General features: G+C 49.0%; 3 protein-coding genes and 2 long non-coding RNA genes across 7 annotated transcripts in view; 2 read left to right on the top strand and 3 right to left on the bottom strand.

Annotated features, from left to right (window-relative positions):
* Window positions 1–14,804, bottom strand: part of LOC132538072 (uncharacterized) — a 35,396-nt gene extending 20,592 nt beyond the window's left edge. The window contains exon 1 of the long non-coding RNA XR_009549486.1: window positions 14,348–14,804. This is a non-coding gene — a long non-coding RNA (uncharacterized LOC132538072). The remainder of the gene's footprint in view (window positions 1–14,347) is intronic.
* Window positions 5,726–31,429, top strand: IP6K3 (inositol hexakisphosphate kinase 3). Its single transcript, XM_007527444.2, has 6 exons — window positions 5,726–5,880; window positions 15,898–16,235; window positions 23,740–23,950; window positions 24,843–25,024; window positions 26,442–26,617; window positions 29,878–31,429. Exons 2-6 carry the CDS (start codon window positions 16,034–16,036, stop codon window positions 30,328–30,330), a joined length of 1,224 nt encoding a protein of 407 aa, XP_007527506.1. The 5' UTR covers window positions 5,726–5,880; window positions 15,898–16,033; the 3' UTR covers window positions 30,331–31,429.
* A 1,486-nt stretch (window positions 31,430–32,915) lies between these two features.
* LOC132538071 (uncharacterized) lies at window positions 32,916–38,465 on the bottom strand. The gene is made up of 2 exons (XR_009549485.1): window positions 36,932–38,465; window positions 32,916–33,333 (listed from the first exon to the last, which is right to left on the bottom strand). It is a non-coding gene; the product is annotated as an uncharacterized LOC132538071 (long non-coding RNA).
* A 1,072-nt stretch (window positions 38,466–39,537) lies between these two features.
* On the top strand, window positions 39,538–55,008 carry LOC103117395 (ubiquinol-cytochrome-c reductase complex assembly factor 2). Its single transcript, XM_007527442.3, has 4 exons — window positions 39,538–39,714; window positions 50,335–50,409; window positions 51,644–51,713; window positions 54,824–55,008. The coding sequence occupies exons 1-4, from the start codon at window positions 39,577–39,579 to the stop codon at window positions 54,949–54,951; spliced, it is 411 nt and encodes a 136-aa protein (XP_007527504.1). The 5' UTR covers window positions 39,538–39,576; the 3' UTR covers window positions 54,952–55,008.
* Window positions 55,009–55,941: 933 nt separating this feature from the next.
* ITPR3 (inositol 1,4,5-trisphosphate receptor type 3) lies at window positions 55,942–140,176 on the bottom strand. 3 transcript variants are annotated; one of them, XM_060189618.1, is made up of 58 exons: window positions 138,935–140,176; window positions 119,749–119,819; window positions 96,906–97,027; window positions 95,468–95,554; window positions 93,870–94,028; window positions 93,597–93,695; window positions 93,180–93,263; window positions 90,656–90,802; window positions 90,333–90,428; window positions 89,495–89,545; window positions 89,153–89,286; window positions 88,317–88,416; window positions 88,069–88,229; window positions 87,453–87,594; window positions 85,277–85,438; window positions 84,583–84,755; window positions 83,958–84,077; window positions 83,414–83,596; window positions 81,841–82,092; window positions 81,604–81,748; window positions 81,038–81,179; window positions 80,244–80,443; window positions 79,092–79,221; window positions 78,536–78,593; window positions 76,995–77,160; window positions 75,844–76,008; window positions 75,690–75,764; window positions 75,123–75,248; window positions 74,230–74,352; window positions 73,941–74,141; window positions 72,008–72,259; window positions 71,636–71,761; window positions 71,413–71,538; window positions 69,275–69,395; window positions 68,614–68,804; window positions 67,964–68,112; window positions 67,710–67,818; window positions 67,496–67,586; window positions 67,207–67,376; window positions 66,261–66,435; window positions 65,897–66,081; window positions 65,460–65,660; window positions 65,216–65,326; window positions 64,769–64,864; window positions 64,531–64,632; window positions 64,355–64,441; window positions 63,686–63,796; window positions 63,392–63,584; window positions 63,149–63,274; window positions 62,748–62,920; window positions 62,395–62,559; window positions 61,462–61,654; window positions 61,194–61,298; window positions 60,980–61,107; window positions 59,888–60,053; window positions 59,104–59,264; window positions 57,353–57,514; window positions 55,942–56,777 (listed from the first exon to the last, which is right to left on the bottom strand). In XM_060189618.1, exons 1-58 carry the CDS (start codon window positions 139,021–139,023, stop codon window positions 56,709–56,711), a joined length of 8,007 nt encoding a protein of 2,668 aa, XP_060045601.1. In that variant the 5' UTR covers window positions 139,024–140,176; the 3' UTR covers window positions 55,942–56,708. The 3 variants fall into 3 exon arrangements, with proteins under 3 accessions (XP_060045601.1, XP_007527503.1, XP_060045602.1); XM_007527441.3 differs by having other exon boundaries at window positions 89,153–89,295; window positions 138,935–140,175; XM_060189619.1 differs by having other exon boundaries at window positions 89,153–89,295; window positions 139,659–140,174.
* Window positions 140,177–141,801: the final 1,625 nt, after the last annotated feature.

Raw genomic sequence — 141,801 nt, 5'->3', positions numbered from 1 at the left:
TGTCTTCCCCTCCTCTCTCCATTTCTCTCTGTCCTATCCAACAACAACGACATCAATCATAATACAAAAATAAAACAACAAGGGCAACAAAAGGGAATAAATAATAAATAAATATTTTTCAAAAATGGAAACACTGTAACAGCTCGCCTCAGGGATCCTTTCAGCCCTGGGGTTTTGGAGTCTTGCTTCTTTCTATAAAGCACTGCTCTGATCATGGGGCCAGCAAAGCTGTTAACCTGAAGGTAGGGATGGTGGGCTCCTCCCTTGGGGAGCTGCCAGCAGAGCTCAGGATCTCCCAGCATCCCCTCCTCTCCTGCCAGGAAGGAAAGGTGCTACCATTTCTCTTGGGGTGGGGGCGGCTTTACCCTAGATGGTGCAAAGTTCTCTGGAGCTTTCAAGAGGGCAGTCCTTCCACTGATGGCCTTGGATGTCAGCCACCTGGGAGGCCTCACAAATGTGTCACATGAACTGCTCAGAGGCAAAGCAGACACATGCTGCAATTCTGGTGGCATGTGACCAAATTCCCAGTGCCACGCATTCCTCTTTGGCCCAGGGGTGCATCCTTACACTGGTGTGTGATGCTCATACATGTACTCACATCTATGGACACATAAATAACACCTATGCACAAGTCATGTATGAATACGCACATACATACACCACTCATATATGTCCTAAACACAGCAGAATGAGAACAAGAAGTATCAGCAGAGGGCTAGCAAAATAGCTCCCCTGGATGGTGCACTGTTTTGCCAGTTGAGAGACCCAGATTTGAGTCGAGCTCCCATGGCACTAGAGGAAGCTTCAGTGCTGTCGTGTGTGTGTGTGTGTGTGTGTGTGTGTGTGTGTGTGTGTGTGTGTGTGTGTGTGTGTGTAGAAAAAGTCAGCTCAGAGTGGTGAAGCCCCAGTGATGACAAAATGAAAAAAACGAGGCTGTCAGCAGAAACAGAAAAGTTATAGAATGTGACAGGAAAAAGGTCAAGAAGAAGGGGAAAGAAGGAAAGAAATAAGGCAGGCAGGTCAGCCAGAGACACAGAAAGACAAGACAGTCCAGGAAAATCTAGAGGCAGGAAAAGGAGGGAGACAGAAAGACTGTGGAAGGAACACCCCTCTCTGAGTCTCAGTACCCCAGCTACAAACAGGGCTCCTCATGTCCAGGAAAGAGAGGAGCAGACAACAGCTACCACATTTGTTTTGAAGGCCAGCACAGGAGGCATGACGGGAGGGTGACAAGTCACACTGGGTGGCAGCCAAGGGAGGGCCCAGCATAGGGGAGTGGGGCTTGCTGGGACCCAGGCCAGCCAGCAGTAGCCATCACAGCCACTGAGTGTTTATAGTGCAGGAACAGGTGGTCACATGACCTGGACTGGGAAGAGTGGCTGCTGTCTCTGGAATGAGAAAACTGGGTCTGGGCGGGGGGATGCTGGGAGGAGCTAGCTGCTTAGGAAGCATGTCGCAGGGTCGCAGTGACCAGGCCAAGACCTCCAAGTCAGAGGTCAGGAAGAGGAAAGGAAACCCCGACACCAGCTCTAAGCAGCCCTTGACCTCGCTTGTCCCCTCAACGCTCCCCAGGGAGAATCAAGAGGCTGGGTGGGGAAGCCAGGTACCCACAGTGAGTTCACTCATTCACTCACTCATTCACTCACTCACTCACTCACTCACTCACTCACTCACTCACACATTCACTCACTCACTCACTCAGTACTCACTCATCAAATATAACCTAGGAGATCTGTACTGTGCTACATGATAAATGTGCTAATCAAAATGAGCCAGCCACCATCTTCAATGAAGGAAAACTGCAGAAAACAGTGAATCCCACTAGTAAACATACAACTACATCTGAGATTAGTGCTTCTCAATAGAGGTACTAAGTGGTAGGATGTCTTAGGTCAGGGAGGACTTCTTGGAAGAGGTGACTTCTAAAAAATTTATATATTAATTTTTTTCTTTTTAAATATTTATTTGATAGGACAAAGAGGAATTGAGAGAGGAGATAGAGAGGGAAATAGGAAGAGAGATACCTGCAGTCCTACTTTTCCACATATGAAGTTTACCCACTGCAGGTGGGGACTGAGAGTTTGAACCTGAGTCCTTGTGCATGGTACTGTGCACTCAACCAGGTGCACCACTACCTAGTCCCATATTAATTTATTCTTATGAGGAGACAGAGAGGAACTAGAATACTGTTCAGCTCTGGTTTATGTAGGTACCATGGGTTGAACCTGGGGCCTCTAAGGTCTCAACATGTGAGTTCCACACTGATTATCTCCCCAGCTCAGCAATTTTTGAGCTGGCATCTGAAGAGTAAATAGAAACATGCCAGGTGGAGTGGTGAGAGAAGGGGTGTCCCAGGCACAAGGGACAGCATGTGAAAAGGCCCTGCTCTAAGTGTGGCTGGCCCACAGAAGTGGAGGGAACATCCACTGAGATGGGGTTATGGAGACAGGGAGGGACTGGGTCGTGGGCAGGGATTTCAGCTTTATTCCAAGCACAGAAACCACTGAAGTGCATCAGCAGGCAGGTGGCATGACCTAAATTGTTTCACAGCATCACTGTGGTGAAAATGGAGCTTCGTGGGGGTGTGAGGGGAAGTGAGGACACCACAAGTAGCTACTGGAGTCAGCAGAATGGGAGCTGGCTGGGTGGTGGGCCAGGTAGTGGAGATGCGGGAATGGGCGCCAACTGGAGGCATGAAATCCACAGCCTGTGGGCATAGGTGAGCTGCCAGGGAAGGCTGCTGAGAAGGGAGTATACTGGATGGTCAATAGAGAATGGAGTGGGAGAGGGGAAGAGTGAGGGGCCAGGGGCAGACTAGCCATCCCTTGGCTGGAGTGAGTAGCCCCAAATACTTGGTGGTGACCCAGAGCCCCAGGCCTCTGGGTGGTGGCATGTAAGCTGACCTGCAGCTCTGTATCCAGAGGAGCTGTTGGGCTGATTTCCTGGAGGAGGGACAGGGACCAGACCTGGGGGTGGGACAGGAAAGTGTCCCAGGGCATCAGTGGGCCCCACATGTGACTATAGCAGAGCAGCACAGAAAGAGCAGCAGGAATACTGGAAGTGACTCTGAGTTTCAGGAAGTAACCATGAAGAGAACTTGGCCGTGTCAAGAAAACAGAAATAAAGTGGGCGATCAGGTTGCATAACACAGAGCACCAGATCACGCCTCCAATGGGGCAGGCCCTGTGTTCTGTTTACTGCTGTGTGTCTCAGATCACATCTTTGGGCTCAAAAACATGAACTGGGCTGGGGAAATAGCACCAAATGCAGTGTCACAGACTTTCAGACCTGAGACTCCAAAGTCCCAGGTTCATAGGTTCAATCCCTAGCACTACCTTGAGCTAGAGCAGAGCAGTGCTCTGGTAATAAATACATCTATGAGGTCATATGGAACCTTGCTATTTACAAACACAAAATTAGAAGCCAGGTGTTGGAATAAGGACTGAACCTCCAGATTGACTTGGGACTCACTCAGGCTCAGCCCCTTCCTGGCCCCCCCAACTTAGGTGGATTGGCCCTTACCTCTTCCCCAGTGCCCCTTAAAATCTCCCTGCCCCCCCCCCAAGTGGTGGTTTAGGGTTCCCAGAACAGGGATGAGTCCAGTCAGGAGGGAAAAAGAGGTCACAGCCATATAACCGGAGCCCAACACACAGCTGGGCATTGCGAGGGATGGAGCAGGAAAGAACCTAAAGATCCACTTTCCCCAGTGAAATATCCACCACCGTGGGCCAGGGAGCCACTGGGGCACACATGGCACCCTGACCCACCTACGCCACCCTCAGGTGAGAGAGGCAGCTCACCACATAGGGCACATGTCTTGCCATTGTATCCGACCCAGGTCTAAGCCTAGCACCAGATGGGGCATATTATGGCAGGTATTACAGAGGAAGTGCTGGTGCTTGGTCTCTCTTTCTATCTGAATTAAAAGGTGACCTGGAGCAGTGATATGGTGAACGTTTAAGGCACTGCTTCCACCAGTGAATGAATGAATAATGTTAGTGTCACATCTGCTGAGCTCTGCCCTGTCTGGGTATGGGACAACCCCCATCAGCAGTGGAGAGTCACAGTGAGGCAGGGAAGGAGGCCAGACTCAGGAAGGGTAACTGGGCTGGTGGGCAGGCAGTGCTCCCACACCTGTAGCCGTCTCCCCAAGTTCTTTTGCTGGTAACATGTCCACTGAGCAGTGTGTATGTGTCAGAGCCTAGAACAGGTGTGTAGGGCACTGAGGGGGCCTTTAAGACAAAGGCCAGGAGACCAAGGTTCAAGTTCTGCCTCATCACCCATTTCACCTTCTGTCAGCTCTCAGGGGTCACTTGCTCTGTGAGTGAACAGTGAGGGTTCTCTGTGAGTAAGGAGATGGGGGAGGCAAGATGGAAAACCACCGTGGCTCAGTGCTGCAGCAGTAGATCTGGGGGACACTGTCAGAATCAGGAGGTAGAGGAGGGAAGCTGAAATGGAGCAAGGCCATGGCAGCCATGGCCCAGCTTCAGACCAGGGGCCAAAGAGGTGGCTGAGGCCCATGGCTGCTACTGAGTGAGGCTCTGGGTGTCAAGTGCCCCTACACACAGATGTATAGGAAGGAACAATCTGGAGTTCCAGGAAAGTGGGTTTCCCACTGCCCAGGACAAAAACCCAGGTTCTTGGTCTCTCTTTCTATCTGGATTTCTACCTGAATTTTCTATCTGAATTCTATCTTTCTTTTTATCTGGCTAAGAGTCACTCACCTAAAGCCTGCCTGGTGAGGCCCCATTTTGCCCCATCCACATGCTGCCACACTTCACCAGGTCTTGGCAGACATGTTGGGGACTTACCTGTTCCCTTTACTGCTCCCTCACCCTACCAGGCTGGGAGTTGGATGGAGGACAGTACCTGGGGCCTCATAAACCTGGCATCCAACTTAATCCACTCTGTTCTGGACACAAACCTTGTCCTTCCTGACATAAAGATGTTAGTTCTTCCTGGGGAGGTAAGGACAGAAGCATGGGAGAGGACTGTCCACTGCCTCCCAGCCTCAGGGGCCAACAGTCCCCATTCCCTGAAGACTCCAGTAACTCCTAAGTATTTCCATCTCCCTTGCCCCAGTCTCCCAATGCCTCTGGGTCTGTGCATATACTCTTCCTGTAATCCTATTTCTCTTTCAAATCTCTACTGATCACTTCCTCCATGATGCCTTCCCTGCCCCCACCCCCCAGGCTGAGTGAGGGACCCCCAGCTCCCATGTTTTTTTCACAATGTTCTGGAATTGCCCTTTAAGTAACACACACACACACACACACACACACACACACACACACACACATACAGTAAATCTCCTGAAAACAGGCACCTATCTGGCAGGTTTCTGGCACAAGGACCTCCAACAATACTTGACTGTCTTAGAGATGACTGATTGAATATCTTGCCTTTCAAGCAGCCATATTCTGGGACAAACTGGCAAAGGGATGGGGTGGTATGGGGACCAGGAGACCAGGGGAAGAAGCATACCACCTGCCCCTTAGCTTTGCCTCAGCAACCTGCCCTGGGTAACCAGGGTCTGACATCCATGTGGGCAGCTAAGCTGACCCAGAACACTCCCCCTCCTCCTCCTCTCCCTTCCAAGGCCCTCTGGCCCTGCCCCAGGGCAGTCAAACACCAGCTGACAAGTGGACATGCCAGCCTCTGCCAGCCCTTCCTGAGGATCAGGTGATATTCCCTCCCCAGGCCACAGCAGGGTAGACCTCCCGCCTGCCCGCTCAGTGCTTTATAGACAGTGAGCTCTCCACACGGGACACTGGGAAACGTCTTTGCCTGACACCTGCAGCTGGTGGACACTGAAAGAGAAGATTTCTCCCCACTAGAATTGCACACATTCCTCATGAACCCTCTGGGAAGGAGGCCCTGGTAAGTGATGCCATGAGGCTGAGCCCCTTCTGATGCTGGAGTAAAAGGAGAGAAGGGCTTGTGTCCACAGGACCTGACCATATCGAGGAGGCCAGAGGAAGTGATAGTATCACCATCCAGGCTAAGTAGGGATCCGCTTTGGGGAAGTACCAGTATGTCTGTGTGTCTGTCTGAGTGTACCCGTGTGTAGAGAAGGCTGGACCATCAGTAGTACGGAAATGCTGTCATTTGCTCCTGTCCCTTCACTCTCCTCCCCACCCCCAGCATAGTAATCTCAACCCTCCCCGTCCTAAGGTGTCCCCAGGTCCTCTAGTGTGGAGGTGGGGAGGGTTGAGCTGAGTGAGTGGAAATTTGCAGAGGCAGCTGTGGGGGCAGGTGTAGAGACTGGGGCCAGTGGTTCCCGCTCCTGGCTGGGTTTAACCCTTAGCACAAGTTGCTGCCCCAGGAAAGGCAGACAACAGTGCCCTGGCCTGGAACAGCATGTCCTGTCCCAGTAGCCCCACCCTTCCGCTGGGCAGGCCCAGGCCTGGGATGACACCAGCACCCATGGGCCCAGTGTCCCCACAGAGAGGGGTGGTTGACCACAGGCACTGGAGGCATGTCAGTAACAGGGAGCTCACTGCCCCTGCCTGAGTCCTCCAAACATTCATGCAAGGTCCCATGGACAGGGTATGAGTTGCTGTGTCTTTCAAAAGCTGCAAGATTTTTAAACTGAATTTTATATTTTTACTATGAAAAACTTGAAACCTACAGGAAAAAAAAAGAAACAGAGCAGAATATATTGTAAGAATTTGCATATCCTGCACCTGGATTTAAACAGTTGTTTGAATTTTGCCATATTTGCTTTATCTTATTTGCTAAAGCTCAAGTATCTGGGACTAATGTGCAATCATCACAGCAACCTCCCCTCAAAGTTCCTCAGCAAGTTCTTACATAACCCTGACACCATCCCTGCTCACAATATGAGCCTTCCCTGCTCACAATATGAGAGCCTCTGCATCAAGTCTTCCCAGGACATCCAGCCACCCCACCCCTCCATGTCTGTGGATGCCTCTTAAGACCAGGAACCACTAAGTGGTGCACTGGCAGTGTGTCTTCAAGGTGTCTTTCTTGGGGACTCATATGCCCCGGTTTCCCCCACCCGACACTGACATGCTGGCCAGTGACCTGGCCATTCCACAGGAAGGTGAGATTGTGGCTGGGTCAGACAGCTCTCAGTACAGTTGGGAAAACTGTGGCTCAGAGAGAGACAGGAACAGATCTGAGGCAGAACCCCGCACCCCTCCTGTGTCTCTTCCTGCTCCCACGGAGCCAGGCCCTTACCAGGGTCTTACTGGAGCCTGTATCTCCTCTGCAAAGAGAATGTGGCCCCGGGGATGCCCCTGAACCCTCTGGCCCCACCCCCCACCGCTACCCTTTGCCCAGCACATCTCCTCATCCTGTGGGCTGCAGCAGCTCCCTGCCTGCTCCTGCTCTGAGCTGGACCTTTGAATAACCCCCTCCTCTGCAGAAGCCCCCATGGTTGCTGTCTTGTTCTCCAGCAGCCGCAGGGAGCAATAATCAAGTTTATGAGCACAGAGCACCACAATGGGAGCTGGCAGGAGGTGGGAGACGGGCACAGGAAGTACCACAGGGGCAGCCCCTTACTTTATGCTAGCTGCTTTTCCTAAGCACAGTGAGCCCCATCCTCTATTTCATCAAATAAATAAATAAATAAATAAATAAAAATTTAATTTTAAAAAAGTCAGTGGGGTAGGAGTGGAAACTTCAACCACTGATCTGAGCAGTCTGAGTACAGATCTGGAAACCCTAGGGCTTTAAGGGCCTCTGGGCCAAGAGCTTGCTGGCCATAGGGTCTGAATGGACAAACTCTCCCTGGGCAGTCCTTGTACATCTGCTGCTGCCCTCTGCTGGGGAAAAGCTTGCAAACCCTCTCCCTGAAAAGGCTCAGCTGTGTGGCCTCAATGCCCTGGGGCCACACACTGAAATGTGCTTGGAACCTAAAAAGCTGTTTCTTCTAGCATCCAGAAAGTAGCCAGGCTAGTGACTAGTTAACCACTAGAATGCACACTTTACCATGCACTAGGACCCAAGTCCCAGGCCCCAGGCTACCACATGGGAGCATCATGCAAAAGGGGAAGTGTCCTGAGCTATGGTGGAACAGTGCTGTTGTGTCTCCCCTCTCTGTGCTTCTCTCTTCCTCATTCACCTGTTTCTGGGAGAAAGAACTTCTGCTATTTTCTGGCTCACAGGCCTTTTGTGTGAGGCTGATGGCTGGTCATACTACTTAGAGTAGGGGAGGGTATCAGGTCAGAAATGTTCAGGTCTGGGTGTAGCTGGCAGTGTGAGACCAAGGGTGTCCTTGGACCCACATGCTCAGGACAAGACTGAGGCTTCTGTCTCCCCACAGCAGCCCTCTCAGAGGCGCTAGGCTTCTTGAGTCATCTTGGCCCCATGCATCTCCCGCTGTGACAGCAAGCTCAGAACACTGCTGGCACTGCTAAGGACATTTGTCAGTGGCTGAAGGGCTTCTAAACTAATAATCGCTGTATTAAAATCGCATTTGGTCCTCAAGCTGGAGGAGTGTTGGGAGATTTTAAATGTTAAGAAGGGGGGGGGGGAGGAATCTGCTCTCAAAGGATAAAATCAGTCCTGAAATAGATTCCTGCAACTGAGGAATATGAAGTATTACTCTATGGCTCTGAAAAGCCAGCCATGCTTGGGAAATGGATGGCTTCCAAAGCCCATATTTTAACGATGGCTAGGCAGGTGATGTGTGAGGACCCCCTGCATCTGTGTTGATCTCACAGGGGCTAGGGGCCATACAAGCAGGAGCACACACTATCCTATAGCCCTAGAGTCATTCCTAAAATAGATCTTTAAAACTTAACTGGTTTTTTTTTTCCTCCAGGGTTATTGCTGGGGCTTGGTGCCTGCATTATGAATCCACTGCTCCTAGAGGCTTTTTTTTTTTTTCCTTTTTGTTGCCCTTGTTGTTTTATCATTGCTGTGGATATTATTGTTATTGATGTTGTTGCTGTTGGATAGGACAGAGAGAAATCGAGAGAGGAGGGAAAGACAGAGGGGGAGAGAAAGATAGACACCTGCAGACCTGCTTCACTGCTTATGAAAAGACACCTTATAGGTGGGGAGCTGAGGGCTCGAACCGGGATCCTTATGCCGGTCCTTGCACTTGGCACCACGTGTGCTTAACCCGATGTGCTACTACCCGACCCCCAAAACTTGATTTTTTTTGTCCACCCAGAAAATTATCTTGTGCCTTCCCAGCCAGTATGACCCCAGATGATACACAGCTCTCCACCCTGTGACAAACTCCAAAACCCTCCTGCCCATTACGATCTAAGTGATTTTAAATGGTTTTCTGGTCCTCTCATCTCTAATAGATTAAAAGAATGTTCCCTTGGGCATTGCAAAGGCATTGACTGGTACTGTAGCAAACCTCTAGCTCTGAGAGGCCCACAGAGTGTACATTAGAGCTGCGGAGGAGAGAGGGCAGGCCATAAAGCATGTTACTTCTGAATCTGCAGCCTGACAATGTTTCCTATTGCAGTCTTCTTTTGGCTACAAGCTGTTTCTTAATTATCTCCTCCACAGAACACTTCCCACCTCAGATTTACTAGGATATAGTCCTGAGTACTTCCACACCTCAGTGATCTCAGGCGGTCCCTCCTCCCCACCTAGAGGGAGAACCAGACAGGCTCCCCTGGTGGCCTGACTGCCCCTCCTGCGAGTTGCATGGAGGGCCAGAGCTACAGCTGCCTTTTCCTGCCTACACAGCCCCCATCCTCACTCTTCCCCAGTGCTCCCCACACACGCTCACCCAGGACTGCACCCACTCAGCTCTCAGACACCTTCCCAGGCCCCTCATACCACCTGCACCTCAGTGGTATCTCTCTAATCTTTTCAGCTAAGATTCATTTTTCAGCATGATTTTTTCCCCCTTCGATGCTCATTACACTTTTACTGTCTGGTGGTTGAGGAAATGGATGATGATAAAAACTACTAAGTAGTCAATAATGCCTTTAAATGAATTTGTATTTTGGTAATCACCGGAGTTTGCATACCTCTGAGGAACAATTCTGCACTGGGGTATAACTCCTCCAGTCTGCAGATGGTGCTTGTGGTTTCTGGTCTGAGCTAGGCCCGGGCAGTTCTCCTTCACCTACACACACAACCCACTCAGCCAAGCCCCTCAGTGGACTCTGCTGCCCCTGGACTGGTGTCCACCCCACCCAACAGGTGCAATCTCCCGCAGCCTCCCATTTCTGATAGTCCACTACTGCAGCACTCAGCAGGGCAGGACCTTGAACAGGACCTGAGAGCTGGGCCTGTGTCCCAGGAGTCCTGAGGGAGAGTGCCCAGAGGCAGAATGGACTGGCTTTCAAACAGACAGACTGGCTGATCCCAGCTCTGGTGTTCATGAATCCTGCACCCCAGGGAAGCTCTTTAACTTTGCGCCATCTGAGAAGCATGTTCTGAGAAGCAGACAGTGATGGCAAAGCCAGGGGCTCACAGGGGGGTGCTCAGTAGCTGAGTCTGTTATAGTACGAGGGTAAGTGATGCAAGGAAGGGTTGGGTGCCTGACTCAAGTATAACCCCAGCAAAGTCACTTGCAATGTAAGGGCTCCATCCAGAGCACTAGGCTGTGACTTGGCAACATAAGGATGAACTGGATTGTGTGTGCTTCTTTATAAACTACCCTCAATCTCACACACCCAGTGTGGCGGAGATGCATTTTTCTATTTTCTGCATGTCCAGAACACATTATCAGTCAGAGTGACTGTGCTTCAAGGTCATCATGCCAGGGGAAAAAAAAACTATGAGGGGCTATTTTCTCTGAAACCTCCCACCACCCTTATTCACTTGTGTCACATGGCCACACTTACCATCCAACGGCAACATCAGGTCCCCACAGATAACCTCAGAGATAGCTGGTTCTGGAATACTGGGGAAGAGGAGGGGTGGCAGAAGGAGTAGCCAGTTCCTCATATGCTTAAAAATCCATGTGCAATGTCAACCAAAAGCCTTAACTGTTGATCACCTGCTATTGGCTTTATCAGTAACACAGTTGACTGGCATACATTTTGTATGAGAAAATCCTAAGAGAGCAGCTGAGGTGATGTTTTCAGCAGGTAGAAGACATACCTTGCAAACTTGAGGCCTCAAGTTCAAATCCTGAATCTGAATGTGATTAGAGTGGTACTCTAGTCCCTCCACCTTTTTCTCTCCCTCTCTCAATAGATAAATTACTTTTTTTATTTTAGAAAAGAAAATCGTAAGACAAAATGCCCCATACTATGATGCTCAATAGTCTAAGTTTGTATCTTCTACTTACAAGCAGAGCAGTGGGCACATGTAATCCAAGCCTGTGTTGTCCAAGGGTCAGCTGAGCCTGTAAACAGCCCCCCCCACCCCAATGGCCAGTGTCCTGACATGAGGAACTGACAGGTTTTAATAAAATATCATCTCTGACTTATAGAGTCCCAGTTTAACTGGTAGTTCCCCCTCCATTCTCTGAGAGTGGTGACTTGTCTGTTTGTTTGTTACCAGTTTAGCACTGGTTTATAGTGATGCAGGGGCTTGTATCTGGGATTTTGAAGCCTCAGGCATGAGAGTTTCTTTGCATAATCACTATGTTATCTCCCCCACTAGGAGTGGTGAGTTCTAAAGGAGGTTTACCTCCTGTAAATTTCAGCCTGCTTGGGCTTAGCAGAGTGTCTTGCAGGCTGTGTGCACAAAGCAAAGCCAGCAGCAGTGAGCCATGACATCCTCACTCCCCAGGCTTGACGGCTGACCTCTGTCATTATGCCTGGCATCACTGGTATTGTCCTCTGGCCCCACTCTGACTGCTAAACACAGCCACAGGCCCTGATGCCTGTGACTGTCCTTTCAGACAGGGAGTATCCAGAACACCGGGGGCAGGCTAGCTGTCACTCAGGGGTCCCACAGAGCAGGGTTTGCACTGACAGGACAGCCCAGGGCTTCATTTCCCAACCAGCTCAATGACCAGGCCCCAACAGAGATATTAGCCCTTCAGTCTCCTGTAATGAGACCCAGGGTTATGTGATTCAAGACAGACCCACTGACAAGGCAAAAGGACATAGGAGAACCTAGACCCATGTATCCACTATTTCTGAGAGAGAAGGGTTTTCACCTGTGCAGTTATGACCTCCTGCTCCCTACATTCTCTCTCCCTGCCTCAGGAAGACCAAGAAAGGATGCTGAGCCAGGGTGCTGGGTGTGGAGGTATGGGATGGAGAGAGGACAGCTGTCCCCTCCAGAGCAGTGAAGGAAGTCCAGGGTATTACAGTAAGTGTGTCAGAGGGGAACTGGGTCCTGCCTCAGTCAAACACCTCCCCTGACTTCCCAGCACCCAGGATAAGTCATAGGAGTCAAACCCAAGAATAACCCAGACAGTGATAAGCCTTGAGTGGTGGTGGAGACACATGAAAAGAAGACTCCACAGAGGAGTTCCGAGTGTGTTGTCATCTGAGCCTCACAAAACTATGACGGTGGGAAGGTGGTAAATCAAGTGTCAGAGCAGTCACCCAGCTCATCCGCAGGGCCTTAACAAGTTGGTGGGAATGCCTAAAATGGGCTTGGGCTCCTGACCTCTTTCCCTGAACACTTAGAAAATACAACAGGGCATAGAGGCATTGATAGAAATATCCATGCTGTGACAGAAATCCTACCCATGGCAAAAAGGAGGTCTGGACTGAGAAAGGCCCATCAACTTGAGTTATTTATTTGGGACTTCCATAGTGGTGGCATGGGTCACAGTAGAAGAATAGAGGCCATCCCTAGTTGTATCCTAAATAGCTGGAATTGTACACAAAGATGACAAGAGAGAAAGTCTTGGCTTCCTTGGGAATCCAGTGTCACCATCAGTACTGAGAAAAGGCACTGAGCATTTCCCTGAGGAGAAGTAAAGTCCACCTGTCCAGCTCAGGCAGATGCCCAGGTGCTGAAGCCACACCCCATGCATCCCCTTCTACCCTTTCCCACCAGCTGGTCTGCTGGAGGCACCCAGACATCACTTGACACCTGAAGATGACCCCTGAGAGCAGGAGGCTCTATTTCCCAGCAGTGGAGTGTGGCTCTCTCTAAAGCACAGGCCTGTTACTCTGCAGACACACATTCACACCAGCCCACCCAAAGCCCAGGACAGGAGGATGAGGGTCCTTCTGCCTCACTCTGCGTTCCCTGAGCAACTACAGCCAGGGCTCCTGAGAGCATCTGCCTGTCAGGTGATGGTGTATACAGAAGTATGAAGCCACCACCACCACCACCACCACCACCACCACCACCACCACCACCACCACCACCACCACCACCACCACCACCACCACCAGGGCATATACTGCTGTCTCTGGGGTGAGTGGGCTGGAAGGCCAGGCGACACTTGGGAACAGATGGAGAAAAACCAAAGAGTGACAAAACCTGGCTTCCTTTCCCGGTGCAACCAGTGACACACAGGCAACTCCTTTCCATCCTCCTCTGGCACTCAAAGTAGATAAAACAGCCTTCTCCCTCCTCCACAGCCTGGTAACCATGTCCTGGGCTCATGTGCCTGAGCCCAAATCCCTACTCTGCTTCTATTAGCTGGGTGTACACAGGTCAGTTACTTGATCTTCCTGGGCCTCAGTCTAACCTATACAATACCTCATGGGCTAGTCATCAGGCTTAAAGGGGTCAGTCTGTGTGAAGTACTCACAACACTGGAGCACTGTGCACTTGTTTCCATTTGTAATCAGCTCCTCCCCACACATCACTCCAAGTGCCATCCTTGTCTTTGAGCTCCTTGAGTAGATGTTGCTGGGGAGGTGAGGAAGCCAAGCCCAGGAGCCAGCCTGAAGTGTCACCAGGCACATGGGCAAGACCTAGCTCATTCATGCTGGGCCTGGGGAGGTCTGTGTATGAGCAACGGGGCCTTTGTGCCTTCTAGGAGTGCCTTCTTGGTGCCTTCTAGGCTATAAAAGAATTTTATAGCCTGATTATCCTCTTATTACCAAGTGCTTTTGCCTCCCCCTCCCAGTGAGTCAATCAGTTGGCTGAGGCCAACACATGAGCGCTATGTGCAAGGCAAGGACACAGCCTCCTCAGTGTCCCTGCTGCCTTCTCATCACCACCATATTGCAGCAGGGCCAGGCTTGCACTGTGCTATCCCCTTTGAAGTCTCGACCAGAGGGAGCAACCCACCCCTGGGTCACTGCTGAGGCCCCTCCACAAATCAGTGCCTCCCTCCCCCCAGCACTCCTGGGGCAGGTCTCAGAGCTGAGCTGTGCAGAAGTCTTGTCTGCTGTCTCAGGCACATCTATCCTCATCATCAGCTTCCAGAAACTTGAACCCTAACCTTCCATCATGCTGCAGACATGCAGACAGCTCTCAGACACCTCCCCCTGTGTGTTTCCAGCAAAGGAAACACACACCAGGCAGAAGATATCACCTGTTCATTTTAAAGAGGCAGTCTGAGGGCCTGGGAGATAGCTCACCCAGCAGAGAGTACACTTGACCCTTGTTCCATCCCCCACGTCACCACAAGGAAGCACCTTGCAAAGGGAAAGCTTAATGAGCAGTACAGCAGTGCTGTGATATCTGTTCTTCTTTCTCTGTCTCTTTGTCTTCTACCTTTTATCTAAGGGAAAGAAAAAAAGAAGGGGAAAAAAAAAACACTAGGAGTGGTGGAATCAGTCAGGCATAAAGTCCCAGCAAAATCCTGGTGGCAAAATTAATTAATGTACATGGGAGAGGCCCATGTGTGGGGAGTGAGTGGGCCAGGCTGAAGCTCTCAGTGCCACCTCATGCTAGAGGTACAGGTGGGTGGCAAGACTTGAACAAACAGGCACTGCTGTACAAGGAGACAGTGTGCCATCCCCATGACCACAGCTGAAGGGCACTAGAGAGTTAACCACGCCTGCTATGCCCAGCCCAGGCACATCCTCAGCCAGGAGTCCTGCAGAGGAGAGGGTATTAATAACTTGGTAGTGACGGGCACCACTGCAGGAATGTTCTCTGGGATGGAACAAATAAAGCCAGAAGAGCCTCTCCTCACAGAGTCTCCCCAGCACTCTCCTGGCACAAAGGCAGGACACCTTCAGTGGCTGTCTGCAGTGTGTCTGCTGTTTGCAGTTCCAAACTCCAGCGACTGCCTGAAGCTGAAAGTGAAGGCAGGTGCAGGCCAAGAAATGAGGGGGCCCCTCTTAACTGATGCCTCTCCCTTGGCCCTCAGCCCACATCAAGACGTTTCAGGCCCAGCTTTCTATATCTGCAAAGTAGTACTGACAGCCTGACTTTCCCAGGGCTCCTGGGGACATACCAGTAATAATGCTGGGAACAATGCGATACATCATGTTTATTATGCTCTTAGCTCTGGCCCCTGGGTTAACATTGTCACTGACTTCAGTTCTGTCTGTAACTCTGTGACTCATTATTTTCCTATTGTAAAGTTGGGGGAACTGAGGCCCAGAGAGCTTTAGTACTTCCCCAAGGCTACACAGCAGCAATGCAGAGCAGATGTGGTATGAACTGGTGGTGCACAATGTTGTCATACAAAGCCTCTTGTTCCCCTCACCCCAAGCCCCTGCAAGCCCCTGCAAGCCCCAAGTGACAGAAACCCTGCTCTCTTCCAGTTGGGCCTGGGATCAATGTTCCCAGAGGCTGAACGCAGCATGGGTTATCTAGACTCACCCTCTGCACACTGGGAACTCAGCTGTGGATACTAATGAATTGTTTCGAGGCTCTAATATTTAAATCCAAAAGGTACAAAACAGTACTGAGTGAAAAGTGTCCCTCTCAGCCCTGGTCCCCGGAGGCAATGACAGTTCTCAGTGTCTTATAACAGATTATTGCAGAAGTCGTGCTATCTTGTTTAACCACTGTGGGGAGTGACTGGGGACAACAGGTACTGCCAAGCACCCCCACCCCCACCCCCACTGCCCCAAGGAGGCCTGCCACCTCCTCCCCCCCCCCTCCTCACCTCCTCCCTTTGCTTTCCAGAGTCCCAGCCAAGAGCCCAGGCCTGGGAGACCAGCCTGCCGCAATAGCGCCATAGGACCACTGACAGCCTGCCTCAGTGAGGGCCACTCCTCTACCTCAGAACTGCTTTGCCCGGCTCTGCAGGGCACCCTTTGCCATGGTTGTTCAGGGTGGCATGGACGCCAGGGACGCCGCAGTGGCGGCCGTGGAACTGGAGCCCTTCCTGCACCAGGTCGGGGGGCACCTGAGTGTGCTGAAGTACGATGAGCATACCATCTGCAAGCCCCTCATCTCCCAAGAGCAGAAGTTCTACGAGTCCCTGCCACTGGCCATGAAGCAGTTCACCCCCCAGTACAAAGGTGAGTGCCCAGAGCGGGCGGCCACACTAACGCCCGCCTTTCTTCATGCTTCTTCCTGTGCTGTGGGTGTGTGCAAGAGCTGCCTTAGAGTTGTGCCCCTCTCCCACAGCCACGCTGCCCTTCACCTAAACTCTTCAAGCCTCCAGATCCAGAATGCCATTTGGCATCCCTACCCCACCCTGGTGGGGTATCCTGGTTTGTGCTTCAAGAGTGCTAGGGCTGGCTTCCAAGGCCAGAGCTGGTAGAGGCTTCCTTCAACTCTCTCTGGGCACCTAAAGGTGTGGTCTGGGCCTAGGCCTGGGCCAGGGCATGGAATATGAATGCCTGCCCTCATCCAGGACAGACAGAGTCAAGGGACAGACTGCCCTCCTGTTGTGGCTGGGAAGGTATGCATGCACTAGATCGCATATGCACGTAAGAAACCTGCAGGTGGGGCACTAGAGTCCAAGGAGAGGACTGTTTTGCCTATACCCAGCATTCAGTGAGGGTCACAGGGCCTGCCTCTGCCAACCATCAGCCCCCTACCAGGATGAGTGCTCCGCAGAATCACCTGCTTTAAAGAACTATAGATGTCTGACTAAAAGCCTCTGCCCTCATTGCCCAACTATGAGCAGTGCAGGCCATGATAACATCTCTGTAAGAATTCACTTGCATTTGAATAATCAAGATGACTGCGAAGGACAGAGCCTTTCTACACCAGTGTGTTTCAAAGAGCAATCTGGAATTGCCCAGCTTCACCAGAATGCAGTGTGCATTTGTGTGTGTGTGTGTGTGCGTGTGTTTTGAAACGCAGGTCCCCAGGCTGGATTCTCCATCCATGAATCTCTGAGGCCAGAAGTCAGGAATCCGTATTTATCATGATCTAGATTAAGACTCACTAGTAGGGGCCCAAGACCTTGAGCCCTGGGCAAATCTTCAACTCCAGCCTGTCAGGGCCTCCTGAGAGTCCATGACAAGACCAATGAGTGTCACACACTGAAAGACAGAGACAGACAGTTGGTGTGCAGCCTGCTCAGCCTCCCGTGGCCTCCGGGGACTGCAAACTAGAGCTGCTTATCGATGGTGGGTCACTGCCCATCTTGTCAAGGCACCTACCGGAATTAATGTCTGTCATTCTGAAACCAAACTCAACCCAGCAAAGGGGCAACAGGACCTTAGGTGGGGTGGCCCCTGCCCACAGCAGTCTCATGCTCTTTCAGTGTCTGGAGCTGAGACAGACTGGAAGGGCAGCTATGGGAAAGCAGAAGCAGCTGTTCTGACTCTGGCACCCCATTCTTCCCACACATGCCCCATCCGTAGGGGAGGCAGGCTGGCATCACTCTTAGGCACCTCTGGACATGGGTCTGCTGTCCAGACCCCTCCCCTGCCCTGCTTCTCTCTCGAGTTTGGTGCCACCTGCCTTGGGGCTCTGCTCACTTGATAGATTAACTCAGTGGAGGTGTCAGAGCTACATGCTTCAGCCTCTGCCTTCATGCATCACTTAAGAGAAAGTGTTTCCAAACAGGGCAGGGTGGAGTGGAGCCAGGGGGGACTCAATGATACTCCTCCAGTAAGACCACAGGGCCTGGTGATTGTGAGGCAGGGCCCTAGGGCTGCAGGGCCCAAGCATGAGGTTCTCATGAAGTAGAAATGCTGATTCACTCTCTGGCCACAATCAAGGGACCACCTACATAAATTTTCGCCTAAGGAGTTGCTAGAAAAAAGGTACAGGACCCAAACCCTCAAGCTCCCAGATGAAAGCAGGCTTCTCATTTCCCTGGCAAAGAAAAGGCTGGACACAGCTCTAAGTAGACTCTATGTACTAACTCACATCACCACAACACTATGAGGTGGCTACGGTTAACCCCAAGTGAGGAGACTGAGGCACAGAGAGGCTACCTGACTGGTTCGGGGCCACAATGAGAGACAGAGCTGGGTCACCCAGCTCACAGGGCTGGTGCCCAATATGGGCTCTAAGCCCCAGAGCCCTTCCACCAGCCCCTGCCACTGAGGAGTGGGACCCCACAGAGCCAGTGCTAGGGCTGCTCAAGCCCAGTGAGGATAGGGCGAGTCACTCAGGACTACTGAGCTAGTGACAGGCAGGAACACAACTACCAAGGGCAGTCTCCCCAAGCCAGGAACTCATCTGGGGCCTTTTGCTGGGCTCCTTGGGCACAACAGTGTCTTGGGACTGCATCCTTCTGCCTCCAAGTGTGCATATCGGCTTTGGGCTAGCCAGAACATACCTCTAGGTCCAATTAGTTACAGATGGGCCAGACTCATATTACAGACAGTAGTGAATAAATGCTCTCATGAGCTTAAAAATAAATACATGACAGAATATTCACAAGACTGAGGAAGCTGCTCAGCCAAACTGAAATTGCTGAGATGCTCTGGGCATGTCAATCATGGCAGTAAGCACTCTCATCTGCCCAGACAAGGTGGCAGATTGGGGCGCTGGGGGAGGACTGGCTGGTGCAGGGGGAGGGGAAGTTGGGGAAAAGACCCCCACATACACACACTCTCCTGGCTAGGTGGGGGCAGCTTGGAATCCATGGGCCCCTAAAGCCTGGTCTCCATGGACCTAACACACAGGGCAAGCTGGAGGTCAGGCCAGAGAGTCTGGATTCCATTGGTGTGCTGCTCCTGCCAAAGGCAGGCAATTCAAGATTGAGACTGTGTGCAAGGAGGCTTTGTTCTGGGCCCCACGCTTCAGGGAGAAGGGTTGGGCTGAGCCAGCGAGGTGTGTGAGGGAGGGAGGGAAGGAAGGGGGGTGGAGATAGATAGATGGAGACTATACACAGCTAGTCAGAGATACAAGGAAGACTGAGTGAGAGGGCAGGGACATGGCTGGTTGTGTAGCTCTAACAATATGAGAAATAGAAATGACTTTTAGACTTTATTGGTTTTGGGTTATTTGCACCTCAACTTGCTTCCATTTATTTAGACACTCAGAACTGATGCAGTCAGACAAGAGCTGGAGCCTGGAGAAGTAGATGAAGGTCTGGTTTCTTGTTCCTCCAGGCAGGCCTCCCAGGCCCAGGAGTCCCTAAGATCAGGGTTTCTGGCAGACCTGTCATTAGAGCCTCACGGTGGAAAAGGTTAGGTGGCCACTAGTGGCACCTTGGCCTGCATTCCAGATTCTCCAAGCAGCTGGAGAATCTGTGCTGGGGTGACCCTCCTCCCTGGGACAAGCACAGTCACCCTTGTGCCCGAGGAAACAGGGCTAGATGGTAAACACCATGTCCTTGGCCTTCTGAGAGTTTCATCCTTCTTATCCCCCATGGGGTGGAGGCCCAGAACAGCTCTGTTCATCTCCACAGCTAGAGTGGCCAGAACAAATATGACAGGGACACAGCAGGAGTGTTCCTCCTCTACATACGGGTAAACACAGTGTGACCACACTGAGTCTCCTGGGACAGTCCCCGACTCCACGTCACAGCCTGTTTTTCCATAGCTGCATGTGGTGTGGCCTTCTCCCAGCTCTGCCCTTACCAGCTGTGTGACCTTGGGTGAGGGATGCAAGCTCTCTGAGCCTCAAGGACTCCAGTCAGCTGCCTTAGGGGCTGTGACTCTAGAGGAAAAGAAAACACAGGTGATGCTGCAAACAATAGGTGTAAAGACCAGGCAGGGTAGGCTGCCTTTGGGGTCATCTCCCAGACAGCCTTCAGCCCTCTGCTCACACATGGAGCAGCTCTGGGAGATCCAGCTGAGGGCTGCGTGCTGGGGGGCTCAGGGAAAAATGATGCCAGATTCTCGGACAGTATTATTAGTAGTTCCATTATTAGCTCACAAGATGCCAGGGCCCAGGATGCTTTTTTTTTTTTTAGGAGCTTTTAGAACTGAATGTCACTCCCAGGCTAGAAAATTAGGGCACTGGGAATCTGAGATGACAGGACTGGCCCAGGGAGACCACTGAGCTAGGCATAGGCAGCCCAGAAGAGCAACTCACTGAGTTACAGAGCAACCTTGAAATTGAGTGTCTGTACCCAACACCCCAAGAACCAGGTAGGATGCAAGCAGGGACATCAGCTCCCTGGCCTGCTGGCTCAGCAGAAACTGCCACTTACACTGAGAAGTTAGCCAAGTGGCTAAGGGAGGAAATCAAAACCCCAGGAGATGTGGGCACACACAGCCTGTGCCCACTCTCAGTCAGGGTCCCAGCAAAGAATGAGTAATGTGTCCAAAGAGGTCTAAGTGGAGAGAATAATGTAAGGATCTGTTTGCAAAGTTCATGCTGGATTAAAGAAATAGTGATGGTGGTGGGAGGAAGGGTGGTCAGTGCTCCTGCACTTAAAAAGTGACTTAAAAAGACTTAAAAATTAAGAGATTCTGAGTTCAGTTCACAGAATTGTATGTGCCAGAGTGATGCTTTGGTTCTCTCTCGCTTTCCTCTCTACCATAACTTAACAAATAAATAAATAAATTTCTTGAAAAAGAGAGTGAAAGGTTAGGAGGGAGGGGGGAGGGAGAGAGAGATTTCTTTAAATAAGAGGGTCAATGAAATAGCTCACTTGGATAGTGTGCTCCTCTGACATGTGCATGACCCAGGTTCAAGCCCGGCCCCCACCACACTAAAGGAAGCTTTAATGCTGTGGAACCTCTCTCTCTCTCTTTTAAATTTTTTTAAATCTTTATTTATATGCTGGATAGAGACAGTCAGAAATTGAGAGGGAAGGGGGTGATAGAGAGGGAGAGAGACAGAGAGATACCTGCAACCCTGCTTCACCATTTGTGAAGGTTTCGCCCTACAGGTGGGGGCCAAGGGCTCTAACCTGGGTCCTTGCACACTGTAACATGTGTGCTCAACCAGGTGTGCCACCACCTGGCCCCGTTCCCTTTCTCTCTCTCTCTCTCTCTCTCTCTCTCTCTCTCTCTCTCCCTTCTCTGTCTTTACTAAAAAGAAAAGAGAAGAAAAAGGAAAGAAGGGTGGGAGTAGATAGCATAGTGGTTATGCAAAGACACAATCATGCCTGAGGCTTTGAAGTCCCAGGTTCAATCCCCGTACCACAATAAACCAGAGCTGTGCAGTGCACTGGTGTTCCTCTTTGTGTCTTTCTCTCTGCATCTCTCTCAAAAATAAAATATATACTTTAAAAAAATAAATGTTAAAAAAAACTGTAAAAAAAAAAAAGGAAAGAAAAATTAACTGGGTTGATGAGATCATCCAGCCCGTAGAATGCACCCTGTATCCCGCACAAAGGCCCAGGTTTGAGACTCCAGCCAACACATGAGCATACCAGCACAGGGAAAGATTCACAAGCACTGTAATAGTGCTGTGATGTCTCTCTTTCTCTATCTGTCTCTTCTCTTTTATGGGGAGAGAGGCACACAGATGACTTTCAGGCGCAGGAACAGTGTAATTATATAGGCAGGAGCCCCAGTGACAATCCTGGTAGCAAAAAAGGAAAGAAAAGGAACCAGTTGGGCATCATAAAGGCACCTAATGACCAGCGTCATAGATCACTAGAAAGTTTTAACCAGATTTAAGCAGAAGGCCAGAATTGACCCAGCAAGACAGAGTCACAGGGGAGCACAGGTATGGTAGAGGCATACTGCAGCAGGAAGCCAATGGGATAAATACTGCAAACTCCCCGTCTCCTACCAATGCACCCCACTAACCAGCCTACCAGAATCCCTGGGAGAAAGTCAGATGAAGTCAGATGGAGGTGGGGTGGCCTGGGAGGGAGCAAATAGCTCATGGCTTCAGCTGCAGAGGAGCAGGGAACCATGGATTCTAAAGATGTCACAGAATCATTTGTGTGACTATCTTCTGTGTCACTACCAGGAATAGTGTTCATTCCTCCCCAGAACTCTGATGCAGCTGGGCACCCACTGGCTGCCAAGCTCCACAGAAGAGAGCCTGGCTATGCCACCAGAGGGTGACCACAGAGTCACTAATGTGTGAGCCAGGGTCAATTGCCCAGCCTGGCCAGTGGCCCAGAGGAGAAGCCCAATTAGCACACTGGCCCACAGGGCCTGCTCACACCCATCACTTGAACATCCAGTGAGTGGAGCAGCAGCCCTTATGAGGTACTAGCAGTTGGGGAAATCTCACCAGTCTGCTGTTATACACAGAACCATGCTCCACAATAATCTCCATGTGTTGTGAATCTAACCAAAGGAAATGAAGCAGAGATTGGGGGAGGGTGCCATGTCCTGAGCCCCAGAAAGCTGGTAGAGGAAAGATTCCAGAAACGCTGGGCAGATACAGGTAAAAGGACAGATACAGGGGGCCGGGTGGTAGTGCAGTGGGTTAAGCGCACATGGTGTAAAGCACAAGGATAGGCGTAAGGATCCTGGTTCAAGTCCCCAGCTCCCCACCTGCGGGGGGGGGGGGGGGGAAGCGCGCTTCACAAGCAGTGAAGCAGGTCTGCAGGTGTCTTTCTCTCCTCCTCTGTCTTCTTGTCCTCTCTTGATTTTTCTGTCCTATCCAACAACAACAGCAATATCAACAACAATAACAACAAGGGCAACAAAAGCGGGGGTGGGGGAATAAGCCTCCAGGAGCAGTGGATTCATAGTGCAGGCACCAAGCCCTAGCAATAACCCTGGAGGCAAAAATAATAATAATAACAGATACAGAGGGAGTAGAATGAGGCAAGGAGAAGGAGGAATGGGAATGGGATGGGGCCCTACTTCCCTGGCTATCACTCTAAGGGATCCCAAGTTTGGGTACTGTTGGGACATGTGACCATGAACAGAGGAACTAGAATTTCAACAACAAAGTATACATAACTGCCTTTATTTGTTTGCTTGATTTTTGTATTTAACCAGAGCACTGCTCAGCTCTGGCTTACAGTGATACCAAGAACTGAATCTGGGATCTCTGATGCCTCAGGCATAAAAAAATCTGTTGCATAAACCACCATGCTATTTCCCTGGACCCTTATTTTTCATGTGCTGCTGGGAATGAACCCAGGTTCTTGCACATGTCCATACCGCTGAGTCACCTCCCAGCCTTTTTTGTTTGTTTATCAGAGCAATGCTCAGCTCTGGTTTACCTTGGAGGAATTGAACGTTGGATTTTGAAGCCTCAGGCATGAGAGTCTCTTTGCATAACCGTTATGCTATCTCCCCACACCCTCCAATCTTTGTTTCAGTCTATATTTTTGGGAGGAGGAGGGAAGACATCAAAGCACTGCTCCATCATCCATGCAGTTCCCTTGGTACCCCTGGTGATCCCCATGGGATACCAGAGGCATGATAAGGCCACACTCTCCCTGCTGGGCCACCTCCCAGCCTCAGGGCTGGCTTTGTTTAAAGCAGAACAGGAAAAGACATGTGGTAGAGCAGAGGCCATGCCAAGATCAGCCTATGGCTATTCTCTGCAGTCTCCACAGTGTTGGCTCATTCTGTAACAGGACAGAATCAGCGAATGAGGACCAGCCCCACTGCTCTCCCTGGAGAGAGGAAGGAAGGGCGGTAACCAGGGCCAGTAAGCCAGAGGCCTACGGCATGTCACCCCCTGCCATGTGCCCACTCAGGTAATCTCCATCTGGCTTCTCCCACATGTGCTCTGCAGGCACCATCACCGTGCACCTCCGGAAAGACAGCTTCGGCCACATCAGCCTGGTTGCCAACCCACTAACGAAGAGCCAGGGGCCCTTCCAGGTCTCCAGAGAGTCCACAGTGGCGATATGGCAGACACTCCAGCAGACCGCCAGTAACAGTGGCAGCACCAACCCCCTCGCCCAGTGGCAGCATGCACAGCTGGCACACTCGCTCAAGGAGAGGTGAGGGCCACTTGGCAGAACAGGAACCGGGCCAGGGATGGGTAGTGCTCCCACCTGCACCAGGGCCAGTAGCTCCCCTTTGGGGCCAGAGCAGAGAAAATGAGAAATATCAACCTTGGGTGGCTCTGTCTAGAATAACCAGTGTCACTAAATAAAGGAGAGAGTATTCTAGGACTCCAGTATGTTTCCTCTCAGAGCAGGCATTCAGGATGTATTTGTTTAATCAGATACCTGTTTCACTGAGGCTATTAAGTGTCTCTGGGGGCACAAGTGTAGAGCAGAAACCCCAGAAGAGTTGATGCAAAGGGAGAGGGTAGCTAATGTCTCTGAGACCATCTTTCCTGGAGGTGGGAGCAGGATGAGGACAGGGGTCAGCACCCACTGGGGCCTCTGATTCACAAGTGGCTCAGGGCAACCGAGGTCCCTGGAGAGGTTCCCTAAACCTCTGCTCATGTTAGCTGACCTTTCTCCGATGAAAAGGATCCCTGGAAATTTTTTTAACATTTATGGGAAACAAAAGGGAGCTAATACAATGAAAGTGCCTCCCTTCCCCAAGGAACACTGTGAATCTAATTAAGCCTCCTGGCTTGACGTCAGGAAGTGGTGCATTACCTACCTTTCACAGATGAAGAAGACAAGAGGCAGAGGGCAGGAGAGAGGGTGCACTAGGACCTGTGACCCTCTCAAGAAGGTGTTGACAGGACACACCCCACTAACAGCTGACACCCCAGGAGCATGGTCCCAGGCTGCGCTGAGCCGAAAGGGTACTCTGTGAGCATCCCAAGGAGTCTCAGGGTCCAGCCCAGGAGAGCCCACTCAATCACAGGGACAAGCACCTCTCCCCCAGCATTAATGACTGCTGTCCTGACTGTCCTGCTTCCTTCTCCCACAGCCCGGCGAAGTCGCTCCTGAGGTCTGAGTTCTGCCTCAGCAGCCAAGTCTTATCTCTGGTGGAAGATGCTGAGAAGAACCAGGCCCAGGCAGAGAGCAGCAGCTTTAACCCCTGGGGCCTGCATTGCCACCAGGCCCACCTAACCCGCCTGTGTGCTGAATACCCCAAGAACAAGCTGCATCGTATCCTTACCTACACTGAGTACCCACCAGGAGATAGCGGGGAGCAAGGGGAGGTAACATGGACATGGTGTGTGTGTGTGCACACAGGAGGTCTGGGTTGGGAGAAAAAGCCTGACACTTTCTGTCCCTATCAGCCCTGAAACCTGGGTACCTAGGAGCAAGCAGATGTCCCCAGAGGATGACTGCAGTGTACAGTGTGGTGCATCAGACTGGACAGAGAGCTGCAACTCTGCCACCTGAGCAGTAAAGACCCCTAGCTGAGCTAGGGGGTGGTGGGGGTTTCAGGCAGGTCGATATGACTGCCATGCCATACAGAGGGTACAGGGGGTTCAGAGGACTGAAGGTGGTCCCCATACTCCATCCTCCTCCACCCTCCCTTCTCTCCTTTCAGACCTCTGCCTGTGGAGTTGAGGGAGTGAGAAGGGCTATAACTCCTCCCTTAGGGACATTTTCAAGAGGTGAGGTGGGCTCTTAGGGAAGGCATCTTCCCATCCCTTCCCTTCCTTTCCTTTAAGGCGGACATTCTCAACAAGCAAATTTAGGCTTGAAAGGCCCTTTTTTTTTTTTTTCCTCCTCCAGGGTTATTGCTGGGCTCGGTGCCTGCACCATGAATCCACTGCTCCTGGAGGCCATTTTTTTCCCCCCTTTTGTTGCCCTTGTTGTAGCTTCGTTGTGGTTATTATTATTGCCCTTGTTGATGCAATTCGTTGTTGGATAGGACAGAGAGAAATGGAGAGAGGTGGGGAAAACAGAGAAGGGGAGAGAAAGATAGACACCTGCAGACCTGCTTCACCACCTGTGAAGCGACTCCCCTGCAGGTGGGGAGCCGGGGGCTGGAACCGGGATCCTTACGCGGTCCCTGCGCTTTGCGCCACATGCGCTTAACCCACTGCGCCACCACCCGACCCCCTGAAAGGCCCTTTTGTCACCACCAGGCCCCTCCCTACAAATGGGTGGCTGGTTTCACAGTATTTACCAAGACACATCTGCAACCTTAATCCCTAAGAAACTTTTGCAGGATAATTACTCCACTGAAATTAATATTCCTGCAACTCATCTCCGAAGCCAACATCAACCCTTCTCCCAAAAGGTACTGCCCCATTCAGCCGACTGGAGGTTTTAGCCTTATGATTTTCCACCATAAGATCTAAATTGGGTATGGCCTACCAGGGATTTCACACATACATTTAAATCTCAACCTCAGAGCAAAAAGAAAAAGGAAAAGAGCTCTCGCATAAACTCCCCCTAAATAAATGGACTTATTAAGGCAGCCTGCAAAGTTAATACCTTGAATTCCTAATAGCTATGAGAGCTCTGTAATGAAAGAAAGCAGGAGGGGAGAACAGGTGCCCAGAGTAAGGGCTCAGCAGCCAGCTTCAGCAGGTGATCACTGCCTCCCTTAACTCAGCGTGACCAGGGTTCCTGTTGTTGGAAAACTTGGTGTCACAGTACAAGCGTCCCTGCATCCTGGACCTCAAGATGGGTACCCGTCAGCATGGGGATGACGCATCCGAGGAGAAGAAGGCCCGGCACATGAGGAAGTGTGCGCAGAGCACCTCGGCCTGCCTGGGTGTGCGCATCTGCGGCATGCAGGTAGGTGGGTGCCAGCACCTGCACTGGGCTGAGGGCCTGGGGGGCTGGGAGGCTGGAGCCTCGGCACCTCCATGGAGGTGAGAAGGGCTCACCAGGCATCAGCCTCCAAATAGCCCACATGCTTCTCTGGTGTGTGCCTTTTCATTTTCCTGATTAAAAGGTTTAAAATATCTTGAAAAGAAAAGAATCCTATGAAGAACAGTTTGATAGAGTAAGAAGGAGGGGGGAAGCCTTTAAGACTAGGGTAAAAATTACTCATTTCCCCACCTGCAGGGGAGTTACTTTACAAGTGGTGAAGCAGGTCTACAGGTGTCCATCTTTCTCTCCCCCGTCTTCCCATCCTCTCTCGATTTCTCTCTGTCCTATCCAACAACAATGATGATGATAAACAAGAATGATAAACAACTAAGGCAACAAAAGGGAAAAAACTGCCTCCAGGAGCAGTGGATTCATAGTGCAGGCACTGAGACCTAGCAGTAACTCTGGAGGCAAAAAAAAATTTACTCATTTTGAGTTTTAATAAATACAAAAAAGAAGAAAAAGAAGCTATGAGATGTATCCTATCCTATCCTATCCTTTGGACAAAATGGATGAAACTGGCAGTGACTGTGTGTGAAGTAAGGAAAGAAATGAAAGACAACTACCAGATGGTTTCACTGATATGTGGAACATAAAAAGTTGAAACACCTGTCTAGGTGGTGACACACCTGGTTAAGCACTCACCTTACAGTGAGCAAGGGCTTGGGTTCGAGCCCTGGTCCCCATCTGCAGGGGGAAAGCTTCACAAGTGGTGAAGCAGGGCTGCAGGTGTCTCTCTAGCTTTCTCCCTCTCTATCTTACCCTCCCCTGTCAATTTCTCTCTCTCTATCCAATAATTAATTAATTAATTAAATTTAAATTAATTAAAATATAAAAAAGTTAAAGTTAACAAAAGAGAGAGAGAGCAATCGAAACACATGAACTTGGGAAAAAAAGTCAACCCATATCTAAGACTTTGGGAGAACTATGATGGTTATCATTGTGAGGTGTGGACAACAGAACTCTGGTGGTGGGAGTGGTGTGGACCTATACCTCTATTACCTTATAATCTTTTAAATCACCAATAAAAAAAATACCAGGAAGAAAAGGTGTCCACTCTGACCCTTTTCTCTGGGGGACCACCACCACCTACGCCTCAAGGAAATTCTTCTCATGTGGGGTCTTTTCCTCCCACATCCTCCTGCCTTTTCTATTTTCAGTGTGGTATAGAAGATTGAATCCGGAACCTGGTATACATGCTCTGCTACTGAGCTGCCTCCCCACCCCAGGATTTTTTAATTTTACATTTTATGGGAGAGAGATCAAAGCATCACCCACCATCCATGGAGTTTCCCTTGTCTGTCCTTGGTGTCCCCTGACCCTGTGGTGCCAGGAAAGCCAAAGCACTCTGCCTGCTGAGCACTACACCAAACCCCGCCCCGCACATGCATGATCCCACTACTCCCAGGCTGAAGCCACTCCTCAGAGGCTGCAAGGCAGTCTGCTCTTTGAATTCTTACTAGTCACTCCTTCTTTCTCCACCTTTCCTGCTCCTTTCAGCTACAGACTGGAAAGGTCACAATCTGCTAGGCCAGGCAAAGGGATGGCTAGTCTTTTTCATTGCACGGGAGGGCACGCTTCATTTCTGCGGCTCCAGTGCGGCTGCAGTAAAACAGGAGGAAATAAACCTTTTCCATCCATTTGTTCTTATAGTCTGTCTACTCAAAGCAAAATCAGACACCGATTTGACGGTAAATGTTATAGCTTTCCTTAATTGAAACTGCCACCCCTTGAAGCTGGAAGTTGAGTCTATAAATTTGTTGCACAGATGTCCCTTGGAAGGCTTGAAATGCAGTCCTCAAGAGAATGGAGTGTGATGATTTGTGGTGTAAATGGAATCTCTCTCCAGACCTCAAACTTTCTGAAATTGATCTGATTTATTTAGAAAGTGATGCCCATCATGTCTTTATGACAGCTAATTTAGCAGCCCATCAAAGGTGACACCAAGTCTATCATCTCTTTCTGCTTTTTTCTCAGCTCTGGTTCTCCATAAACATATCATATAATCTGAAGGCAAGAAAGACCTGAGATGCTGTCTCAGGCCCTCCCAGGTGTGCGCCAGGCAGAGGTGTGCCAGATTCTGTTGCCATGGCAGTTACTGGCCTCTGTTCAGCCTCTGCTGCTGCCTATGCCATCTAAATGAAATGGGGCTTATAAGAATTCAAAGAGAGGGAGTCAGGCTGTAGCGCAGCGGGTTAAGCGCAGGTGGCGCAAAGCACAAGGACCGGCATAAGGATCCCGGTTCGAACCCTGGCTCCCCACCTGCAGGGGAGTCGCTTCACAAGCAGTGAAGCAGGTCTGCAGGTGTCTATCTTTCTCTCCTCCTCTCTGTCTTCCCCATCTCTCTCCATTTCTCTCTGTCCTATCCAACAATAATAACTATAACAATAAAACAACAAGGGCAACAAAAGGGAATAAATAATTAAAATAAATATTAAAAAAAAAGATTTAAAAAAAGAATTCAAAGAGCACTGACCCCTCACCCCACCCCCGCACCCCATCAGCATCACTTTCCCATCTGCTCCTTTCTGGTGGCCAAAACGTGATAGGAGAGAGGAGCTGATGCCAAGGAGAGGAGAGAAGCCACCAGCCCCACTGAGCTGCTGTGAACCTCCCTCCCTCCCTCGCCCTGTCCCCCACAGTTTGATTGTCTGCCTGAAAACTCTACACTAGAGCTACCTCCACTCTACCCCAAGAGCCATTTCTGTTTCCTCAGAATCTGCAGAGAAAATACTCTATAAACTTTGTTGGGAGAATTTTAATCTAGTTGACTTTCCAAGGCCACTGGCTGTAATTTCAGATTTCTACTAAAGCTTTCTAGCTTGGGTTTGCTAATATTTGAATTGAAGAGGGCCAGAAGCCAGGATTTAAATCATGAGGCTGACACTGGAAATTCATAAGAAAAGAGAACCAAAACTTTTCCTTGTAGATGGAGGGTCACTTCTGTAGGGTGAAGGATCTTTAGACCTTGGATTCTTACTAAAGGTTTGCTCAGAAAGCATTTTAAAATGTAAAAGCTATACTTGCACTAGATAAGAAATCATCTTCCCATTCATTTCGGCCATTATTGCCTGGTGTCTCCTGGAAAGCTGCTTCTGTATTATGTTAGCTTATGACGTGGTGACTGTAGCAGATGTAATTTTTTTCTTCACATTTTACCTTTTTTTCTTTTTAAATATAAGGTTTATCAAGTTGATAAGAAGCACTTCCTCTGCAAAGACAAGTACTATGGGAGAAAACTATCAGTCGAAGGGTTCAGACAAGCCCTCTATCAGTTTCTGCACAATGGAACTCACCTCCGGACAGAGCTCCTAGGACCCATCCAGCGCCAGCTCCAGGCCCTCCTCTCTGTCATCAGGAGCCAGAGTTCCTACCGCTTCTACTCTAGTTCACTCCTCATCGTCTATGATGGACAAGACCTTCCAGAAAGTACCTCAGGTGGTCCCCATCAGGATCTGCAGTCAGCCCGGGGCAGCTCTTCTGACAATCTTGCTAAAGTTGACATTAGGATGATTGACTTTGCTCACACAACATACAAAGGCTCCTGGAATGAGCACACCACCCATGATGGACCAGATCCTGGCTTTATTTTTGGCCTAGAAAACCTTATCCAGATCCTGCAGAATATCCAATAGGGAGAATGAGAGTTGTTAGACACATATGGACTTCCCAGAGGTAATCTACAAAAAGACCTATAGTAGTAGTTAGGATACCTTTGATGTCTTTGTAAAAATCATATCTATGTTCAAAAAACATTTTTCTAAATGGCAAGCTATATTCACAGCTGCTAAAGAAACCAGCTCTGGAGGTAATTCCACATACCCTGACATCTTGAGCTAATGCTGATCATTGTAGACTGAACTGTTACTATAAAATGGTACTTGGGAGTATGCTTGGGGGGGGCATGTAGCATGAGTTAATGACCAGCATTACAGTCAGAGTCAGGGATATTTTCATTAGAAAAAAATTAATGCTTTCTTGCTGCTGCAGTCCTCACAAGCTATGAAGCAGAGAGAGAGAGAAAGAGAGAAAGAGAGAGAGAGAGAGAGGAAAAAGAAACAATAAAAACAAACTAAAACCTTACTTGAAGAAGCCTAGAAGAGTGAGCTCAAGAGGCCATGGTTTTTCATTCATGTGGGCTTCTCTCTCCAAGGGCAGGCAGAACTAGTAGATGCTTCTTACTTTCCTAAAGAAGCATTTCAGATGGGACAAGATAAAGCAGAACACTTCTGCCCACCTTGCCAGCTTTGTACTCAGGTTTTGAACAGACAACCAAATCCCAAGTTCTTCATTTTTTCCCATGGAGAGAAGGGTCTCTACTGATTTCCAAATACCTACTGGAAGAATTGACTCTGCCAGATTCTGACCAAATGGATTTGACCATGAAATGGAGCTGCCGGTAGAGGTGAAATGCACATGAAGAGGAGTCACTGATGTTGAACCTCCCTCTAGGCTTTCTATTTTTTATTTATTTATTGGGGGTGGGGTGGGGTGGGGTGGGGAGTCAGAAGAGGGGAACCTGGAGGACCCAAGAAGCCCAGTACAATGTTTACATGACTGGGGATAAGTGTAAATATGGAACAAAGAGCAAACAGTCCTAATTAATTCTTCTGCAGTGTGGAAACCTATTACAATGCCCATGAGTCAAGCACTGAGATGCATTACCCAATTAGGGAAATAAATTTGTTAATAAAATTGCTGAGGTCACCAGTGATTATCTGGTGCACCTTATTATTCTTTCTGTTTGTTTATTCTGATCATCACACTCTGCAGCAGTTACAATTTATGAGTGACTAGAGTATATGACAAGTACAGTTCACCAATTTCCTGCACTCTTTTGGGAACCTGGAGTAGGAAACAGTGGCTAGTAAAATGTTTGCCATGTATCTAAGCAACAGGTCTCAGGACTGAAAAATAAGTGGTTCTTCCATCTGAACCTTATACAGTGCAAAGTTAAGGGTTTTTTTTTTTTTGGGTTCTGGTGGCTAACTGCCATCAACTTTGAAAGATCCATACTAATAGAAGGAAATCAATGGCCTGGATATCAAGAAGCTTTTGTTTAATTTAGGTAAAAACTGCTTGCGTTTCCAAGCAAGTGAACCTTTCTGATTATGTGTGGCTAAGGTAATGATACACTCTCTGTGCCCAGGGTGGGGGAGTTGAATCAATGTGTTGTGGGACAAAAAAGAATCAACTGAAAATTGCATACTTGCCAATGACAAAGTGGAATCCTAAATATTGCCCTTTCTGATGACTACCTCACTTGAGAACCTGGTACTACATCAAACAAGTCCAAAGTTCCCTGGCCTGACTTCTGATTTCTCCCTTATTCCTCTATCCTTCTCTCCCCATTCCCTAGTTCTCAGTCCTGGGTGTTATGGGACCTGCCTGAACAGAAGGTAGAATGAATGATCAGCTACAATTTAAATCTTGGGTCTGGTCACCCATGTCATTAATGTGCTGCAGTTGCTTTTATGGGAAGACCTCTTACACCTGTCCATAGGATGTCCCCTCTTTCAGCTACTCCTTTACCTACTGGTGCCCTTCACTTGAAGCTGCTTTCCTCCTCTACAAATCACTCAGGTCCCAGCCTGAAGTCCCATGTCCTCCTGAAGATGCCAACAAAACTGCAACATGTTGCAAGGGGCAATGATGTTTACAGGTCTTAGTACATGATTACTGAACTACTGGACTGAGAGGGGTCACTATGGCCCGGAAACCAGTGCAAGGCTTCAGAGACTTGGCAATTTGGGCTGGTGAACCCACTCAGTTTTTACAAATCTGGGAAGAATGGGGACCACAGAAAGTTACGGAAAGAATATAAGTAAGTGTACATATATTTGATCTCCAATCAGTTTGATTTAAAGTGGTAAATGGGTTAAAGGAAACCTAGATACCAGCACTTAGCAAGTGTCTACTTACACTAAGCAGCTGTTCCTAGTGGTCTCCTTGCTAACCTGGATCTATGGATGATCCAGCTCTTGGGAGTTTAGCTTGTAGTTAAGGAGGCAAGAATAACACTCATGAAGTTACACATACACACGAAAATACCCAGTAGCACAGGATTAACCTAAGCTGTGTGGTATATAAATTACCAATCCTATAATTTAAACTGAGAATAGGAACAGGGAGATAGCTCAGTAGTAGAGCATGGGGTTTATATGCCTTAGGTTTCAGGTCTAATTCCTGGCATGGCATGCTCTGAAGCAGTGCTCTGGTCTTCTCTGCCATAAAATTTAATAGACACATATTTAAAATAAACAAGTTGATGTGGTTTTCTGAGAGCAGTCTTCATAAAAGCTACAGGAGGTGGTGAGTCTTCATTTGGATCCTGGAGAACAACAGAAATAGGGAAGGGGCTGGGAGACTGATGGGGAGGAGAAGGAAGAAAAAGTTTAGTATATTCATAAATGTGTAAACAGACCAACCTAACCAGAGTGGAATTTTTGAGAGGTTGGAAAGCAGAGAAATGAAGAGCTAAGAGATGGAGTGAGCCCAGATGGTGGAGACACTTGAAAATCTGGCTGAGTAGTTCATTCATTTGTTTGTGATTTAATTAATCTGTCTTTCCTTTCTTCTATTCATCCATCTAGCAAATATTTCCTGAATGTCTGATACATACAGTCCCATGCTAGGAGCTGTAAAAGAAACAGGCAAGTGTAGAGATTGTGATGTCATCCCTAAGAATCTATTAAACTGCAACCTTAAAATTTAGGGAAGAGTAGAGACACTCATATGAAAATATCAAGGGTGCTTCAACGGGGGACAGGAGCCATTTGCTCAGCAGTGCAGAGTGACCCAGGAGAGCAGAGAGAGTGAGGGCTCACTGCCATGTAGGCTGAGCATGGAGGCAGTATTTGAGCTGTGCCTTGAAAGGGAGGCAAGTCTGAAAGCAGGAGCAGGAGTTCCAGCAGGGGAATCAACAGGTATATAAATGGGAAACCAAACATTCTATTCAGGAAACCACAAGCCATCTGAGATGATCACAGGGGTTGGTGTATAAGAAGAGAGACAGATATTAAATTGGAATTGAGAAATCCCAGAACATGGAAATGAGAAAGGACCTCTGAACCTTCTATCTCCCCTGCTCCTTCCAACCAGTAATACACAGTGGTCACTGGGCTGGCCTTCCTTCCCCAGACTGTGGTCCTCTCTTCTTCTCAGAGCTGAGAGACCACAAGTGTTAGACCAACTGTTGTTATCAACAGTCCCACAGCAGTGGGACATTGTAAGCCAGTGTAGTTGGCAAGGAACCTCTGCTCTGTTCTGCTCTACTCTGCTCGTCAGGTGCCCAGATTCTTGTGACACCATCTGCAACCACAGGTTTAAGAGTTATAGTGTGGAGAAGGCATGCCCACAATATTTCATGTGTGAGGACCAGTCACATGGCCTTACTTGAATGACAGAGGTATAGTTTAACTGTGTGTACAGAAAAGGAAACAGGTTTAGGGGCCGGGTGGTGGCGCACCTGGTTGAGTGCACAAGGACCCAGGTTCGAGCCCCCAGTTCTCACTTGCAGGGGAAAAGCTTCACAAGTGGTGAAGCAATGCTACAGGTGTGCCTCTCTGTCTCTTGCCCTCTCTATCCCTCCCTTCCCTCTCGATTTCTGACTGTCTCTATCCAATAAATAAATAAATAAATTTTTTAAAAAAGAAAAGGAAACAGGTTTGATGAAAATCTAGTCCACCTTAACTATGACCATGTTATTTATTTATTTATTTATTATTGGATAGAAACAAAGAAATGGAGAGGGGAGGAGGAGATAGAGAGGGAAAGAGACAAAGAGATACCTGCAGCGCTGCTTTACCACATGTGAAGTTTCCCCCTTGCAGGTAGAGGCCAGGGGCTTGAACCTGGGTCCTTGAGCACTGTAATGTGCGTGCTTAACCAGATGTGCCACCACATGGTTCCTTGACTATTTTATCTATAGTCCTCATGTAAAAATGATACTTCACTTGAGGAGGGAAAAATAAAGATTGAGTGGGGGCCTGAGGGAATGGCAAAGGCCTGGCAGAACCAGATCATCATTCTGATCCAAAGTTTAGTCCTAACCATCCTTCATACTCTGAGTGTGAGTGCTGGTAGGTGGCTTAGCACCTCCTTTCCTCAATTTCCCTATTTGTCCAATGGGAATTCTAACCTGGTCCTCAAGGCAGGCGATACCTGTCCTTGACCTCCCCACCAGAGGGAACAAGGACAGCTTGGGAGACAGTCATCCAGCCCTCTGTCCCTCTGGTGTCCTATGAGATTGAAGAGGAAGCTAAAGAGCAGAATGTTATTACAGCTTTTCCATAATGCAATGTCATCAAGAAGCGGGGGCCTCTGGACAGCACCTGGCAGCCCCATCACTCTTCCCAGCTGCGTAGAGCCTGTTAGACCGCGCTGGAAAGGGCAGGACAGCAGTCTAATAAAACAAATGGCAAGGCACCAGCGCTCAGCAGCAGCTCTTCAAAATGATCTAAACTTCTGACTTTCGATTTACATCTGCATCCTCTGTGGCCAAAAACATAAAGCAGAAGATGAGGGAGAGAGCTAAACTGAAGGCATGGGTGCCAAGAATTAGAGGGGAGGGAGGAGAAAAGGCAGCCCTGGGATGATACCAAGTTGAGCGCTCGCCAGGCAGGCTGATGTCCTTCTTGTCAAGCACTGCTCAGAACATCTCCCCTCTGTTACTAAGCTGCCCTGAAGTTTGAGGACTAATTCAAAACCAAAACCCAGAAATCTACCTACTCCTGATTTGTCCTTCACCTTTTACCATCAGCCTTCTAGAGATGAGGAGGTTATCTGGGGCTGGGGATGGTGTCTGTTGGCTTCTGGTTGATTCATTTAGTAGGAGACCACTGTGTGTCTGGGTCTGTTATTAAATAGTGATTAGTACTGTGAGACAAATGGGAACCATGATGATGAGACTGCTGTTTTAGATGGGGACTAGGTGTTGAGACAACCTTTCTGAAGTGACATGGACTAGAGAGCAGCATGAAGGGAAGGAGGCAGATCCCTGGGGCAGATGGCAAGAGTCTGGAGAGACCTAAGGGGCTTTAGTTATATCCAGATACTCTTTCAGGCCCCACCAAGGCCCATCTCTGTACCCCTCCAACATCTACATGGCTTGGGAAAGAAATCTCACCTCCAGAAAAAGGTATTGCCAGTGTGACCCTTTCAACTACTTTACACAGAGGATTAAATGACTAAGTACTCTGATGCAAGTCCAGACCCACTCTTTATGGTAACGTATCTAGGTATTGCAGCCAATCATTTCCTCCAGTTGAATAAGTTGAAAGAAGAAAAAATCAGGCAATCGTGCCCCACAATACAGCTAAGTATTTAATTCCTTTTTAATGTTTACATTATTAACACCAGCATTACAAAACGATATTTTTACTTTCAAGCGATTTAAATGTGCAATTCCGTGTCTCAATTACTGGGATCATTATAACTTGAAAAACCAGAGCAGCACTCATTCCCTCCCCTCTCCTCCCCCTGATGGTGCCTTGTTTCTATAAAGAGCGATCGGGGCTCCATAAAGCCCAAATACCCATTCCAAATGGATGGGGAGATGCAAGCCTGATGGGGGTTTTGAAGGAGCCAGGGGAGCTACATTCTGTGCTTCAGAATGAGTGACAGCCAGCAGGTGGGTGTCAAAATGGTCATCAACTCCCTGAGGGGCTGGCATAGCACAGCCACATTCCAAGCAGCAGCCTCTATTCATGTGCCCAGAATGGTACTGGGTAACTGACAAGCCAGTGAGCCCAGACTCTGGCTCCAACTACCCACAATCACAGAGGGGAAGAAGGAGGGTGAAACAAGGTCAGAAGGGATCCAAGAGTCCCTCGGGAAACTATAATGCTGACAGATACACACCATGAATGCAATGCATTCAATATAATAAAATAATGATCATCCTGGGCTTCACAGAGACCTGAAGAGGCATCTTGATAGGAGTCAAGTAAGAGCCAGTCTAGAGTCAGTCATTTAGGGTCAAGTCCAGACTCTTGCCATTTATCAGCTAGTAACCCTGGCAAGTCCTTAGCTCTCTGTGTGCCTTCACTTCCACCTCTAAGAAATGGAGATAATGCTTGCATTTAACTTTAAGAGCTTTTAGGAGTAAATGAATCAAAATATGTAAGGCGTTTAGAACAGTGCCTAGTAATGGCAAGTCCTCAGTTAAGTGATCACTTAGCACTATAATTCTTATTTTAAGACAGAAAACTAAAATTCAGTGATTTAATAGCTCACCCTAGGTTGGCTGCTCTAAAGGCCTTTGCCTTTGCTGTTCCTCTTCCTGGAAGTCATTCCAGCCCCTCCTGTGACTTAGGTTTCTCTCAAACATAAGCCCTTCCACAACCCCCCAAGCTCCAACCTTGCCCCATCCATTGTGAACCAATTACCTGCCTTGACCTCTCTTTGACACTTATTACACCTGAAATTATATTATTAATTAAATAGTCTAATACCCATAAAGCTCCATTAATATTGTTTAGTCACTTAAATGTGAAACCTATGGGATCAGCACCCTAGTCTGTCTCACTTAGCAACAGAGTTCCAGGCTGGCTTAACAGGTGTGTGATTTGTGCAGTCACATGGGCCCTTACACTTACCTCACACTAGCCTTAATACTCTACTGTCACTGTCTTGTGATTAATTTTTTTAATTTATTTTCCCTTTTGTTGCTCTTGTTGTTTTTCTTTTATTATTGTTTTTGTCGTTGATGATGATGTTGTTGTTAGAAAGGACAGAGAGAAATGGAGAGAGAGAAAGAGAGACACCTGCAGACCTGCTTCACTGCCTGTGAAGTGATTCCCCTGCAGGTGGGGAGCCGGGGGCTCAAACCGGAATCCTTATTCTGGTCCTTGCACTTTGTGTGTGATTAATTTTTTAACAAGAGGCTTTACATTTTCATTTTTCACTGGATCCCCACAAATTGTATAGGCAGTCCTGGATGGATGGATGGATGGATGGATGGATGGACGGATGGACGAATGGGCAAGTTCACATTCCAACTCCCGTCTGTCAGACTCCAAAGCTTCCCTACTGAGCCAAGACAAGTAGCCACCAACAGTGAGAGGAGGGGGCAGAACAGTCAGAACGAGGAACAACCACAACTGCACCCTTCTAAATGTTGTTCGTAAGAATGGAGATTCTTAGGAGGAGCCACTGGTTTGAGTTTCCCCTGATGTTTAGCTGTCCTTCTCAATCATTTTACTCCACTTGTGCCGCAAGCAGGGTGAAAATCATTTGTTGTCACTTACTGCGTCTGCTTGTGGAAGACACTGTGCACTGGACAGGTGCTCCTCAAAGCCACAGCTGTGGTGGGGCGTTGGGCTGAATTACGATGATCTGTGGCACCCAGAACAGTCTGAAGAGCCTGGGGTATATAACCCTCGGGTCTCAGGGTAGCCATGTGTCCATTGACTTGATAGTGAGGATGGAGCAGTGGACAAGGAATGTGGCACTAGAGTGCATTTCCTATCCCCCTAAATCACTACTTACTTCAGGTGAGGACCCCATGAACTCATTTTACCTCAAATAAGCATTGCACACCCTAGATCCCCAGAGGGGTTCATCCTGTAGGTCTTTGCTCTTAACAACTTCAAAACTTCTCCAAGCTGTTCCTGGTTAAAAGCTTTCATTGACCTTTCCTCAAAATAATCTCTTCTTCTTCTTGCTCCCATTCCTGCACCAGGCCTGAGTCTTATTGCTCAATGTCTCTCCATTCCCACTAATCCCAAACCCTAGAGACCCTGTAAGGACCAATCCAAACGTGCTGTACTTTGGAAACCGACTCTGATCTTTCTCCCCGACTCCCCTAGAAAGCCAGAAGTGATCATTCTTCACCTACCCCCGCCCCCGCCCCAGCATTCTCTGACACATCAGTTAAAGCTTTTGTCACTTTCACATGTTGGCTGTACGCACCCTTCCTCCCCTCTCCCTTTCTTTTTAATTGGTATGTAAGATAAATTGAGGGGAGGAGGAATTAGGAAGAAAGAGGGACGCCTGCAGCACTGCTTCACAGATCATAATGCTCCTCCCTGCAGGTGGGGACTATGGACTTGAACCTGATTCTTCGCACGTGGTAACATGGTGCTCAACCAGATGCATCCGTGTGCACCTTCCTGGAAGGCAGGAATCTACTGACTTCACCTTTACAAAGGAGCTGGGGTCAGAAAGAACAGGCTTGAGGGACGCCAACTGATGTCTACATGTGATGATCCTGGCTAAGTGGATTAGTGATGAAGGGAGTGGAAGGCTTTAAGGAAATTCTGGAAGGTAAGGATATCCCTCGAAAAGAAAAATCAGGACTTTGCATATGATGCATCAACTGGAGACATACAAGAAAGTTTGGCAGTCTTTTTCCCCCAGGAAAAGGCTTACAGAAGGCGCTCAGAGGACTACTGACCAGAACTGGGGAGAAGGGCAAGAGCTGAGGAGTTCCAGTGTTGGAACGGAGGCAGAGTACCAAGTGGTAGTGACAGGCACTAAGGCTGTGAGGAGCGGGTGCGGGCTACGTGATTAAGTGCAAACACTTAAACCTCTTCGTCCAATAACTAACTGTATTTACAGGCAAATGCATCCGTTTATGCAAATCAGCAGAAGTCTCAGGGGAGAAATTTTCAGTCTGGAGTTTGTGTAGTCATTGAAAAAGAAGCAAGTTATCCCCGAGTGCTCCCAGTCTGCCCTGCCCGAGGAGCTGGGCGGCTGCAGAAGCACCAAGGCTGAAGAAGGCCTGCAGCGCCGCTACCTGGAGGGAGAGTCGTGGGGCGCCATCCTAGTCGCGCATGCTCACTCCTCCCTCCCGCGCTGCGGTCGGGGGAGCTGCTAGCCTCAGTGCGCAGGCGCGTCTCCGACTCCTCTCTCGGGGGTGGGACCAAGCGGGGCTCAAAATGGCGGCCAGCCGCTACCGGCGTTTTCTTAAACTCTGTGAGGAATGGCCACTGGACGAGACCAAACGGGGCCGGGACTTGGGTGCTTACCTGCGGCAGCGGGTAGCACAGGCCTTTCGGGAGGGAGAGAATACCCAGGTGACCGGACTGTGGGGTCTGCCAGCTGCTGGGAGGCGGTAGGGGTTCGGGGAGGAAGGACGAGGCAGGGGCGGGGCCAGGATCGGGCGGGCGGCGCATGCGCGCACCTGGCCCCACGTGCGCGCGGACCCCCCTTTCCCCGCGGTGACTGAGAAAGGGAGGCGAACCGGCCTCCTGTTCGGTGCTCTCACCTGGCTGCGCCTTGCAATTTTCTAAGGAGCTTGTTTTAAAAAACTTAGCTGCCCAGGACCACCCATGAATCCTTACTGAATCTGAATTCATGGCGGCGGGGATAGAATATGTGTGTGTGTGTAGGGGGATAAATAGGAAGCCTTGACCTTAATATCTCTTTTTAAACTTCCAAGATAATTCAAGGTACAGCTAGGGTTAGAAGCCACAACACCAGTCACAGGTGGTGACATTCAGAACCTTGCTGCTTCCCTAACATAGTGCCTTTATTTCAGTGTTGAGCACTGACGGAGCTAATTACCAAGGGCCAATGCAAAGGAAGCCCCGCTTATTCTTTGCTTTCCATCCTGGTCTCTTGAAAACCCTGCAGTAGGTTTGGGTCCTCAGTCCAAACCCCTGTGTTCAGTCCACCAGCTTGGTGCTGCAGCTCTGGGGTTCATTCATTCATATAACATGCATTTAGTGATGACCCACCATATGTTAGGAAGTGCGCTAGGTGCTGGGGAGACAGCCATGGATTAGACAGATGACGTTCTGCCTACGTACATTTAAATTTATATTTGAATTCAGGAACCAATACACAAGTGGGTATACATAAGGCAATCCAGATTAAGTAATATGACGAGTATAAAAATGGAGTTTTGTGGAGGTGTGCAGGTGTATACAGCCGTGCTGCATTAGATCCCAGATTCAATCGCTTGTATTCCAAGTGCCAGGGTGAGGTTCTGATTCCCTCTCACCTCTCTCCGTTAATTAATAAATGAATGTTTAAAACAGAATAGCATGATAGAAAGGTAATGTTAATTACAATAGCTAAGGTCTTACTGAGGAGGAGACAGATGACATGTATATTTGATGGAAAGAACTTCCCAGAAAGCACAAAGACCCTGAAGTGGGAAGCACATTGGCATGTTAGAGAACTGAAAGAAAGCCAGAACTGTTGGAAGGTAGTGACAGAGTTTGCTTAAGTTGACGTCAGAGGACAGGAGGCAGACACAGTAAGGTGTTACAGGCCTTGGGTAAGGATTGGATTTTAAAGTACTATGGAAAGCCATTGGGGCAACTGATGTGACTTAACTTTGTTTGTTTGAATGAGAGACCAGAGCTCTGTTCAACACTGGCTTGTGATGGTATTGGGGATTGAACCTGGAACATCAGAGCCTTAGGTATGGAAGTCTTTTTGCATAACTATTGTGCTGTCATCCCAGCCCCTTAGTAATTTGTCTAAGTGACTGTTATTATATATGATGAATGAATTCTAGCAGGTTAAGAATAGAAGCAAGCTGGATAAAAAGCTACTCTAGTGGCCCAGGCAAGAAATAGTGAATTGAGTGAGTAGCAGCACAGTAGATGGAAGCAAAGGGATTCATGTTGCAATATGAAGGTTATGTCAAAGAGGAATCAGGGTTAACGTCTAAATTATTTTTGCCTAAGCAACAGGGTGGACAGTGCTGCCATTTAGGGAAGGGAAAGACTAGATGAGGAACAGGTGGGGTGTGGGAAGAACATCCTGAGTTTGGTATTAGACGTATTAAACTTGAGACACCCAGTGGACTTACCTAATGGAAATGTCAAATAGGCAGTGGGATATTTGAGCCTGGAACTCAGGCAAGAGGTCAGACATAGGAAATGGGATACACATAATGCCACCTGAAGAAATGACTTTTGCAAAAACTTATCCATGTCCTGTGAAAGCCAGAACATGTTTTTGCAACTGAGCACAACGTAGGACCAAACTAACCCATCTAGTGGAGCAAGAATATACCAGAATAAAAGAAAAGAATATATATACCAGAGGCATCATTGAAACCAGAATATGGTTGAGTCGTGTACATAATTGTTGTCTAACTGAGGGCTTCTAGGTGGGGAATTCCAGGGTGTTTTCATTGTAACAGTGGTCTTCAATGACACAAAGTCTAAAGAAGGCAAGAATCCAATCTAGTTCTACCTCTGCAAACCCTGTAAACTTTCTAGGGAGGACTTTATTCCCTACTGATTCACAGTGTGGATTTTCTGCAAATAGAGATGGTACCATTTTTATATTTCTACCCCCAGTTTTTAGCATAGTTCTTGGCACATAAAAGTTATTCAGCAAATGTCTGACTGAATTGATAAGTGATTAGTTATGGCTCATGAGACAAAAATCATTTGAGAATAGTTGCAGAGGTAGCAGAACTAGATGGGGGAAAGTAGTGAAGAGTGAGATGGAAATATTTTTGTGGCCTAAGTGGTGAGAATTAGTTTGGGAGCTTTCTGTGTGGGAAGAACATCCCTCAGGAGTTGCAGAAGGGGGGGAGGGGATGGGCATCACCTGGTCCTTCCCAGCAAGGTGCTTGCCATTGTACAGACAAGGAGCTTAGTCTAACAAAATTCAAGTGGTAAAACAGCTAGCCAAGAGGCCAACAGAAACTAGGTTCTTAGGAAAGTGAGAAAGTTTAACACTACCAGAGGAGGATAGGGTTTCTGTCTCTCTTTTTCTTTTATTAGTGATTTAATAATGATTTACAAAATTAGAAGATACAAGGGTACAACTCTGCACCATTCCCACCGCCAGAGTTGTGGATCCCCACTCCCTCCACTATAAGCTATAGCAGTTCTCCCAAGGTTGCAGATATGGGTTAAATTATTTCTGCAATTATCGGTCTGTATTTGTATATATTTGCCCTTTTTATAAGTTTTTTTCCTCCAGGGTTATCGCTGGGACTTGGTGCTGGCTTTATGAATCCACTGCTCCTGGTAGTCTTTTTTTTTTTTTTTTTTCTCCCATTGGATAGGACAGAGAGAAATTGAGAGAGAAAGAAAAGATAGAGAGGGTGGAGAGAAAGACACTGAAGACCTGCTTCACCACTCGTGAAGCAACCCCCCCCACACACACACACACACAGGTGGGAAGCCTGAGGCTCAAACCAGGATCCTTGCTTCAGTCCTTAAGCTTAGTACTGTGTGTGTTTAATCCAGTGCACTACCACCCAGCCCCCTACACTTTTGTTTAATTATTTATTTTAAGGTTCCATCTTCTCTTCCTTTCCAAGTCACACAGAAACCTATTACTACATCCAAATGTCCTTCCCTTTTTCCTCCTCTCTCTCTGGTTCCTGATGGAGTTGGGATTGAGAGCCCTCTGGTCATCTTCCCCCTATGGTGTCTCCAGCTTGAGAAACCTCACTCTTATTATTCCCATTTTACAGATGAAGCAGAATCAGAAAACGAAACCATTTAGCCGGGGTTCCTTGGGAGTCAGTGGCAGGACAAGCAGATGAGAAATGGATGCAGCTGTGTTGGCCCTGATCTGGAGTTGCTCTTCTTAGTGCCTAGTCTATTCTCCACTCCTGTTCTTCCCAAGTTATTTCATGTTAGAGGGGCTTTTTGTTCCAGGAAAATCAAGTCCCCCCCCCCCCCCCCATTCCCTGCTCAAACTCTTTTTTGGCCCAGGGGCAGTTTTGATAAAGAGGGAAGCATTTTCCTGTGTTTATCCACCTGCTTTTCTCTGGCCCAGCCACTGCCTCCTCTGTGAATGTGGGGGAAAGGATGACCCTTGGTTAGAAGCACAGAAAAGTCAGTCTCTCAAGAGAGAAGCTTAATCATTCAGCTTGGAAACCCAAGTACATAAGCCACTGCCTCCATCATTCCACCTCAGATTGCCCTTTGGGGAGTCTTATGGTCCACCTAAGACCCACCAAGAGGAAGGTGCTGGTGGGGAGCAGGAACACACTTAACACTTTTTACACCCTCTTTCCTACTGTGCAGGTTTTCTGTAAGTTAATGCTTATGGTTTTGCACCCTTTGACTGCAGTTCCTGAAGAGGACATGTGTTCTCTGCGGCTTTCAGAGCTTAATAAAAGAATCACAACATGGGGGAAGGTAGCAAAACAACTGTAATTGTTGACTTAAGTACAGGGAAAGGAGCAAATCCTTCTAATGAGTTCATTAGGTGCACAAGCAGCTTCCTAAAAGATCCCTGACTGCATAACAACACCCACTTAGCCAGCAGCAGGCAGGATTCTAAGGAGTGGCCTGGAAGTGCAGCCACCCAGGAAGGGCTCCCCTGCCTGTGAGCCCTGGTAATTAGAGTGTGACCGGGTTGAGAGTGCTGACCCTGTCTGAAAGGAAACTTGGTTGGTTTGTAGTAATGTAAATATTATTTCCAGCTTCTCAGAAGTCAGAGGCTTTTTTTTTTAACAAATCTTTTTAATTTTTTTATTATCTTAAGAGACAGCCAGATATTGAGAGGGAAGGGAGATAGAGAAGAAGAGAGACAGAGAGACACCTGCAGACCTGCTTCACCACTTGTGAAGCTTTCTCCATGCAGGTGGGGACTTGGGGCTTGAACTCAGGTACTTGTGCATTATAACATGTGCACTCAACTAGGTACACCACCACCCAGCCCCTCAAAGTCTTCTCTAATTTTGTTTTCTTCAGTCATCCATGGCAGGCCTGGCCTTTAGCTTTCCTTCATGTGTCACATGCTGACAGGGCTGACACTAGTGTCACACCCTGTGTATGGAGCCCCTGAAGTCAAGCTTTTAAGGAGTAGACTAAGAGCAGATTATTGCTTTGGGTTGTTTTGTTTGTTCTAGTTATAATATTGAACCCACTGGAAACAGGGAGGGCATACAGCTCTCTTGGTCTCTTCTCTCCCAGATTAGAGGGAATTAGAGTGAACCAAGTTGGTATTTAAACCAAGGGCTGGCAGTGGCCTGTGTCTGCCTATTCAAAGATACAGGTGATCCTCCCAGAGGGATAAATTATTGACTGTTTTCAGTGGGTCTTGGCTTCATTCAAAGATCTTTGGGGCCTGCTGTCTTCTGGACAATTGGCAGGTAACTTTGTGAGACCTTCTGTGCACTCTGCATCTTGGTTCCAGCCTGTAACTGACCCCTCACCACATCTCAACAAGGCTTTCTTCTCATTATCTCCCAAATTGGCCGTCATACAAGTATTTTTTAATTTAAATTTTGTTTATTTTATTTAATAGAACAGAGAGAAATTGAGAGGGGTGGAGGGGGGAGAAAGACACCTGCAGCACTGTTTCACCATTCATGAAGTTTTCCCCCTGCAGGTGGGAACCAGGGGCTTGAACCTGGGTCCTTGTGCATGGTAATACAGGCACTTAACTAGGTACACCACCATCTGGCACCCCCCCTTTTTTCATTTAATAATGATTGACACAACCATAGCATAAGAGGGGTACAATTCTACACAATTCCTACCACCAGAGCTCCATATCCCATTTCTTCCATTGAAAAGTTTCCTATTCTTTATTCCTCTGGGAGTATGGACCCAGGATCAATATAGGATGCAGAAAGTGGAAGGTCCGGCTTCTGTAATTGCTTCTCTACTGGACATGGGCATTGATTGGCAGGCCAATCTATACTCCCAGCCTGTCTCTATCTTTCCCTAGTGGGGCAGGGCTCCAGAGAGGTAGGGTTCTAGGGCACATTGGTGAGGTTGTCTGCCCAGGGAAGTCACATTGGTGTCATGGTAGCATCTGCAACTTGATGGCTAAGAAAGCATTACATTATAAAGCAGAACAAATTGTTTAATAATCAGGAACCTAAAGGCAAGAATATAGCAGATGAGATTTGAGGTCTCCATTTTGGAAAAAGGTAGTAGGTCTGTTTTAGGTGTATTCCAAGGGGCCCATGACTTTACTAATTTTCATACAAGTATTTCTTAACCTTGAGAATCTAACAGTGTGGACACCCACCTCCCCCAGAAGCTCAAACACGCAGAGCTTGCCAAAATTTTGGTGACTCCTCAGGCCCTTAAAGACCTCCTTGTCATATCTTTAGCTCCCCGCCTTCCTGAGACATCCTTGTTCCCTGCCCCCCACTTTAAATGCCTCCTCCTTGGTCATCCTTTCTGTCGTCGTGAACCCCACTCTACCTTTGGCAGGTCCAGCTCTGCATGCCCTTAAAGTGAGGGACTCTGCTTACCTCCCTCATTCTGCAGTGAGAATTAAGGCCTTCCTGGCCATGACTGCCCTGTTGACCCAGCCTCTGACTGCCTGTAACTCTGGTTGTCAGTCAGACCATGTTTGATTTTTAGTGTGAGCATACCTTGTCACCTCATCTTGATTGACCGCTTCTCCAAGGATGGGGCTGGATCTTCTTCACTGTTCCCTAGCCCAGCACTCTACTTAGTAGGTGCTCATGAAATACATATTCAGTTTTAATTGAAGGCTGTAAGTTTCTATAACAGAATGAACTCATTTCAGAAGTTCATTACCAAGACATGAAAACCTTTTTTCATGGATCCTCCTGGACTCAATCCAGCTCTACCTTAATTAGCAAAGCAATTTGCAACACTCTTTCCCAAAAGTGCTTATGCGTCCCTTTGTGTGACTAGAATAGGGGCCTGCTGTACCAATTGCTGTCACCACCCAAAATTCAATTTTGAAAATCAAAATCAGCGCCTGCGGCACTGATGTAAAATTGTATGTATAAAAGTTTAATATGGTAAAGAGAAATTTACTGACGACTGAGCAGGGGAAATGCAAAAGGAGCAAAAATAGAGCCATAAAGGACTTTGTCAGTTGAACATCTATTTTATTCATACTTAGGGAGCAGAGCTGAATTTTTCATAGTGTCTCTGTGCTGCCTTTTTGCAAATCCAGCGTTGCTATTAGTCCTACAATGTCCGTAATCTCATTAGGTGTGAATGCAAAATCAGGTAATTTAAGGCTTGTGTAGAAGAATATTTCTAAAAGTGCACAGTACGTTTCATTAGGAAAACTGTGTATTTCAAAATTCAGGAATGTTTGTGCTGAAGTCTGAATAAAATGTGGTATGTAGGTGTGGCAAGGCTTCTGGAATTAGACAAACAGTTCTGTCAATGTCCTTCTAAGTAGTAAACAAGACTTTTATAATTGCTGAGCTTGAGTTGGGTGTGCCTGGGCACCTACCCAGATCTGGTTGTGGCTCCGTCTCTGCTTGGGCAGTAATAAGTTGTCTAGAAATTTGCTTACCTCACACACCCATCAGCTCTGAGCTTCCTCAGCCTCATGTAAACATTCTCTCTGATGTTTTTCTTCAGTTGATTAATTAATTTGATAGGGTAGAAAGAAAGTGAGAGGGGAAGAAGAGATATGGAGAGAGAAAGAGACCTATAGCACTGAAACTTCCCCCTTGCAGACGGGGACTAGGGGCTTATACCCAGGTCTTTGTGCATTGTAATGTGTGTGCTCAACTGACACTTTCTGACCTCAGGTGGGAAGTTGAGTGACAAGTTTGTTGTTTAGTGACTATTTGTGTTTGGTTCCATCTCTCATTTTTAATTCACCTTCAACTATTACATAAAATACTGTGAGGACTGTCTCTTTAACACTGAAGGAATTTTAAGAGGTTGAGAGAACCCAGGTGATCACTTTGTTTTTAGTATTAGCGTATCTGCCTTTTGCTCTCATGGGAACAACAATCTGCGAGGGTGGCCCCACCTTCTGTATCCCTCTTTTCTACCCTGTCAGAAATGGGAAGGAAGAGGACACTACTCACCTGTTTAAGGGGACACCAGGAGATGATAGGTGGGCAGTCCAGAACTTATTTTGACAAGACTTCTGAGGGTTTGACCAGGAAGTGGTGTCTTGGTCTGACAGCAGTGGTTGAGAGCCTCGGAGAGAGGCTCTGAGGGGAAGAGACAGCAGCGGGATGAGCTCCTCTCCTAAGAGCTTGTGGAGAAGGTGGTCAGGTGGTAGGGAGGCTCTGCAGCAGCCCTCAAATGGAGGAGAGTTGCAGATGGCTGCTCCCTTGACAGAGGCCAAGGGAGCTGATGGTGGAGTGCTTGGTGACCACTGAGGGCCATCAGGTCTGGAGGTGTGGTCATACAGGGAGTGAAGCTTCAGGAATTTCCAATCCCTTCATCTCATCCATTTCTGGCAACACCAACACACTGAGGATGCTCTGGCATTCCTAGGGCACATGCCTAAGCTGAACCCAGGCCTAGCGACACCCACCACCACCCACCACCACCTCCCATAACTCCTGTTCACTCCCTGTCAAGACCCTTCCTGGATCTCCTACAGCATGGTTCACTCTCCAGTCCCCAAGGTTAGCCTCAGCTGTCTTCCTTGTCATTTGTGAAGTGGGGGTGGGGGTGGTGGGGAGTCTGTCTGTTTAATACCACAACTTTTACTACTAGTTGAAACAAAAACTAATCTCTCCCACTTATCAGTATTCCAAGCCCGGAATTCAGAGCAGTCCAGGCATTACCTCATATATCCTCACACAGCCCTCAGAAGCAGGGACCATAATTGCCTTTCCTTTGAAAAGAAAGGTTAAGTTGAACAGTGTGCTTCTAAAATGCCAGTGTATACAAGACAAAGAAAGGCTGAGAAACTGAAGGAGAAAAGTGTATAACGAGTAAATACAGTACACGATCCTGGGACAAGAGGGTATGGGGTTTCTTTTTTCCATAAATATCATCACTGAGACAATTGACAGAATTGGAATATAGATGATTGACTAGATGAAAGTGTTGAACCGTTGGTAGGTGTCCTGAATTTGAGCATAGTCCTGTGCTTATGTAAGCGAGTATCCTTGTTCTTAGAAATGTACTAAAATAGCAGAGTCAAGGGGCACTGTGCTCCAGCCTTCTCTCCAATGGATCAGAAAAATGTGTGTGTGGAGCTATAGAGAATGATAAAGCAGATGTGGAGGTAAGGAGAGGTTGAGTGATTTGCCCAACATCCTGTAGCTCGTAGGTGATGAGACCTGACAGCTGGGCACCACAGCTCTCACAGCCTCAGGAGCCTGCTCACAGACAGGGGCCGAGTAGGTAGGTCCTCTGTGCATGTCCTTTACACTTAGAAGTGAACACATCTACACAAGTGTGAAGACAGTACACTGAACACAAAGTGCATGATTATCTTTTAATCTGATATTTTAAAAGGCTTTGTGTTGGTGTGATTCTCTTTACCCTTTTTTGACGTGTACCTCCTGTCTTATCTTCTGTGTTAGCCCCTGGTTATGTGTATCCTGCTGAAAACATAACTTTTGAAATGCCTTGCCCAAAATGTGTGCTGCAGAATCCCATCCCTGCTGCATTTGCCTGGAAATGCTGACAGGCAGGGAGACAGAGATCAGCCTCCAGCCTCACATTGTTCCTCCATCCTTTCTTTGCAGCATCAAGTAGAACCAAATGACGTCATCATCTTTTTGTTTGCAGTAAAGCGGGGACCTCGTTTGACATGCACACACAGGCAAAAACAGAGCTACCTTATTAAAACGCTTAACTCCTGATTTATTTATGCTCTGCCTTCTTCGAGAAAGGATTTAAGTTGGAAAAAATCTATCATTTGAATTCTGGGAAAAAGCATAAAAGTTTTGTTCTGGGGAGCTTTCAGAATTCTTGGCAGAATAATATGTGGCACCACAGATAAATAATAGCAGAGGGAAGGGGAAACTAAAAAAGAGGCCTGAAAGGAACAACAACAAAAAAAACACCTCTCATCCTCAAGGTGTTCATCTCCCCTGGAATTCCCAGCAGGGGCACTGCAATCTCTGGCACCCTGAGTATTTCTTTATTTTCCCCCTTTTTGCTCTCAAAACCTTGGTATTCTAGGCCTTGTCTTTTTCTAACAGGACCTGACTGGACTCTACTTCTTAACACTTCTCAAGTCATATCTCATCTTAAAACACTGCTTTCTTCCTATTTCTTTTCTTGTAAACTTTCAACAACTCCCCACTTAACATAGATGAAACCTCAAGATTTTTTTTGCCTTTTATAAAAGGTTCTTTTATAAATATATTTCATGTTGAAGATTTAACTCAAAAAGCTCTTTTTCTCTGGTCCAGGCTCTCTCTAGTCCAGGCTCTTTCACCCACATATTCAGGCCTTCAGCCAAACTGGTCTGCTCTGAAGCAAAAGCAGCATTCCAGTCTTCTCTGCCTTGCTCAAACTGTCCCCACTATCAGGAAGGCCCTTTCTCTCTCCCTTCTGCTCCCCAGTTCCTCTGCATCCTTCCGAACCTAGCTTGGTCTCCATGCTGCCATAACTGGCCGTCTAATAAGCATGTGGGGAATGCACATCTTCTTGTAGCCTGCACTGTCCCTAGCACTCTCTTTCTTTTTTTCTAGCCCTACCTTTCTATACTGTGTCCTCTCGATATTACATTTTAATCGTGGGATTCCCCACAGCTTTGGCAGGATGATTCACAAGGCACAGATGCTCAACAAATGTTTGTTTGCTGGATGACTGATCAGATTTTTCTGCAGGTTGGGGAATTAATGAGCTAGAGCCATTACTCCAAAAAGGTGATCTCTAATAGCAAGAGCTATAGGCCAAGTTCACTTCCCATGGTGCCAGAAGCCAGAGCCAAGCTGCAGGCCTGCTGCCTGTGAATGCTTTCCTTAAGTGGAGTCCTTCCTCCAGGTACCTTCACAGTATGGAGGCAGGCTTGTTTGCTCACTTCTTTGGGGGTCCTTTGTTTTTCAGATTGCAGAGCCAGAAGTTTGTGATCAGATGTATGAGAGCTTAGCAAGAATCCATTCAAATTATTACAAACACAAGGTGAGTCTTTCATATCCCTAGCCCTCTGATTGGAGATAACCAATAAGAACAACTGAAAATGTGATTATACAATGTTTTTGTAAAGAAGTAACTTTTGCTGCTTTCAAATGTAACCAATAATTTCAGCCAAGCCAATAAAGGTACCTGGTAGAGGCTTTTAGGTCACTAAAATAAAGCAATTTCTAATTATGAGTAAAAGCCCATGTATTTTATTTGCCAGTGTGTGCTCCCAGATGTATCCATCAGCTGTTGGATCGCATACATACCCATCCACTCTGATGGGTCTGGTATTCCCTACACACTTGTGATAAAGATGGGGTGACAGGGAGAGACTTTCAAAGTTTGGTTTTCCCTTGGCCCTGACATGATTGCTATCAAATTCCATTTAGTGTCTATTTTTCTCCCACACTTAAAAAATGTCCAGTAACGCCACAAATACACATGGTAAAATGCTCAGCCTACATAGAAAACAGATTTCTTCTTAGTCCCACAGTTCAGTGTGATCTGTGAGTAGTAGCATAAGCATCCCCTTGGAGTTGGTTAGAAATGCAGAATTGGGGGGGCCAGGTAATCTGTCTGCTAGAGCACACATGTTACAGTGCACAAGGATTCTGGCTCAAGCCCCAAGTCGCCACCTATAATGGGGAAGCTTCATGAGTGGTGAAGTAGTGCTGCAGGTATCTCTCTCCCTAAATTCTCCATTCTCTCAGTTTCTCTCCGTCTCTACCCAAAATAAATGATAGAATTTTAGGGAAAAGAAAGAAAATGCAGAATTGGGCTGGGAAGATAGCAGAGATTATGCAAAAAGATGCTCACACTTGAGACTCTGACCCAGGTTTAATTTCTAGCACCACGATAAGCCAGAGATGAGCAGTGCTCTGGTAAAAAATAATAATAATAATAAAATAATAATAATTAATTAATAATAAAATAAGAAGGGCAGGATTGTTTTTCGTCCCCTTGAACTCCTGAACACTGCCTACATATTCTGAGTGACCATGTGTATGTTTAAGTTGGAGCCACCTGCTCAAGATGATGGTTCTCAGGAGGGCGAGCCATGGACTCTCACGTAGCACTGCTCTTCACTGCACAGAGCCTCTGGCCTCTAGACATTCCCAACCAGTGAACTGTGGTTAGAAAATAAGGCTTCTCAACAGAACCGTCAGGTCTTGGCAGTGCTGCATAACTAAACTCTCCTTACCCTTCTCTCCTCCTCTCTGCGCCACATGACTAGTACCCTCGCCCAAGAGACACGAGCTTCAGTGGCCTGTCCGTGGAAGAATATAAGCTGATCCTGTCCACAGGTATGGAAGGCACAGCTGCCCTTTCTAGTTAGCTGTAAATGATTCCTTTGTGTTTGAGCGACCAAGGAGAGTTGTCTAATATAAGACAGCTTAGTTTGATGGAAAGTCTTTTGAAATATACCAGAGGAAATTCTGAAGCTGCAGGGCTCATGTTTTTTTGGACATAGGATTTGGACAAGGTCAAAGGCATTATTTAAAATAGAGAAATCCATCTTTAAAGATTTTACATTCAAGCCTGGGCAGTGGGGAACAAGGGAATAGGTATTTGCCAAATGGAAGTAGTTGACATCAGGATGGAAGGGAAATAATTTTATTTTTTGGTCCTAAGGGGCCATTATAAACAATGAGGGTTTTAATTAAAACAAAAAGGCATTCAATAAACGTCTATGGGGATATCCGCCTAAGAGTTATCTGACCCAGGGGGCATAGTCTGTGAGTTAGATAGGGGCTTAGCTGGGTATGTTTTGGAGTCATTGATAGGCCTAACAGGAAATAACCCTGCCTTACTTCCCCACCTTCATTGTCACTAAAAGGGGGTGGTGAGGGTGGGGGTGACAGCAGAGGAGCCTGGAGCAAAGCAGGCATAGCCTGGAAAATTGCTATTTTTATTACCAAGGATATCATATACAAAAATAGGCTAACCTTTTCTGGGAGGGCATAGCCCTAAAAGATTTACCTTCTGGTACTCTAGAAATTTCTCTTTCCTGTTCCCTTGACAACCTTCAGAAACTAAGCTTAGGGATCTGACCTTCCAGAAAACTCTTACCTTCTGAACAGATTAAAACCTGGTGCTGTCACCTGCTATTGTGTGTCAACTGTGATCCTATTTTTATTACAGTACTCTCTGGAAAACTGGGGCAAAGATAGTTTAGCTAAGAGACATTTTATTGGAAAATTCAATGTATGTGTATAACAAGTATGTATATAAACACATGTATGGTCAATGTACACTATAATATACATTATATGTAAATATAATATTTATTTATTCCCATGCCCCCCTAGACCTGTGTAATTACCAACATTGATGTGTAGTAGGATTGTGAGGACCCTGGTTTGTTTTTTTAAAATATGTTTTTATTTTATTTATTTTTGCCTCCAGGGTTATCGCTGGGGCTCAGTGCCTGAACCACAAATCCACTGCTCCTGGAGGCCATTTTTTCCCTTTTGTTGCCCTTGTTTATCGGTATTGTTGCTATTATTGTTGTTGTATAGGACAGAGAAATTGAGATAGGAGGGGAAGTCAGAGATGGGGAGAGAAAGATAGACACCTGCAGACCTGCTTCACCTAAAGCGACTCCCTACAGGTGGGGAGCCAGGGGCTCGAACCGGGATCCTTACACCAGTCCTTGCGCTCTGCACCACGTGCGTTTAACCCGCTATAGCCCGGCCCCCGACTCTGGAGTGTTTGAGTCAAATTTAAACTTGAAAACAGGATGGAAGTAAGTTAGGCCCTGTTGCCTCTGAGTTGCTGGAAAATCAGGCTCCAGAGAAGGACTTAGCAGTAGAAGACTTCTCGCCAGTAACCTGTTCTGCAGTGTGTTCTGACTGCAAGTTCAGCTCCAGAAAATTTGCTGATAATTTGTTTTCATAGCACACCTCCAATTTTTGTCACAGCCTTGTGGAATAAGCTTACTGAATGTTTCCTCTGATAGAGCAGAAAACACCCTGCAGTGTTTGTAGTAAGAGGATTTGAGGACCTGGTGAGTCTGAAACGTGGCCACAGTCTGGACCACACAACTGGCCACTCCAGGCTAAGGCCATGGAAACTCTGAAGGAGGTCATATGACTTGTAGGTGATGGGGGTCTCCATATCCCATCTTGTGCCCACAGGGAGCCCTAGAGTTCTGGAAAAGCCCCCGGGGTGGGAGTGGGGATGGGGGTGCCAGACTCATAGTCAGGTACCATGCATGTTCTAATTTAATCAAGAGCCCATTGACAATGTTGATGAACAATGTAGGTTACTTTTTCTGTTCAGAAAAACTATTGTTTTTCTTCAGAAGTTATACCAGATGAAAATCTGGGCAATGAAAATTATGTGAAAAGTCTAAATTTAAAATATAAAGTTTAATATCATACAACTTTCAGCCCTGCCGGCTTCAGACTAATGATTCTAACCTGATTAGTGATTCTTTACCCCAGGGAACATGTGACAATGTCTGGGGACTGTAGTTATGACAGCTTGGGGGTGGTGGGTAAGGGCAGTGATATCTAGCAGCTAAAGGCCAACATGCTGCTAAACATCCCATAATGCTTAGGTCAGCCCCACAGCAAAGAATGGTCACTAGTGCCAGAACTGAGCAACCTCCGGGTGTGTGTTAAAAAGCAAGAGCCCTGACAGCTCCTTCCTGCTTTCACCTTGAGGACTGGGTGTCATGCAATCCACCTTCACTATTTCCTTAAATCCACATAACATTTGAGACAGATATTTTTATCTCTATTTTACAGGTGAAAAACTTGAGGCTCAGGGAGTGAAATGATTTGCTTAATCGGACCCAGTGGAGATCTGATGAGCAGGGGTTGAATCCCAAGTCTGTGTCCCTCCCAGGTGCCTGCTCAGCTCCCAGGTGCCATGCTGAGCAAGTTATCAAATTCCCTCTGCCTTAGTTTCCACATCTGAAAAGCAGAGGCAGTGAAGTTTGTGTGGGGCAGGCTGGGTTTTGAACTCACCCGGCTCTGGGCCTGCCTCACTTGACACCACAGTGCTATTTTTTCCCCAATGAAATGTGGCCAGTCTGGATCACACATCTGTCCACTCTAGGCTGGAGCCCTGGAAACTGTGGAGGAGGCCACATGGCTCATAGGTGACAGGGAGCGGAGCAGTGAGGCCTGCCTACTGCTGACTATGCTTAGTGTAAGGAGGCTGCCGTGTGCTGTAGTAATAGTCATGGTACATGAGCACTTGGTCCATGCTGGCAGTTATTCTTCCATGACCCTATCTGATTTGCTTATCAGAAGCTGGCTCTGCACTTCCCTTTTCCAGGAACTCGTGTAAACAGTGAGACATGCTGGTGTGGTGAAAGCCCATGCGGGGCCGGCCATTCTACAAAACCAAATTTCAGGCCTCCATCTGTTTTTTGTTTTTGTTTTTTTTTCCCTTCCCTTTGCAGACACCCTGAAAGAGTTTAAGGAAATCAATAAAGGCGTGTGGAAGAAGCTGCAGGAGAAGTTTGCTACCAAAAGTCCTGAGGATAAGCAAAAGGCCTGGGCTCAGACCTTATCTCGCCCACGTACCTGAGTGTGGAGTCTTGTATGTTTCTATCATAAATAAAACTGCCCTGATTTCCTTGTCACAGTTTGGGGGTCATATTTAACGTTTTCAGAAAAGGTACCCTGTTTTTCTCTGAAGCTTCAGCCTGAGAAGGGCCTCTGGAACACCCACCCCTCCTTCTGGCCAAGGTGGGAAGTCCCCTGGGAAGAGGGAAAACACAGGTCTCTCTGGGGCTGGGAAGGGAAGGTGCTTCCTGCACAGTCACAGGAGCCCCACCTGCCAACAGGGGTCTGTCTGGCTCCTGGCAAGGTTCTCAGGCTCTTTTGTTGTAGGAGCTCCTGGGAAATAGCCAAAAATAGCAGTAAATATTGAAAGAGGCATCCTGTTACAAACAGAAAGCAGCAGGAGGTGGGATGGCAGAGATATGAGAAAAGCCAGCTTGGCCCTTGTTCCCACTGACTCAGAAGAATGGAGCACATCCTCTAACCCTGACCTTCTGAAAAGAAAGAGGAAAAAAAGTCATGCTCCAAGTGGACAAAGGAAGAGTGGAGTTCCAGACAGGCTTGAACCAGGCAAGGTTGCAGTTGCTTTAGTGTGATGGCAAATCCCACGGTAAGTCAGAGTACAGAGAACCCCTGGCTGGGTGCACACAGCATCACCTTGCTACCACAGGCATTCATTCATGTTCCTTACTTGTGCTCTCTTCTTTCAAGAAGAGCTGAAAGTCTAGGGAAGGGGCCAATAGCACCCCTCACTGGGAAGATGTGGAAATGAGTTGTTAACCTCATTTGTACCTAGATTCCTCAACACGTTTTGAAATGTATGCACTATACAGAAATGCGATGGAAGCCCATCATACTCAAATACAGTCTGCCCAAGAATTAAGAAATAAGAGTGTCAACTCAGAGCACCTCCCAAGAGCCAAGTCAAGGCCAGACCAGCAGATAGGGCAGATATGTCTGCCCTCTCCTAGATCACAGTGGTCCCTGCAGTCACTTGGGGGTATAGGAAACAGTATCCCTTTTTAACAGACTAGATTTTTATTGATTTATAGCAATTAACATATTAGTTCTCTGGCCAAAGAATTGTAAAACATAACACCGATAGAAAAAATAAAATAAAACAAGCAGTCAAAAACCAGCTCCTGTAACACACCCCAGCCCTATCACCTGGACATGGGGTTCTTCCCCAGGTGGTCTAGTAAGGGGACAAAGCTGTCCATCCTTGGGTTACTAATCTACCTGGGGCCTAACACAAACAGTGAGGTCTACACACTCACTCTCTTCTGCAGGTCTGAGGCACAGAGGGAGCCATGCAGCCCTGGGCAGGCCAGGCATGGTAATGAATAAGTTAAATAATAAAGCCCTAATATCACTAGCAAGAGCACTGCTACACCTCCTCCAGAGGTAGGCAGCAAACAAACGTAGTGCTTCGGAAAAAGAGGTGGCCCCACTCCTAATCACCCACAAGGAAGAGAACAAAGGAATGTCAGTTACTGCTCTACCAGACAAGGCAGTCCTTTAAAAGGATTTGTGTTCCTCTAAGGCATTAAGGTAAACTGAGTCCCAGTGAGTTTCAGTCTTTTCAGGGCTCTAGGCAGGATAAATAGCTCTGCAGCTCCCTCTCCACACTGACCAAAGCCTGGCTTGGCTTGGTGGGATGTCTGGTGGGACCTGGAAGCTGGGTGGGCTGGCTGGGTCTCCTGAGCTGAGGGGAGGGGCAGTGTCCCCAGTCATAGCCCTCCAGTGGTAAGCTTCCCCCATGGGGGCCTTTGCCAGCTCTCCTCAGCGGCTCATACAGTTCTGAACATCCACAAAGCCCAGGCGTTGTCTGCGTTTCCGCTGCTCCGTCATCTAGAGTTTTAAACAGATATCCACAGGTCAGGTCAGGCCAGCCATGCCCTCTCTCCATAGGCACTGCAGAAAGACTGGCACCCACCCTCCCCAGAATACCCAGCTGCTGTTCAGCAGTGAGGGTGCAGCAAGAATGTCAGCCCCCAAGTCTCATCCTCAATTAGTATGTCACAAACCCATGATTTGATGCAGCTGGGAAACCAACCCACCTAAAAGGGGCTGTTAATTTCATCTAGGCACTGCCAGATGGAGAGGACAGTCAAGGCAGGAGGGGATCTCAAGACGCAGAAGGGTGCCTGAACTTCCCCCTTCAAGGTGTCCTAGCAGGTGCTAGCAGGAAGAGGATTCTTGGGGATGGACTGCCCACCCCACTCTAGCTTTCCAAAAGGGCAGGGGGAGGAAATTTGGAGCCTAATCTGCACCGCCAGAATCCCTAACAAAGGTCTGCAGGAAAGGGGGCCAGGTGGAGGAGCATGGAGGACCAGTACCTCCCCTGACTGACTTCTCAGTGAGCATCTGAGGCAGCCTGAGAGGGAGCCCCAGGGCAGGGGCAACAGCAGGGTCAGGGTGCACACCTGCTCCTTGAGTTCATTGAGCTGAGCAGTGAGGTGGGACACCAGCTTCATGGTGGAGTTGAGCTTGTCCTGAAGAATCCGGATCTCATTCTGCTCCCCCTCCCCCTCATTGCTCACCAGAGACATGGCCCTCATCCGGGGGAACCAGTCCAGGTTCTTGTTCTGAAAGAGATCACCAGTGGAGTGAGTGACCTGGGGCAGGGCCTGAAAAGACCTTGCTTAGGAAAACAGCCATGGGGGGGGGGGGGAGTCTTCTGCCACACCCTTGACAAAAGTACTTCCTGGGATGTGTCATGGGAAAATGTGACTTGACCAGGTCCTCCCCAGACCAGTGAGCTGGCAGTGAACCATCTGCAGGCACTGTGACAGACTGACTTCCGTTAGACGGCCTCCAGTCTCTCACTGGTATCAACACCATCTGTTTACTCTCATAACACCCTTCAGGAGGTAGAGGGAAGGCCTCTGTGCCCAGACCCCAAATCTCCTTCCTTCCTTCCTCGCTGCCCCACCCCAACATGCACACCCCACACCCCAGGAAGACACAAGTCAAAGGGTACACAAGGATGCAGGAGGCTGTGTTGAAGATGGCTGGCATCTGACAAGTGTCTGAGAGGCACAGCCACATTTCCTAGAACAGGGAGGCAGGAGCAGGGAACAGAACAGTTTTCTGTTTCCTAGTCACAAACTGAATTCTCAGACCGACAGATAAACCTGTATTCAAAGGTCAGTTAAAAACACGCGGTCAAAAAAATCAGTACATCTCCCCCCGCACCCCCACCCCATAGGTCTTTCCTTTTAACTGGCAATTTATCTGACCTGTAGTAATTTGGAGCTGCACTGCATTTGATGGAACTGATGGGCTTCCTTTCCCCTAAATGCTACAAGACCTTTTCTCATTCACTGCCCTTGTTACTGAAGAAATTGGACAGATTAAATTGGACTCTTCCAAAGTCTGACAGTTTAAAGTTTTCCCAGGTTCCCTCTCAGCCTGAGACCAAGCAGCCTCCCTCCTCAAGCTAGGAAAAGCTTCCTCAAAATGACTCCTCTATTCTTTTTTTTTTTTTTTTTGCCTCCAGGGTTATTGCCAGGGCTCAGTGCCTGCACCATGAATCCACTGCTCCTGGAGACCATTTCTCCCCCTTTTATTGCCCTTGTTGTTTTATCATTGTTGTGGTTATTATTATTGTTGTTGCTGTCGTTGGATAGGACAGAGAGAAATCGAGAGAGGAGGGGAGACAGAGAGGGGGAGAGAAAGATAGACACCTGCAGACCTGCTTCACCACCTGTGAAGCGACTCCCCTGTAGGTGAGGAGCTGGGGGCTCAAACCGGGATCCTTAACACTGGTCCTTGCGCTTCACACCACATGCTCTTAACCCGCTGCATTACCACCGGACTTCTGGAATTAGAGAATTCTGTGAAAGCTAAGGTCTTCCCCTTCTACTCTTAAACGTCCAGAGATCTGCCCTGTCCCTACACCACCTCAGCATCACACACCAACAGGCCCAGGGACACCATGCACAGTGTCTGAGGCTGACAGGTCTGTTGTGAGCTTTGTCTTGATGTGCAGGTCCATGAGGAAGAGTGAATAGGCCCCTCTGTGGCCCAGGCAGCTGGCTCTTGTATAGCCGAGGGCTGGGTCCAGCTGCTCCTCTGCTCCCTGCTGGCCTTCCACAGGCCTCCACAGCTGTCCCCCACCCCAGGCCTCCCGCAGCAGTGCAGGGAGATATACCCGATCCTGCTGGGCCCACACCTTGATCATTTGAGCCACGTAGCTCTCGGGCCCCGTGTAGTCAGTCTTGTTTTTCACTCGAACCAGGACAATGAAGTACAGGTAGTTCCACATGTTGTGCTCGAACTTGATGTGCTCCTCAAATGACACTGTCTTGTTGTCGAACTTGTCCCTCTCCAGACCTGAGGATATAGAGAGTGAGGGTAACACCATCATGGGGTGCCTGGTGGAGCAGATGCCTGCTCTTGATGCAGAGGGGACATTTGTTCTTGGGCTAAAAGGTCTGATGAGCACATGTGATGGCCCACTGCGGGCTATTTAGGTCACTTCTATTTAAAGCACTAGCTACTTAACTGTGAAGAGCCCGCCCCACCACAGCTGCAGCTAAGAGCTGGCGGGGGGGGGGTACACGCTAGGGTTCCCTAAGCTCAAGCAGTAGGAAAAGTTAGATAAGAGGGTATCTAATATGTGACACCTGCTCCTTAGTCTGCAGTGGCTGATGGGAGGACCAGGACTTCACATCAGGAGTAGGAAATGCCCTGAGCTTGAGGCTTCAGTTTTCTCATTTGTAAACCTAAGTGGGGTTAAAGGGTTGGTTTCTGAGATCCACCCTGCTCCATTTCATTATTCCATGTTCAGGCTGATTCCCCCTAATTTTGAAAGAAGCCAACAGCCATCAAGCCATCAAGCCCCAGGGCCTGCCTCCCTGGTGGCCACAGGAACCCAGAGAAAGTCAGGCTGCAGCTGCCCTTAGCCCAGACCACAGGCCAACCAGACCTACATTCTTGGGGGAGCCAGGCCTCACCACAGATGAAGCATGTTGTCTTCAGAATCTCTTCCTTCTTCTGCTTCTCACTGCGCAGGTCAGCAAAGGTGTCAATGATCACCCCAAAGATGAGGTTCAGCACAATGATGATGACGATGAAGAAGAACAAGAGGTCATAGACCACTCGGGCTGGGAACAGGGACTCCTGCAGTAGCGAAGCACAGAGGCTAGTCCCATTAGCCCCCCAATTTACCCAAAGGAGCACTTGGGTGGGGAATCAGGGTGATGGCACAGGGGACCCAGACCCCAGCTGAAGGAAACGAGTGCCTCTGGGTCCCAAGCCTCATACCATGGAGCAAGAATCCCAAGCAGAAGCCCTAAGTGTGGAATAGAAAAAATGGACTTGAGGCATCAGCTGGCATGGAGCTGTGTTGAAGGGGGTTGGCATGGGAGAGCTAAAGACATGCATCGAGGGCTATGTTTGCTCTGTCTTCTGGTGAGAAGAAAAGCCAATTCTGTACTCCTCTACCCCCCACTGTCCCAGACACTTGGCCTCCTGTGTTCTAGAAGGGGGAGGAAGAGGAGGAGGGAGGAGGAGGAGGAGGGAGGAGGGGGAGGAGGAGGGGGAGGAGGGAGGAGGGGGAGGAGGGGGAAGAGGAAGACAGTTTCTATTCAGGAAGACAGTTTATCACCCGTACAAAGCTGCACACACACTGGCATCCTGGGGACACTGAGCTGCCCAAGCCAAGTCCTAAGGCCTCTTTATGAAGCTGATTCAGTTTCCTCATCCTGCCCTTCTCTACTGTAGGCTGGGCTCTGTCTCACAAATGAAGACATTGTGGCCAGGGACTGCCCAATGTCTGATTCATATCTTCCCTAGACTGGTGGCCATGGCCTCTCCTTAGAGTATCTGCAAGAGTTGGTGGGGGAGCCCACATGGGCGGGCAGGAAGAGCTCACAGACATGCACTGGCAGGATAACGGGAGGACATGACATAGTGGCTGGGGCTCACAGTGCTGAAGACTGAGGGAGGCCAGGCTCCTCTGCCTGCCTATGAGCCAACAGCAGGACTTGCAGTGGCAGACACAGGCAAGGCCCCAGCTGGGTGGACTCAAGGTGGGGGGTGCTTACATCTTTGGAGGGCTTGCGGAGGATGTCACCCACACCACCGCCATTGCGTAACCCGTGGTTCATGACGGTGACAATACACATCAGCAGAGTGTCACAGGCCCGTTCAGTGCTGTCCAGATCCTCGTCCTCTGCAAGTGAAGCATGTACTTGTGTCCAGGCCAGGCCATCTGCCTCTGCGTCCACCCCAATCCAGCTGAATACTGGCTAGCCTCACCTTCCAGGACCTCAGGCACTGAGATCTCTGAGGCACAGTCCACGCCATCCCCACTGCATGTGCCCATGAATGTGGCAGCTCTGTGTGCCATCCCCAGGGGATTGACTGGAGGGCAAATGGGTGAGTCACCAGGAGGCACCTCACACACCCCAGTCTGTCCCCAGCAGGGAGCCAGGTAGGGTAAGCACTTCCAGGTCCTGGTCCTGATGCATATCGCTCAGGCAGGACCTCTCACCCCCAAACCCACCTAAGGAGAGGAGCCCCAAACCTCTGGAGTAGTTGCCAGGCAACCGGTCAACCTCGAGGATGAAGTCATCCTTGAGGAAAAGGAAGCCCACAATGGAGAAGAGGTAGACCAGAATGAGGGCCAGCAAGGCAGTCAGCAGGATGGAGCGGCCATTGCGTGTCACACTCTTGATGACGTTGAACAGCGTCTCCTCACGGTAGATGAGGTCAAATAGCTGTGGGCAGGGAAGGGACCTTGAGGAGCTGAGGACACAGCTGGATGCAAGGGCTGCCAGGTCTCCAATGACTTTCACAGCCTCCTCCAGTGGGGTCCACACAATGGCATGAGTAACCCAGCAGAGGGAGAAAGGAGGCTATGAAGGAGACTCCTGGGAGGAACCTGAGTTCTAAGGCTGAGGAGGGGGTGCAAAGGGCAGGCAACTACCACACATGGAAGGGGAAGGTGACCAACTCATATTTAAAATACGCTTGCCACCGCCAGGAAACATCTGATGTGATTTTTGTGCATTAGCTCATTTTATCCTCACAATCATTTGAGAAGGCAAGTGTTGTTCATGATCAGTTTGACAGTTGAGAAATTGAGGCACAAGGCAGTTAAGAAGTCTGCCCAAGTTACAGAGATAATAGTAACCAGAATGAGAGGCAAGGAAGGATGGTCTGGCTCCAGAGTCCAGGCTTGAGTCACCAGTGCACAGGGGAGATGGGACAGCCAGGCTTCAGGAGTAAAGACCAGGGCCCTGACGGCCAGACTGGGGTCATCCAGAAGGGTCTGGAAACCACTCCTCCCAGCCCAGCATCAAGAGGACTGGATAGAGCAACTGGTGGTGGGATCCACTAGCAACTTGTAATGTGAGCGCTTAACCAGTTGCACCACCGCCTGGCCCCAGCAACTTGTTAAGAAGCCCCAACTAGTCCTGCACCCCAGCCCTGCCCCAGAAGCCCTTGAGGGCCTTACCAGGATGCTGTAGAAGAGCTCATGTGCAAAGAGGCCCAGGACACTAGTCAGGATGTAGCCCACGTGGTACAGGAACTCCATGTCCATGACCATGGCCTTGTAGCCCCGGATGAAGGTGCCTCGGTTGCCCACAAAGCTCACCACAAACACAATCTTGTTGGTCAACTGGAGGTCAATCATAGGGCATAAAGGAGTCACCACCTACCCAGAATCTCCCCCCAGATTCACACCAGTAGTCCTAACTGCAGGTCTATACCAAGCTCGGGATCGATGTCAACAGAGACATGGGTGTGGGGTCACATGTCCACAGGGAGGCCCACTGTATGAGGAGCATGGGGTGGACTGGCACTCACATTGAGGGCACCCAGGATGTTGAGTGTGGGCCCAATGCCCAGGTAGTAGATGGAGCGCAGGATGAGTGCCACAATGAGGGGGCGGATGCTGTAGCGCTTGGTGAACAGGGCCGTGATGGAGAAGCAGATGAGGATCCAGAACAGCAGTGAGATGAGGGGGGAGCCCAGCACACCTGGGGGCCAGGGCGCAGGGTGAGTGAGGCCTACCCAAACCTCCACAGATTCCTGGAAGCCTCCCCATCACGTCTCTGGTCACCTGGTTGTAACCCCCCAAACACCATCACACCTGCACCTCTGCTGCTGCTGTCATCCCTGACTGTCCCCCCAAGAGCACAACTGTGTCTCCCTGGGAAGGGGTCATGGTGCGCTCTGGGGCCCATGTGCCAACGCCGAGCCCTCACCTGTGGACGCGCCCTCGACGTAGGGGTAGAAGAAGGCAATGATGATGTTGATGAAAACCGCCAGGTTGAAGGAGATGCTGCCCCACAGGGTCATGCGGCGCGAGAACCAGTAGATCAGTGGCATGCCTGCGGGAGATGGGGATGTCAGAGGGGCCCCTGGCTTTGGCATCCACCCACCCACCCCGGGGGTCTGGCCAGGTACCACTTCAGGAGGAAAGTGGGGTGGAAGGGTAGGGTCCTCACTGCGGAGCTTGCGCTGCCACTCCATCTCGTTGTGCAGGAAGGAGGACTGGTCGAAGAAGTCGCTCACTTTGCTGCCCTGCTCGTCCTGCTCGGTGGTGGTGAAGAGCCTGTGTTTGGTCTCCTCCGTCAGGAACTGGCAGATGCCAGGCACAGGGAAAACAATCTGCTCCATGCTGCGGTCCTGCCTCACAATCTGGGCGCGCATGCACACGGGCACCAGGTCATGGCTGCACAGTGTCCACCCCCACGGGCGCCCAGCCCTCAAGTGCCACCCCCTCTGGCCCTAGGCAGCACCTCAATCTGGGACGTGTGGTTCTCGTAGTAGGCCAGTGGGTCCTCCTCCTCCTCCTGCGCAGGAGCGGAGGACTTGAGCATCTGCGTCAGCTGCTTGTTGTTGAGGCTGAGCTGGGGGCCAGGGAGGATGCTGAGGTCAGGCCCGGCAGCCTCCCTGCCTCCTCCACCAGGCCAGAGTCCAACTCTGCCTATACACCAGCCAGGGAAGCCCCTGCCCTGCCCAGCAAACACACAGCCCCAGGAGGACGACAGGGAGCAGGGGGGCCACAGAGACAGCCTTGTAGCTCAGCAGCACTCTTCTCAGCCTGCCCCAGCACACTTAGTCCTGTTCCATGCTCCCAGCTACCTACACCCTGTGCCAGCTTTGCTCTCTCTCTTGAATCCCAGTATCATCCCACCCTGCCTGCTCAACTCCAGCCCTGCCCCCAGTGTGAGCCCAGCTCAAAGACCTTAGCTCCTTCCTCAGGTCCAGGCCCACCTAGGGGGGGTCTCAGTTCCACCCTGAGATCCTGATGTAGCCCAGGCTCAACCTGGGTTCCAACCACCAAGTCTCTGCTGGACCATCTCCCCTCACCTTGCTACCCCCGCCATAGTCCTGCCCTCAGCTCCAGCCTCACTCCCAGCTCCCCTACCCAGCCCTACCCCATTCCCATGGTTCCAGAGCCCCACCATGGAAGAGATGCCCTCCGCCTCCTCCTCTTGGATTCGCTTCACTGGCTTCAGCAGGTGCTGCAGCTGCTTGTTGTGTCTGGAGAGCTGAGTGAGAGGGCAGCACAGGCTCACTCACAGGCCTGGTCTGGTACAAGACAGGGCTACGGGGCAGGGTGGTTGCGTGGGGCTGCTACCTGTAGTGCCAGGATGTAGATGTTGTGGCCCACTTCCCGTGGGCTCACCTCCGAGTTCTCTCGCTCCTCCTCCTGCAGATAGGCCTTCTTGATGACGTCCACCTGGTGGGACAGTGCTGGCTTAGCGCCCTTTTCCTAGTGCACTGGGAAAGTTGGACCCAGATTCCCCACCATCATCCCCCGCATACACACCCCTATAGCACCATCCCTCCTCTCCTAATGGCCTGCCCAGCCTCACCAGCTCCTGGGGCCGCAGGCTGATGAGGATACGCTCAGCATTTTCACTGTCGTGCCGGCTTTCCATCAGAGCCAGCAGCAGCTTGGAGGCATTGTCCTGGAGGCAGGAGACAGTCTGCACTACTGTAGAATCGCCGTCCAACCCACAGGATGCCACATGGCCTTCCCATGCCCACCCACACCCTGGGCAGCTGAGAAGTATCCTGTACATCCAGCCCACTCAGGCCACCTTCACCCCTGCCTACCACAAGCACACTCACTCCCTAACAGCAGATACACACAGGAGGTGCTGGGAGAACTTCTAGGTTTCCTTCTATGCAAATGCACCTCCTACCAGCCTGCTAACACACTAATTCAAGTGTACACACATGCATGCACCTAGTCCACACTGCAGCCTGCACACGACACCACGCTCACCCTATGCACTCTTAACCCACCCAGGCCCCACCTTGAGCTGTAGCACCAGGTCCATGCGGTACTTGCACAGGGGGCTAATGTCATTGAGAATCAGTGCAGTGATGATGTCTATACCATTGGACTCATGAGTCACGATGCAGGTCTGGTGGGAGGGGCAGGGGACACAGGGCTCCATCAGAGCTCCAATGGCTCCAGAGACCTCAGCCTCCCCCAACCCAGCCTGCTCCACCCACCCACCACCTTCTGCTGCTGCCCATGGCGCCATGGCAGCTGACCTGGTTCTCATGGCAGGGACCCTGGCAGTATTCAGTGAGGGTCTCCAGAGTCTGGATGACAAGGCCCACGTTGTCCTCATTGATGTAAAGCCCCAACAGGCCCAGACCACCTGTGGTGCTTCCACACATGATGTCCAGGAACTGCAGCGTCTCACACACCAGGTTGTAGTTGGTCTTGTTGTTCTGACAACGCAGGAAATTCTACAGAGCGAAGGGGCAGGCATGGCTCAGCTCAGTGAGGAGGAAAAGCTTTGCCTAGTGAACACAATCCTGCAGGCTGGTGTGCGTGGGGTGGGGGAGAGTGGCGGGATCACAGACACTGGTGCCCTGGCCAGACCCCAGGGATGAAGCCTCAGTGCACAGCCAGTGAAATGCAGGGCTGGGGGCAGCACACTGCAGGATGGCAGGGGCAACTAGGGGCTCGCAGCAGCACTCACCTGCAAGTCCCGGTTATGGTTCTCACACAGCAGCTGCAGGAAGCGCAGGATGGGCTGCATGATGAGCACAGATGTGCCCATCTCATTGCTCTGCACACGCTCACCCACCTCGTGCCCCCGGCGCAGGCTGGAGCCCAGCGAATAGCGGGACGGGGAGCTGGGCATTGAGAAGGAGGCCACGCGGCCTGTGGGAGGAGGCCTAGTGAGGTGAGGTCACTAGGGGCAAACAGGCCTGCACACTCACACTGTGCTCCCACCCACAGCCCCCCACCAGCACATGCCACCCTGTGTGCCAGGCCTTGCTGCACCTCTGACCCTGCCCAGCACCCCCACCCTGTACCCGTATCACCACCCCACCCCTGACCTTTGGTGGTGGGGTCTGCAGGCTCCCGGTCCTCATGCGGCTGGCTGCCCAGGTCACTCATGTTGACAGCCACCGTGGACTTGGTCTCCTGCTGGGCCCGCTTCATGCGGTCATGCAGCACCTTAAAGAACCGCTCTGATTTCTTGTCACTTGTCATCAGGTTGTAGAAGGATTTCTAGGTGTGGGTGGTGAAATGGGGCTTTACCTCAGCATGGAAGTAGACTTTAAGCAGACCCTGGTAAGGCCCCAAAAGGTTCTTTCCTGTGGCACAGGAACAAGGATGGGGCTCTAGACACACCCAAACTAAACAGAGGCTAAGGGAGACAGAGATGCCAAGTCTACCAGCTGCCAAGTCTATTTGCTGGCCCTGCCCCACTTGTCCAAACGCTCAGCTCCAGGTTCTCAGGTAAACTCTCCTCAGTCATTCCAGCTAAGGTACCTACCCCCAGCCCAGCAGACCCTTAGACACTTGCCTAAATCATCAGCATACAACATGCTCTCCATGTTATATATACATATATATATATATATATATATCGGTTGCATTGGCGCTGCTGGTTCTACTAGGACATAAGTACCAGGAGATCACAGGTTTGTCTGCTCGCTTGCTGCTGAATCTTTACTGTCTACAATACTGCTGGACACACAGAAGGCATTCAGTGTTGGCGAAGAAGGAAAAAGGGAAAGAGAAAACGGAAGGAGAGCCAGGCCTCTAGCTGGGTACCAAAATCAGAGGAGGAGGCAGACAAGCAGAGGCTGAGAGGCCATGGATGGACCTGACGAGGAGGAGCCAGGCCCAGCCCTGGGTGGGCAGAGGGTATGCAACAGCACCCAGCCCTTCAGCAAAATCTCCTTGGCCTCTCAGTTTGGCACACTGTGTTCCCTTCTGAGTAGGACTCACCCACCCAAAAGAGGGGCACATGCAACACCCCCACCAGCCCCACACCTGGATCTCGGTGTTGCCACCGTCCAGCAGGCGGATGGCCAGGCCGATGCTCTCCTGGAAGATCTTCTCATTCTTGGTGCTGGTGATAAGGTCACACACCAGCTTGGTGGCACCCTCCTTGTCCAGCCGGCATTGGGTGGCCGCAATTGCCGACCAGTCTTGGTCCAGACCTGGAGAGCAGGAGCTCCCTTGAGGGCTGGGATGGGGTCGGATTTGGAAGGGAAAGCCAAGGCATGGGCAAATAGATCACACAGAGGTGCAGCAGGGAGGGTGAGGAGGCAGCACTGACCAGTGCCCATGGGGTCTGGGAGGTCCCCTCGTGAGCTGGACTTGCGGTTCTGAAGGTAATTCTGGAGCAGCATCTTGCGAAGCTGGTTGCCCTAGGGACAGGAACAAGGCCCCGCAGTGACACGTTTCCCCACTTAAGGACAGGTCCTCCCACCCCGGACCCTCCCAGCACCAGTCTGCCTGTTCAGCCACCTGGCATGGGACGCGGCACTCACCCGCTCCCCGTACTTGGTCTTCTTGAGCAGCATTTGCTGCAGGGTCCGCAGCACCTTCACACACAGCTTCTCCTCCGACTCCATCAGGTCCTTGGTGTGCTGGATCAGCCTGGGGCAGGTGGGGGGGAAACAGGCAGCTACTTCTTCAGACTTACCCCGGCCGGAGCAGCCTCCCCAGTCCTCTGACCCATCGTAGTCCCCACCAGGCCCATCCTGTCCCAGCCTCAGCATGCACACCGCAGCACCCCACTCACTTGGAGAGAAAGCCCCCACTCTCGCAGCGCTGGTAGGCCTCACTGCCCTCCAGGAAGAGCAGCTCGGGCCAGTGTAGCACATCCACCAGCACTGACAGCTCGGCCTGCACCAGGGGCTTCAGCCGCTCTTCAAGGGCTGTGATGATGTCCTGGGTTGGCAGGGTAAAGTCACTGCTGGGCAAGGTGCAGACTGCCCAGGACCACAACATGACCAAGCTAGACCCCCGTACTCCTCACGCTGCCATGTGACCGTGGGCCTGGGCCCACAGAGCCATCCTAGACAAGCATGAAATCTGTCAGCTCAGAGCCCCTGGCTAGGAGCTTCAAGCCTGGCTTTATTCTTTTGTCCCAACCTCTCACCCAGCTTTGTGTGACCCTGAACAAACCCCTTGTCCTCTCCAGGCCTCAGTCTCCTGCTGAGTGGGGATAATTTCAGATGGGAAAGTGCTGTCAGGAGTGAGGAGCGTCTGACCCTGTTTCATGAGCATCAGCCCCACTACAGACCCCAGAGCTCTCTGGAATGATGCCTGGACCCTCTGCAGGTAGTCACTTCTCCAGCCCTGTCCTGGCAGAACACCCAACCCTTCCCCACCACCACCACCATCAGCCCATCCAGCGCAGCTCCCACAGCAGGCCTACACCCCACCCACCTGCAGCTTCTCAATGATGTTCTTATAGTCCCACTGGTTGGCCATGGGGGTGACTCGGGGGAAGGTGCGCGTGGTGGACTTGTAGTTGGAAGCATTGCGCTGGGCAGCAGCTACACAGCTGGCACCACTGCTGAGCAGCGAGCTGATGTGGGCATCCAGGTCCATGGGCAGCAAGATGGCCCGGCCCTTGGCTGTGGAGGTACCAGTGAGAGGCTCAGCCAGCCGGTGGGGCCAGGCTCAGAGCAACCACAAGATGGGGCTAGAAGAATCAGGCCAAGGGATTGGGCACCCCCACCCTGGCTCCAACTTGGGTTCAGGTACAAAAAGAAGTTTCCACTTCTTAGACCTCACCCTGACTTCATCTTGATCCCACCTGCCCCCTCTCTCCCCTTCTGCTCTCCCCCTCCCCTAGCCACTCCCCCTAACAATACACAGGCCACCCGCCCCACACACCCCAGACTATGCACAGACATCAGAAACTCTGGCCAGGATGGTGCCCAGAACCCTGGGGCTGACTCAGAAGAGAAAACTGCTTCTCAAAAGCTGGCATGTCAGCTAGACACCAAGGAAGACTTACACCAGCAGGGAGCAGATGAGGAACTCAGAGAGAAGATGCAGACTGAGGGCAGGTGTCCTGTGGTGAGGGGACCAGCACACTCACCCACCATGGCGAGGGTCCGGATGCAGGTCTCCACGGAGCCCTTGTGCTGCTGCTGCAGCCACGGACACTCGAGCAGCCTGGTGGTGGACTGCAGCAGCTGGACCACAATCGTCTGGTGTGTCTGCGAGAGGCAATGCATCTACTGTCTCAGTGTGGCCCACCCCCAGCCCCACAGAGAATGGCCCAGGGCAGAGGACAAGGTCTTCAAGGGTAACCATGTGCTTTTGTACCAGTGGAAAAAAAAAAAGCAGCCCTTACCCACTCATCACCAACTTTGCCTAACTATACATGGCAGCTGGTGAAAACTCCCAGAGGTTCAAGCCTAGATTTAACAGCCTTGTTGCTAACCATTTCATTCCTTTTTTGTTTTCTTTTAATGGGCCCAAAAAGGCTACTGAAATAGCTCATCTGGATAGTGCCTGCATTGCCATGTATGTGACCCAGGTTCAGACCCAGCCCCCTACCACACTGAAGAAAGCTTTGGTGCTATGGTCTCTTTCAATTTCTCTCTGCCTTGTTGCCTCTGTCTCTAATAAATAAATAAATATAAGGCCATGGAGCAAGCACAGTGGTAGCACACTGGACACGCATATGAGAAGCCCCAGGTTCAGTCCCAGGCGCCACCAACAGTCATAGCTCAGCTGTGTTCTAGTCAAATATATATTTGAATAAATTAATATTGTAAAAAGGTAGTCTATGTTTATGATGCAAAATCAAAAGTTTAAAAAAGGCATACTTTGAGAAATCCCACCCCCATCCTTCCCCACACTCTGCTCTGGGCTAATGGGGAGTAGGGGAAATTGGTGTAGATTACCCATGGGAATCCTAGGAATAGACACAAAATAAACCCATGCTGTCTAGGAGAACAGAATCAACATTCTATCACTCTCTAAAGCACTAACTCCCTCACCCCCACTCCCCTCAGTGCTCCACCTGTGGGCAGCATCTTTTATTGGCTTCTTATGCATTCCCAGTGTTTCTTTATGATTTATATAGTGTGGCACGTTCCTTCCTCAGGGAACCTGGTCCCTTTCATTCAAGGGCCTCTAGGCTGTGAATTGACACAAGTCAAAAAATCTGAGAATTGACTGAGGGGTCATGCTACTTTGGGATTCAAGCCAAACTTCTTTTCACTACCCCAAAGCCTTTTGCTTTATTCAGAGAAGTTAAGATTTTCTTTTTGCCTTATTTGGATGAGACTTTAAAAGGCTGTCTACTGTGGCCTGGAAAGTGGTGTAGTGGATAAGGCACTGGACTACCAAGCACAAAGTCCAGAATTCAATCCCTGGCACTTCGTGTACCAGAATGATGCTCTAGTTCTTTCTCTCCACCACCTCCCTTTCACTAATAAATATTTTAAAAATAAAAGGTTGTCTACCTAGTTCAGTTCTAGGGACACTCTGATCAACACAAAGATCTCTCTGTGACTGCTCTGGCTCTGCTGTCCACTAAGTTAGTGTGTCCACCTTACTGATGGAAAGTGCAGTCAGATGTCCCCTGCCAGCTGGAATCCACCACACCACGTGAATTTAGGACTTCCTGTTCTACAGTACAATTCCCATTGTGCTTCCTGACTTACACAAACTGGGAAGTCATGTTTGTTTTAAACTGCCATATTTTAGGGTAATTTGTTACAAGGCATAGATAATGAATATAATTGTACAGCCTTCTGTTACACCTTTTTTTTAAATTAATACTTCTACTTTATTATTTTTCACACCTGCATGATTCCACCACCCACACTGGACTATTATTTTCCTCCTCTCAATATTAGACAGAGAACCCATGGGACACTCCACTGCTTGGGAAGCTTCTTCCCCTTTGCACACTACCTCTGTGGCACTGGGAGTTTAAACCTGAGTCCTTGCGTGTAACTGAGTGAACTCCCAACCCCTATTTTACTTTCTTAAGATTTATTTTCATGATAGAGACAGAGAAGGGGATTGAGCTGAGCACTATTCATCTCTGGCTTATAGTGGTCAGAGGACTGAATCCAGGACCTCAGGGATGAAAGTCTGGTGCACTACCTCTTCACTATTTCCCCTGGCCTTCTCTGGCATTATCTGTATGCACTACGAACAGATAGGAATCAATACTCTGTCCTTCCCCAACAGTTGCCAGGGGCAAGAGCCACTCACCTGCAGAGAGGTGCTGTTCTCTGAGAACGGAGAGCTAAAGAAGGCATTAATGGTGTCTAGCACCACTGTCAGCACATACTTCTCCAAGGTTATGTCAGCCACACGTTTCTCACGCTTACTGCAGACCTGGAGTACAAAAGAATGATGTTTGGGGGCCCAGCCCAGAATTCCTCCACCCCCAGCCTTGAAAGGCTGCCCAGGCTCCCCAACCACAGAGACAGACCCGAGCCATGTCTAAGGTGAAGTTCTCAAAGAGTGTCCAGATGTGGTTGCTGGTGTAGATCTCCTTCATCTCCACCTCCGTGTCTACGTAGCAGTGGTTCACAAAGTTCACGTAGGCCATCTTCACCTGGGCAGCCAGTCCAGGAGGTCAGGAGCTCGAGCAGGACCACAGGCCCAGGTTTACCCCCTTCACCAACTCCTCCCTGACTTCTTTCTCTCCCAGTTCACATCCATCTCCCTGCTGTCTTTCTCCCTCCTGCTTTCTGGGCACCATGCAGACTAAACGGCTACTTGAGCCTGGCTCCATTAGCCCTTCTCATCCAGAACTTTCCTCCAGATTCCCTGAGCCCCTGTGAGGACACCCAGGCCCTACCTCCGTGATGCAGTCCTCGTGCGTCACCACAGACACCACATCCTCCAGGGGCAGCAAGGATGTGCACTTGATCTCTGTGTAGACATTCTTGCCCTCGGCGCAGGCAGCCAGCAGGTCCACTAGGGAGATGTGGTACATGAGGGGACTGTGGTCTTCCACGCCATCCCGGGCAGCCTTCATCATGTCCAGTAAGTGGGCCAGTGAGGCTTTGTCATTGTAGAACACCACCACGTCATCACCAGCATTGGTCAGCTGTGGGTAGAGGGGTCGGGGCACAGACCTCAGTTCAGCAGGCCCTGGGCCCTGAGCCCTGCACCCCCGGGGAAAGGGAGCCCACACTGTGCCTGGTACTCAGGGAAACCCTCCCCTCAGTTTCTGCAGGTTTCTGGTTAATGTGCAGATCCTCTACCATCAGAGCTAGAAAATCTTCTTTCGTCCCCTGGGAAGGAAGTCTCCTGGGCTCGTCTCAGAGGTACCTCCTCTAGGAAGCTTTTTCTCCCTCCCACCTTCCTTTCTATCTTTCTCTCTCCCCGCTTCCTTCCTTTCATTCTTGCTTGCCTGTTTGCCTGCTTTCTAGATATATTTTATTTATCTTCAAGAGCGAGAGGCATCAGAGCAATGCTCCAGCATACACAGTGCTAGTGATGGAATCCAGGGCATCAGGCATGTATGTCCTATACTATACCCACTGAGTTATTTCCCTGATCACCAGAAAGCCCTGAGTTATTTATTTATTTATTTATACTTAATTTTTTTGTTTAGCATCACTGTGAATTCATGAAATTCATTTTGAAAAAGTTCTGGGCTGACTTTTTAAAGATAGAAACAGAGAGGGTAAAGAAAAGGAAAGACACCCCAGCTGTGAAGATTCCCCCCAGTATTATGGGGGCTGGGTTCAAACCTAAATTGAGCAAGACACAAAGCAGTATCCCCACCCACCCACCCACCCAGGTGAGCTACCTTGCCATGCCAGGAAGCCCTTTTGAGTCTGCCCCCACTGCCTGGCTCACTCTCCCTCCCCTGTGCCCACAGGTTGTTAATTTAAACTCTCTAGGAGCACACAATGCATCCCTCTTGTGTCAGCAATTATGTTTTTCACAGTAATAATAATTAATAATTAACAGTGCACAGCACTTCCAGTACCCAAAGCCTCATTTATTAGGTCTCTCATCTTTATTTATTTATTTATTTATGTGCTTATGTATCTGTGTAAATCTGTATTTTTCTGCAGTGCTGGAGAAATGAACTGAGGACTTTACAATTTTTTCCCAGTACAATTTTTTTTTTAATTCTGTACATTAAAAGCAAGAGGGAGAGGAAAAAGGAAGAGAGGATATCAGCACTCTGCCATTCATGGAGCTCTCTTCATGCTGCCCACAGTACAGGGGATCAAACCCAGAGCCTCACATCTCCTTTAATGCTGAGTTCCTCCACCCCCAACACACACACACACACACACACACACACACACACACACACACAGACACACACTGAGACACTCCAGAGCAGAAATCAGTTATTCCAGGCTCCATTCTTCATCCTTCCTCCTGTAGTTAACAGGCCTTTACTGAGCATGTGCCCAATGTCAGGGGTCCTAACAATGAGCAAAAGGGATATTCCCTATTCTCCTCCCCAGAGCTTACATGCACCTGACTTCCCCATATGTGGTCCTTAACACATGCAAGTGCTTCATGTGCTCTTTAAACGGTGATAAATGACAGATGAAAGAATGAGTGCATTCTTTCAGACCTGTGCCTGAGTTTTACTGGGCACCTATTATCTGAGTACATGTCCTGCCTCTGAAACCTCAGCTCCCCTTCTGTGCCCCTCCACAGGCCAGCACCCCAGCTTCCCCTTTCTGAACCACTGTCAACCTCCCCCAACAGCAGCCCCACCACCCAGGTCCCCTTGGCACCCCACAGCCCTGTCTCACCTCAGTCATGATCATGTCCTGGCACTTCTTGACGTACTTGCCATCGGCCTTGATAACAGTGTGCAGGAAGTCCAGGTACTGCACGTGGCGCCCGTGGGTGGCCAGCAGGTGCACGAAGTGCTGCAGCACGGGCTCACTGATCTCAGAGCACAGCTGGTAGTTGTTCAGGAAGATGTGCTGCATAGTTTCTGCCTCCAGGAGCTACAGGGAAAAGGAGGGGTGATCCGTCAAACTAGGGGCCCCAGAACTCAGAGGCCCATCCCACCCCAGTGTCTGCCCTGGCCCTCACCCCTGGAGTGAGGAAGAGGTGCAGGTGCTTGTGCAGCAGGGCCTGGTTGCCAGGGTTGCCTGCGCAGAACTTCTGTAGGAACTGGTGAGTGTAGCGCAGGATCTCCATCATCTTGGTGTCGCCCTGGGGACCAACGGAAGGGAGAGACTGCAGCCGCGTGCACAGGCGTGGAGAGTGGGGGCACAGGGAGGGCACACTGGAGATGAAATCTCGGCCTCCAGGTTAGGAAATGGAAAAGTGTGGAAGGTGAGGGTCAGGGCTAAAAGGAGGCTGAGTCGGACAGCAAGGGTCAGGGGCCAGGGTCAGGGTCGGGTCTGCTGGGGGAGGGGTGGGTCAGAGTCACAAGTCTGGGCAAGATTCTGGACCTATCAAGGTCACAGCCATTAAGGTGAGGGTGGAGGGTCAGAGGATGCTGAGTTTAAGAGCAGAAGTCACAGTGTCACCTGGCCCAGGGACAGATGATATAACAAGTCAGGTGGGGAGCTAAGAAGGGAATCAAAGCCAGAGAGCAGAGTGAGGCAAAGCTGATATCACACTCCAGAGACACTGGGATTAGGTGAGTGTCAACATGGATCAAAGCAAGGAAGCTGAGGATCAGAGATTAAAATGAAGCTGAGATTATCAGAATGGGGCCAAAAAAGAAGACAGGAACTGGGGTCTCTGCCAAGAACCAGGATGAAACCACAGTCAAACCAACTTAAAGTGAATATGGAAGAGGATCAAAAGTTAAGGTCATGCTAAGACTAGACTGAGGAGTCAAGGCATCTGGGAACAGATAGGGTGAAATCCAGCATGAGGCTGGGTTAATAGCATCAGTATTTGGTGTGTAGGACAGGTCAGGATTCAGGGTGAAACTATCCGGGGGGTAACAAAGGTCAGAAGTCAGGGGTCACCTTATCATAGGGGATCTGCAGCAGGTCCAGCATGACTTTATGGGCATCCATATTCTTGAGCAACCGTTGCTGCTTCTTTCTCATCTGTTCCCCAACGCCACACATCTTGTTCAGCCGCTCCAGGATCTAGGGGTGTGGGGAAGGGTGAGGAGACAGGGGTGAGCTGAGAGCCCCTTCCCTACTCCTGAGCCACACCTCAGGCTGTAGAGACCCTGACATTGTGTCTGAATTCCAGCTGACATCTCGGTTAGTGGGAGGCAAGGAGGCCGTGACCTCTGGGTACGACTATCACAAGCCTGGCAGCCACTAACAGCCCAATTCCACCCGTGAAAGTAAACAGAACAATATGACTGCAAAATGGAATTTCATTAAATTCTTTCAGCTTTAAAAATAATTCCATCTGGACCTTGGCAGGGTTGTTTTCAACACGCAGGAGAAGCCGGAAGACATTTATTTTGCAGCCAGCCCCAGCAGAGTGGGGAGGTAGTGGAGGCCAGGGCCCCAGAGCAAGCTCCAGGAAGGAGAAGCAGGCTGTAGACCCCTCCTTGGGGAGACCCCGCCACTCACCCCCTTGACAATCTGGTAGTTCTCACTACTCTTCTCCCCCGCTGAGTGCAGAAAGCCTTCCTCATCTGTGGGCCGCTGTGGGCACAGGGGAGTAAGGTCAGGTAGGCTTACCCCAGCAGGGAGCCCCATGCCAGCTCCCCACAGCCCCACTTACCTCCTTCTTTTCTTTGGTGGTACCTGTCTCCACCTCATCACCCTTGCTGCTGCCCTTCTTGTCCACCCACAGCTCCGACTTCTCCACCATGGTCCTCAGGCGGTCCAGCTCCGACTTGATCACCTTGTAGTTCTCCACATCCTGGGCTGAGATCAGCAGCTGTACCTGAAGGTGGAGCATGGCTTTGGCTGGTGAGATGGGCACCCCCCAGGGCTGCCCCTACTCCAGCCCTCTGCGGCTGGCATTTCTACTCCACCATGGCTTCTCTCCACTGAATCAACTGCTACTTAGTGCTAATGGCCTTGCAATAACCCTACTGTCTCCAGGTAGCCCTCCCTGATGGCAACAGACTTCCTTGCACTCCCTGTCATATAAGCTATCTGGTCACCTGGCTTCAGTTCACTGATTCCCATCACAGGCTGTGACAGCCCACCACTCACTTGTCCACCCAGACCTCACACAGGAAATGGAGAGCATGCTGACACCCCTGTATGCTGGCTGCAAGAGGGGCCTAAACCTTGCCTCCCACCACACTGTTCTGGGGAGTGGTGCAGTGGGCATGAAAGGAAAGCTCCCTGCACCTTGATTTCCCCTGTGTGTTGATTACGAGCACAGCAGTCAGGCTGTGAAATGATCCCATCATGGCTCAGGGCCAGGTATACAGTGAGCACTCCTCAAGTGCCTGTCTGCAGAGAGCCCAGGACTGGCGTATACAGGGGGGGTGGGGGTGGGGGGGTGGGGTGACAACATGACATGGTCATCTCAGGGAGGGCTGATGGCATGCCAGGGGTGATCTGAAGTGCTTAACAAAAGTGTATGTAGTAGCGTGAAAATAATAAAGTGCTGTCTACATCAAAAGAAATGCCAAGCATTGACCCAAGCAGTGTGGGGGTGCAGGGGTGCTGTGGGGGGAGTGGAGGTATGAAGGAAGCACAGACTTGGCCCCCACCTGTGAGGAGCTCAGCAAGGCCCAAAGCGCGCATCCAAAGAGCAGCCTGAGCTTAAGATCCTTCCTTCCCATTCACCTCCAGTGCCCAACCCAGGCCTAGCATGTGGCTGGGCTCCACCCAGAGCCAGATGGTCCTTTGGGTGCCAGGAAGCCCCTTTACCCCCTCACGCCCCACCCAGGGCCAGTGCACAGGGGGCAGCACCTGCTTGAAGGTGTGCATGGCCTCCTGGCGCTGGCTGAAGTGCTTGAAGAGCAGCTGCAGGGCCCCCGAGACGAGTGGCGCGTAGTTGTGCATGGTGAGGTGGATGAGCACGCGCAGGAACATGCGGCCACCCTCGTCATCCACCTCCAGCATGCTGCTTGTCTTCCTGCAGCATGGGGAGGGAGGCCTCACTGACACTTCCCTGGAAGGCAGCACCCACTGCCACACTCGCCAAACACAATGACACTGTCACCAGCCACTGAGCGCCCACAGTAGCCCTGTATCCTAAGATCCCGCAGGGCTACCTTCAGCCAAGAGATTAGGGCCATGAACAGAGGTGAAGGGAGAAATCATATCTCTACCTTCACTGGCCTCTAACCAAAACCTGGCCTCACCTTTGATGTGGAAAAAAATATATAGCAGTGTCTGTGACTCTGCCACCAATAAAAACCTCAAATGTTTCCACATCACCTCCGAGTTGGTGCTGAACTCGCAAAATATCGTTTGCATTCATCACTGCTTCAAAGCAGTGGCACTAATTATCCTGCCGGAGCTGCTTACTATTTAACGTGCTGATAAAGATGCATGTATATACCGTCAGTTCAAATTTGTTTTCTTCAATATTTTGATAATTGTGTCTCACAGTTGTTGATTTCCTTTGTGAGTTTAGGTGCTTAATTTTATAAGTTTAAAAATGCCACTCTAGGGGCCAGGCAGTGGCACATCCAGTAGAGAGCACACATTATTGTGTGCAAAGGACCAAGTTCAAGCCACTGGTCCCCACCTGCACGGGGGAAGTTTCATGAGCAGTGAAACAGTACTGCAGGTGACTCTCTCTCTCTCACCCTTTATCTCACCCTTTCTTCTCAATGTCTCTCTTATCCAAAATAAATAAATATGTTAAAAATAAAATATTATTGGATGGGAGTAGATAGCATAATGGTTATGCAAAGAGACTCTCATGCTTGAGGCTCCAAAGTCCCAGGTTCAATCCCCCACACCACCATATACCAGAGCTGAGCAGTTGTACCCCTCTTGTCCTATGGTTTTGTCAGTATTTCCTTTTTATAAATAAAAAAATATAAATAAATAAATAAAACATTATTTAAAAAATAAATAAGAATAAAGGCACCATTCTGAGAAGGGGTCCAAAGGCTTCCCTGGGTGCTTAGGGTATGGCACCAAATGTCTTAAAGTTTCTGGGGGTGCCTCTCTACTTCAAGCCTCTGTGGAGCAGACTGCACAGCCCCCCCACAACTACTTCCTGCTGTGAGAGAGGGGGATGTCCTAGCATTTCACTTCTTAAAGTCCCAGAGCACCAACAGAAGTGCAGGTGCCCTGGCTGGAAGCAGAATATCAGGGTGACATGGGAAGACCAGAGCAGAGCCAGGAGTCTGCCAAGGGTTTGCAAGGGGGTGACAGAGGGCACAGTCAACTCCAGCCTTGAGGAACCCCCACCTACCCCAACAGGGAAACTGTAGCCTGTGTTGTCATCACTGATCTAGCCCCACATCCAGTCCCTTACTTCCCCCCGGGCTCACCCCACTCCAAACATGGCTTCTGCCTGCTCCCCAATGCGGTCCAGGTTCATGTTGGCAGCTGTGGGAGCAAGAGGGGACAGAGAGCAGCAGATGGTAGATGCACATGCAGATGGGGATTGAGGAGAGCATGGGGCTGCCCAAGTCACTCCCTTCCCCACAACAATTGAGTGGCATCCTTTTGCCCACCCGGTCCAAGGTTGGAAGTGGAAACTGGAGTCAGGGCAGGGATCAGAGCAGCCCCAGTGCCATGCAGAACAGAGTTGAGGTGAGCAGAGCTCAGAGCTGGGGTCTAGGGACATGAGTTCTGGTCTACCTCAGCCTCTGACTGGATGAGGCTATGTCTCTCTATGGGCCTCAACTTCCCATTTAGGATATGAAAAAAATGAGCCTTGTCCTTCCTTCTCCCCATGGTAACTGAGGAAAGAAGAGGAGAGAGGCCTGTGATGACAGGCAAGGCTGGGAGCTGCTGCCCTTGGGTTCCACCCCACCCCTATATGCCCGTCCCTAGGGGGAGTCACACTGCTTCGGCCTGGGAAAGGGGCAGGTGGGGGCTCACTGGTGGAGTCGAAGACAGGGGCTGTGCCATCAGCCCCGCTGTCCTGCATGGGAAACACCTCCACAAATTCCTTCTTGAATACAGACAGCAGGTAGGAGATGCGGTAATCCAGGCGGACATTGAGGATGAACTGCAGAACAGGATGGATGAGCTCAGAGCTGAGGGCAGGGGCCCAACTCCTGCTCCAGGAGGGTCTACAGGGCACCCCAAAGCAGCTCAAGCACTCAGGAGTCTAAGATAAACCAGGATACTACAGGACATCACAGACAAAGTCAAGATTCCCCCTTTCCCCAGGGAGGTCAGGGTGACCTCCCCACCCCAGGCCCTACAACAAAAATGAGGGATGGGAGCTCCACTCAGAATAAGGTAGGTCTTCCCACCCTGCCCACCCTGCCCACTCAATCCCTCTCTCCCTTGCTGAAATGCTGAATGTAAGGGGACAACACCTCTAGGCCAAAGGAAAACTCTGCCTCCTTTCCTGCTCTGCCAAACAAACCTCTGGCCAAGCAGGTAGAGGTGACAGTGGGGTGAGGTATGGGGATGCAGTCTGCAGACACCTCACCTAGGCCCTTTCCTCATGGTACAAAGCTCCAGCCACACCGCAGACTCAGGTCTGGATGCCCCAGCTCTTAGAATGAGTCAGAATACTGCCCTCCACCACCTTCCCAACCTGCCCAGACTGGGTCACCATGGAGGTGACCGCATCACCCTTCCCACCTTCTGACGGCAGTAAAACAAAAGCTGGGGTTGCTACCAGAGTTTCAGACAAGACCAAGAGTTAACATTACTATGGCTGCCTCACAGGGAAATGCAATCTCAAATCTCAAGTCTGCTTCAAAATCTGTGTGGCCATGGGAGACTTCCTGTTCTCTAACTTCCCTCATCTACACTGTGGGAGATGGGCAGAGCTAGACTTCAGTGCACACAAGAACCACACAGGCTCTCACAGCACAGCCTGAGAACGTGCATTCCTAAACTCCCTAGTGAGGCTGAGACTGCTGGTCTAAAGACCACTGGGTTAGACACCTGAGCAGCATGGAAACACCTCACATTAGGTACTAGGGTATAGGGGGGCGGTTCCCATGATAACTTCCCGCCCCCCACATCTCCTGCCCTATTCCCACCACCTCCCCCAAGGCCTGGCACAGCCACCTGCAGGATCTCCAGGATCTTCAGCTTGGTCTCCATCACCACAATGTCTTCGTTCTCCTCAAACTTGCTTCTGTCCAGAGGCTCTGGGGCACCAGCCCCAGCAGGCAGGCTGGGGGCGCCAAACACAGATTGCTTGCGGCTCAGCACCATGGTGGACATCATGTGTCCCACACCCTGGATGGACCGGCGCACATTCTTGCCTGTAGAGTCAGGGGAGGTGGAGCAGGATGGGACTTCAGGGGCTGCATAGCAAAGGCCCTGTCAAACTCTCCATCATCAACAGGGAAACACCACACTAAAGATGGAGCAAGGCTGACCCAGGGAAGCTTCCAGGGGGAGGTGAGTTTTAAGCCAAATTGGGGGTGTGGAGGGGAAGGGCAGGGCAAAGGTGAATTGTGTGGAGAATAATTACATGAGAAAAAATGAGCTGCTACAGCGCAAGGAGGACTGAGGGGACATCACATGGGGAACGCTAAAGTCAGGCGTCAAGATCCATGCGTGTTTCCTTTCTGTAAGTTTAAGGTGTCTGGGGTGTCCCGAGGGCCAACCTGTGTCTCTTATTGCCTCCTTCCTCATACTTTCCACGATCTCCCTCTCAGCTTCCTTCCATGTTGGCAAAGCTGTGTACCTTGATTTTGACTCCCTCCCCCGAAAGTCTGCTTCTCTTCTCCTCCCTCATCACCACCCCCCTTCAAGACCAGTGAGAGCTCAGACCTGGGGTCCCTTTATCAGCAGGACAGAAAATGTCCCAGCCCAACAGGCCAAGAGGGGTCTGTCAGCCCATGGAGCCTCACCGCCTGTGTCCTCGTAGGCCTGCAGTATGGCCGGGGGGCCCTGCACACAGTCGATGATGCCAAGCAGCGTGCGTGTGAGGCGTAGCAGCTCACTGAAGCTGTAGAAGCCAAAGTAGATGAGATTGTGCGCCAAACTGACTACCTGCCGAGAGGGGAGGGGCTGAAGTGAGTGTGGGTGTGGCCAGGGCATGAAGGGGTGTGGCCAAAGCATGCTGGGGCGGGACCTTATGGTAGATGGGCGCAGATTCCTTAGGGAAAAGCTGACCTCTGGGAGAGCAGGTCCCATGGAACCAGCCAAGAGCGCCAGACCTGAGGCAATTACTGAGGAGGAAAGTCTACAAGGGAGGCTGCTTGGAAAGGGGACACTAGGCAGAAAGGAAGACTGCCCTCTCCCAGGCATCAGGAAAAGGCCCTCGAGTGTGGGGCTCCCTGGTTATCCATATGCCTTCACACTAGCTGGGAGCACTAAGTGAGGTCACAGATCTCACAAAACACCCCCCCTGCCCTGCTCGAGACAACTGAGATCTAGGAGGGGGAAGGCATAACTCTGCTGGACCCTGGCCCACCTCAAAAGTGAGCTTATTCTTCTCTTCGTTGGCAAAGGGCACAGCCTCGCTGACCACATTGTTGAGGTAGTCCTCCACAAACTCCATGGTGCTGGCAAACTTGTTCTTCTTGTCATCTCGGGAGGCGTTGAGATTGGAATCATAGCTGTGGTGAGGCAGTGAAGCATCAGGGTTCCTGAAGTCCCTCCTTGACCCCCACACTGGCCTGGTCCAGCCCAGCCTCCCCACCCATCTCACTCCTTGATGGTGATGGCTGTGGGGATCTCGGTCCAGAGGCGTGCGAACTTGACTGGCGTGACCAGCTCCTGAGGGTCTCGGTCCACATGCACGTGCAGCATGAGGTGACAGAAGGAGGCTCGAAGGTCAAAAGGCAGCATCTCGTCTGCCATGCACAGGAAGATAAGGTCGATACCTAGCTGCTGGGAGATCTCGTGGATGGCCAGGTACTGCCGGTCCAGGCACATGCGAGCAAAGAGCTTCAGCTGGTACCTGCAGGCAGAGCAGAAGGTGAGCACAACATGTGTGCACTAGCAAGGGCTGTTAGCACTCAGATCAGGGCTTACTGAGGGCTTGGGAGAGGGGTACTGAGATTAAAAAGGAACTGAGATTAAGCTGTACCAGCCACTATCATAGGGACACAGTTCTGAGTAATAGTGGTGAGCAGTCTAGATTTATAAGTACTTGCAACTCTCCCCTCGTTGCGAATGAAGAAAACATATTCTCCTTCAACTAAGACAGATAGGTCATGGGAAGGGCCAGGAGAGGAAGGGGAGAGCATAGAGTGAGAGGAACCAGGCCAAGACTGAGAGAGGGGAGGGGAGAGGAGGAGAGCTGCAGGTGGAAGGTGTCAGACCCTGATGGTAGAGTATGCATTTGAGAACTGAAGGAAGCTTTGTTCCGCCCCAGATGACGTCATGCCCTGTTTACTCCCCAGAGGCCTGCATTACCTAGTGTGGTTTCTGGAGCCAGACAGCCTGGGTTTGAACTATGTGGCTCACCACTCACGGCTGTGAAACCTGGGGCAAGTTCCTCCATCTGCCTGTGCCTGTCTACCCACTGTGGGGCGGGGGGGGGGGGTTGGGGGGGGGGAGAAGTGAACAAGTACCTGCTGTACAGTTAGCTTTGCCTTAGTTGTTATGTAGCACTCTGATTTCTGAAATATGTGTTTGGAGATTCAGAGTGATAACTCAACCAGTAGATCATTTGCCTTGCCATGTGTGCAACTCAGGTTCAAGTCCTGGCCACACACGGCACTACCACAGCACCAGGGGAAACTCATCATATCTTTTCTCCCCTCTCCCATCTTCTGAGTAAAAAATAAGTCAGGGGGTCAGGTGGTGGCGCACTTGATTGAGCACACACATCACCATGCACAAGGACACAGGTTCAAGTCCCTGGTCCCCACCTGCATGGGGAAGTTTCATGAGCAGTGGAACAGGTCTGCAGGTGTCTCTCTGTCTCTCTCTCCCTCCTCCTCCCCTCTCAGTTTTTCTCTGTATCTATCCAGAGATTAATTAATTTTTAAAAAGGGGGAGAGAAAGAAATCAGCTCTGGAATGGTGAAATTGCATGTGCATGAAGCCCTGGCTCCAAATATGCAAACATATGTTTGGAGAGAAGGTTGCATTTCTTTTAGGCCTGATCACTGTGCTAAGCCTAGTCTCAAACCCTCCCCCCCAATACTATTTGGAGTGGTCATACTTCACTTAGTCTCCCTGGTGACAAAGCCAAAGGGAACAGGCTCTGAGTGAGGTTCTGGTCCTCAGGAGGAGAGAGAGGTCTGTGTAGGGGAGAGCCTAGGCCCTGGGCACCTGTAGTAGCTGAGCACATTCTCATCGTGGGCATTGCCAGCCCGAGCTTCCTGGGCCAGCTGCCTCACACTCTTTTCATGGTGTTCATTATTCTTATCAGTCCACGTGAGCCACACTTCCTCCTCTGAATATTCGATGCTCAGGTACTCGTGGGACTGGCCCATCTCCTTCAGAGGCCGGAGCCTGCAAACCAACACCACACCATTACAGGAAGTAGGTGCCTAGGCATATGTCACCCCAGGGCCCTCCTTGTATGCCAGTATAGGCACCCTTGCTGCCTCCCACATGGAACGTATCACCAGGCCAGGCAGGCCCTGAACAGCCAGTGCCCTTCTGAAGAGCAGGGGCCATAGCTCGTTCTCCTTTGCCCCCACCCCAGCCCATACACACACAGGGATGTGCACAGACTGGGCACTGAGCAGGCTCTGGCCACATATCTGCAGAGAGCAGGGTTTGAGCTCTACAGCAAGTAGAGAGTCAGGCAGGATACAGCCTCACAGAGGAGGCCAGACAGCAGGTAGTAGCAGGACTCCAGCTCACTCACTCAGTCCGGATGAGAATGTCACTATTCTTGGGGTCCAGCACACACTTGCAGATGAGCTCCTGGGTGACCGGGATAGCGATGTGGTTGGATACACATAGGTCAGAAAGGTAATCCAGGAACCTGCGATGGTGGCAGCAAGGGTGCAAGGAGGGCTCAGAGACTAGCTCCTGATGGGGCAAAGTCCACCCTCCTTCTTCCCCAGCTGGCAGCACCAGAACCTGAAGCCAGTTTATTGCTCCTGCTCTCTCTCCCATATTTGGAGATGAGTGGGATGGACTTGATTCCCAGCCGCTCAGGGAGGGACAACCCAAGGGCAGCATCCTGGGGCAAGCAGGCCCTCAAAGGGTCAAGGTAAAAGGGGGGCAAGGACAGGTGTGGTGTGCCAAATATTTAGGTGGCTCAACATAGGCTGTGACTTTGACTTAGGGCTTCCTGCTGTACAGGTATCAGTCCTCTTGCCAGACTGGGCTCCATCTGGGACAGGGCTCAGGTGGCAGCTGGGATACCAGGGCCTCAGAGAGGTGGCGGTTTGCTGGCAGAGGCAAAATGCCATTGGTATTTTAACCCCCAGCACCAGAGGAGGAAGGAAGAGAGTGGGGGCAGCAGAGAGAGCAGGCAGGTGCACCTGGGCTCTCGGTTCTTCCGCACCAGGCTGACAAAGGTCTCCACCTCTGTCTTGGTGATGTGCTTCTCCAGCAGTTTGCGGTTGTTATGCAGCAGGGCAGTGATGGTGTCCTCTGCCAGGATGTCATAGCCGATCTGGGACTGCATCATCCCAAACTGCTTGGCAATGTGCTCCTGTGGGAGAGGGCAGAGGCCAGAGGTCATAGGGAGCCAGCTCCACTACAGAACAGTCCCTGGACCACAAGGCAGAGACAGACCAGCAGTACAGGAGACCCTGGCCCCACACACAGGTGGAGGTCTGAGAGGGGAAGCCAGCATAGGTAGGGAGAGTGGATTTATATGATTGAGTTCAGCCTGCCTCCCCATCAAAGTGATCCCTCCACAAAGGAGAACGGTTGTCTAGCGGAGCCTGATGCATAATGTATGGAGCCCAGTGCAACAGCAGGGTCCAAGTTCAAAAGTAAAGAATTCCAAGACAGCAACACATAGCAGTCACCCCAGGGCCAAGCCAGGTTGCCCTGCACTGAATTTGGCTCTTTGGTCTGGCTCCCTCCTGTATTCCCAGGGCCCAAAACAGTGCCTGGCACATAGCTCATGCCTCAAGGAGCAGTGACTGAACAGACAAGGAAGCCAAGCAGCAAGCAGGTGGGGGAGCTTCTCGTGGGCTGGGGCCAGGGCAGATGGCGGAGGCCCACCTGGTTCTTGCGGTAGTCCTCCTGGGAGTGCCGCAGCACTCGGTAACAGAGGCGGAACATGTGCTGGTAGGGGGCATTCTTCTGGTCCGACAGCTCCTCCAGCCGCACCAGGGGGCCCTCACCACCCTTGTCTCTGAATGGGGCTTTCAGAATGCCGAAGATCTGGGGAAGCAGGGAAAGTGAGGAGGGGGCTCCCGCCCACCCATATCCCTAATGATTCCAAGGACCCTAAACATCAAACTGACCCTGCCCTAAAGCCACCCACACCAACACCCACACCCACACCCACAAAGCCGGTCCACACTCACAAACTACCTACCACAAGCCCAAATTCCAGCCCCAAGTTCTAGCTTATGGCCTGAATCCCCACACTAACCTCAACTCACCCTCCCCCCACATGTAAGGGACAAGCTGAGAGTGACCACAGCTCAGGAGTTGGAGGATAAGAAAAGGCAGACCAAGCTAATGTGACCAGAAAGATAAGTCTGCCTCAACAAGGAAAAAAAAAAAAAGTTTAATGTAGTTACAAATACTTTTAAAGGTGCGATTGAATAGAGGTGAAAAAGCATTCTAGAGATCAAAGATTCAGAATCAAATGGAGTAAGAAAACCTTAGCTGGCTTCTGGTGAAAAAAAAGAAAGAAAGAAAGAAAGAAAAAGAAAGAAAGGAAGGAAGGAAGGAAGGAAGGAAGGAAGGAAGGAAGAAAGAAAGAAAGAAAGAAAGAAAGAAAGAAAGAAAGAAAGAGGGAGAGAAAGAAAGAAAGAGGGGGTCGGGCGGTGGCGCAGTGGGTTAAGCGCATGTGGCGCAAAGCGTAGGGACCGGTGTAAGGATCCCGGTTCGAGCCCCCGGCTCCCCACCTGCAGGGGAGTCGCTTCACAGGCGGTGAAGCGGGTCTGCGGGTGTCTATCTTTCTCTCCCCTTCTCTGTCTTCCCCTCCTCTCTCCATTTCTCTCTGTCCTATGCAACAACGAATTGCGTCAACAAGGGCAATAATAATAACCGCAGCGAAGCTACAACAAGGGCAACAAAAGGAGGGAAAAATGGCCTCCAGGAGCGGTGGATTCATGGTGCAGGCACCGAGCCCAGCAATAACCCTGGAGGAGGAAAAAAAAAGAAAGGGAGAAAAGAAACTTTACAAAGATATTTTGGAAAAGGCAGAGAAATTTGATGTGGGTTAGCTATTATTACTAACTTTCTCAAATGTGATACTGTGCTTAAATGGATAATATCCTGGGTTTTTTTGTTTCTTTGTTTGTTTGTTTGCCTTCAGGGTTATTGCTGGAGCTTAGTGCCTGCACCACTGCTCCCAGAGGCTGGTTTTTTTTCCCTTTTGTTTAAAGTTGTTGTGGCTATTACTATTGGTGTTGTTATTATTGATTTTGTTGTTGTTGGATAGGACGGAGAGAAATGGAGAGGGGAGGGGAAGACAGGAGGAGAGAAAGACAGACACCTGCAGACCTGCTTCACCACCTGTGAAACGACCCCCCTGCAGGTGGAGAGCCAGGGGCTCGAACTGGATTCCTTATGCCAGTCCTTGTGCTTTGCACCATGTGCACTTAACCCATTGCGCTACAGCCTGACCCCCAATATCCTGGCTCTTAAAAGATGCACACTAGGGGTTGGAGGGGTAGCTCAGTGGTAAAGCACATGCCTGGCATGTGTAAGGCCCTGGGCTCTGTCCCAGGCACTGTATAAAGTGGTGTCTTTCTGGTGTCTTTCTCCCCCTGCCCCCTCTTCTTCATTTTAAGAGAAATGTCGAAATGCTCTGCTGATTCTTTTGAAAGGCACAGATGGAAGAATGGATGTATGGAAGTAAAGCTACATAGAGACAAACTGGGAAGATATAACACATAAATTCAACAGGCATATAGTTTTCATTGGACTAGCCTTTCAGTTCTTCCTCAATATTTGAAATTTTTCATAATAAAAGAAAAAAAAGTTTCTAAATCTGATAACCTGAGTGCAAATCCTGCTGTTTCCTAGCTGTGTGCTAACAGTCAGATCACTCCACCCTCAGCCCACCTCCCAGCTGAAGTGGTCTACCCTGGGTAGTGAAGCTCAAGTGAGTCAGTGCCTGCACAGCACTGAGGGCAGAGCCAGCACATAAGAAGTGAATGCTGCTTCTTTTAAAAGCAAAGTCCTGAGAAACTGCAGGCCCCGCCCTACACACAGGCACCTGCTTGAGGATGTTCTGTTCCCTCATCAACTTCTGCCGCTCCCGGTTGGGCTTAGTAACCATGATGTCCAGCACATTCTGCCCATTGTTGGGGACATCACTGACGAAGAACACCAGGTCCTCCAGCAGCTGGATGACAAACCTTCAAGAGGGGACACCATAGATTATGCATGTGAATCAGTGACCCTGATATCATGTGTCCTCCATGGGACATCCAACCCTTCCCCAAACATGGCTCACATGAAGTCACTTGCTCTGCCAAAGCACAGAGCACTTGACCAGTCTACAACGTCTGTCCCCGGGTAGAAAACCCCAACTACAAAGAAATGTCAGGTAGCAATGTACCTGGTAAGCAGAGATCTGTGTTTCTATCCTGCCACACACTGGCTGTGTGACCCTCTGAGCTTAATCACATCACTGATAAAACAAGGGCAAAGGTGGCTCTGAGATTAGTTGTAGAAGAGCAGGAGCAGTGAGACAGGTGCACAGAGTCAGCCTGGACCCCACAGGGACAATCCCCATCCTGCTTCTCTGCCCCAAGCCTGTCTGTCCCGTAACCCCTTCCAGAGGGCAGGGCCACCTGGAAAGCCTGGGAAAGCCCGTGTGTGCAGCCCACCTGCGATCATTCTGGCTGATGAAGCCCTCGTTCAGCTTCTCCACGGCACTGGCCAGCATAGAGCTGGCATCATTGGCAAAGTCCAGGTCTCGAATCTCAGACACAGGCACTGACACGATGGCAAAGGCTTCCTTGTCTTCTTTGGTGGGGCAGGTGCCCAGCTGCAGGGACAAAGATAAGCAGGGTACCCAGGGAATGAGCCTGGGTCCCACCCTGACCCATGGCCCCCAGCCCTGGGCGGCACGCACCATGAGGCGGATGGGCCGCTCCTCCTCCACATCAATGGGCACATTGGTGCTCTGGATCCAGGTGTTGGTGCAGAGGTGCCGCAGCCGCACATACGAGTTCCTGCAAGCAGGCATCCAAGTGTGTCCACCTGTCTGCCCCACTCACTCCAGCAGACTCCACATCTCCCCGAGTCTGCACCCAGCAGTCAGGCAGCCAGAGCCCTGGTGCCATCAACGGGCCAGACCAGAGAAGAATGACCAGCAAACATAGGCAGGACCCATGCTAAACACCACTCCTACCCAAACCCACATACCTTTCTACACTTCCCAAGCTCAAAACACCCCAAAATCCAGGGCTGTCTGTAAACTTGGGACCAAGACTATTTAGATTCTTTATCCCATTTAGTGTCAAGATGTGAGCCTTCCACAGCAGAAACACTCATGTCTTTGATTATGAAATATAATTACCTTGCTGAGATAAAAAACACTATTAATCTAAAATGCATCCAGCCCCAAGAGTCTCAGGTAAAGCATTGCAGGCCTATAATGACTCAGTTAATTCTCCCACTAGCCCTGTCATGGGTAAGGTTAATATTCCCAGACTGGCTAGGGAAGGCAGCTGAAAGAATATAGTACTGAAAAAACAGTTCAATAAAACAGCAGAGGCAGCACCCATGAGTTCAACCCAGGTCACGTACGTGGCAAATGCTCAATGGTCTCTGAGCCTGATCCATAGAGGGACCAGTCTGTGGGTCCTAGTGCCAGAGGATCTCAGGAGGACAGAGAAGTGAGACACAGGGAACCCAGGGACAAGATGACCAATCTGTGCCCCAGCCAGCTCTGCTGTACACACCCACCGGGGCACGAAGGAGTCAGTTTTCTGCAACGTGGTCGGGTCCAGCTCAAACAGGGAGGCAATGTCGTTACCATGAGGCACAGCCACCAGGCGATACTTGATCTTCTCTCCAGCATTTCTGCGACCTATGCGGGCCTGGGCACCCTGCCATGAGGACCCCAATTCAGGCAGGCGCCTCTCCTTCCTTTCAGGTCCCCTCCTAAAACTACCTGGAATCTCACCTGGGAGGCCTGCTCCCTTCAGCCCACCTTCCAAGTTCATGGCCTACCAGGTCCCCACCCATCCCCCAGGGCAAGCTGGGGTTCCCTGTTCCCCAGGCCCTGGTTCTGACTTTGGTCCTCACCGCTCCTGCTGCCTTCGGGTCTGAGGCATCACCCTTGTAGCTGGGGTTCTCCTAAAATACAGGAACAGAATGGGGTAGATATACCCATATACCTCCACCCCAAAGCAAGATCCATGCCCCCACACTTCCAGATATGGGATGCCCAGCCAAGCTCCCATTCCCACATTACCCCAGAGGAGGCACCTATGAGACCACTCAAGGCCTGCTCTTCATGGTCTCTCCCCAGAGACCCACACATTAATATGCACACCCTAACACACACAAATGCTCCAGCACACAGAAGTCTGTACTGTGGGCAGATGTGGATGCTGCAAGTTCCACTAAATCTGGGGGTTTTGCTCACTGCTGCATCCTTGGTGCCTGGACTAGCCTCTGGCACACAACAGGTAGACAGAAATATTTACAGGTTTATTAAGAAGCATGTACCAGGGCCAGGCGGTGGCACACCTGGTTAAGCGCACACATTACAGTGTATGAGGACCCAGGTTCAAGCCCCTGGTCCCCACCTGCAGGAGGAAAGCTTCACAAGTGGTGAAGCAGGGCTGCAGGTGTCTCTCTCTCCCTCTCTATCTCTTCTTCTCCCCCTCTCAATTTCTCTTTGTATCTATCCAATAATAAATAAATAAATAAAATATTTTTTTTAAAAAAGAGGCATGTACCATCTTTTTTTTTTCCTTTTTGCATGTTCCTTCTTGACATCAATTGCTAAAATAAGTGCCTAAGACAAGCCCAGGTCCACAGGCACATGTGTCCATGTGTGCAAATGGACACCAGACACTGCAGATACCCAGATGTGCAGAGCTTGAGCTCCCAGGATACCTTGAGCCCCCATGCTCACCTCAGCAGCCAGGTAGTTGCCTGTAGCCAGGTGCTTAAATCGGTACAGTCCATTCCAGTGGCCAGCACCTCCTCGGCAGGGGTCGTGGTGGACCACCTGAGAAGGTGTTTACAGAGGTGAAAATAGGAAGGAGACTGGCCAGGGAGGAAGAGCTCAGAGCCTGAAGAAGTTTGAGTTGGGATGACAGCACTTGAGGGCCTGGGCTCTGCCAGAACAGGGAGGAGGCACAGGGGCCAACCTTACCCCTCTCCAGGTGATGGGAGAGGACGGCTAGCCTAGAGCTGGAGAGAAGGGGCATGTCCTGGACACCAGAAGTCACTGACCTCCACCTCCCAGAGGGCGTTGGAGCTGGTGGCGGAGGTGGCCGACTGGCGCAGTGTGGTGCGCAGGAACACCTGCAGCTTGCCCTTGTACTCATCACACGTCAGAAACTTCTCCTGCTCCGCATGGAACAGCCGCACCACATCTCCCTGTGGGTAAGGGGCATGGGCTCAGGACAGACAAGACGGTCCCTGGCCAGCCCCACCTCAGATGTAGGCACACGACACCTCTTAATCTTTTCAGAGCCCCGCAGGAGGCCTGCCAGGCCCAGGTGCCCTCAGTCACATATTCTGCCCACAGCCCTCAGCCTCCATCCCAAATCCTGAACTTCCAGATAGCTGAGCAGGACATGCTCTCATCCAGTCCTTCTCCAGGACCCCCATGCTCAATCCTGCCCCAGATCTTTGCGTCTGAATACCCCACATGACTTCCAAAGGCCATTCTCATTTTACTCCCTGCAGGAAGGCAGCTGGGTCCTCACCTCCTGAGGCTCCCCAGGCCCATGGCTGTACCTCCCCGGGGCCCCATCTGCCTGATTAGCTGTACTCTGTGCCCATTGCTCTCACTGTCCTCTAGACAGAAGATGGAGTGCAGGGAATAGCTCTCTGGGGTTTTGGACACAGAGACTCAGTATGGGCCCTGCCTCTGCTTTCTGAAGCTGTGTTATCTTGGGTAAATTCCTTAGCATCTCTGAGCTGAAGTTTCCTCTTCTGTAAGATGATAGAATATTACCATCTCCTTGCAGGCATCGTGAAGTTTATAATTTGTACAATGAAATACCCAGATGCCAGCCACTATACACACTGACCCTCAGGGTACATACATCATTACATTTCCCAGGTGGAGAAAGTCAGACACAGAGAAGCTAAGTGTACTGCTGAGGACTACACAGCTAGTGACAAATGGACATGAAGCCAATGCAGTATAAGAGCAAAAAATAGGTAGACTTTTTTTTTCCCTCCAGGGTTATCACTGGGGCTCAGTGCCTGTACCACGAATCCACTGCTCCTGACGGCCATCTTTTTTCTGTTTGCTGTTGTTGTTCAGGATAGAAAGAAATTGAGAGAGGAGGGAAAGACAGAGAGGGGAAAAGAAAGATAAAACACCTGCAGACCTGCTTCACTGCTTGTGAAGCAACCTCCCTGCAGGTGGGGAGCCGGGGGCTTGTACCGGGATCCTTGCACTTTGTACTATGTGTGCTTAACCAGTGTGCTACCACCTGACCCTCAGTAGGTATACTCTGTACACTCAATCTCATTTCAGAGCTGACAGATTCACCTTAAACACTCTGGGCAGCACCATGGGATTGTGGACCCAGTGATTCCTCCTCTGCTAGATGCTGAGCACATTTGCAGCTAGAATGTGTAGGGAAGGAAAGCTTCCAGGTGGGGGTTGCATATGGGCTAGCCCTTGCTTGATGTGTGGGCAATGAAACAAGTAGGCTTAAGGAAGGCAGGAAGCATTTGCCCAGAGCATGGGTAGGCAGGGGGACAGGCTGGAAACGGGCTCAGAGCTGGGTGGAATAAGGACAGGGAGGGACTGAGACTGCCTGAGAAGGGCAGGAAAGCCTGACAGAGCAGCCTGACAGTGGAAGTATGGCAAAAGAGCCACTGTGGACTTCTAAGTAGGCAAGAGGCACAAAGAAGTAAGGAGGTGGGAGAAGCACATGGCTGCTCTCAGCATCAAGTTTACTATTTCCCCCTCACTGCAAAACCCCACCTTCTGTGCTCTGGGAGCCCTCCACATGCCAGCTGCACCCCCAATGGGCTGGTTCTGTTCCCTGCAGCCTCATTGAGGAATCTCTGTGGGCTCCTCTTTCCCCTCATATCTGTCTTTCAGAAGACCTCTATCAGTTTCTTCAGGCCTTCCTTTTCCCAGATCTGGCCCCAAATAAATAAATAAATATATATATTCTGTCTCAGTTTATTTATCTACCGACATGAAACAGTGAGAAAACCAGAGCAACACTCCAGTACATGGGATGTCATGTCAAGGACCAAACTTGGGACTTCATCCTTTTAAGTTCAAGGCTTTATCCACTGTGCCAACTCTGAGGTCACCAAGAATCTCTCCTGTAGTATTTTCCACCAGCGCTGCCTCTCAAAGGCATGTCCCCTCCCTTCCTGTCAACCCGTGTCCTAGTGCCACACCTGCAGGTCTGGAATCGGGACACAGGCCCAGCCCAGGAGCCTCATTTCCAGAACAAACAGTAGGAACCCTGGTCAGATCCATGGCAAAAGCAGCGGGGAAGGAATAGGGTGCTAAAGAGATACAAGTCCACCCCAATGGGAGGAAATGGGAACCCCCAATCTACTAATCTTCCCTTAGCAAGAGACAAAACTAAGCTAGCCAGGACTCAGGGAGAGAGGACAGAGGATTGTAAGGACAGTAACTGGGAAAGCAGCTGTCCAATGGGGGTGTAGAATCACAAAAGGGATCATGGTATGGGGCGGACTGGGATCAGAGCTGGTCTACGAGGGAAGGTCTGGGCATGAGCAGGCTATGTTGAGGGGCTCCAGTCCTCACCCCTTTCAACACCTCCTCCAGGTGATCTCGGAACTGCATGAACAGGTTGATCTTCCAGCTGGTGTTGCAGTTTACAGAGTTGACCTGGAGAAAGGCAGAGAGATGCATGAAGCTAGGGAGATTCCAGTGGCTGGGAAGCTGGGCCACGCACAGACCCAGACAGGGGAGGCAGGGACGACCAAGCCCATCTCTCACTAAAGAGAGGGGGTATCTTCCACCACCCAGGGACCCCAGATCCAAGATCCAAGCCTGGCTGCCCTGAGGCTGCCAGTTCAAGGGGTGGAAACTGAAGCTAGATAGGGGGCCCAGGGTTGGGGGAGGGAGACATCAAGGGCCACCGTCCAGATGGGACTGGAGGAAGAGACCCCAGTGTTGATACCACAGAAGGTAAGCACACCTCTCCATGCATCCACTCACCTCCTTGCAGCCCGCGTTGTCACTGAGCTCATAATTGCTGGCATGCAGAGGCTGCCCAGCATTGACAGGATTCAGGATGACCTTGTCCCCAACGACAACCTATGGGGACAGGCACAGCAGGGTGAGGCTGGAAAGACTTGGGCCTCCAGGCATCTCTCTGGCCTCAGTGTGCCCTACTATAAAATGGCCAGGACCTTCTCCGGTCCCTAGAGAAGCCCCTCTAGGAACTTCTCTGTCCTGCACCAGGCTCCTCCAGCCTGAGCTTGTCCTCACATTGTCTCCATTGCTCCGCAGCTTCCAGAAGGGCTGGATGAAGAGCCAGGAGCCCTCATTGCCCGTGGCATCCAGCGTCACCCGCATGGCATTCTTCTCCAGCAAGGCCGGCAGCCGCTTGTTCACCGTCAGATACTTGTTGCTCTTCATGTGCAGGAGCTGGAGGAGCAGATAGGGTGCAAATGAGGCCCCAGAACCCAGGAGACCAGGCCATCAGGGACAGCAGGTCAACCTTGGTCACAGCATGATGAACATTCAGTGGCAAACACAAGCACAGAGAAGACACACACAGTCACACGCACAATTACACACACACACACACACACAGGGGATGGCAGAAAGGAAGCTAGCACTGCTCTAAATACTTTAAACATATCAGCTCCTTTAATTTCTTTCTTGGGGGTGTGGGGATTGAAAAAAAGAGAAAGTAGATCACTGCTCTGCCATTTATGATGTTCTTCTTAAAAATATTTTTAATTTACTTATTAAAATGATGGGACATAGAGAAATTGAGAGGAGGAAGGGGAGATAGAGAAGGAGATAGGGGGCCAGGTGGTGGTGCATGTGGTAGAACACACATGTTACAATGCACAAGGACCGGGGTTTGAGCCCCTAGTCCCCATCTGCAGGGGGAAAACTTTGCAAGTGATGAAGCAGGACCTCAGGTGTCTCTCTGTCTCTCTATCTCTTCCTTCCCTCTCAATTTCTGGATGTCTCTATCCAATAAACAATAAATATAATAAATAAATAAATTGGGAGTCAGGCGGTAGCCCAGCAGGTTAAGTGCACGCAGCGCAAAGCACAAGGACTAGCGTAAGGATCCCGGTTCAAGCCCCTGGCTCACCCACCACCTGCAGGGAAGTCCCTTCACAGGTGGTGAAGCAGGTCTGCAGGTGTCTATCTCTCCCTCTCTCTGTCTTCCCCTCCTCTCTCCATTTCTCTCTGTCCTATCCAACAATGATGACATCAATAATAACTACAACAATAAATCAACAAGGACAATAAAAGAGAATAAATATTAAAAAATAAATACGATGAAAGACATGCAACTCTTCCTTTAAAAGAGAGATAAATAAGAGACCTGCAGCACTTCTCCAGCACTCATGAAGCTTCCCCACTGCAGGTGGAGACTGGGGGCTTGAACATGGCAATATGTGCACTCTACCAGGTACACCACTGTCCAGACCCCATTTACAATATTCTATTTGTTTTGGTCTTTCTTGGTGTTTTTGTCTTTTTTATGCTGTGCTTGGTGGGCATCAAGCCTGGTGCAGTACCTCCCCAGTCCTGGCTTATGTAATTTCACAACAGCCAGGAAGGTAGTGCCATCCCTGGCCCTATCTCACAGGTGGGGAAACAGAGGCACAGGGAAGTTAAGTAAATATCCCAGGGTCATATGTCCAAGATATGAAGAAAGCCCACCGGGCTCCAGGTTCTGTCACTCAGGACACACACAGGAGCTCACACAGCAGCAGACAGGCGACCAGAAAGACAGTCCTTCCCATCCACTGGGAGATCACCACCCCTCACCCCAATAACTGGCAACCCCCTACCCAACACCAGCCTGGCCTCTTCAGGGGGGAAGCAGCAGCCCCTACCTGGATCACACTGCCGTACTTCACCACATCCCCGTGCACCTTCTTGTTCTCAGTGTCATTCTGCTTCTGTTCCATCTGGGCTGCGTGCTGCAAACACACACAGGTGAGAAGCCTGCTCCTGGGGGACACACCTACCCCGTGTGTACACACACACACTGGCAGTGCACTCTGAGGTCATCTGGCCACACACACACTCTCTCTGGAACCTCAGAGAGTGAAGGGACAGCCAAAGGAAACAGCCCACAGCCCTGCTCCCACTTTCCTGTGGAGGCAGCATGAGTACAGCTCCCTGAGCCCCCTACACACAGCTTATGCCGCCAGGTGCCACTTCTTCCTCCTCTACCCCAAATCCTCTGTGGCCTCCCACTCCAAACTGTGTGCTGCTAGCTCAGTGCCTCCAGGGAGCCTTCTCTGACTGGCCACATTCAAGACTGATGGATCCAAGTCCAGCAGCCTTAAGAATTTGTTCTGCATGACATTAAGGGCACCTTAAAGATACTTGTATTCCATTCATTGAGATCAGGCTATCCTTGCCATCAGACCAACAGCCCTGGAGGCAGAGGCTCTGTCTTGGCTATTAGTATGGCACTCTCCCAGAGCCCCCCAGTCCAGGTCTCAAGACTGAAGATGGGCTAGAGGGCCTTTCCATGTGCTACTCAACTTTCCACAAACCCCACAGTGTGTAAGTCTGATAGTGTGGTCCCGAGCAAGTGTATGCATGAATGAATGCACTCCACACAGCCAAGCCACCAGCCAGCCCCACTCCAGGACCTGAGCTGGCACAGTGTCACAGACCATTCACACCTGCCTCCTTGGGGCAGGACACAGACAGTGTCTGCATGCCAGCAGGCCTGGAGGAGGGGCCCCAACACAGGCTGCAAATCTGGCCACAGCTGAAGGCTCTTACACTCCTTTTGGTGAGTACCTGCCTGGGGCTCTGAGGTCTATCCAGAGAGAACTTCCCAGAATATGAAATGCCCCCTAGAGCACCCCCATGAACTGTCCATGTGACTAAGGACCCCAGGGGGAGTTGGGGACCTGGAGTTCTGCTGCAAACTCACAGATAACCTAGCCTCCTCTAAGATTCCAATTTAGAGGCTCCAATTCTACAAAATAAGAGAAGTTAAGACTCATTCTCAAATTGGGGTCCCTGGAGCCACTGGTAACTAACTCTACTACTACCCAGGTCATTCACTGCACCACAGTGTCCAACTGAAGAGCTGATGGGAGCCAGAACTCAGTCCACATCCTACGAACTGAGCCATATGCCCAGGCAGAGGGCCAGGCTAGTGGCAGGAAGAGGCACCTTCTTCTGACTGGTAAAGGGGGCACATTGTTGAATGGGTCTCTGCAAGGACCCCCAGACCCCTTTCATTTACAACAGCGCACAAAGATCTCTTACACACACACACACACACACACACACACACACACACACCTGCAGCTTCTGCAGCAGTACCACATCAGCAATCTTCTCCTTGTCCTGCTTGGTCTGCTTGGCCTTCCAGTACTGCTTCTGGGCTGAGTAACGGTTCATGGGACACACCTTGAAGAGGCAATCTGTAATGGGGTAGACAAAAGAAGGGAAATGGATTCATCAGGGCCTCAGAACTCCCAACCCCTAGCCTGCATCCCTGCCCCCAAATCCCACTTCTGCTCTCTCCACCCCTCTTCACTCTCCTTCCCTGCAGCAGGTACAGAAGTAGTGAGAAGAACTCTGTAGACTTCAGAGCCTCCTAGATGGATTGTGCTGAATAGAGTAGACAGTCCCAGAAACAGGTCTGAGAGCAGGACCTGACCTGGGATGTGGACGCCTGCCCTCTTTTATCTTCCCTAGGGAAGACTAGAGGCTCCTTGGCCCCCACATCCTAAGCCCCATCTATGTCTAGCGTTAGAGGGGACTGCTGGCTAACAGCTCACACCTACCTCCTTCTCTGGCCTACTGGCATCTTTCCCACAGAGCCCTGAAAAGTGACATCCCATATCCTCCCCAGGAATAGCCATGTTTAGGGGAATATGCAAGCCTGTCCATTCCATAAAACAACATGGAGTCCTGTCCCTGGTTAGTCGTGGGCAGGCTCTGGGGCTGGCAGGACTGAGAACCATGGTTGGAATCTGTTCTGAACCAACCCAACCAGAAAACAACTCAAACAACCAGATTTTTCACATGCATAGTATTTCAAGACGTATTCAAGAACTGACAAAACAAGGAGGAATCATTGGGCCAGAACAGAAGATCAAAAGAGAAACAGGGAGATACAAAAACACCCAAGCTACTCTCACCCTAAGGGTATTTGCTGATTTCAGAAACCAAGAACCTTTCTTTGGACAACGTCACCTAGTAACAGTGGCAGAAGTCCCAAACCAGGCCCAAAGAAGGTAAGAAGTCTATCAAGGGACCCTCTCCTCAATCAGCTGGGACCCCAAAAGGCTAATCCCCAAAAAGAGAGTGACCATAGGGAGTCAGGATCTAGAGCAGCACCAGAATTTCCTGGAGGGCACAGGAAGCTCAAGCTTGACTCCCAGCAGTGAAGAAGAGGAAGCCCCAGCAGTCTGGTAAGAGACCTGTACTCCCCCTCTGGAGGAGGTGACCCTCACCATTACCCACAGCTACCAGCACCCAAATTATCCAATACAATGACTGCTATACAATCAAAGACAAGGAGGGCTGGGGAAATAGCACAATGATTATGCAAAAGGCTTTCAGGCCTAAGGCTCTGAGGTCCCAAGTTCAATCCTCAACACCACCATAAGGCAGAGCTGAGCAGTGCTCTGATCTCTCTCTGTATTTCTCTCCCCTCCCCTCCCTCCTCCTCCTTTCTCTCTCTCTCTCCCCACCCACCCCCCATAAAGTAAAAAACACTTCTCCATTTTGGAGACTTACAAAGATGACCAGAAATGCTTAGGGACTGGGTGCCATGGGCAAGAACAAACCCACAGACACACCCTGGAAGGAGACATGAGGAGACTGCCTACAGACTCCAGGCAGACTTCATCTGTGAAACAGATGTCACCTCTGCTGAAATCAATAAAAGTTTGAGGATCTCTGCAGTGGACAGGAAACTATATAAAAAAAAAAAAAAAGTGACACAGTGGAGTGAAAAGGAACCAAATGGAATTCCTAGAAATAAAAAGCTCCAATAAGTAAATTTAAAGCTCATCGAACATATTTAACAGGAGACTAGACAGAGCTGAAAGAAGAATTATGGAAGCAATAGCAACCCTGACTGTGGTTGATGCCTTCTAATTCTGTTCTATCCAATTCTTGAAAGGATGGCTGAGCCCATTAAAATGAGTTTACAGCCTGCTAATGGGTCAGAACCTGTGTTGAATGAAGCCCATTGTCTTGCAGCATCCAAGGAGAAGGATGCAGCTGGAAATGATTTCTCCCTGCTTCCAACTCCTCTGAATCTTTCTTGGGGATTGATTACCTGGAACTTGTCAAATTTTCTTCTCACACATAGATCCTCCCTTACAGCCTTGCCCAGAATACATGTCAAGTGAATACATGACAAGCCCCCTAAAGTGACTGATTCCTATATATGGCTGAGTGCTCTTACCGGGCTGCGCTCTTTATCCAAAGGCAGCCTTCTGTCAGAAGCCCAGAAAAAAACCCAGAGCTTTCTTTTCACCAGACAACAGGACAGAGAAGAAGGGCACAGAGTAGCCAGGAGACTGAGCCCAGGAAGGAGCAGCAGCAGCAACATCAAAGGTCAAGAGAAAAGTCTAGACAGGGGACTTCCTAGAGTAAGGACTGGAGGGCAGGGTAGAAAACATGCAGGCGAGAGGGTACTAGCCTTATCAGGCTGCAGTCAAAAGGGTATTTATTTATTCAATGAAGTTTAACAGTTTCCCAAAACTAACCAAGATGTGTGATACTCCAAACGCCACTAACACTGCATAAAATCATCCAGAGGCGGGGATGCAGAGGTCACATAGATTCCTAAGCTGAATATGGGCCCCAGATCAAATCAATGGGGTTTACAATCAACAATATTTATACAACTTTCCCATATTTGGGAGATACTCTCTTCCCTGATCCAGCTTTCTAGTCCTTTTTCCAGCCAGGCCATCATCTCCCCAGACAATAACTTGGGTCACGTGCATATCAGAGGTCAGGCTCAGGAAAAAAACTCGTAAAGTCATGGGCCCCTCGGAATATACCTAAAATAGACCTACTAGCTATTTCCAAAATGGAGACACCAAATCTCCATCTGCAATATTCTTGCCTTTAGGTTCATGATTAGTCAACAGTTTGTTTGGCTTTATGTTAACTCTTTTTTCAGCCACCAGGTTCCAGATGCTACCATGATGCCAACCGGACTTCGTTGGGCAGATGACCCCACCAATGTGTCCTGGATACCAGCTTCCCCAGAGCTCTGACCCACTAGGGAAAGAGAGAGACAGGCTGGGAGTATGGATCGACATGTCAATGCCCATGATCAGCGGGGAAACAATTACAGAAGCCAGACCTTCCACCTTCTGCATCCCACAATGACCCTGGGTCCATACTCCCAGAGGGATAAAGAATAAGAAAGCTATCAGGAGAAGGGATGGGATATGGAGTTCTGGTGGTGGGAATTGTGTGGAGCTGTACCCCCTTTATCCTATGGTTTTTGTCAGTGTTTCCTATTCATAAATAAAAATCAAAAAAAAAGAATAGGGCTATCAAGGGAGGAGACGGGATATGGAGTTTTGGTGGTGGAAATTGTGTGGAATTGTATTCCTCTTATCCTATGGCCTTGTCAGTGTTTCCATTTTATAAATAAAAATTAAAATAAATAAATATAATAATAAAAATAAAATAAATTATCCTGGGCTGGGAAAAGGTTTTCAAAAGTATGAACATTTTTTTGAAGGTACACTTACTCCTAAACTCACTACAACATATAATAATTAAGACAGAAACGGTCAACAATAAACAATTTTAGGAACCAGGCAATAGAGAACCAGGTAGAACATACATATTATCATGCTCAAGGACCCAGGTTCAAGCCACCAGCCTCCACCCGCATCAGGGAAGTTTCGTAAGTGGTGAAAGTTCTGTAGGTGTCTTTCTCTGTCTCTCTCTCACTACCTCCTCTCCCCTCTAAATTTACCACTGTCCTATCAAATAAAAGTTTAAAAATAAAGAAAAAAGAAAAAAGACCTCCACCCAAAGTCTCCTGTCCTTCTAGGCTATTACTCAGGTTTGAAGATTAAGTGCTTTCCAGGCTAACAACAGTTAAAGGAATTCACTAACACTAAACTGGCCCTACAAGAAAGACTAATGGGACTTATATAAAAGGAAAACACCAAATGATCTCACTCATGGGTTAAATAAACAAAGTGAGGGAACAAGCAAAGTCAAAGGAAGACAAGCCTTTGGGCTCAGACTACAGAAATGCATCCGCCACAGAGGACACAGGGAAAGGGCTGGCTGTCAGAGCAGAGGGGCCCAGTGGACTTAGCTGGAAGGATAGTGTACTTTGGTGATGGGTGTGGTGTGGTGTGACAACACACTGAATAGATGTGAAATTGTACTTCTAAAACATCTATAGTCTTGGGGGTTGGGTGGTGGCGCAGTAGGTTAAGCACACATGGTGCAAAGTGCAAGGACTGGAGTAAGGATCCCGGTTCGAGCCCCTGGCTCCCCACCTGCAGGGGAGTCGCTTCACATGTGGTGAAGCAGGTTTGCAGGTGTATCTCTTTCTCTCCCCGTCTTCCCTTCCTCTCCGTTTCTCTCTGTCCTATCCAACAACAATGATGGCAATAACAACAATAATAACCACAACAACAATAAAGCAACAAGGATAACAAAAGGAAAAAAATTAGCCTCTAGAAGCAGTGGATTTGTGGTGTAGGCACCGAGCCCCAGTGATAACCCTGGAGGCCAAAAAGATATATGTATATTTATAGTCTTGTGAGTCGATGTTACCTCAAAAACAAAAATATTATATATATGAATGATTAGCTAGGTTTAAGATCATCTCCAGAAATGACATTTTTATTAGAGAATCTATGGCATAGAAAACATCTAGAATATCTAGTTTTGTCATAGGACTCACTCTCTCCTCAGCCTGAGACCTTTTACAAAAATATTTATTTATAAGGGGCCGGGTGGTGGTGCACCTGGTTGTACTCACATGGTACTGTACACAAGGACCCTGGTTCAAATCCCTGGTCCCCATGTGCAGGGGGAAGCTTTACAAGCAGTCAAGCAGTGCTGTAGGGCTCTCGCGCTCTCTCTCTCTCTCTCCTTCCCTTCCCTCCTTCTCTCTCTCTCCCACTCCCTCTCCTCCTGGATTTCTCTGTCTCCATAAAATAAATAAATAAAATAATAAATATGTATTATATGCTTAGTTATGAAAGAGAGAGAAGCAAAGCAGCACTACAGAGCCTGTGGCTATGTGGTGCCACGGATAAAACCTGCACCTCACACCAGCACTCTACCTCTGAGCCACCTGCCTCCCTGTACACTCTGTTTCCTTACTGCTCTAGGCATCCCAGTCAGTAGTTCAGGAATAAAGACCTTCAATCTCTCATTTACTCTCATTTACTCTCATTTACTCTGAAATTGACAGACACGTAAAATTTCCAGACACAAGTAATTAAGCATGGACCTTTTCTCCTACAAACCCGTCTTGACTTAGTACAAGAATTTCCCCCTCTAGCCCCTCCCTACATGGCTCTTACACTCACATGGGGAGTCTACCTGGGCATGAAACTTTCACAAGGAGAGATAAAGCCTGAAGAAGACAGAGTGAGGGGTGGAAAGAGAAGGGGGGTGGGGTGGAGAGAGAGATGCTAATAATATCGCACCAAGTTTTGCTGACACCTATTTTTTACTTCCATTTCTTGCATTAATACTGTTCAGTTTAAAGTGTTGAAAAGTATAATTATACACAATGGAATACTACTCAGCTACTAAAAATAGTGATTTCACCATTTTCAGCCCATCTTGGATGGAGCTTGAAGAAATCATGTTAAGTGAAATAAGTCAGAAGCAGAAGGATGAATATGGGCTGATATCACTCTCAGGCAGAAGCTGAACAACAAGATCAGAAGAGAAAACACAAGTAGAACCTGAACTGGAGTTGGTGTATTGCACCAAAGTAAAAGACTCTGGGGGGTGGGGTGGGGAGAGTACAGGTCCAAAAAGGATAACAGAGGACCTAGTGGGGGTTGTATTGTTATATGGAAAACTGAGAAATGTTATCCATGTACAAACTATTATACTTACTTTCAAATGTGAAATATTAATCCCCCAATAAGGGGGAAAAAGAAAAGCATAATTAATTCATCAATTAACTAAAAGTACAAACCTTTAAAAAGGTCAGGAAAGTGGTTCTGCAGGTAAAGCACACGCCTTACACGAGTGAAGCCTGGGTTTGAATCCTGACAGTACATATAGAGGAATTCTGATCTCCCTTACTCTCACTCATAAAATAAGTTAATTATGTCAATAAAATAGTGAAAACTTTTCTTGATTATCGTTTGGTTTGGGTTTTACCAATGGGCCTTCTTGCAGTTGTGCAATCCCACTGCTCCCAGAACTCCTCTTGCTGTCCTTTCAATATCACACAAAGACAGAAAGAGGCAAAACACCAGAGGTCACTCCACCACTTGTGAAGCTTCTCCCATGCAGGGTGCTCCCATGTGGTGCTAGAGGTTCACACATGGCAAAGTGAACTATCTCTAGTCCCTTTTTAAGATTTTGTGAGTGTGTGTGAGGGCTGATGGTGGTGCACCCAGTAGAAGGCACACATTATCATTACCCAGATTCAAGCCCACAGTCCCCACCAAAACGGAAACTTTATGAGCAGTGAAGCAGTGCTGCAGGTCTCTCTCTGTCTCTCTCATTCTGTTTCCCTGTCTCTAAAACAAAATGGTTAAAAAAAAAAAAATGGTTGTGGGAGTTGGGCGGTAGCACAGTGGGTTAAGCACAGCCAGCACAAAGACCAAGGACCAGTGTTGTAAGGATCCCGGTTCGAGCCCCAGTCTCCCCACCTGCAGGGGAGTCGCTTCACAGGTGGTGAAGCAGGTCTTCAGGTGTCTGTCTTTCTCTCTCCCTCTCTGTCTTCCTCTCCTCTCTCCATTTCTCTCTATCCTATCCAACAAGGACATCAATAACAACAACAATAATACCTACAGCAATAAAAAAATACAAGGGCAACAAAAGGGAATAACTAAATAAATATTTTTTAAATGGTTGCAGGGAAGAGTGGAATCATGTAGGCACTGAGACCTAGCAATAACCCTGGTAGAAAAAATTTACATGACAGAATAAACCCAGGACCTCACACTCAGACTGAGCCATGTCTCCAGCCCAATTTCCTATTCTTTACTTTTTAAGAGGGAGAGAGAGAAAAGTAGAGGAAAAATAGGGAGAAAGAAAGGAGAGAGTGTGGTCAAGAGATGACACATAGTATAACGCATTGGACTCTCAAGCATGAGATCCCAAGTTCAATCCCCAGCAGCTCATGTACCAGAGTGATGTCTTGTTCTTTCTCTCTCACTGCCTATCCTTCTCATGAATAAATAAAATATTTTTTAAAAAAGAAATGAAGAAAAGAAAGGAGAGACATCATAGTGTCTTCCATTATTCATGGTGCTCTAATGTTGTTCCAGGACTTGAACCCAGGCCCTCACCCACAATAAGGTGTGTCCTCTACAGGGTGGGATGTCTCCTGTTTTTTTTTTTTTTCCCACCAGATTTATCACCAGAAAGTCACTGCTCCAGGTGGCCATCTTTTCCTTTTATTTTTATTTTTATTAGATAACACAAATAGAAACGGAGGTAGGGGCTACAGAAGAAGATATACACCTGCAGATCTGCTTCACCACTTATAAAGCTTCCCCCCTGCAGGCAGGGAGTGGAAACTCAAACCCGGTAGTAATGTGTGCACATAACCACCCACCACAAGGCCCTCCTGGTCTTACAAATTTTTAAGGACAAATTTTAAGGACTAATAGATCTTGTCAGATCTGAGCAAGACCTGGTAATATTTATTTTGAGGCAACCCAGCCCCAAATGGTTCTGCTGCTCAATTAAGACCAAAAAGCACCAGAGAACATATGGGACCACAACAAGACAGGACTAGAACCACTTCAGGAACCCACCAAATCACTGATGAGTGCAAACACTTGTGCCTTGTGGACAGAGAGGAGCCTAGGGAGAGATTAAGTGGCTGGTAACAGTCTGGCAGTTTACCAATTGAGACACCACCTCCAGTTTGTTTCACCAACAAAAAGACGGCTGAAGGAAGGAGAGGACTACCCTAAGACTCACCAAATGCAACTGTGAGTCTCCATTGCTACTGCCCTCAAAAGCTGGAGAAAAGTGGGGAGGCCCTGTGCTGAAACCAGGGGACAGAGAACTAACGAGGAAACTAAGGAGATCTATAACTCAGTGGCCTGGCAGTGGGGCTGTGAAAGTCTCTTTGCATAACCACTGGATTATCTCTGCCACACCCTGCTTTATCTCTTAGTCCAAAGTCAGAGATTAAGCTAAGAAGTCTACTTATAGTTTAAAAGCCCTCAGGCTCCCATAGACTACAGGGAAGAAAAGAACAAAAGAAGCTTTTAAGCCACTGAGGTCCAACTCAGGGATTAAATAATATTAAAACAACTGTCAATTTCCACAACGTGAACCCTGTAAGTACCTTACTTAGACACAAGTCAATCCAGGCAAGAGGGATCAGTAATTTGAAAAGTACTGAGAGAGGGACCTCATAACATAGTATATATAATGGTTAAACCAACAAGAAGAAATATTGGAAATGAACCAGGACAAGAGTCCAGCTAAAAGGGCCCCAAAGGTTGAAGCACAAAGTAATGAGGTCAACATCCAAACATGAGTTAAGGAAATAATCACAGGAGTGAGTAAAGAGTTTGAAAGAATTGTCATCAGAAATGCAGAAACAAGAAATGAGACTACAGAAGAAAACACTAATTATCTCAAGGTTATTAGAGCTGGAAGCTGAAATACCTAGCTAAGAACACAACTAGCTGAACAAGCTAAAACAGTATCAGAACAGAGTAATAAAATATATGAACTCCAGAAAACAGTAGAGGGGAGAGACACTAGAATCAATGAGGCTGAAGACAGAATTAGCAAGACTGAGGACAAATTAGAGACAACTAAAAAAGAAGTAATAGATCTCAAGAAGAGATTAAGATATACTGAAAATAACAACAGAGGCCTATGGGATGACTTAAAAAGAAATAATACACACATTATTGGCTTATCAGAGGAAGAAAGAGAGAGATGGGAAGAAAGCATTCTTCAGGCCATAATATCTGAGAACCTCTCTAGTCTAGACACCATCAAAGACATAAAGATTCAAGAAGCCCAGAGGGTCCCAAACAGAATTAATACAGACTTAAGGACACCAAGACACATCATATTTAAAATGGAAAGGAATAAGGATAAAGAAAGGAAACTGAAGGGTGCAAGAGAAAAACAAAGAGTCACCTGCAAAGGAAAACCTATAAGATTAGCAGCAAACTTCTCCAAACACTACAGTCCAGAAGAGAATGGCAAGATATCTATCGAGTGCTCAGTGAGAAAGACTTTCAACCAAGACTACTGTATCCTGCTAGACTGTTATTCAGACTAGATGGAGGCATAAAAACCTTCTCAGACAAGCAAAAGTTCAAAGAATCAACTATCACCAAGCCTACCCTGAAAGAAGTTCTGAAAAGTCTCCTATAAACAGTCAGACCACCAGAAATAGGCCATATATGAGAGCACACTAAAACTCTACAAGAATGGTGTTAAAATATCTTCTATCTTTGATATCAGTAAACATCAATGGCCTGAGTTCACCTATTAAAAGGCACAGAGTAGGAAGATGGATCAGAAAACACAACCCAACAATATGCTGTCTACAGGAAACCCACCTAACTCAATAAGACAAAGACAGACTGAAAGTAAAAGGATGGAAAACTATCATACAAGCCAATGGCCCACAAAAAAGGGCAGGAACAGCTATTCTCATATATGACATGATAGACTTTAAAATAAGTAAAATTAAAAAATATAGGTATGGACCTTACTTAATGCTCAGTGGGTCAATCAAGAGGATTTAACAATTATTAACATCTATGCACCCAATGAGAAACCATCTAAATACATCAAACATCTACTGAAAGAGCTACAGCACTATATCAACAGCAACACATTAATAGTAGGGAACTTCAAAACCCCACTCTTTACTTGACAGATCATGCAGGCAGAAAACCAATAAAGAAATGAGGGAGCTAAGTGATGAGATACATAAACTAGAACTATTGGACATTTTCAGAGTCATTTATTCCAAGAAACTGGAATACACATTTTACTCAAGTCCACATGGGTTATTCTCAAGTATAGACCATATGTTAGGCCACAAAAACAGCACCAGCAAATTCAAGAGCATTGAAATCATCCCAAGCATCTTCTCAGACCACAGCAGAATTAAACTAACACTTAACAATCGACAAAAGATTAGTAAGAGTCCCAAAATGTGGAAGCTCAACAGTACACTATGTTAACAACTACTGGGCCAAAAAGGAAATAAAGGAAGAAATCAAACCAGATACCTAGATACCTATGAACTTCCAAAATTAAATAAAGAGGAAGTAGATAACATGAACAGGCCTATCACAGCTAATGAAATTGAAACAGTTATTAAAAACCTTCCCAACAATAAAGTCCTGGACCAGATGGTTTTACAAATGAATTCTACAAAACCTTCAAAGAAGAACTAATACCACTACTTTTAAAAGTCTTCCAGAAGATTGAAGACACTGGAATACTCCCTGCCAGCTTCTATGAAGCTAACATCTCTCTGATACCAAAAGCAGACAGGGACACAACCAAAAAAAGAAAACTACAGACCAATATCTCTGATGAATATAGATGCTAAAACACTGAACAAAATTCTAGCCAACTGGATACAGCAGTATATTAAAAAGATTGTTCATCATGACCAAGTGGGTTTTATCCCAGGCATGCAAGGTTGGTTTAATATACGTAAATCAATCAATGTGATCCACCACATCAACAAAAGCAAGACCAAAAACCACATGGTGATATCAATAGATGCAGAGAAAGCCTTTGACAAAATCCAACATCCCTTTATGATCAAAACACAATAAAAATGGGAACAGATGGACAATTCCTCAAGATAGTGGAATCTATATACAGCAAACCTACAGCCAGCATCATACTCAATGGTGAGAAACTAGAAGCATTTCCCCTCAGATCCGATTAGAAGAGAAGTCAAACTCTGCCTATTTGCAGATGACATGATAGTATACATAGAAAAACCGAAGGAATCCAGCAAAAAACTTTTGGAAATCACCAGGCAATACAGTAAGGTGTCAGGCCACAAAATTAACACACAAAATCATTGGCATTGCTCTATGCAAGCACTTAAGTTAGAAGAAGATGAAATCCAGAAATCAATTCCTTTTACTATAGCAACAAAAATAATAAAATATCTAGGAATAAACCTAACCAAAAAAGTGAAAGACTTATATACTGAAAATTATGAGTCACTACTCAAGGAAATTAAAAAAGACACAAAGAAGTGGAAAGACATTCCATGTGCATGGGTTGGAAGAATTAACATCAGCAAAATGAATATACTACCCAGAGCCATCTACAAATTTAATGCTATCCCCATCAAGATCTCAACCACATTTTTTAGGAGAATAGAACAAATGCTACAAATGTTTATCTGGAACCAGAAAAGACCTAGAATTGCCAAAACAATCTTGAGAAGAAAGAACAGAACTGGAGGCATCACACTCCCAGATCTCAAATTGCAGTATAGGGTCATTGTCATCAAAACTGCTTGGTACTGGAACATGAATAGACACACTGACCAGTGGAACAGAACTGAGAGCCCAGAAGTGAGGCCCCATACCTGTGGACATGTAATCTTTGACAAAGGTGCCCAGACTACTCAATGGGGAAAGCAGAGTCTCTTCAACAAATGGTGTTGGAAAAAATGGGTTGAAACATGCAGAAGAATGAAATTGAACTACTATATTTCACCAAATACAAAAGTAAATTCCAAGTGGATGAAGGACTTGGATGTTAGACCACAAACTATCAGATACATAGAGGAAAATATTGACAGAACTCTTTTCCACATAAATTTTAAAGACATCTTCAATGAACAAATCCAATTACAAAGAAGTCTAAGGCAAGCATAAACCTATGGGAGTACATCAAATTAAAAGCTTCTTCACAGCAAAAGAAACCACTACCCAAACCAAAAGACCCCTCACAGAATGGGAGAAGATCTTTACATGCCATATATCAGATAAGAGGTTAATAACCAACATATAAAAAGAGCTTGCCAGACTCAACAACAAGACAACAAATAACCCCATCCAAAAATGGGGGGAGGACTTGGACAGAATATTCACCACAGAAGAGATCCAAAAGGCCGAGAAACACATGAAAAAATGCTCCAAGTCTCTGATTGTCAGAGAAATTCAAATAAAGACAACAATGAGATACCATTTCACTCCTATGAGAATGTCATACATCAGAAAAGGTAACAACAGCAAATGCTGGAGAGGGTGTGGGGTCAAAGGAACCCTCCTACACTGCTCATGGGAATGTAAATTGGTCCAACCTCTGTGGAGAACAGTTTGGAGAACTCTCAGAAGGCTAGAAATGGACCTACCCTATGACCCTGCAGTTCCTCTCCTGGGGATATTTCCTAAGGAACCCAACCCATCCATCCAAAAAGATCTGTGTACATATATGTTCTCGGCAGCACAATTTGGCCAAAACCTGGAAGCAACCCAGGTGTCCAACAACAGATGAGTGGTTGAGCAAGTTGTGGTATATATACACAATGGAATACTACTCAGCTGTAAAAATGGTGACTTCACCGTTTTCAGCCAATCTTGGATGGACCTTGAAAAATTCATGTTAAGTGAAATAAGTCAGAAACAGAAGGATGAATATGGGATGATCTCACTCTCAGGCAGAAGTTGAAAAACAAGATCAGAAACGAAAACACAAGTAGAACCTGAAATGTAATTGGCATATCGCACCAAAGTAAAAGACTCTGGGGTGGGTGGGTGGGGAGAATACATGTCCATGAAGGATGATAAATGACATAGTGGGGGTTGTATTGTTAAATGAGAAACTGGTGAATGTTATGCATGTACAAACTATTGTATTTACTGTTGAATATAAAACATTAATTCCCCAATAAAGAAATAAATTAAATAAAAAAAAGCTTCTGCACAGCAAAAGAAACCACTACCCAAACCTAGAGACCCCTCACAGAATAGAAGATCTTTACATGCTACACATCAGACAAGAGGCTAATAACCAAAATATATAAAGAGCTTGCCAAACTCAACAACAAGAAAACAACCCCATTCAATAATGGGGAGAGGACATGGACAGAATATTCACCACAGAAGAGATCTAAAAGGCTGAGAAACACATAAAAAAATGCTCCAAGTCTTTGATTGTTAGAGAAATGCAAATAAAGACAACAATGAGATACCACTTCACTCCTGTGAGAATGTCATACATCAGAAAAGGTAATAGCAGCAAATGCTGGAGAGGTTGTGGGGACAAAGGAACCCTCCTACACTGCTGGTGGGAATGTCAATTGGTTCAACTGCTGTCTGAGAACAGTCTGAGAACCCTCAGAAGACTAGAAATGGACCTACCCTATGATCCTACAATTCCTCTCCTGGGGATATATCCTAAGGAACCCAACACACCCATCCAAAAAGATCTTTGTATACCCATGTTCATAGCAGCACAATTTGTAATAGCCAAAACCTGGAAGCAACCCAGGTGTCCAACAACAGATGAGTGGTTGAGCAAGTTGGGGTATATATACACGATGAAATACTATTCAGCTATTAAAAACAGTGACTTCACTGTTTTCAGCCGATCTTGGATAGACCGTGAAAAATTCATGTTAAGTGAATTAAGTCAGAAACGGAAGGATGAATATGTGATGATCTCACTCTTGGGCAGAAGTTGAAAAACAAGATCAGAAGAGAAAACACAAGTAGAACCTGAACTGGAATTGGTGTATTGCACCAAAGTAAAAGACTCTGGGGTGGGTGGGTGGGGGGGGGGGGGGAGAATACAGGTCCAAAAAGGATGACAGAGGACCTAGTGGGGGTTGTACTGTTATATGGAAAACTGGGGAATGTTATGCATGTACAAACTATTGTACTTACTGTCGAATGTAAAACATTAATTCCCCAATAAAGAAATTTTAAAAAAAGACTGAAAAGCACCAACAGAGAATCTGAGACAAAATACGGCACAGGAAGCAGTGCTATATATACAGTGACAGTAATGTATAAGCTGTGTATAAATAAGTATCTCCCGATATTTTGATATAGTGCTAGAGAATGAATTAAATCTAATACATGCATGAGCAGTATTCCCAGTCTAATTTTTACTCTATATCGTGTGTGTGTGGGGGGGGGGGGGATAGAAAAAGAAAAACAGAGGGAGAAACAGAGGAGAGAAGGAAGGAGGGAGGGAGTCAGGCAATGGCACACTGGGTTAAGCACACACAGTACAAAGTGCAAGGATCCCGGTTTGAGCTTCCGGCTCCTCATCTGCAGAAGGGTCTCTTCACAAGTGGTATAGAAGATGGTGAAGATCTATCTTTCTCTCTCCCTCTCTATCTTTCCCTCTTCTCTCAATTTCTCTCTGTCCTATCTTACAACAACAAAACAAACAGAAGGAAGGAAGGAAGGAAGGAAGGAAGGAAGGAAGGAAGGAAGAAAGAAAGAAAGAAAGAAAGAAAGAAAGAAAGAAAGAAAGGAAGGAAGGAAGGAAGAAAGAAAGAAAAAATGGCCACCAGGAACAGTGGATTTGTAGTGCAGGTACCAAGCCCCACCAATAACCCTGGAGGCAAAAAGAAAAGGGAGAGAAAGGGAGGAAGCAAAGGAGGGAGGGATGGAGGGAGGGAAGAGGAGGAAGAAAGAAAAGAGAATAAAAGGTCTGTGACATTCATAAAGATAACAGTGGGGAATTTACTATATCAATAGCATGCTGTTGGGAAGATGGGGAAAAGAGGGCTAACTTCTCATGAAATGAGCAAAACAGAGACACAAGGGTAGTTCACAGAAGAAACTATGAAAACAGTTCAGAAAAACTGCATTGTCTTATTACATTGCTGGAGGAAGCACAGCCCTAGTGGGGAGCAATCAGAATCACAGATGCTGAGCTCACCCAGTAGAACAGGGACCTTGCCATGTTCAGGGCCCTAGGCTCCATCCCCAGAAACACACAGGAGCATCATGGATGGCACTGGGGGAGTTCTGTGAGTGGACAATTTGCATATTAGTGTATCTCCCCCCACCCACCAACCACCACGGATACAAAATAGAAAATTTGGGCTGGGGAGGCATCTCAGCACATGCTCAAGACCCTGGTCTCATTCCTCAGAGCAGCAGTTTTTAAAAATCACAGTATTCCAGCTCTTTTAAGTAAGTCACTGCTGGTCATTTCATTCTTTTTTTTTTTAAGAATAATACTTTTTTTTAATATTTCATTTTATTTATTTATTCCCTTTTGTTGCCCTTGTTGTTTTATTGTTGTAGTTATTATTGTTGTTGTCGTCGTTGTTGGATAGGACAGAGAGAAACGGAGAGAGGAGGGGAAGACAGAGAAGGGGAGAGAAAGATAGACACCTGCAGACCTGCTTCACCGCCTGTGAAGCGACTCCCCTGCAGGTGGGGAGCCGGGGTTCGAACCGGGATCCTTATGCCGGTCCTTGTGCTTTGTGCCACCTGCGCTTAACCCGCTGCGCTACAGCCCGACTCCCTGGTCATTTCATTCTAAGCGCACACCAGCATTTGTACAAAATGACAGGGGTCAAGGGTCTTTACTGCAGCGCTGTCAGGAATGATGAAAGATTCAAAACATCTCATGTGTCCATCCTAGAGAACTGGTTAAATAAATTATAGCAGAGTCACACAATAGAAGGCTTTATAACTGGAAGAACAGGGTCACAACACAGATGAACCTTGAAGCCATTTTGCTAAGTAAAACAGCCAGTCACAAAAGAATAAATACTGTCTGGTTCCACTTATATGAGGCATTTGGAGTGGTCAATTCACAGAAGCAGAAAGCAGAATGGTGGTTGCCCACAGCAGAGATGTGGGGTGAGGAAGCATTTTTAATGGGTATAGAATTTCACTCTTACAGGAAGAAAAAACAAAAGTCCAGGGCACTGACGGTGACAATGCTTGCACAAAAATGAGAATGTGCATAAAATGCCACTTAGCCCTGCACCTTTAAATAGTCCTGATGACAAAAATTATGCTATCGATCTTTATAACCATTGAAAAATAAAGGTAAAAAATTAATGTTTAAAACACTCTTTTTACATAGTTCTCCAGCATCTAGGGGGAAAAGTAAGTTTTTGGGGGGTCGGGCAGTAGCACATCAGGTTAAGTGCACATGGCGCAAAGCACAAGGACTGTCAGGAGTATCTGGGTTTGAGCCCCTGGCCCCCATCTGCAGGGGAGTTACTTCACAGGCGGTGAAGCAGGTCTGCAGGTGTCTATCTTTCTCTCCCCCTCTCTGTCTTCCACTCCTCTCTCCATTTCTCTCTGTCCTATCCAACAACAAACGACATCAACAATAATAATAACCACAACAAGGCTACAATAGCAAGGGCAACAAAGGGGGGGGGGAATGGCCTCCAGGAGCAGTGGATTCATGGTGCAGGCACCAAGCCCCAGCAATAACCCTGAAGGCAAAAATAAATAAATAAATAAGTTTTTAAATGAAAAAAGAAAGAGGGATCAAGATTTCTAAATACTAATGTGAAATGGTCAGATTTACAAAGCAGTGGGCCAGGTGGTGGCCCACCCAGTAGAGTACTCACGTTATAGTTATACAAGGACACAGGTTCAAGCCTTCGTTGAGGATGTGTCACAAGCTGTGAAGCAGTACTGCAAGTCTGTCTCTGTCTATCTCTATCTCCCCATTCCTTCTCAATTTCTGTCTCGATCCAAAAATAAAATAATTTTAAAAAATGATTTACAAAGAGGGGTCAGGTGGTGGCGCACCTGCTTGAGCACACATGTTACAATGCACAAGGACCTGGGTTCAAGCCCCCGGTCCCCACCTGCAGGGGGAAAGCTTTGCAAGTGGTGAAGCAAGGCTGTAGGTGTCTCACTTGTCTCCCTCCCTATCTCCCCCTTCCCTTTCAATTTCTGGTTGTCTCTATTCAATAAATAAAGATAATAATTTTTTAAATATTTTACAAAAGACTGTTTTTAAAAAGATTTACAAAGAAACAGCAAAGAAGAAAGCAGTGCATATGGGATGCTACCTTAATGGGGTGATGTGAGGAGAGGTTTGTATTGCATTAAGGGCCACTGGAAGATGCAGAGGAAACTGAAGTTTTCCCTGAAGGGGCTGTCCTGGAAGGTGAGTGGGGAGAATGGAAGCAGACTCTGGAAGCATACTCTAAGTGTGTGTTTTGGACAGTGTTTTGATGTCTTAACTGTATGAATAAATTACCTAGTCATATTTTCTCCCCCTGGAGAGGGCACAGGAGGCCACTAAGGGTGAGATGGAATACCACTGCTTTCATCCTGGTGCCAGAGCAGGTGTCTATCTGTATTACTCTTACACGGAAGAGGAGAAAGAATAAAGGGAAGCATCTAAGTGGCAAATAAACATAAAAAGATGCTCAATCTCACTGGCAGTCAGAGGAATGCAAATTAAAACCACAGCGAGGGAGTCGGGCGGTAGCGCAGAGGGTTAAGCACACTTGGTGTGAAGTGCAAGGACCGGCTCAAGGATCCGGGTTCGAGCCCCCAGCCCACCTGCAGGGGAGTCGCTTCACAGGTCTGCAGATGTCTATCTTTTTCTCCCCTTCTCCTTCTTCCCCATCTCTCTCCATTTCTCTCTGTCCTATCCAATGATAGCAACGGTAGTGATAACCACAACAATGATAAAAAAAAAAAAAAAAAAACAAGGGCAACAAAAGGGGGGAAAATGGTCTCCAGGAGCAGTGGATTCGTGGTGCAGCCACTGAGCCCCAGAAATAACCCTGGAGGGAAAAAAAATGAAAAAAATCTCATTTTATAAATAAAGAAAAAAGAAAGGAAAAGAAAAGATCTGAGGGTTCAGGGTGTGGCTCAGTGAGAGAGCACATGCCTCACATGTATGTGGCTGTGGGTTAGATCTCCAGTATCCAGAAAAAAAACAGATTAAATTAAAAGATCTAAATAGAATATAGAGAACAAAAGTAAACACAGCAAGCAGGATTTGACAGAGCTCGAGAGTGAATGCATGGCTGTTTTGCTCTTTGCTTTTGCACAGAGTTTAAATATGTCTTTAAAAATAAATTTAGGGGGTCGGGCGGTGGCGCAGTGGGTTAAGCGCATGTGGCGCAAAGCGCAAGGACCGGCGTAAGGATCCCAGTTCGAGCCCCCAGCTCCCCACCTGCAGGGGAGTCGCTTCACAGGTGGTGAAGCAGGTCTGCAGGTGTCTATCTTTCTCTCCCCCTCTCTGTCTTCCCCTCCTCTCTCCATTTCTCTCTGTCCTATCCAACAACAAACAACAACAACAACAATAATCACAACGAGGCTACAACAACAAGGGAAACAAAAGGGGGAAAAAATGGCCTCCAGGAGTGGTGGATTCATGGTGCAGGCACTGAGCCCAGCAATAACCCTGGAGGAAAAAGAAAAAAAATAATAATAAATTTAAAAAAACAATAAACTGGATTTAGAGGAGGAGGGACAGGTAGAACTGAGGCATAAGGCTGAGGGTAGGGAAGGGGCAAGTCTTGTAAGCACTGCTCTCCCTAGTGTGTGTGGTAAGTGAACTCCTGCATAGTTTCCTGGGGTGACTGTAGTAGGGGTGTGAGCACTGAGCTTCCCTGAAGTAGACTGGGAGGTAAAAGCTATTCTTTTCCTTCTGTAGCAGGTCTCCCTAGCATGGAGGAGGAGGAGAGGGAGTGAGGGGGAGTTAGAAGAACAGAAAGGGCCAGGCTAGCAGACATAAACCCAAAACTTTCCACCAAGCGGCAGTCAGGAGGAGCCGGCTAGCACAGGGAGCCATGCACACCAAGGCACCAACAGTCTGAGTCTCCCAGGACTCTGGAAAGAATTCCCAGAACATGTTGGGACTTGGAATGGTCTTGGAAGGTGAGTGAAGTTGAAACCTCCAACAAGCCAAGTGAAAACTAGTGGAGATGGGTGAGGCTTCAGGGGACTTTGTCAAACCAACCTGGGCGCCTTCAGGATCAGCAGGTGAAGGGAAAGCCGGCTAGGAATTGAGAGCTGGCTGTAGGGGAGGGGAGACAGTTCTCAGCAAGGGCTGGGCCCACCCCAGGATGGCAGGACAATACTTGTGGAGGACATAAACATCTCTGAAAGCTTCCCGTCAACTTCTAAAATGCCTCCCACACCTTGCTGGCAACTCTTTTATGTAGGGGTGTTTGCAGAAATGCAATGACAGTGACAGCAGGGACTGCAGGGTTTGAGGTCAAGTTTCACCTTTCTCTTCTTTGGACTTTAGCCCCACAGGCTAGGAAGATATCACAGTGGTTATACAAAAGACCTTTGTACCTGAGGCTCTGAGCTCCCAAGTTCAATCCCCAGGCAGCAGCATAAGCCAGAGTGGAGCAATGCTCTGGTAATAAATAAATTTCTTCCTTCCTGAAGGAAGAATTTCTTCCTGAAGAGGAAAACCAAGTCCACAACTGTACCACCCTGAACACAGCTGATATCCTCTGAAGAAGGAAACTGAGGAAAAAACTCAGCTGGTCAACTATGGGATGTGTGCACCTGAGGTTCTCAATTCACTCCCCAGCATGGCAGGCACCAGAGTGGTGTTCTGCCTTCCCTCTCCATCCATCTATCTGTCTATCTATCTTTCTATCTATCTATCTATCTTGTGAAACTCTGCTTCAGATGAAATACATTAAAAATTAAATTAAGAAAAAAACTGAAGGCAAGTCTGATGGCACAGAAGATAGAGTGCCTAGCTTACATCTCTAAGCTCCTGAGTTTGACCTCTGGTGTCTCACAGGCCAAAATAATGTTCTGGTGTTTCCTTTCTCCTTCTTTCTTTCTTTCTCTCTTTCTCTCTCTCTTCCACTCCCCTTATAAATTAATCTAAAAAAAGAAAGAAAGAAAGACAGTTCACTTGGATAGTGAGTACCCTTGCTTTGTCATGGGCACCACCCAGGTTGAACCTGGCCCCACTGCACTAAGGGAACCTTCAGTGATGTGGTGTATTTCTCTGTCTATCTCTGTCATCCTGAAGCAGTGAAACCCCAGTAGCCAAAAAAAAAAAAAAATGAAGAGGCTGTAGCCAGGGAGGTGACTCAGCAGTAAAGCAGAGGACTTGTATGCATAAAGTTCCGAGTTTGATTCGTAGCACTGAATATGCTACAGTGATGCTCTAGTTCTCATCCCCCCCCAAAATACCATAACTTTCTGTTAGATAGATAGCATAATGGTTATGCAAGGAGGCTCTCATTCCTGAGGCTCCAAAAATCCCAGGCTCAATCCCCTGCACCACCATAAACCAGAGTTTAGCAGTGTTCTGGTTAAAAAAAAAAAAAAAGTCCTGAAAGGGGTGGAGGTAGTGACACACCCAGTAAAGCACACATATTACCATACACAAAGATCTGGGTTCAAAACCCCAATCCCTACCTGCAGGGAGGGGTGTGCTTCATGAGCAGTAAATCAGGTCTGGTCTTATCTATCTTTCTCCCCCCCCATCTCCCTCTCCTCTCCCAATTTCTCTCTGTCCTACCAAATAAAATAGGGAGAAAATGGCTTCAGTCAGCAGTAGATTCATAGTGCCAATATGAGCCCCAATAATACAACCTTGGTGCAAAAATGTGTGTGTGTGTGTGTGTGTGTGTGTGTGTGTGTGTGTGTGTGTGTGTGTGTGTGGAGAGAGAGAGAGAAGAAAGAGAGAGAGAGATCCTATAGAGGTTATAGTCTATATCTCATGTTTCTAGTTAATATTTCTACTCTTAAGCACCAACCACAGGGCCACAGGGCTGTATGGACACCTGCTTCTGACCCAGATTATTTCTTCTAGGTCCAAATAAGACTACTGCCAAGTTCATAGAGACCTCAATTCCTTCACTAAGACACCAAGTGTTGAGACCTGGAGCAGGGAGAAGGCTGGAGCCTCAGCTCCCTCTTTCATCTCCTGTGCTCACTGAGCCCAGTGAAGGTCTAGGGATACCAGGGCAGCCCCAGCTCCTAGGTAAGCCCTGCCCACAGAATTGGGGGGAATGGAGAGGAAGAGCAAGGAGGGAGGGGAGAGAAGCTATGGAGAAGGATAGGAAGTCAAAGGAGCATTTGTTCTGCTAAGTGGCTTTTTTGTTGCAAAAATTGGCCCCAAACTCTGTCTCCTGAAACCCCTGAGGCAAATCTCCCTCTGCCACACCCACCTCCTGTTACCACCTGTCACACTACAAGGTGACTGCATATAGCTTGACACAAGCACACACCTGTTCCTCTCAGTCCTGTCCCCTCTCAGCCCCAACAAGACCCACTCTTGCTAAATGCTGAGTAAAAGCACGGAGGTCCACACCCTCCAACATTTCTAGTTTCTTGAGAAGCCCTGGCCCTGTCATCATTGTTCATACTCCCAGCCTTCTAGACTCAGGGATGGGCATGTGGGCAGAACTGTGGCTCCAAGCAGGGTCTCTATACAAGCACCTTGAGACCCCTAGAGCCTGGACCCACGCCTCCCAGGCTGGTCTCAACGAGAGACTCTGGGTGAGTCACTTCACCAGAAGCTGGAACAGCCAGACCTAAGAGGTGATGGGAGGAAGCCGAAGAGGTGCTGAGGCCTGAGCATATTCCTCAGATGTGTACCCAGAACCCACGAAGCCACAGGCACTGCAGATAACACAGTCAACAAAACAGCCAGAAAGAATCCCTTCCTGGGTGGAGCTAGCAGTCTAACAGAGGAGACAGATGACACACAAACAAGTAACACACCAGGAGCATTTGTCAGATTCATGCTGCAGAGAAAAAGAAAATAGGAAGGGAGATTTCAGGGGTGGGGGAAGTTTCTACTGGGTGGCTGGGGAATTCCCCACTGAGGCCAAGAGCCCTAAAGCCACTGAGGGAGCAGTCAGACAAGTACTGGGGCTAACAGCCTTGCAGGCAGAGAACTGTGAGTGCATAGGTGGGAGGCCAGCTGACAAACATGTGGAGCAGCAGGAAGACCCATGTGAGTGGAGGGTGGGGACTGAAGAGAGAGGCAGAGGGGCCTATGGTAGTGAGCAAAATCCTCTGCAGAGGCTGGAGCAAGACTTAGCCTGACCTAAGACCCCAGGCAGAGCTCCCCTTCAGAAGCCCCTGCTGGAAGCAGAATGGGATCCCGAGTCCCTCTGGAAACTGCAGGGAGTCCTGCAGAATTTCCTCCACACTTGGTGCACAGGAGAGGCCCTGAGCAAATAGCCCAGGAGGCCACAAGATTGTGTGAAATCCCACAGCCCTCCCCAGCATCCCCCTCGAGAATAATCCCCGCTAATCTCTCCTGAAAACCACGTGAGCAGACAGCGTGGCAGTGGGCTGGCGTATCCCTGCCTGCTCCCACCCTGCCCACCACACCCAAGATCCATCTGGCTAACTATCAGCTCAGCCTTTAAAGTAATCACAGAAATTCCGCACCGCAGGACCTAGGCTGGGTAGTGACCGGACATCATTCCATCATAGCCTCAGGCCTGTGGGAGGGAAGGAGAAGCCCACTGACCAGGAGCATGCAGAGTGCCCCACCCCCACCCCAATGAAGGCACTAGCCCATGGTGACACAGCAGGGCAGTCCAGTCTCCACAGCTCCCAGAGGGCCAGAGTCACAGCCACACCACATAGGACTGAGGATGCACGGGGGTCAGAAGGGACCTGGACACCACACCGCTAGGTGTAACCCCCTCACACACAGATGAGGAAACTACAGTGCTGAGAAGGGCTCTCACCCTGGGGCTCCCCACACCTGAGGAAATTCTTTTCCACCTCTGTTCCCTCAGAAAACGCCCAGTCACACAGACAAAGAAAGCCTTGTGTTTGGTGGGGAGTCCAGGAGAGAATGGCTAGAAGTGGGTGGGCCTCCTGACAAGTGGGGTGTGGCTCTCAAAAAAATAAAGGGAGAAGTCTGTCCATGTCAGGATGGAGACAGTGCAGGCATCAAGGGGGGTGTTCCCACAGATAGCATCAAAGGCTAAAACCCTGCTGGCGGGGCTGACAGAGGTTCAGCAGCCTGGGGAGGGAGGGAATCAGTAGTAATGTGGAAGTCTTACCTCGGAACTTCTTAGGGGGGTTGTCCAGGTCCCCTGCCGCAGGCTCTACCACACAACGGTCATCCACCAGCCTAGAAGAACAGGCAGTTCTATTAGTGGAAAGAAGAGACATACCTCCCTACAGCAGAGATCCCAGGGTAAGAGGGAGGCCTCCAAAGAATCTCCACCACCAAGAGCCCCCCATCCACCCACCCACCCACCCACCCACCCACCATCAAGGTGTGTCCCTTCCTAGCACCTCTATTAAAAGGCAAAATCTCTTGGGATTGGGGTGGGGGAGCCCCCAGAAGAGCAAAGACACCCCTAGCTTACCCTCAGAGCACCCCCCCCCAGCTGGAGCTAGAGCTGTCTGTGGGATCTCTGCTGCCAGTCTGGGCTGTTACACAAAGCCAGTGTAACCCCTGTCACCGGTAGAGAGTCCACTTACCAGGCCTGAAAGGGCCATGGGCCATACAGGGAGAGCAAAGAGAGCAAAGTGACAGATACAAAGTTAGACACAGACAGGGAAGGAAAGAAAGTTAATCTAGAAAGGAAGGGAGAGAAAAGAGCAGAAAAACAGAATCACAGAAATAAACAGAAAAATAAATAGGCAAAGAGAGATTAGGGCAGATGGAAAGATGAGAAAAGGTTAAAAGAAACCAAACCAAGGGACAGGTCTATGGGCCTCAGTGAAAGGACTATAAACCTTGCGACTTCCCCATCTCAGATCACACTCCATACCACTTACTTTAGCCCACTCAAGGCCTGAAACTTACCTCCCCTTTACAGCCATAGCTGGAATTACTTATTAATCTTCAAGACAGCCACCCCGTTGTCTATCCATCCATCCACCCATCTATCTACTCATTCATGCCTGCGTGTAACATAGTGAAATGCCACTCTAGCCTCTAAGAAAGTGACAATAGCAGCTGGGTTAAACACACACATTACCATGCCCAACAACCTGGATTCGCGCCCCTGTTCCCCACCAGCAGGAGGGAAGTTTCATGTATTTTTATTTTAATTTCAGATATATATACATATACATATATACACATATATGTACATAGAGAGCGGGGAAAGATAGGTGTTTCCTCAGTGCTAGGCCACTCCTATATGCTGCCAGGGCTTGAACCATGTCCCATATGGCAAAGTGGGAGAGTTAGCTTGAGGTCCTGACTTGGTTTGCCTGTTTGTTTGTTTGTTTGTTTGTTTGTTTGTTTGTTTTTAACCAAAGCACTGCTCAACTCTGGTTTATAGTAGTGCAGGGCATTGAACCTAGGAACCTAAGAGTCTCAAGCATGAGAGCCTGTTTGCATAACCATTATGCTATCTCTCCTGCCCAAGGCCCTGACTTTTGTTATTATTTCCATTTTGCAGGCAGGGACAACAGAGTTAAACAATCATGCCTGGGATATACAACCAAGAAGCAACAGTATCCAGCACCAGAGCAGGTGTCCTCTGTCTTGCAGTGATAGAGAGGGGAGAGGGCAACTCACTCTTGCAAGGAGCCCTCTCTCCGGCCCTCTCCCCAGCCTCCAGTTGTGGCCTCCCCTCTGCATCTGCATTGTTGCCATTTCTCATTTGACCACACTCACGGGGTCAAGGCAACCCTGGACATTCAGGATGATTCCCACACCAACTTCCACCTTCCTCTTCCCCCAGATCCAGACTCATTCTAACAGCCTATGAATTAGGCACCTGGATGTCTACCACTTCAGCCTCAGCACTCGATTCAAATCTGAGCTCTGGTCTTCCACCTAAATGTGCTCCTCTTGAATCCTTCCTATCTCCGCTGACAGCAACTCCATCCTTCCAATTGCTGGGGCCAAAAACTGGACCAGTCTTTGGTGGCTCTCTTCTATTCACCCTTCACACCTAGCCCACCCAGAAACCCAGTTGCCTCTATCCTCAAGATATGTGCAGAATCCAATCTCTTCTCATCATTTCCATCACCACCCAGGCCAGGCTCCCGCAGCACTCGCTGGAACAGGCGATGCCTCCTCCTTGGCCTTCTGTTGTCCTCCTTCACCTCCCAACAACCTACACTCCACACAGCAATGGGATCCCTCTCAAAGGTAGGTCAAACCAGGACATTCCTCTACTCAGAACCTTCTAGAACAAACCACATATTTCAAATTAAAAGCCAAGTGTTCAAAAGGGTTGGGAAAACCCCACAAGATCACCTCCCTCACCATTCTGGCTCCATCTACTTCCCCTCAGCCATTCCATTCCAGCCCACAGTCCTCTCAGCCCTAAACCTCCCAAGTAATTTGGTTTTTGGATTTTGGTGGGTTGCTTTGTTTTGGTGTCATGAAGGCCTCACACATGCACAATGTCACCTCTCCTGGCCAGCCTTTTCAGATACAGAGAAACAGAGAGAGAGAGAGAAAGAGAGAGAGAGAGAGAGAGACAGACAGTGAGAGTGAGACCACAGCTTCCCCATGTTGCCACAGTGTTCCCAAATGGGTCCTGCATAACAAGGTAGGCATCCTACCAGGTGAGCTATCTCTCTAGTCCCTTCCAGGCAATTTGGCACTCACTTTTCTCTCTGCTAGGAACTTTCTGCCCCAGACACCCTCCTGACTCCCTCCCTTCAGATCTCAGTTCCAATGACCTGTTTCCCTGGACATCCTCCCTCCTGTTTCTGAAAACTGTTAACTGCTCTTTCCCACTCTCCTTGCCTCACAGTCTCCATACCACTTGTCACCTGGCCTACTGCACATTTTACTTGTTTACCACCACCACCCCTCCCCACCTGGAATAGAAGGTGGGGTAGAAGATCCATAAGGATAGGATGTATCTGTGCTCACCCCCCACACACATACACACACACACTCCACGCTGTGCTGCCAGCACCTCGACCACTGCTTGGCACAGAGTGGGCACATAAGAAATACACACTGGGTGAACTAATTCATTGTACTAGATGCTGAGGAAAGTACTTACATGAGAAGCCAAAGATAAGGCCCCTGCCTCAGGGAATTAAAAATCTCATTAGGATTACAAGTCACATGTTCAAAAGAGTTAATGATATAAGGAATATGCAATGGTGCCAACCAGTCAGTATCAGCTACGGATTTTGTCTCAACTCAGCAATGAGAGAGGTCAGAGCTTGGGCAATCAGAGAAGGTGTGAAAGCAGAGGCAGGAGTTGTGCTTGAATAATTCATAGAACTCCCAGTAAAACATTAGTGAATTAGATTACCTGTTTTCTTGTAAAGCCCTGATGGGAGGGGACACAGGATGGATGCTTTGGGGATAGGAAGGAGAGACAGCATGACTAGGGCCTAAGAACTGGCACTGCCAGGGCAACATAAAAGTCCAGCAGCTGAGGAGAGACTGGAGTGGCCCACATATATACCCAACCTGGCCAATGCACAAGTCTCATGGGGGGCCCTCTTCGGGGACTCCCTGAGAAAAGAAACAAATGCTGTCACACCTCCCCTAGAAGTCCACTCTGGATCACACACCAGAATAAAGACATGCAAATTCAGGTGCCTGTGGCACTTTTCCTGATCCTACAAGACAAGCCTGCCAAGTTCTTATGTGGGGATTCAGCTATCCCTACCCACTCTAACACAACTTCTGAAGTTCTGATGTCACCAAATCAGCCCTTCCCAGGGCACAGTGGTCTACAAAAAGGACACATGCTAGCCATGCAAGCTGAGGCCACTTAGAAAAGAGGAGGGACTGGTCAAGAGGAGAGTGTGGCCTCCAGGAGAACTTCCAATGAAGTTTGAATGAAACATGCCAGACTTGCAGCAGAGGGGACAGGAACAGACCATAGGAGGTATCAGAACAGAGAAGTCATGTGGCAGGATAGAAACAGTACCCAGTGGTACTGGGAAAACAAAGTCAGTGGATGAGACATTCAGAATTTCCTTCTGACTCTAAAATTCCCCACTCTATCTTCAGACTAGAGATAGCAACACTGTCTGTGAAAGCTATGGGGCTGGGCAGTGACCCTCTCTGTTGAGTGCACACATTACAATGCACAAGGACCTGGGTTCATGGCCCCACCCCAACCTGCAGAGTGGGAAGCCTCACTAGTAGTGAATCAGTGCTGCAGGTGTCTGTCTCTCTATCTCTGTCTCCACTTCCCCTTTCAATTTCACTTTCTCCTATCAAATTCTTAAAAAAAAAAAAAAATCATAAAGGCCGAGCCCTAGTGGGAGAAAGAGAGAAAGAGAATAGAACTAAGAGGAGGCATATTGCAGTTCTCATCTATTTCCCATCTGGTACTTAGGGCATTCCCCCACCTAACATGTAGACAAAGAAGGGGCCACAGACAGTATGTTTAGAGAGTCCCAAAAAGTCCAGAGTGCCTCCTCTCCATTTCTTATATATTCATTATGACAGAGGCATCCCATAAAGTGCCTTCAGACTGAAGAGAGGTGTCGCAGGAAGCTATTAACAGATAATCAAGAAAGTCCTTATCAGATGGATTGCAGGGAGACTAGAGGCCAGGGACACCAGATTGGTAAATCTTGAGGGGTATAGGGTGGGGAAAACCGCAGAGGGTGGAGTTGGGACTTGCTTTCCCCAAGAACCAGGGTAAGGGGCGTGGCTGCAGGATGGTCACGGAGCGCCCCGCCCCAGGCCCAGCCCTAGCACGGAGACCTCGGGGAGCACACGCCGCCCGGCCCCGCCCCCGCCCCGGCCCCGCCCCCACGCTCTGGTTAGCCCAGTCCCTCCACCGCCCCCGCCCCAGTTTCACAGCGAAACTCGCCGCGGGGTCTGCAGCCTTAGCCCGGGCTTTGCAGCCTACGAAGGGCTAAGGCCGCCTCGCCCCGGCCTGCCTCCAGAGGCTCGTCGCTGCCAGGATGCCGAGTTCCAGCCAGGCGCTCCGGGGGCGGGGGCAGCTGCCGCGAGGGGGCGAAGAGGGCGCACGCGCCCTCCTCCCCTCTCGCGCTCAGCTGAAGCAAGAGACCCCACCCCCACCTGATGTCACCCACATCCTGGTCCTGAACATGCCCCCCACCGCTGTCCCTCGTGGGGACAGTGTGTCTGTCGGGTCACAGGTGCCGGCTTCAGTGTGCACCTAGCCCTATCGCCAGAGGCGAGCTCTGCTGCATAGCTGCTTTCCCTGTTCTCCAGTGCTTCAGTCCCCTCCCAGCATCATCAAGAAAAGACCTTGCTCCCACTGATCAGTCCGCAGATCTCACTGCCCCACCTCCACGCCTATGCACGTGCTGAAGCCCAAGGCCTGCACTTGCAAGGCCATCTTGGGTCTTGCAGAGTCCCCTACACATCTCACCACAGGCAGTCAGTCCTTCATCTAAGGCCGGTGGCAGCAAGTCGCCAGGAATTTAGGGTTTAGGACCTTCTAACATAAGGACCACATTTTAATTTATCAGGCATCTTTACACCCAATATGTCATTTCATTCTTCCCAAAGTGTGAGGGTCAAATGTAGAAGAGGCCACCCAGGACACACAGTTGGTCAACTAATAGTACCTATACAACTCAGGTCTCTAGTCAATAAAAGCTTACTGCCAGCTGATTGCGCATAGGTGTGGCTCCCACCCTCAGGAAGTCTATGCTTACCATTCTCAGTGCCCTGGGGACAAGAGCCTTGTCCCATTCCCTGGCATCCCTTGACTCCCAAGAGCCAGCCCAGTGAACACTCAGGAGTGGCACTGAGCATTCTCTGCTATGAGTCTTCCATCCACTGGGAGACAGAAGACCAGTTTGAGCCTCCACTGTGTGGGGTCCCATAGGGCCTCAGCAGATGAAGATAAAGTAGAGTCAGCATCCAGTAGGAACCCTGTCTGCAGGGGTACTCTGGACCCTCTGAAGAGCTGGTTGACAGCTCTGCTCCAGTAGGGTCCTGTTCCTGAAATGCCTATGGGATCTGTGCTCTCAGGCCTTGGTCTGAGTGATGCGGGGAGGGCAGATGCAGCCAGGGACGTGGGTGGCCCCATTCGGCATACATCATTCGGCATACATCGGACTTTGAGATTCAGGTGAGACTCATGGAAAGGCAATGGGGCGGGTCAGTGCTGTGTGGAAAGATTAGATAAGGAGGAGGAAGAAGGGAGCTAGAAGTGGGGCAGCTAACTATCATAGGAGCCAGAACCAAGACCCACACCTACCAGTTTGCTCACCAAGAAGTCACAGGAGGAAGAGTTATAGACTAGGGAAGTGCCCAAAGAACCCTAAATAGTCCCTCTTCCCCCCCACCCCACCACAAGCTAGCTTGGAAACTAAAGCATTAAAAGGGAAACTGACCAGCCTTAATTGTTAAGAAACAAGTTACAGACCCCCAGAGTCCTGACTCCTAGGCCAAAGTGCTAGCCACCACCCCACAGATGTAGTCCAGACCCAAGGCTAGCCACACCCCAATGCAGGCATTGGCCCTGGCAGACACTGGACTTGCTTGATGGGGCATGGGAAGCCTTAGAGTCCCCTTTTCATAGACTAAAAGCCATGCCCACCAGGTAGAGTGGGAAGGAATGTTGGGAAAGGAACCCAGATACACTGCCATTGCTCCCCAGCTGGAAAGAGTAAGGAAACTCACTTTGTATCCATGCAAAAACTTCATTTACTTAACCTCTGTGTATCTTTCTCTCCCCCTGTAACACCTGAGGGGTGAGACAATATATGGGGTTGAAAAGCAAGCACAGCTCATTCCATCAGAGAGCTCCGGGTCTATAAAGGACATGTTTAGAGAAGTTCAAGAGTCTCTCCACTGAGTGCAGGAATTGCTGAGTACCAGGCTCAATCTCCAGTACTATATATGCCAAAGCTGTGCTCTGGCCCCTCTTCTCTGTCCCATAAAATAAATAAATCCTTAAAAAGGTACATGGTCTCTGAATGGATCCTGTTTTAAACCAGTGGTCAAGAGCAGAGTTAGGATGTAGGTATATCGACTATAGATTGGCCACTGAATGCTATTAGAAAATTTCCAAGTGGTGTGATAATCACACTGCAGTTACACAGGAACACATACCTATTTCTTTTAGTGCCACTAAGGTTATCAGCTACATGAAAAATCCACTACTTCTGGTGGCCTTCCTCCCCCCCACCTTGCTTATTTTCTTTTTTTTTTTTAATTTTCTAGGAGAGGGAGAAATTGATTGGAAAGGAAGACATAGAGGGAGAGAAAAGGGGACACCTGCAGACCTGCTTCACCACTCATGAAGCTTCCTCCTGCAGGTGGGGCTGGGGACTTGAACCTGGGTCTTTGCACTTGGTAAAGTATGTGTTCAACCAGGTGCGCCACCACTCTGCCTCTCATGTACCTATTTCTTGAAAATGTCAAGGAAAGTAGATGTGAAATATGCAATATGTGTAATTCATGAACTATTTCAGAAAACAGACACAGCAAATATGGTAAAATAAGAACAATTACTAAGTCTGGGTGGTCAGCATGTAGGTGTTCTGAAAGTTTCTCTCTAATTTTCCTGACTTATGTGTCAGACTGGTAGGGAGGAGTCAAGTGGCAGCATAGGTAAGGGCCAGGGCCACCCACTGTAAGTGTTCGATACAGTATACCCAATACCATGACCATTGCCATCACCTCTAAGAAGTAGGCTTGGTTCTACCTCCTGTGACCTGTATCAGCCACCACCCATTTGCAGACTCAGACCCCAGAAGAGATGGCTGCCCCACAGGTTGGAGCAGAGGCCAGGGCTGCTGGCTGAGTGAGTGATGGAGAAGGATTTGCCAGCCAAATGTGCACAGGTGTCTGCCTCCAGCACCTGCAGCTGCCCCTGGACTGAGATTTCTGTTTGTTGCCTCCTCTGGTCCTGCCAAACTGCTGCCAAAAAAATAAATACCTACCTTTACACACCACTGTGATCACATCCCCGCACACACACACACACATACACTCAATTCCCTACAATGAGTGAGTGCCACCTGCCTGTCTGCCTCAGTGGAAGCCCTTCTTGCAAGGTATCACTGCCCAGTGCCACCCACAAGCCCACACTCCAGGCTCACTGTGTTTTCAACACCCAACCCCATTTCTGCCCCTGAAGTTCCTATGGGAAAGGCCCTGCAGCCTCTTCTTCATGGACCCTCTATTCTGTGGCATCAGGTCAGTCTTCTGTGGCACCAGGACTTGCTAAGCTGAGGTTCCACACTGAGGGGATTCTGACTATAGATAAAAATGTCAGGTACCAGATTCATCACTCTGGAGAGACTTTTCCTACCTCATAGGACCCCTTGAATTCATTTCAGGTGGTACACTTAACAAACCTCAAAACCTAGACATAGGCCAGGGTCCATGAGATAGGGCATAAGTACATATATCCAGAAGTTGGAGGAAAACATATACCTTAAAGCAAACGTGCACAGTAGTTTGCAGTGAGTCAATAAATGTAGCAAGCAAGCAGAAAGACCTAAAAAGACACCATAAAGTGCCCAATGAAATAGTCTCTACTTGATCTAGATACCCTCCTCATCTACTTTCTATTGCACGTCCCTCAATCCCTCCAAAGCTAACCCTGTCAGACAAAGTAAGGACCACAAAAACTGAATAAGGGTAAGAGACTGGCTTACTTTAATGGTAACTCTTTAGTCACTACCAGGCCACCCCATCACCTGGGGCCCTACTCAGGGAGTCCTGGGATTCTCACAGATATGATGGTACTAGACCTCTAACAGATCCCTCTCGCCACTGTCACTGGTCACCTCCATCAGGAACAACATAATGGACCCCTCTGTGGGTTCCTATCAGACCTGGCCCTCAATGTGAATCAACAGTGGTAGGGAATGTTCCATTCACCGAAGGGAGGCTGGATAGCATACTCTACCTATCACCTGAGGAAGGTGGGTCCTGAAATTGGCACAGCCTGGAGTGTTCCTAGCCATGACCATGGAATGTGAGCTCAGACCTACAGGGATGCAGAGGTGACAAAGGCTCCTGTGCTGAACATGGGCCCCAGATTAGATCAATAGGCTTTAGAGTTAATAATATTTACATACTTTTCCCATACTTGAGAGCTACTGTTTTCCCTGATCCAAATTTCTAGCCCTTTTTCCAACTATGACCCCATCCCCCCAGACAATAGCTTAGGTCATCTGCAAATTAGATGTCAGATGCAGGCAAAAACTAGTTGGGTCATGGGCCCCTTAGAATATACCTAAAATAGACCTACTAGCTATTTCCAAAATGGAGACCCCAAATCTCCATCTGCAATATTCTTGCCTTTAGGTTCATGAGTAGCCCACAATTTGCTCTGCTTTCTTTTTTAAAAAATATTTATTAATTCCCTTTTGTTGCCCTTGTTGGTTTATGTAGTTATTATTGATGTCATCATTGTTGGATAGGACAGAGAGAAATGGAGAGAAGAGGGGAAGACAGAGAGGAGGAGAGAAAGATAAGACGCCTGAAGACCTGCTTCACCACTTGTGAAGTGACTCCCCTACAGGTGGGGAGCCAGGAGCTTGAACTGGGACCCTTAAGTCCGTCCTTGCGCTTTGTGCCACATGCACTTAACCCGCTGCGCTACTGTCCAACTCCCTCTGCTTTCTATCTTAATTCTTTTCAGCCACCAGGTTCCAGATGCTACCATGATATTAACCGGACTTCCCAGGGCAGATGACCCCACCATGTGTCCTGGAGCCCCACCTCCCCAGATCCCTGCCCCACTAGGGAGAGAGAGAGAGACAGACAGACAGACAGACAGACAAGCTGGGGGTATGGATCAACCCGCCAAGGCCCATGTTCAGTGGGGAAGCAATTACAGAAGCCGGACATTCCACCTTCTGCACTGCATAATGACCTTGGGCCCATGCTCCCAGAGGGTTTAAGAATAGGAAAAGTATCAGGGGAGGGAATGGATATGGAGTTCTGGTGGCAGGAATTGTGTGGAATTGTACCCCTCTTATCTTATGGTCGCGTCAGTGTTTCCATTTTATAAATATAAACTTAAAAAGAAATGCCAGGTACCCAGCCACTCCTAACATGATAGCACAACTGCAGGGCTCCCAGCTCACATTCACAGGCCTATGGTGAACTCACTGGAGCTTCCTCCCCTCCCCCTAGGTCTCCTTGCCTCCTCTTTATTTGCCCCCACTTCCAGGGAGGAACCACCCCCTCCTCAAGTGAAGCATGGAGAGCAGGCCAGGAGGTGAACTGCTCAAATGTATCCGAAACCCAAGAAACCTCCCCCCAAGCTGAGAGCAACAAGCTACTGTGGCCCCACCCTAAAATCCAGCAAATCGCCCCACCCACCGCACAGCCCCACTGGGCCAAGTCGGGAGGGGATGGGGTCAGGAATGTAGGGCAGGGCAGCATGTGAGCAAGTGGCTACAGCAGAATTCTTTAGGCCAAGGAGTTGAACATGGCATAGGTTCCTAAATCACCATGGTGAAACTGTGGGGCTTGCTCTTCACCTTAGGTGATCACTCCTCCCCCTTTCTCCACCTCTACCCTCCTCATAGTGGTCACCACTTGCAACCTCCAGGCTGGAGACAGGTCTTACTCCCTTTGTAGAACACTCTCAAACTTGTGGCAAGAAGTGGACCAGAACCACCCCAACCGCCAGAGCACTGGGCCCTGCTTCCACTCCTCCAACACCAAAGAAACTCAGTGGAGTTACAGACAGCCTGGGAAGCAAAAGACGTGCCTTTCCTTTGATCTCAGAATTCCACTTCTGGGCTTTATCCTGAGACAAGAGTCTGGGCATGTGTGGACTAAAATGTTCATTGCAGAATACTCAGAACAACAGAAATTTAGAAACAATTTGAATGCCTGATGTTAGAATTGTGTAAATAAATGTAAGCACATTATATCTTAGCTGCTCTGTAGCTTTAACAATGGTAAACTGCCATGGGGAAACTACAGCTTAATGTAGTCCCTCAAAAAAGAAAAAAAAAAAAACAGGATGTAAGGCCAAATATGCTATCTAATATCATTTTGTAAATGTTTATTTGTATCTACAGAAAGAAAGCTAGAAGAACCACACATAGAATATTTCTGTAAATCATAGGTATATTACAGGTAACATTTTATTTCTGTTTATTAAGTCTTCTCCAGAGAGAGCGAGCAAGATTTATGTGTTAATCAGTGAACTACTCAGCCTTATCTTTTGGTAGGGCAAGGAATTGAACCTGAGACCTCTAAGCCTTAGGCATGAAATTCTGTTGCATAACCACTATGCTATCTTTCTGGGCCCATATATATTATTTTTTAATCACTTAAAGGTACTTCTTTATTTATTTAAATGAAAAAGGTTATAGCACTGCTCATGCTCCTGGCCATACTCAGTGCCAGGAATCAAACTGGGGGCCTTAGGTTTGCCAAGCAAGTGCTCCGCCTGCCCAGCCACCCTGCGTTAGCTGTGTATATGTTTTTCAAAAATTCAATTGCATGGGTTGGCCGAGCTGAGGTCAAGATCCTGCCTTTAGGAGTATGGCAGAATCAAGTCCAACATCTCATTTCAGTGAAGTCACAATTAAACAAAAGCCAAAGACAAGTCTGAAGTCTGCCCAGCTAACTCCGTCTGCCACTGCCTGAGCCTCAGAAAGTGAAAGGCTCTGACACAGCATCAATCCCAACTCCCTACTCTACCCACCAGAACAGACTAGAACTCTGGCTTGGTAACCACTGAGTTGGTACACTAACTAGCACAGAACCACACACACAGCTGGCACTCAATAAATGTTTGTTGAAGGACTTAATGATGGCTAAGACATCGGCTCTCAGGCCCAAGCGGGATGCAGTCCCAGCCGGTGGACTTCTTCACAGCCTATCACTCACCAAGGATCTTAGGATCAGGGATTCCAGCCCCAGCTGCATATTAAAAGTCAACCAGGGACCTCTTTAACAGAACAACCCTTAGGCCCTAACCTTAGGAATGTTAATCTAGGGGGCCAGGTGGTGGCGCACCTGGTTGGGCGCACATGTTACAGTGCGCAAGGACCCAGGATCGAGCCCCTGGTCCCCACCTGTAGGGGGAAAGCTTCATGAGTGGTGAAGCAGGGCTGCAGGTGTCTCTCTCCATCTCCACCTTCCCTTTCAATTTCTGGCTGCCTCTATCCAATAAGTAAAGATAATAAAAAAAATTTAATTAAAAAAAAGAAATGTCAGATGATCTAGCATGGGACTTGAATTCTTTTTTTTTTTTAATTTTCTTTTTAAATCCCCAGGGGATTGTCAGATATAAACAGTACCTCAGAGACCCCAAGACTGACAGAAGCACACTCTGAGGAAGGCAGGGCCTTGCCAAAATTAACCAGTGGGTTAATAGCAAAGCCCTGGGGGTCTGGATCTTCCACATTCACTGTCAAATTATCTGGGTCCTGTGCCCACCATCCTAGAAAGTGGACACAAGAGGAGGCTCTTTTGACTTTTTCTGCCATGGTGACCCAGTCCCTCGGTAACGCACGTCCAGAGATCCTGAGATTCCTCAAATCATAACCCAGGTCCCTGCCATGAGTAGGCAGAGACATTCTGACAAATTTTGGGGGTTCATCTTCAAGATTCAGTTCACATGCACTTCCCAACACAGTCTCTGTGGCCACTCAAGAGAGATCTTCAAGGAACTGGATGTGAGACTCTTGAGGGGCCCACCCTGCACACATGGGGCCCACTATCCACAGCCACTAGCTTGTGCCACATTAAAGCTTCCATCTTTTGTTGGCTCTGCTCGGCTGCTTCACCCCTGGCCTCTGCAGCCTCCCACCTGGGGTGAGGGGCAAGGTGTGACCTTGGCCAGGTCTCCTGCCAACAGGCATGGGCCTGCTTTCCCTTCCCAGCTAAGGTCTCAACCTGCTCCAGGATCTACTCTGCAGAACCCTCCTGTCCTCCCAACCCAGAGTTAATGCACAGTCTTCACTAAGAGCTCTAATTATCCAGGCGGCTCTAATTGGCCTTCTCAGCTTCACTCTGTGGAACATGGCCAGAATCTGAAGATTGCCCCAGACTCCCTTCTCCACCAATGTCCAACTTCCCACCTGCCAGGTGAGCCAGTCCTTCTGCCAATGAGGCCATCCCATCTTCAAAATTCACTTCAGTCGACCCTTCCTGCACTCATACTAGCGGCCAAGCACCTGAACAGCCTGGGTGCTCGGTCAAATCAGCCTCCAGTGCTCACAGACATAGGAACCACCAGACAGGGTGAGGGAAAAAGGAGACCAGAGTTGAGAATGTAGGCCAAAAGATACTGGAAAGCAGAGAGAGAAGAGCTCAGACCAGTACCTCTCACACTTTAAAGGACCAAATCCCCTGAGATCAGAACATAAACTGAAATCTTATAGGACAGTGATGGATCTGAGAGTCTGTTATTATTTTTTACTAAAATGTTTATCTGAATAAGATATTTTTACTAAAATACTTCTTTATTTGAATAAGGTTTTTTTTTTTTTTTTTGCCTCCAGGGTTATCACTGGGACCTGGTGCCTGCTCTATGAATCCACTGCTCCTAGCAGCCATCTTTTTTGCATTGTTGTTGTTGTTGCTGTTTTCATTATTGTTATTGTTGCTGCTGTTGTTGTTGGATAGGACAGAAAGGAATTTAGAGAGAAGGAGAAGAGAGAGAGAGCGAGACCTGCAGACCTGCTTCACCACTTGTGAAGCAACCAAACCCCCCTGCAGGGGGGGGAGCCAGGGGCTAGAACCAGGATCCTTGTGTGGGTCCTTGTGCTTTGTACTATTTGCACTTAACCCAGTGTGCCACTGCCTGGCCCCCTGAATAAGGCTTTTTAACTAAAATATTTTCATTAGCAAGTATACTTTTCAATTCTTTTTTAATTTGTTTATTAATACGAGAGACAGAGTGGCAGTGGCATATCTGGCTGAACACACAGATTGCTATGTGCAAAGACTTAGGTTCTAGCCCCTGGTCCCCACCTACAGGGGAGATGTTTCATATTCTGTGAAGCAGTGTTGCAGATGTCTCTCTCTTTCCCTCTCTATCCCCACTCCCTTCTCAATTTCTCTCTGTCATATCAAATAAAAGAGGGGAATGGCCATCAGGAAGAGGGGACATTAAGCAAGGACCAAGACCCAGTTATAACCCTGGTGGCAATAAATTAAAACAACACTTTACAAATAAATAATCTTTTAAAAATAAGTACACATGCAATGATGGGCACATGCAATGATGGGGACTGAACTCATGACCTCATGCTGATAATTCCAGAACACTAGCCACAGCACTGCCTCCTGGGCCACAATACTTCATTTGAATATGTTTTTCTTCTCTCTCTCTATTTCTTTTTTTCTTCCACCAGAGCTTTGCACCTATGTGATTCCACCATTCATAGCAGACCTATTTTTTCCCAGATAAGAAGTGTGATACAGAGAGAGAGACAGAGAAGAAAATGCACCACCATCTCTGAAAGTTCTCCTTTGTGGTGGGAGAGGGGGCCTCCAATCCAGGTCCCTGCACATGGTAAGGTATACACTCTACTAGGTAAGCTATATCCCTGCCCATCGATTCCCACCCACCCACCTTTTTTTCCTCCAGGGTTATCTATGGGGCCCAGTGCCAACACAACAAACTTACCACTCCCAGTGTTTTGTTTTGTTTTGTTTTCCTGTTTTATTCAATAGGACAGAGAGAAATTGAGAGGGGAGGGGGAGATAGAGAGAGACACCTTCAGACTGGCTTCACTGCTCAAGCATCCCCACTGCAGGTGGTGGACAGGGGGCTCAAACCCAGATCCTTGCATTGATCCTTGCACTATGTGCGCTTAACCAGTACGCCACCTCCTGGTCCCCTCTATTCCCATTTTTCAAGACTTATTTTTATATATTTATTTGCTTATTTTGTGTGTGAGAGAGAGAAAGAGAGGGAAAGAAGCTAGAGTACTACACTAGCAATATGTAATGCCAGGGATCAAAGCTGAGGGCTTTAGGCATGCAAGTCTGTGTTCCAGTTATTAAGTCACTTCTCTGGCCAAGTGAGATTCTTTTTTTTTTTTTTTTTTTTTTTTTTTTTTTTTTTTTTTTTTTGCCAGAGCACTGATCAACTCTGGTATATGGTAGAATGAGGGATTGAACCTAGGACTTGGGAGCCCTAAACTAGAGAGTATCTTTGCATAACAACTATTCTATCTACCCCCACCCAAGATTCTACATTTCTAACAAGCTTCTAGGTGTACTGAGAGCTGCACTCTGATGCTTACAATACTTTAATTCCCAGAGACAGGGAGCCCAGCTGCCTCTTTCACCTCATGGTCCCCAGTGCCCAGAACAGTGCCTGTGGATATGCTGAGTGGATGAATGGTGTGATTAATTAGTTAATCCCAGCAAAGTACCCAGCCCTAAAGTACCCATGGGCCCTAAAGAGAAACCTCCAACTAATTGCAAAACACAGTGTACACCAGAGAGGAGGAGTTGTGCAAAGAGCAGAAGAAAAGGGGATAATTGGAGAGGTGGGGTGATGGGGTGGGGTAGATCTCTCTAAAAAGTCCGCTTTACACTGTCTCAGGAGGTGGATCACATTTATCCAGGTGGAGACTGGTAAAGGCGGAGGTGGCACAGAAGCAAAAGTAAAAAGATCCAGTGAGGAGCATTGTGGTGCATCTGGAGTGCTGAAGACTGTGAGTGGGGAGGTTAAAAAATTATGTTGAGGGGAGGGTCAGGCCGTAGCACAGCGGGTTAAGCATATGTGGCGCAAAGCGCAAGGACTCGCATAAGGATCCCAGTTCAAGCCCCCGGCTCCCCACCTGCAGGGGAGTCGCTTCACAGTCGGTGAAGCAGGTCTGCAGGTGTCGATCTTTCTCTCCCCCTCTCTGTCTTCCCCTCCTCTCTCCATTTCTCTCTGTCCTATCCAACAATGAACAACATCAACAACAACAATAATAACCACAACAAGACTACAACAACAAGGGCAACAAAGGGGGGGGGAAGGCCTCCAGGAGCAGTGGATTCATGGTGCAGGCACTGAGCCCCAGTAATAACCGTGGAGGCAAAAAAAAAATTATGTTGGGATCAGCTATGCAGGGTGACAATGCCTGAGTATGTGTCCATCCATGGAAACTTGGGGGCTATGGGAAGTCTCGCAAAGGGTATGGGCACCCTGGAGTTGAGGGCTCTTAGAGACCACTGGATCCTGTCTCAACATCAGAGTGGACTGGAGAAAGCAGATTCCTGTAGCAGGAAAGAAGAATGGAGGGAGGTAAGCCACAAAGCAGCAGAAGGAATCTCTGCAGAGTCAGTGAGGCTTGCGTGGAGAGAAGACGGGGTGGTGCAGTAAGTACTGGATGCTCAAATAATTGGCGTTCAATGCCTGACATCACATGTACCAGAGTGATGCTCTAGTTCTCTTTCTCATAAGTAAATAAGTCTTTAAAAAACAAAACAAAGGCCACATGCTACAATCCACAAGGACCCAGGTTCAAGCCCCCAGATTGCACCTTCCTCCTGAAGAGGGAAGCAGTGGGGAAGCAGTGCTGCAAGCATCTTTCGTCTTCTCTGTCTCTATCTCCCACTCCCTCTCATTTCCTCTCTGCCCGATCAAATAAATAAATAAATAAATAAAATATGCTTTAATTTAAAAAAAGACGTCTCTCTGATTCTGAGAGAACTCACAAATGCTTAAAAACCACCCACTGGAAGTCGGGTGGTAGCACAGCGGGTTAAGCGCACATGACGCAAACCGCAAGGACCTGCGTAAGGATCCTGGTTCAAGCCCCGGCTCCCCACCTGCAGGGGAGTCGCTTCACAAGCAGTGAAGCAGGTCTGCAGGTGTCTATCTTTCTCTCCCCCTCTCTGTCTTCCCCTCCTCTCTCCATTTCTCTCTGTCCTATCCAACAATGACATCAATAACAACAATAACTACAACAATAATAAGAAAAATAAGGGGGAGTCGGGCTGTAGCGCAGCGGGTTAAGCGCAGGTGGCGCAAAGCACAAGGACCGGCATAAGGATCCCGGTTCGAACCCCGGCTCCCCACCTGCAGGGGAGTCGCTTCACAGGCAGTGAAGCAGGTCTGCAGGTGTCTATCTTTCTCTCCTCCTCTCTGTCTTCCCCTCCTCTCTCCATTTCTCTCTGTCCTATCCAACAACGACAACAACAATAATAATAACTACAACAATAAAAAAACAAGGGCAACAAAAGGGAATAAATAAATAAAATAAATATTAAAAAAAAAAGAAAAAGAAAAATAAGGGCAACAACAAGGTAAAACAAATAAATATTTAAAAGAATACCCACTATGTGCTCGACCATGAGCAAAGCACTAAGCTATAAAGTGGTCATTTTCTTGGGAGTCGGGCGGTGGCGCAGTGGGTTAAGCGCACGTGGCGCAAAGCGCAGGGACCGCGTAAGGCTCCCGGTTCGAGCCCCCGGCTCCCCACCTGCAGGGGAGTCGCTTCACGGGTGGTGAAGCAGGTCTGCAGGTGTCTATCTTTCTCTCCCCTCTCTCTCTGTCTTTCCCTCCTCTCTCCATTTCTCTCTGTCCTATCCAACAACAAAGCAACGTCAACAATGGCTATAATAACCGCAACGAGGCTGCAACAACAAGGGCAACAAAAAGGGGGAAAAATGACCTCCAGGAGCAGTGGATTCATGGTGCAGGCACCGAGCCCAGCAATAACCCTGGAGGGAAAAAAAAAAAAAGTGGTCATTTTCTGAGGCTGGGTAGTGAGAGCGTCATGTTGAACACACACACATTGCCATGCTAAAGGATCCTGATTCAACCTCCTCGTCCCCACCAGTGGTGAAGTAGTGCTATAGGTGTTTCTCTCCCTCTTTATCTTCCCATCTCATTTCAATTTCTCTACTCAATGAAAAAGAGAAAGAGAAAGAGAGGGAATGATGGAGATTTATCGTGCAGGTACCAAGGCCTTGGTGGCAATAGGAAGGAAAAAAGAAGGGAAGAAGGAAGGAATGATTTCCCAAAAGCCTCAAGTGCTGTTCAATCACTAGAAAGAGGGTGCATTCTCATACCCCCCCTCCCAGCTTTGTAAGAGATATTTACTGAGCATCTACAACAGGCAGAACCTGACCCAGCCCTGATTATTGATCTGGGGGAGGCCTACACAGATGCTGGCCCAGATGTGGCTCCATTCCCATTCTCTGTGGAAGAGACCAAGAGAAGTCAAATCTAGTATGGTGAGGAGGGAATTTCACATTTCAACAGGTAGAATGCCAAAAACCTGGAGGGTACTAAGATAAGAGGAATAGAGAATGCTGGGATTCCCAGACAGAATCCCCACCTGTCAAAGGCAGCCCTCTCATCCCACAGCTCTATTGGATTGATTCCCTTTCCAAGAGGACCAAACCTAAATTCCCAGCACCTCTGGGAGAGATCAAGGGAACCAGGTGACTCCCACCTCCCAGGCTCAGAGTGAACTGGTCCTGGGCTGAGGGTGTCCTCCAGTATCCCCCAGAGAAGAGGTACCCTGTGGCTGACTGGTGTCCAGATGAGGAGGATCAGCAAAAGAGGGTGGGTTTATCCTAAATGGCAGCTGGATGTGATGGGAAGAAGAAAGAAGACAGGTCCTCAGACTAAAAATGGGTCATACTGCAGATGCTGCCCTTGGGCATGGCTGGAGAAGGACAGAAACTACTGTCTACCCAGAACCCACATGACTACTCCCCTAAAGATAAACCCATTCACTTGGCCTAGTTCCTTCCCTTGTCCTGTGCCAGCTTCAGGCCGGATCCTCTCTCCAGGAACTAGAATTGATTCTCTACTTATCCAGCCCAGACCCTGGGGGGTGGCAGCGAGAATTAATTAATGTTTGTAAAGTGCTCTAGAGATGCTGGGACCAGGGACCCAGGGGCGCCAGAGGAGCTATGCAGGAAATTGACAGTGATGGGTGGAGGCAAGTGGGTACAGGGCAGGAGAAAACTAAGAGGGAAAGTTGCGACCCCTCAAAGGTGCAACAGGTTGAGCCAGCAACACCCTACACACACACACACACACACACACACACACACACACACACACCAGTTCCACCCTACCGCCAGTGTCACGTCCTGGCCGGGATGCTTTCCCCAACTCAGGGCCCCACCTGCCCGCCCCGGACCACCTGCAGAGGAAGTCCCCCCGGCCCCCAAGAAGGAGAGCCCGCGAGGGTGGAGGCTTCGTGGAGAGGAGCGTTCCGTGCCAACTCCAGCAGGGCGCCCGACTCCTACCTGGGCAAACACTGCACTTCCTTGCTCAAAAGAAGGAGGCGAGCCCTTCCCTCACTCGGAGAAGCTGGGGCGCCCAGGTTCCCGGCAGCCAATCGGGCGTATCTGGCACCGGGATTCAAAGCGCCCTGTCCCTGCCCGCACCCTAGCGAACTCAGCCCACTCACCCCAAAGTGCTGATGAAGCCATTGACAGAGCCCTCGGCGTACAGGGAGACGATGTCCCCGATGTGGAGAAAGCTGGACATCTCGCTCATGGCTGCGGCCCTCCGAGGACCGAGGGCTGTGGGGGCGCCCAGGGGCACGCAGCAAGGCTGGGCGCAGGAGGCTCGGGAGGCGGGGAAGGACGCGCCCGCCCCGGCGCGGGGCACTGGGGGCGGCGGCGCGGGCTAGCGGCCCCTGACTGAGGTGGCTGGGGTGCAGCCCCGGAGTTGGCGGCGGCGTCCGGGTATGAAAGTGCCGGCGGCTCTGCGCGCCCGCCTGCCGCCCACCCGGCCAGACCCGACCCGGCCAGCGCGTACCTGCCGCGTCGAAGGAGCAGGAAGTCTGGGGCCGCCACACACATGCAAATCCCGCCCGGGAGGCGGAGAAGCCACACCCCGCCCCCCTCCAGCGCCCAGCCGCCGCCCGCCAGCCAGCATGCACCCATGTGCGTCGCCCGCCTCCCTTCGCCCTGCGCCCTCGGCCCCCGACTGGAGCCCGCCGCAGCCCCGCAGCGGGCAGCCGGGACGGGGCTCCAGCTCTGTGCGTCTCCGGGCCCCCGGCAGGGCCAGCCGTTCTGGGGGCTCCTGGCCCTCGGGGTCCCCAGACTGTCTGCTCCTGCGCCTGGATTCCCGGGACTATCTACCCCTGCACCCCGGGGCCCCCGCCAGCCGCTGGGGCGCTTCCCTACCCCGCCGCAGACGCCTCCGGAACGCACACAGAGCCGCCGTCGGGCCCCGCGCTCTGGGCGCAGACAGGGCTATCCCTCCCCGCGCGCGCCTTCGCCGTGCACAGAGGGGCTCATTTTTCTCTACATAGAAAACCTCGTTGCACAATAGAGAGCGCTCAGGCTTGGAGGGGAAATGAAGCAATTGGGGTGGGTTGTTTTGTTTTTTTTTCTCTCTCTCTCTCTCTCCGCATTCCTGTGTACAAAGAGATCCAACTTCCGAATCAGTTCAGCCGCTCCCTCCAGGAGTTGGCTCCAGAATGCTTGGCTCCTTCAGTCTTTCTTTTTCTTTCCCCAACTGCTTCCCCCCACCCCTTGGGGGGTGGGTCAGCGAGCGAGCGACCTCCGCTGGTCCAGAGCGCACCCGAGCGCCCGCCGTGACGAGGCCGGTGCGGCCCTCTGGGAGGGGCGCGCTGCACTACGGCTGCCAGGTTCTTGCTCACAAAGTCCTGCCCTCAAACTCACGTCCCTAGCTCGCCTACTTTCTCTTCTGTTCCCGGGCGCCTTTCATCTGATAGTCTGCTCCCTGCCACCCCCACACAGTCACATTCACTCCCTTCCGAACCCCACCCCACACACACACCACCACCACCGTTCCCCCACCCCCGACTTCCTGGGAAGGGGGAGGCTTGTCTGTGGGAGAAAGGGAGGAGGAGAGTGAGGCAGGAAGGAGACCCGGGGAGGGGACAGGCAGCCCAGAGCAAGGAGACAGCTGCTGACCCAGGGGGAGAAAGAAGAGTCACAGCGTGTGCGGCTTTTTTCACAAGAGACCCCTAGAAGGTGGGAGGAGAGGTCTCCTCAAGGTTCGCAGAGTTCAGTGTTTTACAGTCTTTTCCCCAGACCCAGTCACAAAGTTTAAATCAGGCTAGTCTCCACCTTGCTATATAAAAGCCAAACAATCGCTTCACAAAACAATACTTACCCTTGTGACCCGTGATGCACTATTATTTTCTGTTCTAGTTCGGTGCTTTGTTTCATTTTTGTTTTTGTTTTAATACTGTGTGTGACCCACAATGTTGCTGTTTGAAATTCAAACTGAACTTTGGAGAGCCTCATCCATACCACTCTGCCAAAAAAAAAAAAAGATGACCAAAGCCCAGAGATGAGCACCAAACTGCGATGTCACACAGCAGGTTCCTGGCAAATGGAGCCTGGAGCTCTGGCCCTCAGGGGTCTAGTGCTTTCTCCACTACCCTGCAATGCACTCCATCTGCTATTATCCAGCCCTGGTGGGGAGCCAGGTAGGTGGAGATATGGGGGGAGGGAGCCAGGTAAGTGGAGATATGGGGGGAAGCCCCACCCAACAGCTTCATTTGATCTCAGAAATCAGACCTCTACCAACTTCCTCTCAGGAGAGAAACACATGAATTCCTACCAGGGCATTTATTAAGGGCTTACTGTCTGTCAGACTGCCCCTGGGTACCAGGCTATGAACAAACCACCAGTCTCAGCCCAGTCGCCTTTACCCCTTCCTCATACAGGAGGTTGAAGAGCATTGTGCTAAAAGCATCCTCTCCAGTGACCATATGAGCCATTCTTACCCCAGGAGGCCATATCCTTCTTCACTGGAAATTCAGGATTTATTTATTGATTTATTTTATTGACACCAGGGTTATTACTGGGGTTTGGGGCCTGCATGACAGATCCACCACTCCTGGCAGCCATCTTTGCCCCTCTTCTCTCTCCCCCTTTCTTGATAGAACAGAGAGAAATTAAGAGGGAAGGGGAAAATAGGGAGAAAAAAGAGAGAAAGAGACCTGCAGCATTGCTTTACTGCTTGTGCAGTTTCCCCACCCAGGTCTTTGTGCATGATGACCTGTGAGCTCAACCAGATGAACTACCACCTGGCCCCTGTTTTATTTTTATTGAGCTCACTGCTAAACTCTGGCTTGTGATGGTGATAGAGATTGAACCTGGGACCTTGGAGCCTCAAGCATGAAAGTCTTTCCACATAACAATTATGCAGTCTCCACAGCACCTCAGACATTCAAATAGTCACACAACTAAGAAGTAGACACCAGGCCCACTTGCCCAAAATCCACACTACTGGTTCATGCCTCACAGCCACCTGGGAGTATTCCAAGTCTCTGTCCTGCCATCAACACCA

The sequence above is a fragment of the Erinaceus europaeus genome, chromosome 4 (genome assembly GCF_950295315.1).
Source record: "Erinaceus europaeus chromosome 4, mEriEur2.1, whole genome shotgun sequence".
Classification (NCBI taxonomy): domain Eukaryota; kingdom Metazoa; phylum Chordata; class Mammalia; order Eulipotyphla; family Erinaceidae; genus Erinaceus; species Erinaceus europaeus.
Note: the sequence above shows the minus strand (reverse complement) of the source record. Positions and strands in the feature narration are given on the sequence as shown.

Excerpts from the sequence above, each read along its gene's own strand:
- IP6K3 (XM_007527444.2), top strand. The coding sequence starts at position 16,034 with ATGGTTGTTCAGGGTGGCATGGACGCCAGGGACGCCGCAGTGGCGGCC. Across the intron at positions 25,025-26,441 it reads CCCCAAGAACAAGCTGCATC|GGTTCCTGTTGTTGGAAAAC; the intron begins GTATCCTTACCT and ends CAGCGTGACCAG. Across the intron at positions 26,618-29,877 it reads TGCGCATCTGCGGCATGCAG|GTTTATCAAGTTGATAAGAA; the intron begins GTAGGTGGGTGC and ends TTTAAATATAAG.
- LOC103117395 (XM_007527442.3), top strand. The coding sequence starts at position 39,577 with ATGGCGGCCAGCCGCTACCGGCGTTTTCTTAAACTCTGTGAGGAATGG. Across the intron at positions 39,715-50,334 it reads GGGAGGGAGAGAATACCCAG|ATTGCAGAGCCAGAAGTTTG; the intron begins GTGACCGGACTG and ends TTTGTTTTTCAG. Across the intron at positions 50,410-51,643 it reads CAAATTATTACAAACACAAG|TACCCTCGCCCAAGAGACAC; the intron begins GTGAGTCTTTCA and ends CCACATGACTAG.
- ITPR3 (XM_007527441.3), bottom strand. The coding sequence starts at position 139,023 with ATGAGCGAGATGTCCAGCTTTCTCCACATCGGGGACATCGTCTCCCTG. Across the intron at positions 77,161-78,535 it reads GAAGCCATGTTTGGAGTGGG|GAAGACAAGCAGCATGCTGG; the intron begins GTGAGCCCGGGG and ends CCCATGCTGCAG. Across the intron at positions 62,560-62,747 it reads ACATCCTGGGTGCCCTCAAT|TTGACCAACAAGATTGTGTT; the intron begins GTGAGTGCCAGT and ends ATTGACCTCCAG.